General features: G+C 38.6%; 6 protein-coding genes and 1 pseudogene across 11 annotated transcripts in view; all 7 read right to left on the reverse strand.

Annotated features, from left to right (window-relative positions):
• Positions 1-7659: 7659 nt before the first annotated feature.
• Positions 7660-16510, reverse strand: LOC127428721 (proteinase-activated receptor 1-like). 3 transcript variants are annotated; one of them, XM_051677280.1, is made up of 4 exons: positions 13522-16510; positions 13024-13253; positions 12795-12920; positions 7660-12647 (listed from the first exon to the last, which is right to left on the reverse strand). In XM_051677280.1, exons 3-4 carry the CDS (start codon positions 12889-12891, stop codon positions 11515-11517), a joined length of 1230 nt encoding a protein of 409 aa, XP_051533240.1. In that variant the 5' UTR covers positions 12892-12920; positions 13024-13253; positions 13522-16510; the 3' UTR covers positions 7660-11514. The 3 variants fall into 3 exon arrangements, with proteins under 3 accessions (XP_051533240.1, XP_051533241.1, XP_051533242.1); XM_051677281.1 differs by lacking the exon at positions 13522-16510 and having other exon boundaries at positions 13024-13495; XM_051677282.1 differs by lacking the exons at positions 13024-13253; positions 13522-16510 and having other exon boundaries at positions 12795-13013.
• A 5913-nt stretch (positions 16511-22423) lies between these two features.
• LOC127428520 (proteinase-activated receptor 1-like) lies at positions 22424-26370 on the reverse strand (annotated as a pseudogene).
• Positions 26371-27204: 834 nt separating this feature from the next.
• Positions 27205-36411, reverse strand: LOC127429052 (proteinase-activated receptor 1-like). Of its 2 annotated transcripts, XM_051677801.1 has the most exons (4): positions 36179-36411; positions 32005-32106; positions 30404-30499; positions 27205-29983 (listed from the first exon to the last, which is right to left on the reverse strand). In XM_051677801.1, exons 1-4 carry the CDS (start codon positions 36240-36242, stop codon positions 28899-28901), a joined length of 1347 nt encoding a protein of 448 aa, XP_051533761.1. In that variant the 5' UTR covers positions 36243-36411; the 3' UTR covers positions 27205-28898. The 2 variants fall into 2 exon arrangements, with proteins under 2 accessions (XP_051533761.1, XP_051533762.1); XM_051677802.1 differs by lacking the exon at positions 30404-30499.
• A 2395-nt stretch (positions 36412-38806) lies between these two features.
• LOC127428965 (proteinase-activated receptor 1-like) lies at positions 38807-41035 on the reverse strand. The gene is made up of 3 exons (XM_051677659.1): positions 40965-41035; positions 40634-40759; positions 38807-39942 (listed from the first exon to the last, which is right to left on the reverse strand). Exons 1-3 carry the CDS (start codon positions 41023-41025, stop codon positions 38807-38809), a joined length of 1323 nt encoding a protein of 440 aa, XP_051533619.1. The 5' UTR covers positions 41026-41035.
• Positions 41036-43336: 2301 nt separating this feature from the next.
• Positions 43337-47975, reverse strand: LOC127428858 (proteinase-activated receptor 1-like). Of its 3 annotated transcripts, XM_051677499.1 has the most exons (5): positions 47882-47975; positions 47720-47796; positions 47043-47141; positions 46178-46282; positions 43337-45787 (listed from the first exon to the last, which is right to left on the reverse strand). In XM_051677499.1, the coding sequence occupies exons 2-5, from the start codon at positions 47781-47783 to the stop codon at positions 44637-44639; spliced, it is 1419 nt and encodes a 472-aa protein (XP_051533459.1). In that variant the 5' UTR covers positions 47784-47796; positions 47882-47975; the 3' UTR covers positions 43337-44636. The 3 variants fall into 3 exon arrangements, with proteins under 3 accessions (XP_051533459.1, XP_051533458.1, XP_051533460.1); XM_051677498.1 differs by having other exon boundaries at positions 47720-47965; XM_051677500.1 differs by lacking the exons at positions 46178-46282; positions 47043-47141 and having other exon boundaries at positions 47720-47965.
• Positions 47976-57516: 9541 nt separating this feature from the next.
• Positions 57517-61951, reverse strand: LOC127428738 (proteinase-activated receptor 1-like). Its single transcript, XM_051677318.1, has 4 exons — positions 61794-61951; positions 59912-60019; positions 59496-59618; positions 57517-59263 (listed from the first exon to the last, which is right to left on the reverse strand). Exons 1-4 carry the CDS (start codon positions 61855-61857, stop codon positions 58128-58130), a joined length of 1431 nt encoding a protein of 476 aa, XP_051533278.1. The 5' UTR covers positions 61858-61951; the 3' UTR covers positions 57517-58127.
• A 51469-nt stretch (positions 61952-113420) lies between these two features.
• LOC127429213 (olfactomedin-like protein 2A) overlaps positions 113421-114704 on the reverse strand; it is a 33223-nt gene continuing 31939 nt past the window's right edge. The window contains exon 8 of the mRNA XM_051678093.1: positions 113421-114704. This exon is cut by the window's right edge and continues 951 nt beyond it. The gene's annotated coding sequence lies outside the window, so the exon portion shown is untranslated.

Genomic DNA, 114704 nt, shown 5'->3' on the forward strand with positions numbered 1-114704 from the left:
GAGAGTACAGTAGTAATGATAACAAGGTGTTAGTAATGAATTGTCTAGTCTGGTTATATTTCATCCACATCAGCACTGTTAACACGTGAAGAGCTCACTTGGAGAAATTTTGGGTAGATTCTCTTGTTTGGGTTCATCAGTATAAGAAGAGGAGTTCATTTTTAACCACTATGGAGGATAAATGCTTTCTATTTGCTCTTGTGAAGTCTGTGCAAAACGGATTACAGAGCTGTCTGTAACCAAAGATACCAAGACACTCAGTTCACATGCAACACTACCAGACAATAAGGTAATTAAAGCAAAACAAGCAAGACCATTTCCTGGGAGCATTGGGAGCATTGTAGAGTGTGAAAATGTAATAAATGGTTCTAAATGTAATTAAGGGGCCTAGATGTAATAGCTTTTGAGTCTGTATTTTGATTAAGGGTTTAAATCTAATGTCTTAATGTAATATAGGGTCTAAATATCTGTTTTGGCAAACACTCCTATAAGTCCACCACATGGGAAATGTGTTTGACTCGTGCTTCCTCTTGTCAACAAAACACACTACACAAGGTTGTCAAATACTCTCTTTTCTTTATTTTCACTTAAACGACTCAAAATAAATAAAGTATTGTACTTAAATCAGTCCATCAACAAATTGTAAGTCTTCTGCATTTTTCTGTGAGCGTACGAGTGCGGTCAAAGAGAATATCCTCTCGCCGGCACTTCCACTTCCCTCTCCTGCATAATGCCATTATATACTGGCTAGCGCCACCTAGTCCCCTCCTATAGAGGACTCACACACACAAAACACAAAAGCAACCACACAAAACAATACTTAACAACCCACAATAATAAATATAAATGGTTATTAAATTAATTTAATTTAAACAATAATATGGCTCCTACAATATCTGTCCATTAAGACTTTAATACAACATCCAACTAAACACCCATGATATTACCATCTTCAACAACCACTGTACCAAGGTATTGCCACATTTACTGTTTATTTATTTTTATTTATTTTTAAGGGAAAACATCCCAGTTTGGATTAAAGAGAATAAAATTTGAAAAACTGCATGCTGACCTACAGCCCACAGATATCAGGCTATTTACATAAGCAATCTGAACTGCTCAGCCTCTTTTGTGTGAAGATGCCAAAATATGAGCACCAATATAATGACATCACTGGACTCATCAAACCCATTTGGCTGCTATTATACAACTCACAGAGCTCATGAGAAAGGCTGCTACAATTAACACATTAGTAAGAATAAGAGACTGATTGATGGTGGGTTGGTTTGGATGCATTTCCACTGCCTCTAAGTGCTATGTAAAGACCAATAAATGAATGAAATCAATATGGCTTCAGATAATATTACTTTTAATCACATAAATGGTAATTGCAGGCCAACATTTGATTTTAGAGACTTTTTTACTTCCAAAACAATGACAATGTAATCCAAGAAGTACACTATTTTCATGTTGTATTTTCTCTCCCATAAAAATCCATTATAATGCATGGTTGCTTAAAACAGGATAGTGGCCCTGGAAAACCATTTTTTTTTTTTTTTTTGTAACATATACTATTTTTGACACATTAGACATATACTTTCTGCCATCTGATGACCCCAATTTTTAACAGAAAGAAAATTAAAGAAATTGAAAATGCTTAAAGGAATAGTTCACCCAAAAATGAAAATTTACTCACCCTCATGCCATCCCAGATGTGTTTGACTTTCTTCTGCAGAACACAAATTAAGATTTTTATAAGATTATCTCAGGCCTGTAGGTCCATACAGTGCAAGTGAATGGTGACCAAAATGTTGAAGCTCCAAAACGCACATAAAGGCAGCATAAAAGTAACCCATGTGACTCTAGTGGTTAAAACCGGTTAAAACTGTATTCAGAAGTAATATGATAGGTGTTGGTGAGAAACAAATCAATAAGTCGATTTTTTCTAGAAATTTGTATCCCTGCACAGTAGGGGGTGTATGCATGAAGAATGTGAATCACCAAAATCACAAGAAGAAGAATGTGAAAGTTAAAGTGGAGATTGACTGAGCAGGGAGGATAATGTATAGTAAAAATGGATTTAAATATTGATCCGTTTCTAACCCGCACCTATCATATCACTTCTGAAGACATTGATTTAACAACTGGAGTCATATGAATTACTTTTGTGCTGTCTTATGTGATTTTTGGTGCTTCCAAATTTTGGCACCCATTCATTTGCATTGTATGGACCAAAAGAGCTGAGATATTCTTCTAAAAAATCTTAATATGTGTTCTGCTGAAGAAAGAAAGTAATACACATCTGGGATGGCATGAGGGTGAGTAAATGATGAGAAAATTAAAATTTTTGGGTGAACTATTCCTTTAAGCTTATATTCTGCACTTGGCAGAAAAATGCTGTTTTTCTCAATTGATTGCAGCTTTGTTCTTTTGGCAAAAAGTTGTATAGTAAAAGTCACACTTTTAGTATGAGATTACAGTAAATACCTGGCTACTAGTTGCATGACTTTCACTGTATATTCTACAGTAGTATTTCTACAATTTATTACAATTAAAATACAACTGTATACTGTGACTTCACGGTGAAGAGGACCAAGAAATAAATGTAATGTAGCAGTGCTGTGTTGTAGAATCACAATGATCATCTGTATTTTTTTTTATTTTTATTTTTTTATCTACAGTGTTTGTTAATATTGTCACCATTGTTGAGTTTTGAGTTTTTAGTGTTGATATCTTGCATGCCTGACTGACAGTTCATAATAAGAAAATTAATGAGTGATAAAGCCAGCCATATTATAGCCTAGCTTTGTAAACATCCCTTCCTCATTGTTCATTTAACATGATCCTATTTCTTTACTTTCAAATGCATCATATAGTGTAGACATTCCACATCATGGTCTGATGTAAAGTCAACCACTAAACTTACAAATTTCCTCCATCACAGTACATTAAATTGTGTTCTTAAACACATTTGCACCAACTGGAAGAAATTTAAAGCTGCACTATGTAACTTTGTGGTCTCTAGCGATACCTGTGGTTGAAACTTACAATTGCAAGCAATTTGCAGAAGAATACATTACCTCAGTCGTGTTCTGGCACTGCTCTTCTGGCGGATGAATCACCCAATTTTAGCTTACTTGGACATCGCCTGTGTGTGATCATGACTGGAGCCGGAGTCATAACGTGCTATTTTCATGTTGATATTATGTTATACCATTAAACATTTGAAACTGAAATATTACTTGCTTTGATAAAGATAAACAACACTCTTATTTTCACATTTGAATGAATTTTACACTTAAATCGCTTTTCTGGCACTACACTCAAATCACTTTTAAATAGAGAACAGGGGGCTCTCCTCAGCCACCACTAGTAGATCTTAATATGATTATTTAAGTGTTTTATCTACTATTAATATTTAAATTGCACTACAATTTTCAATTTAAGAGGTTAAACTCTTGATATGGCTGATACGAGTTCAATAGAAGACTTTATTATTTTTATACTATATTGTCCAGCCTCAGTTACTACAATAGCATGTCTATGCAATGCACACAATAACACACAATAAACTAAATAAAACGAGGATTCAGTAATGATGAAAAATTATATGCTTAAATATGCAATATAACAATTACAAAAAGTCAATTTCAGGAGTCATACATATTAAACATGTCACTGTAACTTAACCGGACAACGTAGATACAATGCGATCAGTTAACACACGAGTAATGTTCGATTCATAAAAGCATCACAAGCAATATAATCTTCAACAACACTACCAGAACACATATCCATGCATTATAGCAGGTTAACAACTGCGCCAAACGGGTAACAGATAAACATCCATCTAGACTGCAACAATGCTGTCCTGAACTGTGTGAGTGCCACTGAACTGAGCTGAACAGCGCAGTTAGTTTCTCCAGCCGGAACATGAGACAGCCGGCACTTCTTTCCTGTGTGTGCAGACATGATGTAATGACACAAGGATGAACGTAATAAACCAGCGATTTTGCGCCAAACTGAACCCGACACCTCAAAATACCATTTTTTTTTTTAATAGGCTTATAGTAGGGGTAAGGTATGAACATTGTTTTTGTTTTGAACACTGATTGTTGATGTACTCAATCAAAAATGATATTTTGTTCACTTCTGCAAATAGTGCAGTTTTAATTTGAAAGAAATAAGATAAGGTCCCATCCAAAGGGAACACTAAACACCATAATGGTGACTCCAAACGAAACACCATTTTCCCATAATGCAGTGTGATTTTCAAATCTCTTTTTTTTTTTTTTTTTTTTACAATAATTTGTTGTGTTGTGACAGAAAATCTCTAATTGGTGGATGTTTCCCCTCAGGATTATAAAAAGTGTAGTTCTTCTCCAGAAAATTTGAAATAACGTGGACTGATGACTGCACCAGAAGGAAATACCATTGATTAACAACCTCGGAGCTCACGATAGGTCTGTCTTTAAAGGTTAAATAGATTTGAAAGGTTTTTAAGTTATCGTTATACATCTATTCCTCTACTGGGAAAATGAACGTGCCTTTACTTTCAGACTGTTACGCTCTATTTGGAACGACACGATTCACTTCGTTCACCCTCTTGGATTTATTTTTCATTGAGCTCATGATAATACATTCTGATGATGACTTGTGTTATGTGCAATGTGTGCAAGACATACCATCACATGGAGAACCAAAGTATACTTTGGCCTTTAAGAGGCAGCATAATTAAGGTACCTACTGTACCTTTTGGAACAGCTTTCAAGTCAGGAGTGCACCTGTGATGCCTTAAAATAGCTCTCCGTTTGTTTGATGATGATGTTGCTAAGTGATCACGGAGAGGAATATGTAGACATTTTTCTATCAATCTCCACTTTCACTTTCAAATTCTTCTTCTTTTGTTTTTGGTGATTCTCATTCTTTGTGCATATCGCCACCTAGTGTTTGGGGCTGGTCAAAGGTGGAGATTTATAGTAAAAAAGAAATAAAAAAAAAAAACATATCTATCATATCACTTCAGAAGATATGGATTTTACCACTGGAGTGTTATGGATTACTTTTATGCTGCTTTTATGTGATTTTTGGACCTTCAGAATTCTTACCACCATTCGCCTGCATTGTGAGGACCTACAGAGCTGAAATAATCTGAATGATCCCTTTAAGACTTGTCTGCTTTAGCTGTGAAACAGCCAATAATCTGCAAGATAATGGCAGAGACTCAAAATCTTCTAAACTGATTAACACTCAGATAATTATGTTATGCATAGGAGCACTAATGTTTTGAATAATAATTGGTTTATGGACAGTACTACTAATAATAAGGTATTAGTAATGACTTAACTCATTGCATTTCACCTAAATGAAGATGAAAGAGAGAAGTTCTGGATACTGCTCCTAAAGAAAGATAGAAGCAATAGTTTCCGGAATAGTTTCCAAAATTGTATCCACTTCCAACTGTAGAATTTCAGGTCGTTAAACTTCAGAGTCTCTGGAAAGACCAATACACCCGCACAGATTGTGTGTGAAAATGCCAGGATGTGCTTTAAAATGTGGTATCATCGCTGGACATTAGCAACCACTGAACCACTTTGGCTGCCATTATACAAGCCACAGAGCCCATGAGAAAGGATGCTGTAATTGAAATTGTTCAAAGGTCAGAATGATATGCGAGAGAAATGGATGTTGGTTGGTTTAGGAACATCTCCTAAAAGGGATAGTTTGCCCAAAAATGACAATTCTGTCATCATTTACTCTCCTTCATGTTGTTCCAAACACATACAACTTTCTCTCTTTCGTGGAACACAAACAGAGTTATTAAACAGAATGCCTTAGTCACCATTCACTTTCACTGCATCTACTCTATTTTCTGTTCAATAAAAGTGAATTTTGACTTTCAGTGAACTCGACAACAGCTCATACACAAATTATGATGGTTATGATGCCACAGCCAAGCACATTAACATACGACTGCCTACGTTTATATATCAACATCTATTCAGTACTCAGCAATTTGGCACGCCCTCACGACCGGCACAGTGAACTCCGGTCGAAGGTTTATTAAATTATTTTTAAGGTACAGCTCCAAAAACATCCTGTTTAATTTAAGGGCCAGAGAGAAGGTGGTGAATTAAGTTTCTAGAACAAGAAACCTTAAATAACAGAGAAAAAAGTGTGGAATACATACATATATATATATATATATATATATATATATTTGTTTTACATTTTCATTGGAAAGAGACACTTTCGTAATATGCATACCGTAAGTAATACACAACATTAGTTTAAACACTGCCATTTGTTCCACAAAAGTGTGCTTGCTGCCTTCTCTGTATCCTCAGCTGACCATCATTCCGACAATCCGCCTTTTCTCGATCATACACAGGCATTATTTTAATAAAATAATGACCCAGACGCATGTGCAACGGTGGCCAGCTGATAGATAGCTGTGCAGTGTGTATAAATCTCACTCTCCTTACCTCAAGAGGTGCACTAGCAACTGACACTAGCCTCCGTGTTAGCGCACCTGCCTCCCATGCCGTAGATGCCGGTTCAAGTTCCGTACGGAGCGGGAAGAACAGGAGCTTCACAATGGTGCTGTGACTCGGATGGAAGTGAGGTTTAGGGGGGTGAGCGTAATGGTGGCCAGCTGAAAGATAGCTGTGCAGTGTGTATAAACCTCACTCTCCTGACCTCAAGAGTTGCACTAGCAACTGATGCTGTAGCCTTTAACCTCTTTGTTAGCGCACCCGCCTCCCATGCCGTACGCCAGTTCGAGTCCCGTACGGAGCGGGTAGAACAGGAGAGTCACACATGCAGTTTTATTTTTTAACTGCTAGAGGGTCAAAAGTTACAAAGTGTAGCTTTAAATAAACACATTTAAATGTGTCTTGTTATTTGTCCATTTATACATTTATTTATTTATTCAGGTTTTTATTTTCAAATTAATAGATTGATAAATTATTCCTTCATTATTTTTTAATTGGCATTCATGGGCTTCAGCTGGTATGAATTGACAAATGGTAAAAGAAAAGGAAAAGTCAAACAATAAAGAAAAGCAACTGGCAAATTGATGAAGAAAAGCAATTGCCAAATGCTTTTTAAAATGCAATTTAAAAGGTGCATTTAAATATAATTTATTAATGCACAATTTTATTGTAAAATATCATGACATTTTAAAACATTAATTAAATAATCATATTTATATGTGTCTATTGTACATTTTTAAATTGGTTTATTTATTCACATTTTTATTTTCAAATTAATAGATTGATAATTTATTCCTTCATTCTTTTGTAAATGCCACTCCTGGGCTTCCATACTGCAGAACACAAATAAAGATTATTAGAAGAATATCTCAGTTCTGTAGTTCCATACAATGCATGTGAATTGTGGCCAGAACTTCAAATCTTCAAAAATCACATAAAGGCACACTGTAAAAAATTCCCAGGATTTTACAAGATTTAACAGTAATTTCTTACAATATAATACTGTTTTCAGTTTTTTACTGTAAAATCAATGCAGGCTAGGTCATTATCTGTCACAACACAAAAAATTAAAGTGAAAAAAGAAATTAGAAAATCACACTGCACTGTGGGAAAATTGTGTCTTGTTTGAAGTCACCATTATGGTATTTAGTGTTCCCTTTGGATGGGACCTTATCTTATTTATTTCCAGTTAATTTGATCTCATCTGGTGCAGTTGTGTGTAAGAATACAATTTAATGTACTGTGATGGAGGAAATTTGTCAATTTAATGGTTGACTTTACATCGGACCATGATGTGGAATGTCTACACTATATGATGCATTTCAAAAAGTAAAGAAATAGGATCATGTTAAATGAACAATGAGGAAGGGATGTTTGCAAAGCTAAGCTATAATATGGTTGGATTTATCACTCAAGAATATTTTATCATGAGCTGTTAATCAGACACGCAAGATATCAACACTCAACGATGGTGACAATTGACAAACACTGTAGATAAAAAATAAAATAAAATACAGATGATCATTAACATAGTTTCCATCCACCTTTTGCGCTGTTTTGTTATCGACAAAGTGAAAATGCGTAAAAAAATTTTTTGCAAAATTTGCCGTATTCTACCTGTTTCCATTCAAATGGCCTTTTATCGATAAAAATGGTGTGTTTGATGACTTTGTTGCATACACTCTAAAAAATGCTGGGTTAAAAATAACACAAATTGGGTTGTTTTTAGTCCAGCCTCTGTTTAAATATGGGACAGAACACAAATTGGGCTAAACTAACCCAGCAAGTTGGGTTAAATAAACAACCCAACCCAATGGGTTATCTGCTTCTAAAATTATTTGTTTTTGTTCAGACTATCTCAGCTCTGTTTGGTCCATTCTATGCAAGTTCTGGTGGCCAGAACTTTAAAGCTCCAAAAAGTACTCAAGGTCAGCATGAAAGTAATCCATAAGACTCTAGTGGTTAAATCCATGTCTTCAAAAGTGATGTTGGGCCTCATGTATTCAGATAGAAAACAAAGGCAGGCCTAACACAGTTGTAAAAACCTAACTCAAGCCCCCACATTCCAAAAATCGCGCCAAAATCAAACAAAGGGAGTCCAAAAGAGACTACAAATCCCATGAAGCCTTGCTCACTAAAGGATCGAACTCTCAACTCCTATTGGATGAGGCACACAACAGAACGCACCTCAAACCATGACATCATCAGGAGTTGAAGTACCTCTGAAATGCTTCCGGGATTTGCTTCCAGCAACTTTGTTCGTCCTGTATAGACGCAGCTCATCGCTGCTCTCAGGTGCAACCTCGTGGCACAAGGAAGTAACGTCCGACTTGAAACTGTGGCCATACAATCTCCATCTCGCTGGACGAGTTGAGATTACTCTGTGTTCAACCAAACACTCTAACGGATCCGAAGGAGACTGCCGAGCAATTCGCATCTTCATCCGTTTGCCTACAGAAGTGAAGAGATTAAAGATTTCTCTTCCATCTTCAATCAAGTTGACATTTCTGAGTTCTCCGCCAGCCCGCCGAGAATCAACAGTCGTACCGCCCGCTGACAGAGCGAGGAAACTGACTGGTTTCTCGCCGCCCCCATTCGCGGTCATATTCCCTGGCCGGAAGTCTCGCGTGACATACTCTCCACGAGAGTCACGTCCACCATTTTGTGCGCGTCCCTCCTTACACACACACACACACACACACACACACTGTCACACACACACACCTTATGTGTTATAGGATTATTTTTATTTCCATATCTAATCATATCACTGTTTAGTTTGTAGTTGTAAGTCGGAAGTTTATTGACTGCATTGTATTAATTATTAATTGATATTACTGCATAAATAAACTTTGTTTATATTACAAAGAGAAGTGTTTTGGTTTGTTTTGCATACGCCTGTGTCATGCTGACGGGATGTCATTGCTCGGATTCAAACCTTCATTCATTGTTTTTTCTTCGGATGTCGATTTTCCTAAGAAAACAATCTAATATTGAGACTGTTATACTATCTGGTTATTAGTCCCTGATTCCAGGGTGGTGCCCCGTCAATGTTAATCCTTATTAATATTCTATTGATTTTTGATAATTGATAATTATCTTTGATGATTGTTGAATTTGAATGATCAATAAGCTAGTGTTAATTTTAATTAATGTTTCATCGATGTTAAAAATGAACAATTATCTTTGATAATTAAAAAAAGCTAACACTGATTCTCATCAATGTTCTATTGATTTTAATAATTAATAATTATCTTTGATAATTATTCATTATTGCTAATAACCAAATCCAATCCTAAACATAGCGCACTACATTTACTGGAGCCCCATATGAGGTTTTAATGAGTTAGATTCAATTAATTAATTTAAATATTAATTAATAACTAAAGAAATAATTATTAATTATTTCTGATAGTAACACTGATCTAAACAACCAGTAAAGCCCTACAGTGATATGATAGGTGTGGGTGAGAAACAGATCAATATTTAAGTTCTTTCTTACTCTAAATCTCCACTTTCACATCTGAAAGAAAAGAAAAACTAAACAGGTGCCATGTGACTTATAGACGTGAAAATGAAGATTTATAGTAAAAAAAAAATATTAAAAAAAAACTTAAACATTGATGTTTCTCACTTTCACAGTCATTTTAACCCCTGGAACCATATAGATTACTTTTATGCTGCATTTATGTGCTGTTTGGGGCTTCAATGTTTTGGTCACCATTCAGTTGCATTGTATGGACCTACAGAGCTGAAATATTCTTCAAAAAATCTTAATTTGTGTTCAGCAGAAGAAAGTAAGTTGAACACATCTGGGATGCATGAGGGTGAGTAAATGATGAGAGAATTTCTATTTTTGGGTGAACTATCCCATTAAATGTTGCTTATAATACATACGTATAATATGTAATATAATATCGCAAAATAAATCTGCCCGTAAGCCGTTTTCATATAGAAATGTGGTATGTCCTTAATTGTGTACTTTTCGCCTCCCAGATGTCCCTAATAACACCACCAAATTTGCCAATTGATTTTATTTAATACAGGGAATTTTGCTGCCATTTTTTCAAAAGTAAGCTAAACAATAATTGCATAGAATTGGGCTATATGTTAGTGTTCCAGAAAAGCACACTGAAGCTTTACTCCTAGTATTGTTTATTTATTTTTAATTTAAAACATCTTCATGCACAGAAATGACATGTTTTCATCTGAAGCTATATGATAGGTGTGGGTGAGAAATAGATCAATATTTAAGTCCTTTCTTTTTCTATAAATCTCCTCTTTTGACAAGCCCCAAGCAGTAGGTGGCGATATGCACGAAGAATGCAAATCGTCAAAAAACAAAAGAAGAAGAATGTAAATGTGAAAGTGGAGATTTATGGTAAAAACCCACACACCTATCATATCACTTATAAAGATATGGATTTAACCACTGAAGTCTAATGGATAACTTTTATGATGACTTATATGATTTTTGGATATTCAAAGTTCTGGCCACCATTCATTTGCATTGGATGGACCTAAAGAGCAGAGATATTCTTCTAAAAATCTTCATTTGTGTTCTGCAGAAAAGAGAAAGTCATACACATCTGGGATGGCATAAGGGTGAGTAAACGAAAAGACAATTTTCATTTTTGGGTGAACTATTCCTTTAAAAGATGTTCAGATCTGCAAATAGATATCCATGCAATGGGGAAGTTACACTTCTAAACATTGCAACAGAAATTGGTGACTAGACAACCTTTACTAGTTATTTCGAAATAAACTCAACAACTGGTCCCCAAAATGCAAAACCTGACCAACACACACACTTACTTTTTGACTGCATGTTATATTTATATGACATTTTTGACTGTTATAATGCTTGCTTTAATGTGAATCAGGCCAGATAGTTTCTGGCCAAATAAAAATTTCCAGTTTCCTGTCAATGGCACAATGACCAGCAATACAAACATTAAAGTGTATACAGTCACTGGAAAAATTCAAACAAATTATTTCATTAGCTGTTTTACTTAACATTTCACACCTTCATCCGTGTCTGACTGTACTCACAGCTCAAGTGAGATGATTTTGACTGAGTGCGTGTGTTTGATAGTGTGGTTGCTTTTCGCCACCAAAACACAGAGCTGATCTGCTGTCTGCACTGAGACGAGCCGTAGTAGTACAGCAGAGGGTCCAGGAAAACACTTGAGCTTCCTGCACACACAGCCATCATGTAATATTTCCCCTCCTCAGTGTGGCCTCCTGTGGCTAAACGAACACAGTGGTACAACAGTATGCCATTGGTTGGTGCAAAGCATGCCACAAACTCTGTCAGCACGGCAATAGCCATAATCACAGCTCTCCTTCGTTTGGCTGAGGATGATAATGATGTTGCTAAGTGGTCAGGCTTGGCATTGAGCACATATATGATGGTAGAGTAGCTCGCCAAGGTAAAGACCAGTGGCAAGAAGAAGTAGAGGCAGGAGAGGATGGAGAACTGATACACATACAACTGCGTGTGCTGCAGGATGTCGTGGCAGGTGATGCCCACATTCTCGATCTTGAACGTTTGCCTTACAGAGAGAAGTGGCACTGTGCCAGCGAGTGCCAGCAGCCAGACCAGCGTACATATGCATGTGGCATTTCTCGTGCTCCGCCAGGATAGAGAAGCGACAGGAAACGCCACGGCCACCAGTCTGTCCACACTCATGCACATCATCAGCAGTATAGAGCAGTACATGTAGCAGTAGTAAGCTGCGCTGAAAACACGACATGTCACCTCGCCAAACACCCAATCTGAACCATTCAGGTGGTAGTGGATCTTCAGAGGCAGCAGCAGGGTGAAGAGCAGGTCAACACATGCCAGGTGAGACATGTAGATCACAGCTGGTTTCTTTGCTTTAATCCAGTAGGTGAATGTCACCAAGGCCAATGTGTTTAGGGGCATACTAATGAGCAAGACGAGGATGTAGAAAGAGGGCATGATGTGTGCAACCAGGAGGCCTTTGAGGAATAGAACATCCCCATCTGAGATGTTGAATGTCCCTAAATGTGCTGTAGTCTTGTTGCATTTTGCTGCACCCAGCTCGGTGCTGTTACACGCATATGCATCTTGATAGTCATCGGGCCATAATTCTGGGATTATGGCAATCATATTGGGCATATCTAGTCCTATAACCAAACATGCAAAAACACAAAACCATTAGTGAATGCTTAGTGAACACCACCAGACAACTACATTTGCTATTGGTTTTCACCCAGATCAAACATGTTAATGGCTTCTCATTTAGCCTAATAGAAAAGTCCTACATACTGTACCTGGAGGAAGATCATAGGGATAGTTTCCGGAAGAATTTCCATACCAAAACACTTCGTCCGGATGGGAAATGTTTTCTATCGGCCAATCGGTTTCCATTGTAACAGCTAAATTGCACTCAGAGCTGTCTGTAACCAAACAAACAAAACAGAAAATTTCATGTTAAATTCAAGTTAAAACGCATCAACAAGACATAAAATCATAGCACTTAAAATCATGAGATGTACTTACCTTTCACTGCAGTGCAGACATGTGCAACTATAACTGAAAGCACCAATCAGATGTCAGCTTTGTAAGAAAATACAGTCTGCTTCGATGTTAATGCCACTCAACCAAATTTCTTTTGAGTATCCGCCTCAACCCAGAAGGCTTATTTATTTATACAAATGTCTGCACCTAAGTGTCACCACAAACCGTACGGGTTTTCACATCTTCAGCATCATCAAACGATTATGGGAACTCTGCCGGACAAATGGGCACCAGAATTTGATTACCATACAGACTGAAACTTTTGTCAATTCTAATTAACATCAGGAGTGCAACTTCATTAACACTGAGAGCATAAAAGCATTTGCATAATTAGCGGTAAACTATTTGACAAATTACAAAATGGGATGACTTTAGAATGATAAAAACAAGGTTTCAATCACCCATCTATATAAGTTAAACCATATATGAGCAGGACATAAAATAAAATGAATGTTAAAAATGTAATATTAAAAGCCATACTTGTTCATTCATAGTTGAACTGATACCATAGGTAAAAGCAAGATAGCTTTGACTGCCATGGGTATCGATCAGCTGTCGGTTTCTAACTCCTAACTTATGTACTGTACAGCTCAAGTTCTTCTGTGTGGATTACCATGTCATGATTACAGTGTACAATGTTGTGACATCAGTTGACCCTTTAAGCTCCACTGATATCATTGTCATTTAGCAGATGATTTTATCCAGAGCGACTTGTGAGCGACAAATGAGACACATAGCAAGCAATTTGTCATACAAAGTTTAACAACATCTGTAGCAGTGCTCAAATTGAGGGGGGCTGGGGGGATCCGGGACCCCCCATAAGAAGTAAAAAATAGACTTAGGGGGGTCCCCAAGATACTTATATTTTAGTAAAAATAATAATGACAAATCTGTGTAGGGCTTTACTGGTTGTTTAGCGTGCAAAGTGTTATTGATAAGAACGGAGTGCAAATTTACAGTGACTATAGTACCCTGAAGGGTTTTATTCAGGCCCTGTAATTGTTCTTATTGGAGTCGTCATCTCTGCTGGATTTTTGGACGATGGCGACGTGTGCATCTGAAGCTGGCGAACTGTTCTGGACCAAGTGGTCTCGGTATGTCAACCTGAGCCCACATGTGTCCACGACGGCAGTCAATGAGCAGAGCCAATCGGTTCAGTAGGTCCTGGCCAACTAACAGTGGTTCCGTATTAATGGGACATATGTAAACAGGGACTGTTAGCATCATCCCTTGAAAGGTGTCAATCCAGGCCCGTGTTGTGATAGACGACCTATCTTGCATGTAGCTTGTGATGCTTACGTTGCAGGTTTCTGTCTATAATGGTTTGCCAAGGGAGAGCTTTGCTCTAGCCACCACTGCGAAGGGGTTGGAACCCATTAGACTATTTCGGAACCGGTGTTGAGTAGTGCGTGGGAGTTGAATGACCCATGTGTCAGGCGTTGCCTTTACGGTACAGATCGCCCAAGAAGGTCAGAAAAGTAGGGTGTGGCATGTTAGGAGTGACTGTTTTGGGGAGCAACTTGGACACTGTTCCCCTTTTCCCGACCTACAAAGTAAACTTTCACATTAACGGGAGGGGGTACATCATCTAGTCATACTGACGGGGTTTCAGTGCCGTGTTCCTTTGAGGAGGTCGACGGACCTGGAGAACAATGGAGCACGTCAAGCTTGTTTACTAACTCAGTCAAGCATCTCCTTATGCCCTCCATTTCTTTTCTCAAATCTTGTTCTCTGAGGGGATTTGAAACCTTTTCTACCCACTTACCTTCTTGTTTGGGTTTTCGTTCGAACCGCGCCTTTCCTTTCGGCCGGCGAAAGTTTTGTTGTTTAGGCCTGCCGTGACCCTGGGGGTGTGTCTGGTTACCACCCCCCGGTTCTGTTTCCTACCCTGCTGGCGAGGTGATCGGCACCTCTGGGGTCCGGTTCTAGCATTGACCTTAACGCAAGGCATTTTGTTGCCTTCAAGCGCTAGGTCTGCATATTCTGAGGCTTGGATCCCCAGGGCTCTGGCGTCGCCTTCATGCCCTTGGGCAGGGCACATGCGTGTCTCCCATGCCAGTTGCGCGTACCTTCTGATTTCCTGCATGGTGGGGTTGCCCGTTCTGCAGTGCATCATGACGTCATATCACATGCACTCGAGGAGGTTGTGAAGGAAAAGAGATTGAAAGCTCGTTCCTCCTCCAGACCTTGGAAGTACGTGGTTCTCAGTCGTCTATAATACATACGCGGAGGCTTGTGCCTCTTCTGGGTGATGGCAAAAGCAGCTATGGTAGCGGAGGCTTCGTCGGTATACAGCGAATACTCCTCGCGTAAGGCTTTACACAGAGCTGAGTAGCAGTTTTGTGTACCAGTCGGTAGTGTTTCCATGAACGCATGGACACTCCTTACCGTGGTCTTCCATATAAGCTTACGTTTTTCACACGACGAAGCGTAAGGCAAGTCAAACAGGCAGTGCTCAATTTCCCTAAGATAATTGTTGATGTTTGAATCTCGATTACTTGGGTCAAAGCGTTCTATGTCCCCTGCGAGGGACTCGAGTTGTCGGATGCACAAGCATTGGTGTCAGTATGACCACAGGTCGTCCGAGTCATCCGAAACACCATAATCACTCGGATCGCTATAGCGATGAGGACGACTTCCTCCCCTTCGTGGTGGGGAAGGAGTCCAGTCGACGCATGGGGGTGGACCCTGAGTTGCGTACAGCTCCCTGGCTAATGGGATCTTCGAGCCGCTTACACCACTCTGGGCTTGAAAATAATTGTCCCCCCTCCTTGGTGTGGAAACAGTCAGTTTGAAATGCACGGTGGCGTGACTGAAAACTGACTGTGAAGGGAAACTGTAAGGAGGGGCACCTGCATCCAACCAGCGGGCCGCTGGAGGAGCTTGAAAGGTGTCTTGGAGGACGAAGTCAGAGACTGTACCACTAGGGGCAGCTCGGCTCCTAGCGTGTGTCCCTGGGTTTCTCAAGGGCACATTTCTACTTGTATCACTAAAAAGGGGGCCCTCTTCTGTGTCAGATGTTGTGCTGTGCTTTTCAGCTGCACTTGATCTGTCTCTACTTTTAGCTGGGCAGCTTGAAGCTGCCTGTGCAGGGTTTCGTTTTTCTCCTGCATCTGGGCATTATCTTCCTGTGCCTGGACTTTCTCAGCTTGGGTGCACCTAACGTCTTGGTGCAGTCTGAGATTTTCCCTCTGCACTGCTTGATAGCTGCTCTGCAGCTGGGCGAGCTGGGGCTGGTGCTTGGCGGTTTGCAGTTGGGTTTTGCGGTGATGGAGAAGGAACATTTGGCCCACTAGGTCCGGGATTGTGCGCTCTGGCTTCCCGACCGGGTTGTTGACATAATCAACTAGTTCCTGCAATGCTTCATCACAATGACTAATATTGTAGCCGTTAAGGTTATCTCTCTCCTCTACGGAGAGATGGAGGACAGCAGCGACCACATCTTGCAGCGCTGGGTCGACTGACCTCTGTGGAGCTTCAGCTCCAGTCACGCGGGGCGATTGGTGACTCATTTTACTGGGCAGTAAAAATTCTTGCGACACAGTGGCTCTGATAGCTTGTTGTTTTACAGTTGCTATAATGCTGACACGAACGCACAGGTGAGAGGCTTCAACCTGTGGCTTACGGGCTACTGTTATGTATTGTGCAAATTTCACTGTGTTCTCTCTTTGGTAGACGTCAATGAAGTGACATGGCACCTCTCTGTAACATCTAGATGAAAGCATTAGGAGTTAAACAACAACAACAGCAGGTTTTAAGCAGACTATCATACATTTACCAACCCCTAATTCACTCTTAAGAGCACTTTCACACCACACTGGCTTATGTTTGGCAAGTTGTGAGAAGTAAATTGTCAAACAGAACCAAATTTTGAAGTAATAATTCAAGTTATTACTTTGGATTCTTATGCATACACACTGTGACAGAACTGGCACGTAGGATGCCTCACATGGGGCACCAATTATTATGTAGGGCTTTACTGGTTGTTTAGATCAGTGTTACTATCAGAAATAATTAATAATTATTTCTTTAGTTATTAATTAATATTTAAATTAATTAATTGAATCTAACTCATTAAAACCTCATATGGGGCTCCAGTAAATGTAGTGCGCTACGTTTAGGAGCGGGTTTGGTTATTAGCACTAATTAATAATTATCAAAGATAATTATTAATTATTAAAATCAATAGAACATTGATGAGAATCGATGTTAGCTTTTTTAATCCTTTAAATCAACACTTATCAAAGATAATCATTAATTGTTAACATCGATGAAACATTAACTAAAATTAACACTAGCTTATTGATCATTCAAATTCAACAATCATCAAAGATAATTATCAGTTATCAAAAATCAACAGAATATTAATAAGGATTAACATTGACGGGGCACCACCCTGGAATCAGGGACTAATAACCAGATAGTATAACAGTCTCAATATTAGATTGTTTTCTTAGGAAAATCGACAACCGAAGAATATCGATTTTCGGGAGAAAAAAAACAATGAATGAAGGCTTAAATCCGAGCACTGACATCCCATCAGCATGACACAGGTGTATGCAAAACAAACCAAAACACTTCTCTTTGTAACATAACAAAGTTTATTTATGCAGTAATATCAATTAATAATTAATACAATGCAGTCAATAAACTTCCGATTTACAACTACAAACTAAACAGTGATATGATTAGATATGGAAACTAAAATAATCCTATAACACATAAGGTGTGTGTGTGTGTGTGTGTGTGTGTGTGTGAGTACGTGAGTAGAGAGAGAGAGAGAGAGAGAGAGAGAGAGAGAGAGAATTAAGTGACGGCCCTAAAGATGATTTTGCGATCGTGAGAGAGAAAGCAGCTGTTAGTTTATCGCTCAGAGACGCGGTGGACAGCTCGTAAACAGTCCCGCGTTCTTTGACTCTTAGTAGATAACTCAGTTTGCCGGTCTCACCCGCGATGGCGAAAATGCACAACAGTGCAATTTGGTTGGACCACACAGCAAAACAGATTTGTGATAATTAATACCCTGAGTATTAATAATGAGCGGACATGGCGGTCCGTAAACTGTACAAGCAAAAACCTTGAAACACAAGAATAACACACTATAATATTCTATCTCTGCCCAGACGTAAACCTCTTACTTGAATCGCAAGAGGATGCAGAATGTGTGTTCATCCGTCCTTTAATTCCGACCCGGTTCCTTGAGGCTCGTGTGATGACGGGAGGCCGTTTCCTTGCTCTGTTGGCGGGCACGGCTGTTGATTCTCGGCGGGCTGGCGGAGAACTCAGAAATGTCGACTTGATTGAAGATGGAAGAGAAATCTTTAATCTCTTCACTTCTGCAGGCAAACGGATGAAGATGTGGATTGCTCAGCGGTCTCCTTCGGATCCGTTTGAGTGTTTGGTTGAACACAGAGTAATCTCAACTCGTCCAGTGAGATGGAGATTGTATGGCCACAGTTTCAAGTTGGACGTTACTTCCTTGTGCCACAAGGTTGCACCTGAGAGCAGCGATAAGCTACGTCCATACACGGTGAACAAAGTTGCTGGAAGCAAATCCCGGAAGCATTTCAGAGGTATTTCGATGTCATGGTTTGAGGGACGTTCTGTTGTGTGCCTCATCCAATAGGAGTTGAGAGTTCGATCCTTTAGTGAGCAAGGCTTCATGGGATTGTAGTCTGTTTTGGACTCCCTTTGTGTGATTTTGGCGCAATTTTTATCAGTATAATTTATGACCTGGTATGTGGGGGCCTGAGTTTGGTTTTTATGACTGTGTTAGGCCTGCCTTTGTCTTCTATCTGAATACATGAGGCCCAACATCTGATTAAATTCATGCAGTGGGTATGGTAAATTTTGTGAATTAATTATTTACAATAATTTATATTAAGTTTGTTTATAGGCTAGTTGTCATGTCTCTTTAAAATGTAAACGCCCCGCCTCACATCTAAAGACCGCTAAGCACATGACATCGTTGACATGACTGCTTGCTTGGCGCCGCACCGGTGAAGCTAACTTTAGCTAAAAAATAGAGAATAATAAACCTCCACTCGCAGTCGGGAAGAGAAAGCTTCTTACTGACTTTTCTGAGGGGTAATTTTCTCTCTCTCTCTCTATATATCTTTCTACTTTATCTATCCACTCCATGTCGGGGCTTTTGTTTTCCTTGCATAAATTGGAAACATTTAGGCTTACTCAATTTTCATTATTAATAGGCCTGGTTCTACGGGGGTGCTAGAGATCACGATGAAGATGAGTGACAGCTTTTTAGTGATTATAAAGGGAGCGCTCCTTGTGCGCTTTCTATGCTATATATATAATCCATTCAGAAATTGTTTAAAACTTGTTTTTCATGCTGCTAAGAGGAGGACCAACGGCCACGTACATGCTGCAAAGTTTCGGGAATCACATCCGCATATAAATGCGGGATTCACTCTTGAAATAGCAATGATTGACATATTGATAACCATAGCATTGTTTGTTCCTGAATAAAGCAGCCTTTTTGACTGAAATGGTTGAATAGTCTGCTGACTGACTCACTCACTCATAACAGTCCCTTGCCGCCACCTACTGATGTAACAATGTAACTGCACTGAAATTGTTGAAAAATCCCCACCAACACTAACACACAGACTGACAGCCTGTCTTGTCACAATTTATATTTTTAATATCTAATAAACTAGTTTCATGCATTTAAACAAGTCTTTTGGAACAAACATTATAATCACAAAGTATCACATCAATCATCCAGTTGTATTTAGGGTAGTAAATACTACATTGGTAAATAATGCTAGAATTATTCTGTTGGATGTACACTACTGTTCAAAAGTTCAAAAATTTCTTCTGCTCACCAAGCCTGCATTGATTTGATCCAAAATACAGTAAAAACAGTAATACAGTGAAATCTTAGTGAGTCTGGAAACCATCTGATTATTTTCTACTGTTTTTGAGACATTTCAATGTATTTTGAAGTCACATGCTTTTACGGGTCTTCAAGTGCCTTATATGTAGTCCCCTGGTTTATTTGCCATAGTTGCCCTTTTGGGTCTGCTGCTTTGTCACTCTCTAAATCCAGTATTACTTGGAATAAGCCATTTAAAAAAAGAATAGTAGCTTATCTCTCTTTGTTATATAACATTGGACTGAAAATGTATATATTTTGTATTCTTTATCAACACAAAAGCCTGTTCTTTTATGTAAGGCTGTTTTTAATAATAGTATATAGTTATGCATATTACGATCAAATAAATATATTGCATATTTTGTATAAATTGTCTATTGCGAGACTTTTTTGAGAATTTTTTTGGGTATATTAAGTGCATGTTAAGAGCAGTAATAAGTGAAATCAGTGTGGGTTGGTTAAGTGCTCATGGAAAAGATGTGTTTTCAGCTGGTTCTTGAATGTTGAGAAGGTAACAGCAGATCGTGTTGAGGTTGGAAGTTCATTCCTCCACAGTGGAACAGAGAAAGTGAACGATTGTGAAATACACTTTGAGCCTCTTTGTGATGGGACCACCAGGTGTCGCTCGTTCATAGACCACAGAGTGCGAGTTGGAGCATAGACCTGAATAAGTGAATTGAAGTAAGAGGGTGCGTTCCATTGGCTGTCCTGAAAGCCAGAGTCAAAGCCTTGAATTTCATGTGGGCAGCTACAGGTAGCCAGTGGAGTGAAATCAAGAGTGGAGTGTCATGCGCCCTTTTCGTCTGATTGAAGACCAGACATGCTGCTGCATTCTGGACCATCTGCAATGACTTAATTGTTTTTGCATTGCAGTAGTCCAGTCTTGAAATGACCAGAGCTTGGACCAGGAGCTGTGTAGCATTCAGAGAGGAAAGGTCTGATTTTCCTGTGTCTTGGCAAGGCTAAGCTGAAGGTGTCGTTCCTTCATCCAGGCTGAAATGTCCGAGAGGCAGGCAGAGATATGAGCTGAGACAGCAGGGTCATCAGGCTGAAATGACAGATAGAGCTGCGTATCATCTGCGTAGCAGTGGTGGGAAAAGCCATGTGCCTCAATGACAGGTCCGAGTGATGTTGTGTACATTGAGAAGAGGAGGGGTCCAAGCACTGATCCTTGAGGAACCCCTGTGGTCAGCTGGTGTATCATGTTGCTGCAGTTGTAAAAGCCACTGATAGCATTGACAATTATACAGTAAGGATGCTGTTAAAAACACACGGCACATAATGTCTCATGCGTGAAAAAACAAACATAGTTAAACTGACTGGAACAGCATGCTCACAACAAATTAGGCTACATCAATAACTTAAAAGTTATGAAAATAACATATGAGATTGGTAATAACATTTACAGGTAAGAAAAATACATCTAGAGTACTGTGTATCGGTTGACCTTGAAAATATTACCTTGCGACATACACGTACTGTGCAAGTTACTTTTGTCAAATGAGTCGCATTGTAGCAAATCAAAACGCAACGTTGGAGTTTTGCATGTCAACCGGTATAAAGCGGAACAGTGCCCACCCACTTTTTCAGCTGCCTGGGTTCCGGAATGCTTCATCCAATGTCTTACAAATACAGTTTTATTTTATTTTTTAAAAAGAAGTTTAAAATACAGTAACTTTTAACTCAAAAAATCTACTGTTGATGTTTGGATCCAGTAAGTGTTTAAAACATTGATGTTTTCTAAGGAATGAGGAAGTAAAGTTTTAAAGTGCATAACTAAATATTGCAAAATAAATTCATAAATAGATAACCTTCACTTCTGGTTTTCTACAAGATAAAATCAACAGTATTTTGTGGCAAGACAACTACTGTTACAAGCTAGGAACAGTGTATTACAAAAGTGCTTCAGTAATATGATGCATATTGTAAAGTATATACATATACTACATTTAAAATCTACAAAAAGGTGCTGCGTTGACAGATACAGTAGATGTTGGTTTGTTGGTTCAGCTGTGTTTCCTAAAACTGCTTTCCCATAATTTATTTTCATGACCACTGCCTCTGTGTTGAATAAAATCAATATATCACAGGCTTGGATAATACCATTACCAGTTTCCAATCACTTAAGAGGTAATTGCAAGGTGACAGTTGATACTGGTGACAAAACTTTGATATGTGCAGTAGAAAAACAAAACACATTTCTAGTCTTCTAAAAGGAATCTTTTCATGGGCAAACTATGGTGTGAACAAAATTATTGTTCCAAACTTTGCTAAACATCTTGCATTAAGGAATAAGTAACTAAAATTCTATGCATCAATATACATATATACTGTCCATATATACATGATATATATGATAATGTTTTTTTGTTTTGTTTTTTTTATACCAAAATATGGCAGTTGGCTTTGAAATAGTTTGTGAGTTGTAAAAAGGAAAGTAAAATATAACAAATGTTACAATTTCCCCTGGCCTACCCTACTCACAGCTCAGGATGTTGTGTGTGTGCTTGTGCTTGCTGATGTGGTTGGATTTTTGGCCTTTTTCCACCAAAACAGAGAGCTGATCTGATGTTTGCACTGAGAGGAACCGTAATAGTACAACAGAGGATCCAGGAAAACACTTGTGCTCCCCAAACACAGATACACCAAGTAAGCTGCATAAGCCGCATCGCTCTCCCTGCTATGACCTCTCGTTGCCAGATGAACACAGTGGTACAACAGGATGCCATTGGTCGGTGCAAAGCACAAAACAAACTCTATCAGCACAGCAATAGTCATAATCACAGATCTCCTTTTGTTGCCTGAGAATGGTGATGATGATGTAGAATGAGGGCATGACACGTGTGACCAGGAGACCTTTGAGAAAGAGCAGAGCTTCCTTTGAGATGACACATGTCCCCGAGATCTGTGTAGTTGCATTGCATTTCACTTCACCTGGATTGATGCTGTTACATAAATTTATATCATGATTTTCAGAAGAGTGTCCTCTGTAACCAAACACACATCAACAGATGTGTCGATCAGAACTGTGAACAGTACCAAACGAATAAATGTGAATTCAGGGTTTGATCAAGATCTTCAAAGTCTCTGTGAAATCAAACACAGGACTATTTATTTTTTGTAAAAGAACTGTTAGCAATTTACTGTATTAGGACCTGTAGCAACAAATATCGTTTTATGTGCGTGTCTTTTAAGATCTGCTTATCCTCTAAACCAGGGGTAGGCAACTATTTTGTTAAAGGGGCCACATCGGGCTTTAAGTAGTGCATAGGGGGTCACATTTTATTCCTTTTGAGATATAATGTTCTGCTTTGATTTGGTTTTTGTGTCTTTTAAGCCCAGAAATAGTTGTGTACTCACTTTTCTGAAGTGTCTATGTGACTAATGGAACTATTCTGCAATTGCATAAAGTATTGTATTGCTCTACAAAGTTAGATACTTTTTTATCAGGCATTAAAAACTGAGCTTATTATACATTATTTATTTTACCATCTCTACTTCCCTGTTCATTTATTATTCAATTTAACACTCTGTATATCAGGGGTCTGTTTTAATAATAAATAATAATAAAAAATAAATAAATTATAGAACTTTTAATGTTTGTTGCAAAGGGTGTGAGTTTACTTTATTGTCAAAACATTACCCGTTTACAGGCTAAAATGGTCATGGTCTCGTCAATGGTTTGACTTTCCATTCAGCACACAACTGAAAAAAAAACAAAAAAAAAAAAAAAACAGGTTGCATAACTATGATAAATGATTACTGCAAGAGATGGATTAACATACAGGTGAGAGGGGACTTCAATATTTCTAAATTGCACAAATAAAAAATAAATATACATATTCATCTCTCGCTTGCTTTTGCTCGTGTGTCAATGATTACCCCTCCGCATGTCAGTGATGCCAAGATCTACTTTTATATTTAATTTCATCACTGAAAAGGTTTAGCTGCAAACTTACTAGCACTAAACATCACAAGCAGCCTCAAGAATGGACACAGAGTGTTCAAAGGGGAAAGCGAGAGCTAGAAAGAGCACACTCGTGTGCATGATTGCCAGATTGCACTAAATAAGTATAACATTAGGCAGAATATTTCCAATTTGTCCAAGCATAAATTTAAAATTGGGGTGTGTTGCATCTCTTATCTGGCAACCCTGAGCATATTAAACGCTTGTGGAGGAACGTTACGTCCCAATGCAAGATAACTGAAATATTAAATGAAAAAAGAAACGCTTTTAGGATGAATGAGCCGCGGGCCACATTAAACCATGTGGAGGGCCGGATCCGGCCCGCGGGCGGTAAGTTGCCCAGGTCTGCTCTAAACTGAAACTCAAGAAACAGGTGTTGAATAATTCTCTTTTTTAGAATAATTATATTTAGTGACAGTAGTAATGATAGGTAATACATGAGTAATGACTGGATTAGTCTGGTTGCATTTCACCAATAAGAAATATGTGATGATGCTGATTGCTTCTCATTCCACCTCTTAGATGAATTCCAGATACTATACCTGAAAAAACAGCCCAGAAAAAGTAAACGAAAAGGTGTTCTGTAGTGGAAATGTTGTTTTTTTTTTGGCACATCATTTTTCAGTGTAACAGCTATATTGTGTTCTCAGGTCTCAGGAGGATAAAGACAGACACACTTACAATGCTTCTTCATTTGCTGAGTGCTCAGCATTTCCTGTATGGAAAGGCCAGAATGTGTGTTAAAAAGTGGTAACACCATTGGTCCCATCATACTCCATCAAACCCATTTGGCTGCCATTATACAACTCACAGAGCCCATGAGAAAGGCTTCTGGAATTTAAACACATTACTGAGAATGAGACATAGATAGATGCTGGTTGGTTTTGGTGTGTTTTCTAAAGCTCTACCATGGTTTCATTACATAATATCCTGACCACTGCCATGTGTACCATGTTAAGAGCAAGAAATGAATAAAATCACTATATCACAGGCTTCTGCTATTACCAGTATTTAATCACATAGGTGGTAACTGCAGGTTGACATTTGATATAAGGTGACAAACCTTTAATACATTATGTATGCTAGGTTTGCAAAGAAAATAAATGTCTGCTCTCTCAAAAAAAAAAAAAAAAAAAAAAAAAAGATTTCCCAAGGAATCTTTTCATGGACAGACTATGCTGTAAACAAGATTAACAAACCTTGTAAACATCTGGGTTTGGCAATAAGTAACTGAAATTCTGTGGAGCGTTCATCAAGTGCATTACATCTAATAACAGAAACAGAAAACCATGTCTAAACAAACTTTACATGAGTTGAAATCTCAACAATAGCATTTAAATTCTTTGCCAAAAGAACAGTAGTTATAAACTTTGTGTGTATCTTTATGTTTGATAGTGTGGTTGTTTTATAGTGTGGTTGTTTTTTCGCCTTTTTCCACCAAAAAGCTATAGCTCCCTGCTATGACCTCCCGTTGCCAGATGAACACAGTGGTACAACAGGATGCCACTGGTCTGTGCAAAACACAAAACAAACTCTATCAGCACAGCAATAGCCATAATTACAGATCTCCTTTTTTGGCCTGAGGATGGTGATGATGATTTTACAAACTGATCAGGCTTGGAACGGAGTATGTATATGGTGGTAAAGTAGCTTGCCAAGGTGACGACCAGCGGCAAGAAGAAGTAGAGGCAGGAGAGGATGAAGAATATGTACACATACCGCTGTACGTAATTCCCCACATGGCAGGTGATGCCCACATTCTTGACCTTGAATGTTTGTGTTATGGAGAGAAATGGCACCGTGCCAGCAAGTGCCAGGAGCCAGACTAGCAAACAAAAGCAAGTGCCCTTCCTTGATCTCCACCTGGATAGAGAAGCAACAGGTAATGTCACGGCCACCAGTCTGTCCACACTCATGCACATCATCAGCAGTATAGAGCAGTACTTGTAGCAGTAATAAGCCACACTGAAACACGACAAACCACCTCGCCAAACACCCAATCTGAACCGTTCAGGTGGTAGTGGATCTTCAGAGGCAGCAGCAGGGTGAAGAGCAGGTCCACACACACCAGGTGAGACATGTAGATCACAGCTGGTTATTTTAATCAAATCCTAATGGTGAATGTTACCAAGGCCAATGCGTTTAGGGGATAAATGAGGAGGAGGGCATGATGCATGTGACCAACAGACCTTGAGAAAGAGCACAGCTTCCTTTGAGATGAATAATGTGTCCACGATCTGTGTAGTTCCATTGCATTTCACTGCACCTGGATCAGTGCTTTTACACAAATTTATATCATGAATTTCAGTAAAAGTGTTCGCTGTAACCAAACACACAACAACAAAGAAAAACCAGATCAGAACTTTACCAAACAAATAAATGTGAATTGAGGCCTTGATGAAGAGCTAAAAAGTCTCTGCAGAAACAAATACAGGACAATTTTCTTATTGTAAGAGTACTGTTAGCAATCTACTGTATCAGGACCTGGAGCAACCTGGAGATTTTTATGTGCGTGTGTTTTAAGATCTGCTTTTCCTCCAAACTGACACTCAAGTAACAGGCAGTGAATTATATTAGATATTTGATTTTTAGAATAATAATTTGTTTATGGACAGTCATAATGATAGGTATTATTAATGGCTTGATTAGTCTGGTTGCATTTCACCCAGAAGAAATATGTGAAGATGATACTGATTGCTTCTCAATCCACCTCTTAGATGAGTTCCAGATATTGTACCTGAAGGAACAGTGGAGAAAAGGTTTCCTGGAGTGATTTTATCAGAATACTCACTGTGTGTAGGGGAAATGTTTTGTACTGGCACATCAGTTACCAAGTTAACAGCTAATTTGTGTTCAGAGCTATCTGTAACCAAACAAAACAGAAGGTTTCATAACACTTTCAGATATGTGTGCAAGTATGTCATGACTACAGTTAGTTCAGTGTTGGGGAGTAACGGAATCTAAAGGAATATGTTACAAATGACATTTTTCAGCAAGTATTCTGTAATCTGTAGTGGAATACATTTTAAAAATAACCCTCCCAACCCTTAGTAAGTTACAATGTGGCAACATCACTTGACCTTTGAACCTCCATTGAGTCCACGTGGCTGCCATTGTAAAAGCCACTGATCGCATGGACAGTCAGGGGAAGGATGCTGTTATCGACACACAGCACAGCTAAAATTGAGATAAGAAAGAAACGTTGGTTGGTTTAGGTGTGCAGTTGTGGCTCCAGAACTTTTCAAATGAAGTGGCCACGATGGACGACGTCAGGAATCATGGACGACACCAGGTTCATACATATTTCTTGAGGAACTTTTATTTTGACACCATAATAAATATCACTCGGTTAGCTTTCTGACAATAATGGAATTTTGGTCAAATACAAGCTATTTTATGTAAAAATGTACAACATGCATAGAATGGTTGCTGATATACATAAATGAATATGACCAAAATGGCAAGCGCTAACAATTAGCTGTATTTATACAGAAACTGTACTCTCCACCACCATATTGAAAGTTTAGGACTCCTCCCATCTCAGAAACTCTGGTAATTACGACTTGAGGGGTCATTCATGTGCACGTGAAGGCAACATATGTATTTTTCCTCACAACAAAGTACATCACTTACTTGTTACTGAAAACAACATAACAGAGATATCATAATATTTTGGTTAACCACAGGTTCATTCTCACGGTTCATGTAAATGGACAGATTCAAGTAATCAATTAATACATTTTCTAGCATGTTGCGTTTGAAAGCCCAATTCATTTTAGAGAATCTGTTTATTTGGACAGTTCATGAACGATTGATCGTTTGAATGAACGATTCACCAATTCACTTGAACTACATCTTCTTTTTACACAAAATACTAAGTCATTCTTATTTACAGACTAAACATTTCTACTAGCTTAGCTAAATTTTTGTATTGAGTCAAACTTTGCAAAACATCTGACTTTGAAGTTTTGGTTCTGTGAAGTCAATCTAAGGTGGAAGTAGACATTCTGTAACATTCACAATGAAATCTCCTGCGGTAGGGAGGAGGGCAGGGCTGGGTTGTGATGCTGCACATCCGGCCCCTAATCAGGCTAATCAAGCCCTCGAGAGGGATAAAGGCGACCAGAGGCGGCAGTTCGAGAGAGAATGAGTTAGGGGCAGCTGCCCTGCATGTGTTTATGTTTGTGTCTTTTTGTTTTATTAAAAGATTATTTATATTGTCAAGCCGGTTCTCGCCTCCTCCTTTCCATTGAACTTTGTTACACTGGTGCCAAAATATGGGAAGGAGGCGGGATGCGCCGTATTAGAGTCCTCGCCACTACCATCCACCCCAACGGAGAAGCCGCGGCCATCCGCCGGGGGACGGAGGAGCCCGGCCACCTGAGAGTGGAGGAAAGGCCGCCAACCGCGAGGGGAGGAGGAGCTCCTAGCTGACCACCTGGAGCAGTCAGGGCCGCTGCCAGGGGCAGAGGAGACCCCTACTGGCCACTAAAATGCGGCGGGGTCAAGAGAGGACCGCCGACCGCGAGTGGGGAGGGGGAGAACTGCTGTCAGGGGCGGGGGAGACCCCTACTGTCCACCGAAAATGCGGTGGGGCATTCCATCCACCAGGGGCTGGAGGACTGCCTCTGATCCACTGGGGGAAGCACGGCTGTCATCCACTAGAGGGTGGAGGAGTGGCCGAGGACCAGGCTACGGTGTATCGGAGAACCAGCGAGTACGTTTTTTTTTCTCTCTCTCTCTCTCTCCTCTCTCTCTCCCGCTGTCGCTCCGTGTTGGCCTTTCCCTCTCATTTTTTTGTTGTTGTTGTTTTCCCTCCCCTCGTCACCCTCCCAGGTACGAAGAGGTGGGGATGACCTGCCGGCAGACATGAGACAGACATTTGACCATGGCATGATGACAAAAAAAAATCAATACATTGAGAAGTACAAAAAAAAGCATACAATCATTGTAAATATAATAATGATAATGCAAACCAAATATTTGATCAATAATTCACACTTTGTCTGATTTTGTCTTGGTGTCTAATTTCTCTGTTGCTCTTTTTGTCTTTTTCAACCAAAACACAGAGCGGATCTGCTGTCTGCACTGAGACGAGCCGTAGTAGTACAGCAGAGGATCCAGAAAAATACTTGAGCTCCCAGCACACACAGCCAACATGTAAGCTGCATACGATGAAACCACCTCCCCACTGTGGCTCCCCTTGGCCAGATAAAAACAGTGGTACAACAGGATGCCATTGGTCAGTGCAAAGCATGCCACAAACTCTGTCAGCACAGCAATAGTCATAATAACAGCTCTCCTTCGATTGTCTGCAGATGATGATGATGATGATTTTGGTAAGCGGTCAGACTTGGCACTGAGCACATATATGATGATAGAGTAGCTTATTAAGGTGATGGCCAGCGGCAAAAAGAAGTAGAGGCAGGAAAGAATGAAGAACAGGTAAATGTACAACTGCTCTCCAGCGTCGTTATGGAGAATTGCATCGTGGCAGGTGACGCCCACATTTTTAATCTTCAGTGTTTGCTTTATGGAGAGAAGTGGCACCGTGCCAGCAAGTGCCAGCAGCCAGACCAGCACACATGCATATGTGGCATTCCTCGTGCTCCGCCAGGTTAGAGAAGCGATAGGAAACACTACGGCCACCAGTCTGTCCACACTCATGCACATCATCAGCAGTATAGAGCAGTACATGTAGCAGTAGTAAGCCGCGCTTAGTACACGACACGCCACCTCGCCAAACACCCAATCTGAACCATTCAGGTGGTAGTGGATCTTCAGAGGCAGCAGCAGGGTGAAGAGCAGGTCCACACATGCCAGGTGAGACATGTAGATCACAGCTGGTTTCTTTGCTTGAATCCTACAGGTGAATGTCACCAAGGCCAATGCGTTAAGTGGCATACTAATGAGGAGGAGAAAGATGTAGAATGAGGGCATGATGCGTGTGACCAGCACACCTTTAAGGACGTGCACAGCCTCATTCGAGATAACAAATGTCTCAGAGACTGCTGTAGTCTGGTTGCATTTTGCTTCACAGTCTGTTGACTCTTGTGTGAATAACATAGCAGGAAAGCCACCTACAAAAAATGTGTTAGTTAACACACCATGAGTGAAAATTCACATACACACCTCTACCAGACAAATAAGGGCAATTAGGACAACTTTGCAATAACAGGCCTTAAAATTAAGATTTTAATCAAAATCATTTATGCCCGAACAGACACAGGGCAATTTCCTTTACAGTACTGTTAGTGACCTATTGAGACCTTGAGCAACAGATAGCTTTCTACTGTATATGCCTAAAAGTCTTTTAAGAATTCATTTGTTCATTTTACCCCAGAATCAGTTCTGAAATTAGATATATGTAGGCCAGCTCAGAATACAGAACACTCATATTTGGAATAATAGTTTTTTTTTAATGCAAAGTTTTAATGACATTAAAGTTTTATTAAAGTCAGGTCTGGTTGCATTAGACAGTTAAGTTTTGGATACTGCACCTAGTCCTGGTCCGAGATAGTCCAGGTATGGAGGGTAAAATTTGTTCATTGGTATTTCAGTTGCTGTTTTAACATCTAACATCTGTCCAGAGCTATCTGTGAGCAAACGTACAAAAAAATTGTGAAAGCTCTCATAACACTACTAGACAAATAAAGGCAAACAGAACAGATCTGAGGCCTTGATAAAGATAAAACTAAATAATTACTGCCAAAACACACATTGATATATTTCCTTTTACAGTAAGAATACTACTAGAATCATAAAAGGACCATAAAGGGAAAGTTCACCCAAAAAATGAAAATTCTCTCATCATTTACTCACCCTCATGCTATCCCAGATGTGTATGACTTTCTTTCTGCAGAACACAAACAAAGATTTTATAAAAATATCTCAGCTCTGTAGGTCCATACAATCCAAGTGAATTGTGGCCAGAACTTTAAATCTTCAAGAATCACATAAGTTATCATAAAAGTTATCCGTAAGTATTCGGTGGTTAAATCTATATCTTCAGAAACAATATGATAGGTGTGGGAAAGAAATGTCAATATTTAAGTCCTTTTTTTTTTTTTTACCATAAAACTCCACTTTCAGTTTCATATTCTTCTTCTTTTGTTTTAGTGATTTGTATTCTTCGTGCAAATCGCTATCTACTTGTCGGGGCTGGTCAAAGGTGGAGATTTATAGAAAAAAAGAAATTAAATATTGATCTGATTCTCACCCACACTTATCATATCGCTTCTGAAGATATGGATTTAACCACTGGGGTCTTATAGATTACTTTTATGCTGCCTTTATGTGATTTTTGAAGATTCAAAGTTCTGGCCACCATTCAGTTGCATTGTATGGACCTACAGAGCTGAGACTTTCTTCTAAAAATCTTCATTTGTGTTCTGCAGAAGAGAAAAAGTCATAAACATCTGGGATGGCAAGAGTTGAACTATCCCTTTAAGTAATGTCGGAAAGTATTTCAACAATTTATTTGTCCTGCTTTACTTAAAACATGTTTGGTTTAAGAACAGTAGTAATGATATGATAACAAGGTACTAGTGATGAATGGTCAAGTCCAACCCGATCTCATGAAAATTCGTACATAATTTATGAGTTGGCTATTTCGTATGGTCTGGCATGATGTTGTTCGCATAAACTCGTACGAATTCATCACGTGGAAATTCCCGGATGTCTAATGCGGAAGTAAGTGCGAGTTCCGCATATGAGGCGTTAAGGACATGCTTATTAATATTATGCCCTTACCCAAACCCCTTATCTAAACCTAACCGATCAGCAGAGTGTGTAAACATGATAGGAAGCTGTTGTGTGTGACAGAAGCAAATAATCGTTGTGTATTAGTTGGAAACGATGTCCAGTGACGCCATTGGCTGTAGTGAAAGTCGAAGGAATTCAAACGAGTGCAGTCGCACAATATCATACGAATTAGCCAAATTTAGAAAAGTCGTAAGAATCCTGATGATTTCGCTGTGAGAGTGTGTTGGTTTATTCTAGTTGCATTTCACATAGATCACTGCTGTTATACATATGTGAAGAGCTCAGATGATACTGAAACTGCTCATTCCGGCTCTTAGAGATGTTGTGGATACTTCACCTAGTATAGGTTCATCAGGAGTAGGGTAAGAGTTCAGGTCTGAAGGATAAATGCCTTCTATTTGCTCTTCTTCAGTCTGTGCAAAACTGCTTACAGAGCTCTCTGTAACCAAACACACTAAAAAACATTAATGAAAGTTCACACACAACACTATCAGACAAATATAGGCAATTTTGGACACTCTTGCACACACACACACACACACATATGTTGGTGCAGCTATCCTTATGAGGACTCTCCTTAATGATTTTTATACTGTACAAACTATAGATTCTATCCCCTAACCCTACCCCTAAATCTAACCCTCACAAAAAACTTTCTGCATTCTGATTATTTCATATCTAAGTTTACTATAAAAGGATACCTGTTTCATACATATTATAATATGCTATTTCTAACTCAAAGTGGCACTATTGTTTCAGTGATTGATTTGATTTACATTTGACATTCCTATATGATGAAGAAACAACACTGAAGTAAACTATAGCAAGTTTAACACATGAACAGCATGATTTGACTATTGTCATTTGGGTGTACTATTGAAATTATTTTGTGCATCTATTTAGACTCAATAAGTGCTTGAGAAAATACTTATGTGTAGATTAAATCAAATCAAATCAAATCAAATCACTTTATTGTCACACAGCCATATACACAAGTGCAATGGTGTGTGAAATTCTTGGGTGCAGTTCCGATCAACATAGCAGTCGTGACAGTGATGAGACATATACCAATTTACAATAACACCAAATTAACACAACACAATTTAAACATCTGATATACACATAATTACACTCAACAATATACAAATAATAAAATACACTGTACAGTATACAATAAGCACTATATAGATACACATTATTCAATAAAAATAAAAAATAAAATATATAAAAAAAAGTATATACAGTATATATAGAATGTACAGTATTGTTCAATTGACATTCAGCTGTCGGTTGATAGTCAGTTGTTAAGAGAGAATATAATATAATAGTAATATAATTTATGACAGTCCGGTGTGAGATATGAGAGTAAGGGTAATAAAGTGCAGTACTGATGTATTTGATCGTGGGAGATCAAGAGTTCAGAAGTCTGATTGCTTGGGGGAAGAAGCTATCATGGAGTCGGCTGGTGCGGGTCCTGATGCTGCGATACCGCCTACCTGATGGTAGCAGTGAGAACAGCCCATGGCTCGGGTGGCTGGAGTCTCTGATGATCCTCCGAGCTTTTTTTACACACCGCCTTGTATATATTTCCTGGAGGGAGGGAAGCTCACCTCCGATGATGTGTCTGGCAGTTCGCACCACCCTTTGCAGTGCTTTGCGGTTGTGGGCGGTGCTATTGCCGTACCAGGCAGAGATGCAGCCAGTCAGGATGCTCTCTACAGTGCAGGTGTAGAACCGTGTGAGGATGTGGCGGTTCATTCCAAACATCCTCAGCCTTCTCAGGAAGAAGAGGCGCTGATGAGCCTTCTTCACAACGGTCTCAGTGTGGATGGACCATGTGAGTTCCTCAGTGATGTGGACACCCAGGAACTTGAAGCTGCTGACTCTCTCCACTGGTGCTCCATTGATGGTGATGGGACTGTGTTCTCTGTCTTTTCTCCTGAAGTCCACCACAAGCTCCTTTGTCTTACTGACGTTGAGGGAGAGGTTGTGCTCCTGACACCAGTGTGTCAGAGTGTGCACCTCCTCTCTGTAGGCTGTTTCATCATTGTCAGTGATCAGACCTACCACCGTCGTGTCATCAGCAAACTTAATGATGGCATTGGAGCTATGTGTTGCCACACAGTCATGTGTGTACAAGGAATACAGTAGTGGGCTGAGAACACAGCCATGCGGGGCTCCAGTGTTGAGGGTCAGTGATGAGGAGATGTTGCTGCCTATTCTAACCACCTGGCGTCTGCTTGACAGGAAGTCCAGGATCCAGCTGCACAGCGAGCTGTTTAAGCCCAGAGCCCGGAGTTTCTCATCTAGCTTGGAGGGCACTATGTTGTTGAATGCTGAACTGTAGTCTACAAACAGCATTTTCACATAAGTGTTCTTTTTTTCCAGGTGGGAGAGAGCAGTGTGTATTGTAGATCAGTGGAGCGATTGTTGCGGTAAGCAAACTGCAATGGGTCCAGTGATGGAGGCAGCACAGAGCAGATATAGTCTCTGATTAGTCTCTCAAAGCATTTGCTGATGATGGGGGTCAGAACAACAGGAAGCCAGTCATTTAAACAAGTTATTTTTGATTGTTTTGGAACAGGCACAATGGTGGATGTTTTAAAGCATGTGGGGACTACAGACAAAGAGAGGGAAAGGTTGAAAATGTCCATAAAAACACCAGCCAGCTGGTTCGCGCACGCTCTGATGACGCGGCCCGGAATGCCGTCTGGGCCCGCGGCTTTGCAGATATTCACCCGTCGGAAAGATCGTGTTACATCCGCTACAGAGACGGAGAGTGAACTAACCTCTGTAGCTTCGGCCGCGAGAGCTCTCTCCGCGAGGGCGGTGTTATTTCCCTCGAAACGAGCATAAAAAGTATTTAGCTCATCCGGGAGAGAGGCAGCGGTGTTCATGGCGGAGTTTTTATTCCCTTTAAAGTCCGTGATGATGTTAATTCCCTGCCACATGCTTCTAGAGTTGGTGGTGTTAAACTGTCCTTCAATCTTGTTCCTGTACTGGCGTTTTGCAGTTCTGATAGTTTTTCAGAGGGCATAACTGGCTTGTTTATGCTCCTCCGCGTTCCCGGAATTAAAAGCGGAGGTCCGCACATTAAGTGCCGTGCGAACATCGCTATTAATCCAAGGTTTCTGATTCGGATAGATCCGTACTGTTCTGGTCGGAACCACGTCCTCTATGCACGTTCTGATGCAGCACATTATGCTATCAGCGTAAAGCTCGATGTCATCATCAGAGGCGGACCGGAACATCTCCCAGTCCGTGTGATTATGTCCCAGATTATGTGTTTCTTGTGTAGCTCAATATGTGTTTGACAGCCAGTTGCATCTCATGAAATTTCAGTGTGAAAGTAATTAATTCTGTTTTAAATTTGTTCTGATTTGATTTTTTTTTTTTAATTTTTTGCATAATCTCTTTGGTATATGAAAAATAAAACAACAAAATATATCAAAATCTATTTTATTTTATTATTTTCTAATTGTCTTGACATTTTCTTGGCATTTTGTAGATCCATTTTAGATAGATATATGTACCGGGTCTCTAAAGACCCTAATATGAGTGTTTGGTGAAATTCCCATGTATTTAAGGTTTAAACTATAGCAATGTTTTATGTGCCTGCAAGTCTGTTAAGAATTTATGCATTCTATCTTTTTTAGAACAATATGAATTGATTTATATCAGGCATGTAGCCTACTAGTAAAGAGCACTTATTTTAGGTATAATTTGGAAATGCACATACAGTATAGCAGTATTTACTGTATAACCAATTTCTTGAAGTTTGTTTTTTAAACTGTACTGAAAGCTATTGCAATAAAGTACTGCAGAGTGCTCTACAGCCAATCAGAGCGCAGGACCGCATCTTGCTGCCATATGTGGTTTGCAATGCGAAATTGCTAATGTGGCTGCACAGCACAGTTAAGCACTTTGTTTATGCATAATGTGAAGAAATCAGGCATGGTGCTTCCTTTTGCAACTTGACTATAATGAATTGCAAGCTGTAGCCTAATAGTTCTTGCTACTATTGTGAATTTGTTTTAATTGAAGGAATTCATATCATTCTGCTGCTCGAGTGGAGTTCGTGTTAGAAGGAAAATCGAGGCACAAGAAAAGAAAAGTTCGGAAAAGTGCATTGAAGCCTCTTTGTGTTGCGACCACGAGGCGCCTACTTAGAATGTGTGCAACATCTGTTACATATTATGGGATGGCAATCGTTCAGTACCATGGTATGCGGCAGAGTCTCACGATATTATATATATAATATCATGATCTAATATAATATCAGATATAATACCATGGTCCCGCTACAGAAGATATTTTTGGCTGGTGGTAAAAACACCTAGGCTACTTTGCATTAAAGGACATAAAAGAGGAAAAGCGGTGCATTGTGACCATTTAAACAGCAGCTAGTCTCCGTACACTCATAAAAAAGTTTTCTATCACCCATATTAGTTAAAACGCATCAGCATCATGCATGATTAAACTCATGTTATAAAACGGATGTTTTTACTCACCGTTAAAGGCGACAGTGGATGCATGCGCAGCTACAAGAATTGCAAGCAAGATAAATTTGACCATGTCGATCAGTTTTCAGTTTCTAACTCCTTACAATCGTCTGTAATTTTAAAGAAAATTATTTTCACTTTAGAATCTCTATAAATAGTCAGGCAGGAACGTCCAGAGTCGCTTTTCTTTAATCGTTCACTGAGCGCTTTCTTCTGTGGAGATGTCAGCATGTGCATTAAAATGTGATGGCATCACTGGGCGCTTGTTGCCATCGAGCACATGAATAAGGCATACAAATAATAATAATAATAATAATAGTAATAATAATAATAGTAATAATAATAATAATAATAATAATAATAAATACATTTAAAAAAAAACACGTGGCTGCTATTATGAAACTCATGGAGAAAATGAGAAAGGGTTAAAGAAGAATCAACACGTTCAGCTCAGAATATGGAAGCTTGACAGGCTAAATGCTGGTTGGATTGTGTTCATCAAATTTTCTTTATGAGAGTTTGTATTGTACATTGTGCATAAAGTGTATGATAAAGCAATCCACAAGAGGCTGTTCTTACAGTGATGTTACAATGGGTAAGAGGTGTTCAGTCAGTCACAGCTATCTTTTTAATAAATAATCTGTCCATTTATATGCAAGAACACATTGAAACAAAATGTCCTTTTACTGGGACAGCAAGCTACAGACAGGCCAAATAACACTTCACAGACAATGCACACTGTAAACATGAATTGCAATAAAATGACAAATAATTAAGGAATTACATTGAATAGTCCAATAAAAAGCATTTCCTGGTCACATAACATACATGCAGTCATTTTAAAATGTTTTTGTTCTGGCATAGTGCACTCAATGTTTGTGCTGAATTTTTGCTTTGGAGAGCTGTCCTTAGAAAAGCAAGTTTTCTTGGGTTTTCACTCATTAAAAATATGATTCACATTTGTTAGTGAGTAAACTTTTATTCACATTATTCATATTTTATGAAGAATTGCTTAAATGTGCCTAAAAGCAGCATTGCATGACAGTGGAATGGATATAGGGAAGCTCTCCTGTGTGCAGTGATGCTACACATGCAACCACTATAGAGAATATTGTAGTAACCATACTTTTTTATTCATACTTTCATACTTTTTGTTTGTGCCTTTATTACACATATCTACCTTTTAAAGTGTTTACTTACATTATTTAAGCTAGACTTAGAGTTAAGTTGTTACACTAATATTAAGTCTAATTAAATTAAGAGAGCATTATCCTAATTATATTATTGTTTTAGCATTCTGACATAAACTAGCAAAAAAATCAGAAACTACAAATGTTTTAATACATAATAATTATTATTATCGCATTCCAAAGATTTATTTTCACTGGAATAAAGGGGACTAGACAAATCTGTTAATGGCATAATGAAGGCCATTACAAACACTTAAATGCAAAGGCATCACTTTGTTTCAAAAAGTGGTGGGGACAGTTTTTTCTATTTATTTATTTATTTATTTATTTCATGGGGGTGATGTCATGAAGTGCTAATTAATTATTTGCAGATAAAGTCAAATAATCTTTTACTTTATTGATAGTCATTTTTGATGACTCAATTCATGCGCATCTATAAATATTTTACATATATAATACGTATATAATAAATTATATATAATTTGATAATTATTCCATGCAGTCATTGTTCCATGATCTGTATATCTAAAACTGTCAGTACTGGGATTTTATTAGTTATTGGATAAATATATGGATGATCTTTAGCTTGAATGACTGAATAGTCTTATGGTTAAAGATTTCCAGGTTTTAATTCGCCCTACAGCTTATATGCATGAGAGAAGATCACTGCCCGCTATCATTCAACACCACTGATAACAGGCGCAATGAGCTCTCATCCTAACATTGGAAATAACAAACTCCATCGTAACGTATCAAAACACACAGACTGAAACTGAATATCCTGCTCAAGAACTGGAGATTTTTCTTCTGCATTAAACACTTACCTGATGAAAGCTATTTCAAAAAGTGGTGGGGACAATTTTGGCAAAGGCAAAAAGTGGCAGGGACATGTCCCACCCGTCCCATTAATGACGCCTATGCTAAAATGTATAAAATAATTGGAAAAATTAAATCCAATTATTTCATAAGCAAATTCAAAACTTAATGCGAGCTGATATGGGTTATTGCTATACATATGGATAGCAGAAATTGTCATGCTAAATATGTCAGCTGTACCGTACAGTTAAAAGAGCGGATCACCTTTTGATAGAGAAAATCAATTTACTAATCTACTAATTTACTTTTGATGGAGAAGGTTAATTTACTAACAAACGCTAATGCACATTAGCTGGACCAGAAAAGTCACATTTTTATTTTTTATTTTTTTGTGATGTGAGCAAAAGTATCACAATTTATGATAATGTTGTTGTCGTCAGATTTTATTGATGATTTGATGTTATTTGATCATAATCTTGACCAAGAGTTTTGGAGATTTTGGCCTTTCTCTATTCAAGTCATCTGAACTGTACTTGCATGCTAGGAAACTAATGATCATAGCTGCTTGAAGGTGTTATGAATATGCCCTGCAGAGTGACTTGGATTTCCCATGAAGCGACTTTGGCTTTACTCAACTCAGGTGAGAGGATTTTGAATGAGTATGTGTGTTTGACAGTGTGGTTGCACTTTTTGCCTTCTTCCACCAAAAAACAGAGCGGATCTGCTGTCTGCACTGAGAGGAGCCGTAGTAGTACAGCAGAGGGTCCAGGAAAACACTTGAGCTCCCAACACACACAGCCAACATGTAAGCTGCATATGATGAATCTCCCGCCCCACTGTGACCTCCAGTGGCCAGACGAACACAATGGTACAACAGGATGCCATTGGTTGGTGCAAAGCACGCCACAAACTCTATCAGCACAGCGATAGTCATAATCACAGCTCTCCTTTGTCTGTGTGATGATGATGATGTTGCTAAGCGATCAGACTTGGCACTGAGCACATATATGATGATAGAGTAGCACACTAAGGTGATGACCAGTGGCAAGAAGAAGTAGAGGCAGGAGAGGATAGAGAACAGATAAACGTACTGCTGCTCTGCAGGGTCATCGTGGAGAAGCGCATCATGGCAGGTGATGCCCACATTCTCGATCTTAAATGTTTGCCTTATGGAGAGAAGTGGCACTGTACCTACAAGAGCCAGCAGCCATACCAGCGCACATACGGACGTGGCATTCCTTGTGCTCCGCCAGGTTAGAGAAGCGACAGGAAATGCCACGGCCACCAGTCTGTCCACACTCATGCACATCATCAGCAGTATAGAGCAGTACATGTAGCAGTAGTAAGCCGCGCTGAGTACACGACACGCCACCTCACCAAACACCCAATCTGAACCGTTCAGGTGGTAGTGGATCTTCAGAGGCAGCAGCAGGGTGAAGAGCAGGTCCACACATGCCAGATGAGACATGTAAAACACAGCTGGTTTCTTTGCTCGAATCCTACAGGTGAATGTCACCAAGGCCAATGCATTTAGTGGCATACTAATGATAAGGAGCAAGATGTAGAAAGAGGGCATGACACGTGTGACCAGCACACCTTTGATGAAGAGCACAGCCTCATCCAAGATGGTAAATAGCCCAGATAATGGTGTAGTCTGGCTGCATTCTGCTGCACTCAGATTAGTGCTGTTACATGGCTGAATGACATAAAAATCATCAAAGTGATACAGTTTTGGGATTTGAAGAGCAAAACTAAATGAAATGATCTCTGTACCAAACACACAAAAACACAACACAATTAGTGAAAGTTCTCATAATGCTTCCTGGCACATTAAGCCACCTGAGACACATTACCTAAGAGACCTTGATGAAGATGTTAAGCTGAGTCAAAAAAAAAAAATTGTCATTCCTACAAATTCCAGAATCAAGATAATCTAAATGAATGAACACATATTATTCTATCTTATAGTTATGGGCATTGCCATATTATGCATTTAAGAATACAGAGCATTTATGTTGAGAATAATATTTTAGAAAAAAAGTAGTAATGATAAGGTATTAGTAATGACTGGAATGGTCTGGATGCATTTCATCTAGATCAGGGGTTTTTACAATTTGGATGCCAAGGACACCAAAAATGATGATCCCCTTGAGGGACACCCTCCTTAAAAATATAACAACAGCTATATATTTTCATATGTTGAAACCCATTTTTACTGTGTGAGAAAAATAGTAAGCATGGCATTATAAAGAAAGCAAGGTATTTGCCAAATTAAATAACTGGCTTTTATATAGCTATTCTACTAAAGCCAACAGTGAATTTTTTACACCCTTTTTCTCTGAAATTTAACCCGGACCCTAGTTTGAAAACTCCTGAATCTTGATCACACATGCAGAGAGCTTAAATAAAAAATGATTGCTTCTCATTCCTCCTCTTAGAGGCGTTCTGGATACTGTACCTGATTTAAGATTGAGAGAAGAGTTCCCTGAATTGTTTCTGAGCCAAAACGTCTTGTCCGGAAAGGAAACATTTTTAATTGGCTCATCAGTGTCTGTTGTAACAGCTACATTGCTTTCATAGGTATCTGTAACCAAAACCAAAAACAGAAACAATATCACACACTTGTCTAACCCATGAGTCACATACATTCTTGAAGTTTTCAATCATTATTTACATTGAGTTAAAAGATTTATAATAGTCATAGCATGTGAATTAACATTAGAGCACAACAGAAAGACATAGAAGCCATAGCACTTAAAATCATGAGATGTACTTACTGATGTACTTACCATTGACTGCTGTGCATGTATGTGCCGCTATAACTGAAAGTAATATAGTTTTGACCTCCATGAGTACTGATCGGATGTCAGCTTCTAACTCTAGAATTTCAAATTGTTAAACTTTTGTACCCATAGATAGCCATACACACCCAAGCTTCGCTTCTTCACTCACTGAGTGCTCAGTCTCTTCTGTGTAAACATGTCATAATTACAATATGTTACAACATGGTGACATCACTTGACTCTTTAGGCTCCACTGGGCCTATAGGGATGCTCTTGTGAAAGCCACAGATCATTATGGAAAGGAGGCTGTTATCTATACAGCTCAGAATGAGATGAGAAATGGATAAATGCTTGTTTGTTTGGGTGTGCCTCCTCTCTTATTGATGTTTATATATGCACTCATTTCCATTTCTAATTTCTGGCTGCTAATAAAACAGCCTTACTTACAGCTGATTAGATCAACAATGTGTTTGAATGACTATGCAATCCAATTTGGTCGATATCCATGAGTCCATTACCATTACTGGATGATCTGCAAGAAAAGCAAGAGCATACATTTTCTTTGTCCATTTGCCTGTGAGAGTTTGTATTTTGTATTGTTGTTCATCAGGGATTATTTTCAAACATTTACATACCTTTGCTTAAATAATAGATGAAAACTGAAAAAAAAAATGACTTCCTGTACATGAAACAAAATAAGCTTCATTATCAGAATAGTATTCATATTAAATATATTAGTAATGGACAGTACTTGTGTCTGCCATTGTGGTTTGTTGGCTGGATATTTGGATAAGCAAGTAAAATAAAGTTTGGTTTGGTTGCAGGAGCAAATGTCACTGACAGTAGTGCAAAGTGGCCCTCTTCGGCTCTTCTCATAATGCATTGCAGTGTTTTACAGTCTGAAACATTGCAATTTTCTAGTCCATACTGTGATGCATGTGGTTAGGGTGCATTTAATGCTTCCTCTGAAGAGAATGGGTAGGGCGAGTTTTGTCCTACTCAGTCACCACAGAATTGGAAATGTTACTGTGCTTTCTTGGCACTTTGCAAGCACAAGATGCATAAAGTATGGTTGATAATGGTTAATGGTTAATAATGAAAGAATAACTTTAAACAGACTATATTCAGTAAAAAGTATTTTCTGGCCATATAATGTTATGTCCAGGCAGTAATTTTAAAATGTTTTTCTGGCATGGTGCATTATTTGAGCATTCACGTTTTTGCATTGTGAGAACTGATTTTAGAAAAGCAAATTTTCCTAATTCCTCACTCATCAAACTATAAAATTCATGTTTGCTGGCGAGATCCAGTTTCCGGTCAGTGGCGTAATGACATCCAGTTTAAATAATAAAATGTATTACAACCATAAGTGTCATTTACGGGTGGGACAGTTGGGACACGTCCCTACCACTTTTTGTCTTTGCCAATTTTGTCCACATAATTTTTTGAAATAGCTTCCATCAGGTAAGTATACAATGCAGACGAAACATCTCCCATTTTTGAGCAGGAGTTTCCATTTCATTCATGTGTGCTATAATAAGTATTGATCTAGCACTGGAGTTTGTTATTTTTTATGTTGTGATGAGTGATAGTTGCGGCTGTTATCAGTGGCGTTGAGTGACAGCAGGCATCGAAGTTCTCTCGTGCATCCAGACTCGTCCAGTTAAATTAAATACATCCACTAAAGTACAGATATATTAAATTAAAAAGTTATATTAGGCCGGATTTGAACCAGGATCTCCTTGTATTAGCAAAACAATCTTTCATTCTGGCTAAAGCTCACTGAACCATGTATTTAACAAAATCACAGTGCTGACAGTGTTATTTGTTCGAATCAAGATGTACAGACATTACCTGCACATTACCTAATTAATATTTATGAGTTTCGCCGCTTTGTGACATTACCCCCCAAATGTCCCTACCACTTTTTAAAACAAAGTGACGCCCGTGATTACAATAAATGAAAAAAAAAAAAAAAAATTAAACAAATGATTTCATTAACTCTTTTTCTGAACAATTCACACCTTTATGCGACCCTGTCTTTACACATGGCTCAGGTAAGTTGATTTTGAGTGAGCAGTGGCAAATTCTCAGGGCCAGCATAGCCTTCTCTGCTGGCCTAACATGCCAAATAAATAAATATTTTTCATCCTTTCATTCTCAATCACCTTTTTGCCAATGTATTTTTAATTGCTTTTCACTCTTAATTAATCTACAAACAAATAGAGGAAAAACGCAAAGTTTAACCAGTCAGAATTTATTCCTTGATGCTTACAAGCGAAGCGTGACAACTGTTTCACAAATCACATGCCCAAAGCCAAGCTCGTTAGCCGAAGCAGTGCGTGAGTTTGAGCTCCACCCCCTCAGGCCTTCAGAATTCCACAGTATCCCTCAACAGTGCAAATGAATGGGCAACTAAAGTCAGATTGTCAGATTCATCAGCCAATCAGATTGATTTATTTGTTCTTGGTGGGTGTGATATTTAGGATATGTCCCAGTCGAGGCCTTCTAGCTGGCCTTGAGTGACGCAATCACGCTTTAAGTGACGTAACTTGAAAGCGAAGAGCGTGAGATCTTACTGATGAGTCGACTGTCATTACTGCCGCTATCACCATTGAGAAAGAGATCCTTATGGATTTATAAATCTGAGATGTTCTGCATGACCATGTGATTGCTTAATTTATTAATCATGAAAGGAGGACTGATTTTCACTTCAAGCAAATTGGTAAGAGCTTTTTGCATTATTATAGCAACATCAGGAGTTTTCTAAGTGTAAATTAGGCTGCTGGAGCATTCAGTGTCAGATCAAGTTTTGAAAAGAAGTGCTGCATTCCATTCAACTCAGAAAGTCGGATTTGACAACTTGCTACTAGGAAAAGTGCAATGGAATCCATCTTGAAGTTAGAATTACAACTTGTAGGCTCGTGCAGAAATTCTCAACTCCGATTTCGCCGAGATGCAGGGGCATGATGTCACACAAACATGTCGACACTCAGGAAAATATACAAAGTAAGTGATAAACATTCACTTTATTAAGTAATATCGATAAATGAGTTCGTTTCCACATTACATGATATTAAAGCTCATTTAACAAATGCCTGCAGAAACAGGTGTATAATACATTATAATCTCTTTTGATAATCGTACACCAGAAGCACAAATGCTAGCGCTGCAGCATTGTTTATCAGTTGGGTTGCTAGGAGACATCTCCAATGAGGGTCAAACCCCTGTTAAGCTAATGGGAGCATTGCAGTTCCGAATATCGGGGAATGGAATACATTTATGTTCGGAGATATCAAGTAGGAATTTCCCACATCCAACTTGCATGGAGCGCAGCATAACCGTGCACCCTGATGAAACGAAATTTATTGCAGGCAACATTTAAATCGCAAATATTATTAGATTGATTTTTCCAAGTATTATAGACCTCCTTGGTAGATTCACATGAAAAATTATGATTTTTGAATATCTGTTCGGGAGACGTTCATTTCACAGAACAGTCATGCTGCAGTTAAAATTAGGCTTGCTTGAGCATTAAGTATCATTTCAAGTTCTGGCTTTCATGCGTGGATGTGTTTTTAAAATGTTGTTATAAAGTTGGTATTATTAGTTAGCTGCGACATAATGTATGATGCCCAAAGGTATAGGGTGTCTTATTCATTGTGAAACTGTGTTTTCTTAATGGCATGAATCACACTGTGGGCCAAGACTTTTAATGCATGGCCTGCCACTGTGACTGAGAGATAATGTGGTTGTTCTTTTTGTCTTTCTCCACAAAAACACAGAGTTGATTTGCTTTCTGCACTGAGACGAGCCGTAGTAGTACAGCAGAGGGTCCAGGAAAACACTCGAACTCCCCGCACACAAAGCCAACATGTAAGCTGCATAGGATGAATCTGCCACCCCACTGTGACCTCCAGTGGCCAGATGAATGCAGTGGTACAACAGGATGCCATTGGTTGGTGCAAAGCATGCCACAAACTCTGTCACCACTGCGATAGTCATAATCACAGCTCTCCTTCGTTTGTTTGAGGATGTTGTTGCTAATTGGGTAGACTGGGCACTGAGCACATATATGATGGCAGAGTAGCTCACCAAGGTGATGACAAGTGGCAAGATGAAGTAGAGGCAGGAGAGGATGGAGAACAGGTACAGGTACACATTCTGCTGTGTGTAGTACAGAACGTCATGACAGGTGATGCCAACATACTTGATCTTCAATGTTTGCGTTATGGAGAGAAGTGGCACTGTGCCAGCGATTGCCAACAGCCAGATCACTACACATACGCTGGTTGCTTTCCTTGTGTTCCGCCAGGATAGAGAAGCGACAGGAAACACCACAGCCAACAGTCTGTCCACACTCATGCACATCATCAGCAGTATAGAGCAGTACATGTAGCAGTAGTAAGCCGCGCTGAGTACACGACATGCCACCTCACCAAACACCCAATCTGAACCATTCAGGTGGTAGTGGATCTTCAGAGGCAGCAGCAAGGTGAAGAGCAGGTCAACACATGCCAGGTGAGACATGAAGATCACAGCTGGTTTCTTTGCTTGAATCCTACAGGTGAATGTCACCAAGGCCAATGTGTTTAGGGGCATACTAATGAGGAAGAGGAAGATGCAGAAAGAGGGCATGACACGTGTGACCAGCAGACCTTTGAGGAAGAGCCCGGTCTCATTCGAGATGGCAAAAATCACTGAGACTGCTGTAGTCTGGTTGCATTTCATTGAACCAATTTCAGTGTTGTTACATTTATGTGTAACATGATAGTCATCAGAGTGAGACACATTTGAGATTTCAAGACCTGCACTTCTAATCTGTGGCTCTGTAACACAAAAATATATTAAAACACACCATTAGTAAAAGCTCTCAATATACTACCAGACAAATAAAGGTGAAAGCACATTAGCTCAGGGGCCTTGATGAAGGTGTTAGGTTTAATAATCACAGCCAAAATGAACACAAGGCCATTTTTAGTGTTAACGGCCTTTCTATTAGAAATCATTCTAGAATCTGTAAGATAATGGCTTAAGATTGCATTTTATAGTAATTGCCATGAATAAAAATTTGTTTATAGATAGTAGAAATGATACCAAGGTATTCCTAATGACTCTGATATACTCTGGTTTTATTTCACATGCATGTACAGTGCCAAGGTGAAATGGGTTGCTCCTTATTCTCCTTAGTACCTGTACAGCAGTTCTGGATACTTTACCTTGATTCATCCTATTAAATGATTTGGAAATCATCTGTTGTTCATTGTAAACTTCTGGCTCTGTAGCATAGGCACTGAAACTGCGCATTCCTTTGTGAACTGTACCTAAACATGTCATAACATAATATCATCAGTCAATGCTCTCGTAACACTACCGGACAAATGAAGGCTACTCTGACAACATTTGCTTTGAAGACTTGCCAAGACAAACACAGAGCCATTTCCTTTACATTAAGACTACTGGCAGCAGCCTATCTAGTAGGACCTTGAGTGACTGATTGACTGATTGATTGATTGATTGCTTTCTATGTACCTACAAGTCTTCCAAGAGTATATTTGTCTGGTTTACCTCAGATACAATTCAAAATCTGCAAGATAATGGCAGAGACACAAAATCAGACTCAAGGCTCAATTTTAGGGCAATGGGGAGTAACTGGAATGGGGAATGGATCATTGACATTTGAAAGAATTTGTTTATGCAAAGCTGTAATTATAAAAAGTTAATATTAATTTCAGCCTATCCAGAGCGTGTGCACAGCTCTGATGAGACTGTTTACTTTTTCCAGCTTTTAGCGGATTTCTGGGTATTATACCCCATGTGGGTTCTTCACTAGATAAAGAATAGTCTACAAGGTCCCGATCTTTTGGAGAATTTTTTTTTTAAATTGCTTTTGTATCAGCTAAACTGTGTTCAGAGATATCTGTAATCAAACATATGAAAACACATAAGCATTAGTGAAAGCTATGATAACACTACCAGAGAAATAAAAGCACATAGATCACACCTAAAAGACTTGTCTGGTTGCATTTCACAAATACTTAAAGCTGCTCTTTCTGGCTTTTGTAGGTGTTCTGAATACTTTACCTGATTCGGGATCATCAGGATCTGAGGAAGAGTTCATGTTTGGGGAATAAATGCCTTCTATTGGCTCTTCAGTCTGTAAAAAACTGCTTATAGAGCTCTCTGTAACCAAACATACCAAAACACCATCAGTGGTAACTCACACACAACTAGACAAATATAGGCAATATGCCATTTTGCTGAGACGCCTTGGCTTGGGTGGAGTTCGGACAACCACTTAGGTACAGTGAAAGTTTGGAAAAGGGAATTTGTGCCTCATTGCGTTGATACCACAATGTGTTGCTCACTTACTGTCTGAACTTGAGCTACATTTGTCCTATGGTGAAGTACTTTGAAGTACCATGCAAGTACTATGGTATATGAGTTATATATGATGTATAATTATTCACTAATATGGTATGTCAAAGTTCCATGCTTTTACCATACCAACAGTGTACCATACTGCTGCAACAGTACTTTTGAAAGGCAAGATCCCCACTTTGTATTAAAGAAGATAAAACTGGAGAAAAACATGCACTGTGACCTATGGCCCAAAATGGTCACATTTTAAACCAGCAACCAACAAGTGACGCTTCCTAACACTCATAAGAAAGGTTTCAACCGCCTATCTACATTCAGTTAAATCACATTTACAAGGCATAAAATAAAAATGTTTATGATAACTGATGTGCAGCACTTACCGTTAAAGATGGCAGTGAACATTTGAGCAACTATAATTGAAAGCAAGACAGTTTTCACCCCCATTAGCACTGATAAGCTGGCGGTTTATAAAAGAAAAAAGTTTCAGAACATAATATCGTCTATTTGTCTAACTTAAATTTATTTTAAAGAAAATGTATTACTTTAGAGTCTCTAAAAAGACATGTCCGGTTAGTGTCCTTATTTGTCATTCTCTTCCGAGTGAGTGCTCTCTCTCCTGCATGGAGATACCAGAATGTGACATCATTAGACTTTCAGTCTCAATTTAGCCCATTTAGCTTCTATAATACAACCCACAGAGCCCATGAGAACGGATGCTGTTATCGACACACTTACTGTAACAGTTCAGAATGAGATGAGAGATGGATAAATAATTGTGGGGTTTGGCATGTCTATTTATTGAGTAATATCAAAATGTGACAGAGTTTAACAGACTTTCTTGTAGCTCTTCAACAGTGTAGGCTATTTGAATGACTTTATATTCCAGTTTTGTTAATATCCATGGGTCCATTACATTACTGAATGAGCTGTAAGACTAAGAGTACAAATTTGCCTTTGTATTTATATTTGATAGTTTGTTGTACTGTATGTATTATAATATTATCACCACTGAGCATGTTGTCTTTTGAGAGTATAGTACACACTGTAATAAATAAATAAAAAAACAAAAACAATATATGGGAGAGAACACGGAAAATCTGTTGTACGTGCAAATGTCACTAGCAATAGTACAAAGTGGAAATTTGTTGTAGTTATTTCTGCCATTCTCACAAAACAGTGCAGGGTTTTACGGTCTGAAACATTGCAATTTTCAGTCCATACAGTGATAAATGTGGATAGGGTGCATTTAATGTTTCCTCTGAAGAGAATAAGTGGGGCGAGGTTTGCCCTACTCAGTCACCACAGAAAGTGGAGATGTGATTTCTTGGCTTGTGAGGTGGCGATGAGGGACAAGGTGTGGTCATCTGTGATGTGCAGACCAAGACACTTGGTGCTCCTGACTGTCTTTACAAATCAATTTATGTGTAGCGGGAGATTTATAGAGTGGGACCACCTGAAGCGAGTGTGACAGAAGGTCAGGTTTGCTGAGTTAAGGCATTTTTACTGCACTATATATATATATATATATATATATATATATATATATATATATATATATATATATATATATATCTCAAGAGGATCAAGAGGAAGATGGATGGTAACAAGCCATCAAACAAAGCCGAGCTACTTGAATTTTTGCACCAGGAGTGGCATAAAGTCGCCCAACAGCAATGTGATTTCTGAACTCTTCTAAAGTTAAAGCATTAGTATTGTGTTGTTTAAAAATGAATATGAACTTGTTTTCTTTGCATTACTCAAGGTCAGAAAACACAGTATCTTTTTTGTTATTTTGACCAGTTGTCATTTTCTGCAAATAAATGCTCTAAATAACTATTTTTATAATGAAATATTGTCAGCAGTTTATAGAATAAAACAAAAATGTTAATTTTACTCAAACACATACCTATAAATAGTACATCCAGAGAAACTGATACTTTTGCAATGGTCTCTTAATTATACAATTTACAATTTAAAAAAAAAAAAAATGTTCAGAACTTCATAAACTACTTCAAAAAATCAAAAACTCCTCCACGTGCAGCAATGACAGTTTTGCAGATTCTTGGCATTCTAGCTGTCATTTGTCCAGATTCTCAGGTGACATTTCACCCCACGCTTCCTGTAGCACTTGCCATAGGTGTGTCTTGTCAGGCACTTCTCACGCACCTTACAGTCTAGCTGATCCCACAAAAGCTCAATGGGGTTAAGATCCATAACACTCTTTTCCAATTATCTGTTGTCCAATGTCTGTGTTTCTTTGCCCACTCTAACCTTTTCTTTATGTTTTTCTGTTTCAAAAGTGTTTTTTTCTTTGCCATTCTTCCCATAAGGACTGCACCCTTGAGTCTTCTCTTTACTGTTGTACATGAAACTGGTGTTGAGCGGGTAGAATTCAATGAAGCTGTCAGCTGAGGACATGTGAGGCGTCTATTTCTCAAACTAGAGACTCTGATGTACTTATCCTCTTGTTTAGTTGAACATCTGACCTGACACATCTCTTTCTGTCCTTGTTAGAGCCAGTTGTCCTTTGTCTTTGAAGACTGTAGTGTACACCTTTGAATTAAATCTTCAGTTTTTTTGGCAATTTCAAGCATTGTATAGCCTTCATTCCTCAAAACAATGATTGACTGATGAGTTTCTAGATAAAGCTGTTTCTTTTTTGCCATTTTTGTCCTAATATTGACCTTAAGACATGCCAGTCTATTGCATACTGTGACAACTCAAAAAAAAAAAAACCACAAAGACAATGTTAAGCTTCATTTAACGAACCAAATAGCTTTCAACTGTGTTTGATATAATGGCAAGTGATTTTCTAGAACCAAATTAGCAATTTAGCATGATTACTCAAGAATAAGGTGTTGGAGTGATGGCTGCTGGAAATGAGGCCTGTCTAGATTTGATCAAAAATGACTTTTTTCAGTGATGTCCTGACTATAATTTGTGATCAGCTGAATGCCACTTTGGTGAATTAAAGTACCAATTTCCTTCCAAAACAGCAAAATCTGTAAATTTTTCCAAACTTTTGGCTGCCAGTGTATGTATGTATGTGTGTGTATATATAAATATATATCTTGAAACTCTAGAAAATCTAGAAAAGCAATTTCAAAATGTGCATAAAAATAGTTGGATGGAAAGGCATGTTATAGCCAAGGTAATTGTTAGTGCTGTCAACAGGGCTAATAGATTAAATTCACATTTTTACCTTAAATATGATCAAAATTCGAAGTAAATTCGAATTTTCACATCACCAGATAGGCTATTTAAATTGACCGGGTTTCCATCCAACAATTTTGATGTGCATTTTGAAAACGTGTATAAGAAATCCTTAATGGAAATGCTTGATATGCAAATAAACTCTTATAGTTCGCTTTAAATTTAATGCGCTAGGAGGTGGATTTTCTATAGTTTCGCATTAGTTAAAATGTGCATTAAGGTGATGGAAACTGTTTATTTGAATATTGATGATGTATTTTGACCATTTGTGCATGTAAAGTGCGATGATGGCATTATGATCATCGATTTGTATCGGTGTGCTTGATGTGACTGGCCCAACAAAAGGTCCGACCTTGGCGCACAATTCTTCCTAAATAGCCCTTGACATTCGGAAGTTTAAACTCGCATAGTCATTTTGAGCGCGGGCGCTTGTAGGTAGCTGTACATGGAGGTGCTGGCGTATGGACATAGCATCCATTTCAGCCCTCATTATATGAGATATTACACTAATTCTTCGGCAGCATTTGACAAAATGATGTCCAACACTACAAATAACTCTCTCTGAAGCAACAGGCTTCATCATGACAAGGCGGCCTCCGTCAAGATAATGCGCATACCGTAGTGGATGGAAACGCGCAATGATTCGCATTTTCTTTAGTCGGATATTCAGAAATGCACATAAAAAAATGCAGATTGACATTGTTTCCTAAGTCCACAAGATGGCGCAACTACACAGATAAACGCGACAGCACCGTGTTATTATTGAAAAGAACATTCCTGGCTGTCAAATTAGTCCATTCCATTTTAAACTAAAGTGCATAAAATAATAATTTAATAATAGTAATAATAATAATAATAGTTAATATAATAAATAATAATTTAGCCAATTTATTTTCTCAAATGTTAAGTAAAAAGTAAAACGTGAAAACTATTATTTTCAGGGCTTCTTTACACACACAGGCACACACCAGGTGAGCTCAATCAAGTTCACATAGTAACATGTTGTTAGATTTTTATATCTACACCTCCTTGTTCCTAATTCCCAAACATTAATTTAGCCTACAATTTTATGCAAAGCGAACACGTTTTCATACATTTATCAACAGCACACAGATACATTACACACAATAGTATATATCTGCTGAGCCGCAGAGCCGTTTGCCGCAGAAGTATAAATCGGCCTTAAGTCACAGCAGTTTCAGGCCCGCAGTCTCCAGACTGATGTTACATGCAGAGCTAATGACAGAACAGTCATGTCTGAGAGCATGGTAAGTTGCTGTCTAAATTTTATTAAATCTATAGCATTTTTGGCAAACAATTACTTTATTAATCTAAGTGTTTTTCCTGAACTACTGGATCTGTATACATGTATTTCTCATTATTCTTCTAGAAGCTTAATTTGGTTGTCATAACGAATACTAATCTGGAAACAGTTCGATTAGTGATTGGGTTGTATTTTTAAAAAATACTTTTGTTTTGAGTCACTCAAGCCTTTGTTGTTTAAATAATTATTTTAGTATAATTTATTATTATTTACATTTCTTATTAATTATGTAATATATATATATATATATATATATATATATATATATATATATATATATATATATATATATATATATATATATATATATATATATATATATATATATATATATATATATATATATATATATATATATATATATATATTCTTTTTTTTTTTTTTTTTTTTTGTGCAATTTACATGTTTTGTTAGGCTTTGTAATTGAATGTTTATTTTGAATTTGATATGATTATATACATATGACATTAAATGCCCATTCAACTCTTTGTAAATGTATGTCCAGGAAGGAAATAAAATGAGCAATAATTTTACAGCATTTTTAATCTTGGTTAATGTTAATTTCAACATTTACTAATATTTTTTAAATTAGAAGTTGTAAATGTCAACATTAGTTCATAAAATATAAATGAAAGAAGAACAATGTTTTATCCATTAACATTAACAGATTAATAAATGCTGTTAAAATAAATAAATAAATACAAATAAAAGAATTAATTCATGAAACACTGCATTAACTAATGTTAACACATGTAAGTGTTGAAAAGGCTACCATTAAATGTTTTAGATCGTAATCAAATCGAAATCGATGTAAAACAGCACATTTTAAATCTAAAAAAGCAAACAAATGTAAGAAATTACACTCCTAACGGTAGATAGCGCTAATCTACTATAACACCGCATCGGTCCTGAAACTGCAGTGGCTCGCGGCTCTGCAGATGGACATATCTCGATACACATTCCAAAATCATACGATGTTATTAAATATAAAAATAATTTACACCATGTTTTGTTGATATGAAAAACAAAAGCGCGGTTTATAAAGGACAGAGAAAACGGATCGTGGGGATTAATTAGCGGTTCTCTTTTTGAATATTCATAAGGTACGTAAGGAACTCGTAAGCACTCCTCATTATTATGCACGTATCCAAAAAGGAATTTATGATCTGAATCATCTGAAATGACCATTTTAACTAGTAAAAATTACATTTCAACATGTTATAATTATGGCAGGCGCTTTTATTATTTCATATTCAGATTTGACTATCCATAATTATGTTTGACTAGTCAAAAATTCAATTTCAGATATCTGTTGTGCATTTTTGACTAGTAGTAATTCACATTTAAGATATCTACAACGCATTTTTGACTAGACATAATTAGCATTTAAGATATCTGCAATGCAACTTTGACCAGTCATTTGTTTCCATAGGTTTGCACTGAAAACTATTTTCAGATATCTACAATAGAGTTTTTCCCTAGCAGAAATTGTAATTATAGATATCTACAATTGATTTATTACTAGTACAAATTATAATTTAAGATATCGCTAATTAAGTTGTTACTAGTAATAAAATCAATTGTAAATATCTGTAATTGAATTATGACTAGTCAGAACTTAATTAAAGATGTCTTTATTATAGTTATGACTAGTCATAATTCAATTACAGATATCTACAATTCTGCATCTTTAAAGATATCCTAATTACATTTTTTGATATCTGAAACTATATATGACTAGGCAAAATATAGTTGTAGATATCTTGAATTGGATGTATGACTAGTCAATATTTATAGGAGATACCTTTAATTTGAATTATTACTAGTCAATTTTCATTTAAAGATATCAATAATATATTTATGGATATCTCAAATTGATTACAGACCAGGAAGATTTTTATTTGCAGATATCTGCAATTGTTAATCTGACTGGGAAGAATCTTAAAATAGATTTCTTAAATTAAGATTCTTGTGAAAATTCCTTTACAGATATCTAAAATGCTTATGCAGACTGCCTCTCTGCTAAGCCCAGCCTTAAAAAACTAGCAAAATACAAACAAACAAACAATCCTACCCCTGAAAATGTTTGCTGTCCGCCATTTTGTCTGATAAAGAACTGATCTTTTAATGATAGTCTTGCATGTTTGGTTTATTTTAAACAGAATTTTGCAATTAAAAAATAAATTAAAATCCAATAATAAGGAACAATGATGATGGATCACTTGTAAAAATGATTTGTATCAGACATCATTCCCAAATAAACTCAAATAAAATCAGAAGGGACCCCTACATTAGCTCAAAGGTCAATTGCACATTGCATGTCTACAGTGGGCATGTAATTATTAGAAACAAACTTTATTGATCCATGCCTCATCACTCCAACACAGCAGTACTTCTCTCAGTGTTGCTGTTACACACTGCCATCAAGTGGGCTGTAACGGTATTGGCAAATAATACACAAGCATGTTTAATATACTAATTAAACAAATGTATTTAATTGTTAGTACCATTAATTAATATAGGCTATGTATTAATTCAGAATATATAGTAACTAGGAAATTCACAGCCGCTTAATAGCAACTTAACTTAAAGATTAAAAACATGGGTGCCTTGATTCTGAAGCATTAAACAACTACATCATGAATTTATTTGCCCAATTTCACATTTCTATAGATTGTATAGTAATAAATTCAAAAGACCCGTTTCTGGTTGTCTTTATTAATCATTTATACTTAAATTGGTCCGTGCTGCAACATATAACAATCACTTTGCTACACATAGTTAACTGGAGACCTTTTAACTAGGGCCTGACCGATATATTGGTCGGCCGATATTTGCCTTTCACCGATATATCGGTATCGGCGTATATGTTTACCGATATGTGCAGATATGAAAACTTTTTTCCCGAAAATATAATGCAGAAAACAATGCTTTAGAATTGGTGTCATTACGTAGTTTGTCCAGCAGAGCACGCTCCGACTCCATTGTTTACAGAGCTGACTCTGAACTGACGGTGGCTCTGCAGATAGGGCGGAGTTAAGCGGTGCGGAGTTAAGTGGTGTCTTTTCGTTAAGCTGCTAACCAGTTTGTGAAATACATATTGGAAAGTTAATAAACAATGACCTCATAATTTTCCCTTTTCAATATAACTAATATAACGTTAACCCTGTCCCTGACAAACATGTCACTCATGTCTGTTTGCTGTTAGCCAGCTATAGTTTGTCAGTGCAGTAAGCAATGTTGCAGATTTAAAGGTAAACATCAGAGCATATTTTTGCAGCTCAGCAGACAACGGTGTGGTGGTGGATTGTGTCTATTGAGTGTTGATTTCACGCTACGCTGTTACCTAGTTGGTGAGACGCAATGCTGGTCCATCTTTTACTCTCTGTGACAACGAGCTTATAGCTAACTAGCTAACCACATAGCTACTTTCATTGCTTGTCAGCTGAGTGAAAGTTAATGTGTAAACATGTATTCACCAAACTGTTTTGTTCAGGATTCACAGTTTGGTACCCCCTTCAACTGAACATTTCCAGGCGTTGCATTTACAAAATGTAATATTTAAAAGCCTGGTTTTCCACCGTTGAAAGTTTCCCCTGAACTTGTATAGCAGAATACGGTGTAACATCGCTGTTTTTCTCTGTTTTTGTCTCGGCAGGTGTAAATGCTTCTCTTTTTTTTTGTTTACAGTCTGTCCCTAATTGACTGGCAGTATTGAAATAGTCAGTATTTGACTGATACTAAACATACAGTACTGATGTTTTTTAAGCTATTTATTGTAATTTTTATTTATTCTTTATTTCAATGGTCAGCAACTGACTGATACTAAACATACAGTACTGATGTTTTTTAAGCTATTTATTGTATTTTTATTTATTCTTCATTTTCTCAGTGTTCATTTCTAGAATTTGTTGACAATGTATAAAAATAATTTCAAATATTCTTTGATAAAAATATTTGTTTAAGAAAGCAGCCTTCTGAGTACCTTTGCATAGCCATATCGGTGCAAAATCGGTGCACAATCCACACAGAAAAGGTCTGTTTTCATTCCAGCTCAAAAATTAACTATATCAGCCACCATATCGGTAATCGGTGAATTTTCCCCCACTAAAATCGGTATCTGTCTCGGTCTCAAAAATCCCATACCGGTCGGGCTCTACTTTTAACATATATAAATGCATCAAGATATTGTTTATTAAGTTGTCATGCATTGACTTAATCTTTCTGTTAGCAGCCAGTTACTTTAACAGCTTCATAGCACTAGGGGTTAGCAACAGGAAGTGAGGGGCAGTGCGTAATGAAGAGTCATTGCACTTCACAACACAGCAGGTCAACTAGGGGTAAGGGCAATTTAGAGATATGAAAATATAATTTTGACTAGTCAAAACTGAATTACAGATATCTGTAATCATCTTTGTGGATGTGTGACATGACGTCATTGCAGATATCTTAAATGCAATTTCGACTAGGCAAAATATATTAACAAATATCTTTAATGTTCTTCCTTACTAGTCAAATTATAATTGCAGATATCTCAAATTAGCATACTGGCTAGTCAAATTATAATTGTGACTCATCAAAATGCAATTGTAGATGTCAAAAATATAATTACGGATAGTTAGCCAAAAGCTTTAAAAGACAAAACTGAATTACTGATATCAAAATTGACCATTTTTACTAGTTGGAATTCAATTGTTGATATAAAAAATTGGCATTTCCACTAGTAGAAATTACATTCTTGATATCAAAAAAAAAAAAAAAAAAAGTACTAGTAAGAAAATAATTGTTGATATGTGAAATTGGACATTCAACTAGTAAGAAACTAATTTTTTATATCAATAATTGCGTTTTGAATAGGAGTGAATGACATATCGGTGTGAAAGTTACTGGTGAAAATTCTGTTACTGATATCAAGAATTGTTGGTATTTACTAGTTGAAATTCCATTTCTGATATCAAGAATGTGATTTCTGTGAGTGATAATGTCATTTTTATATCATGAATGTGATTTATGTGAGTGATGACGTCATTTTTTATATCAAGAATTCACGTTTTTATTAGTGGAAATGTAATTATTGATATCAACAACTGTCATTTTCTCTAGTGAAAATTACATTCTTGATATCAAGAATTAGAATTTTAACTAGTGAAAACTGAATTGTTGATATCAACAATTCATATCCTGCGAATGAATAAAAAGCTATAAGGGCTTGCCATAATAATGGCTTGCCATAGCGCTAAACACAGTCAGCGTCTTACCTGTAAGCAATAGGCTACACCTCGATGATATCATGATATCGCTCCCCCGCTGTTATTAACTTTTTGATATATTTCGTCAGGTAAAGGTGTCGTACCTCGAAAAGCCTGGCCTCATCGCATGCTCCAATCGTTTTAACATTTAAAAAATGTTACAAATCATAATTTACTTAATTGAAATGTTTTGGTGGGTGTGTACCCCCATGTAATAACGGTAAACACTTAAGTGTCTCTCCCAGATAATTTATGAAACTTAAGCTGCAAAAACGTATATTTGGTCATGGAAGGGTGGAAAATTAAAACTAAATTATAAGTGTGCAAGAAACTCACATAGCTAATATCTATGTAGGCTAATCTTTGGCAAAAATATTAAAATGCTCCAAAGTAAAGTAGAATATGTCCAGTTTAATACAGTATGCGTCCCACACAATACATTGCACAATTTCCAGTGTTTGAAATACTGCAGCTTAGTGGCACATAAAAATAACTCATCTATAAATTAATATATGGAATGAGGAAGCTAAATTAGCAATGTAGCATACCAAAATATTGCAACAGAAATCCATTACTAGAAAACCTTTACAAGACATCTCTGTTTTTAAGATATAAATTCAATGACACATTGTATACAAAGATATGTACATTATAAAATACAATAATATAGGAATATGTGTTTCCTACATAGAAAAACACTGAATACATACAAGTCAATTCCATCTGTTGGTTAAGACTGCCAATTACAGTGGAGTGAACTTATTAAGCTTAAAGCTAGACTACACGCACAAACTATAATGCATCTATATGCATATAATACATAATATAACAGCTTAATCTAACTTTTTGCCTTCAGAATTACAAAAGTCACTATCCGGCTCTTTTCACACATACACACATACATACACACACAGATGAAATCAACTGAACACTGAACACCACACTCATTTGTGCTTGCTTATCATTTATACAATTATTTGATGAGCTCTTTTTCTGAACAATTCACACCTTAATGTGAGCCTGACTGTACTCACAGCTCAGGTGAGTTGATTTGGACTGAGAGCATGTGTTTGATAGTGTGGTTGCTTTTCGCCACCAAAACACAGAGCTGATCTGCTGTCTGCACTGAGACGAGCCATAGTAGTACAGCAGAGGGTCCAGGAAAACACTTGAACTCCCAACACACACAGCCAACATGTAAGCTGCATACGATGAATCTGCCGCCCCATTGTGACCTCCAGTGGCCAGATGAACGCAGTGGTACAACAGGATGCCATTGGTTGGTGCAAAGCATGCTACAAACACTGTCACCACAGCGATAGCCATAATCACAGCTCTCCTTCGTTTGTTTGAGGATGACATTGGTAATTGGGTAGACTGGGCTCTGAGCACATATATGATGGTAGAGTAGCTAACCAAGGTGATGACCAGTGGCAAGAAGAAGAAGAGGCAGGAAAGGATGAAGAACAGGTAAATGTACCGCTGCTCTGCAGGGTCATCGTGCAGAAGTGCGTCATGGCAGGTGACACCCACATTCTTGATCTTAAATGTTTGTCTTATGGAGAGAAGTGGCACCGTGCCGGCGAGTGCCAGCAGCCAGATTAGCACACATACGCATTTAGCATTCCTCGCTCTCCGCCAGGATAGAGAGGCGACAGGGACCACTACGGCCACCAGTCTGTCCACACTCATGCACATCATCAGCAGTATAGAGCAGTACATGTAGCAGTAGTAAGCCGCACTGAGTACACGACACGCCACCTCGCCAAACACCCAATCTGAACCATTCAGGTGGTAGTGGATCTTCAGAGGCAGTAGCAAGGTGAAGAGCAGGTCCACACATGCCAGATGAGACATGTAAAACACAGCTGGTTTCTTTGCTTGAATCCTACAGGTGAATGTCACCAAGGCCAATGTGTTTAGGGGTATACTAATGAGGAGGAGGAAGATGTAGAAAGAGGGCATGACACGTGTGACCAGCAGACCTTCAAGGAAAAGCACAGCCTCATTTGAGATAGTAAATATCTCCAAGGATGGTATAGTCTGGTTGCATTCCACTGCGCCCATTTCAGTTCTGTTACACAGATATGTAACATGATAGTCATCGGAGTGATTCATCTTAAATCTCTGCACTAGCACTGTAAACAAACATACAAAAACACATCACCATCAATTAAAGTTCTCATAATGCTACCAGACAAATTAAAGCAACTGAGACCCATAAGAGACCATGATAAAGATATAAAGTTGTATAACCCCAGCCACTAATGGCTGGTTTAATCTTGTATTTTACAGCATCTTAGTTAGTGTTGTCACATGCATGTGCAGTTCTCAGTTGACACTGATTGCTTCTTATTCTGGAGACCGTACCTTCACGGGCCTTATTTGGAATTAAGGCAGAGTCAAGCAACTCCTGATCTTGATAGTCACTGTAGTCTATTGGCTCATCAGTCTGGGTAATATAGAAATGTCTAATAGGGAAACTGCGTCCAACTGTAAACAAACATACCGAGACACAACACCATTAGTGAAAGCTCTCATAACCCTACAAGACAAAAATAAATAAATAATGACAGACAAAGGCCTTGTTATACTAGTCCTAGCCAAACAAACACAAGGCCATTTCCTTTGAGGATACTGGCTGCAGCTTATCTATTAAGGAACTTGATTGCTTTCTATGACTGCAAGACTTTTAACAGTATATATATGTCTGTTTTACCCCAAAATCAATTCAAAATCTGAACAATGATGGAAGAGAATCAAAATGTGAGGATTTCTGGATATACCTGGTTTGGGATTTTCATTAGGCAAGGAATGGTTGGGCTGGTCTTGATCTGGAGGATAAATGTAGTGAGTTGGTACATCAGTTGCTGGAACACTGTGTTCAGAACTATCTGTAACCAACCATACAACAACAATACAAAAGCATCAGTCAAAGCTCTCATAACACTACCAGACAAATATAGGCAAAAGGAACACATCTGAGGCCTTGACGAAGATTAAGTTAAATAATTGCAGCCAAAGCAAACATACTGTGTAGGAACTTTTCCTTCATGGTAAGAATAATGGGAGTAGCCTCTCTATGGTGCCTGGAAGTCTTTAAAGATCTTTTTCACCCGTTTTAGCTCATGAATCATTCCAGAATATACTGCGAGTCAAAAGTCTGGACACAGTTCATTTGACTGAATTGATATTTGTCATGATCTTAAAAAACTTTTCATCTAAAAGCTTACGCATAAATGCTCAAATGATTAAATGCTTGAATTTAGTTTCACAGACTAATATAAATGACACATATTAATTTCTTCTTTACAAAAGAGCATGCAGGGCTGTAATCTAGTTAAAGGGCACGCTACTTTATCTAAAATGTAAGGTACAACAGGGCTAAAGGCCCTTTTGATTTTATTTTCTCCAAAAACACTGAACTGCAAAAAAACTACCACAGTACTTTCCTTAACACCTGTTTGTCACTATACACTGCAATATATTCCTGATCCATGAGGTCATTACATGTAATATCTAAAGTTTGATTTTTAAGGTAATTTGATCTAATATATATATATATATATATATATATATATATATATATATATATATATATATATATATATATATATATTTTTTTATTTTTTTTTTTATTTATTTTATTTTTATTTTTTTATGTGGCAAATTTAAAGTATGTAGCTATTGAGAATCCCTGAAATTATTACATTTATTTTTAAGACAAAACATTTATTTGTCATTTTCAGTTTTGTTCAAGGTGATTAAATCAAAAGTTTTTTAATAACTGTCCAACAGGTGAAAGGATAGCATTTGGGATAATAAATGGCCCTATAACTATTTCACCTATATTTGCACAATTTCACTGAAACCCCCCTGGGGGCCTGCCACCATATATATATATATATATACACACACACACTATGGGTCAAAAGTTTTGAAACACTTGACTGAAATGTTTCTCATGATCTTAAAAATCTTTTGATCTGAAGGCGTATGCTTAAATGTTTGAAATTAGTTTTGTAGACAAAAATATAATTGTTCCACCATATTAATTTATTTCATTATAAAACTAACATTTAATAAAGAACCAAATAATAAAGAAAAGCAGCCAATAAGTGCACAACATAGATGTGTGTGTGTGTGTGTGTAATTTATTTTTTATTATTTATTTTTTTATAAAAAGCCTCCCTTATTATTCCTTTTCACACAAATTATGTAGCTTCATCAATATTCAATAATAATACATTTATTTTTTCAATCTTGGTACACTTTGTGACCAAAAACAAAAAAACAAAAAAAAACAAAAAAAAAACAAATAAGTTCTACAAATTATTATGCAAATAGTCATAATAAAGAATGAAGGTGTATACAAATATTTGACTGGTATATTGGCAGAAAGATCACCATTCTAAAAAAACTAACAAACACTTTTAGAGCACTGAGCAGTGGCATATAATATAGAGCACTAACATTTGGATTACTGTAATAAATTAAACTGTTAAATTACAGCAGTACCTAGTAACATTATATATTAGCCGGTTCATCTTATAACACAACTTGTAAACAATATTTAATTAATAGCCGATTCGTATTGTTAATGCGAATCGGCAAAATACAGTGACACATAAAATATAATGACATCACTTTTCATATTTTTTTACTTACCGTTAAACGCGCCAGTGCATGTATGCGCAACTATAAGTGAAAGGAAGATCGTTTTAACCGCCATGAGTAGCTTTTACAACTTTCGAAAACACAAATCGTCAAAATTCAGAATGTCTCGATTGAATTTCTGTGGAGCTCTGACTGCCCACTGATTTAGATAACACCCACCCACCCCCACCATGGTTGTTTTCTATACAGGAAACCAGTGCTGGCCCGGTTATTTTTCGGCTATGAAAAGAGGAAACAAAGATTGGCAAACTCTGTTGTCTCTATGTGTTTAGATAAAGTCTGAAATTGCTGCAGACTTCCAGTAAACGACATAATTTCTAATTCTGTAAATAGAGTTATTTCATGTGCATTGTTTAATCCTCTAAATGCTGAGAGAGATAACTGAGATGACAAATGTGAAAAAGAGGCCCAATTTTCCTGAATTCACCTTTTTTGCTTGTTTTTGCTGACATTTTTGTTTTGTTGTTGTTTTTTTGTGTGTGCAAGGAACTCTTTGTACTTTTTGAAGACATAATGACAAATTGAAAGGAAACCCAGCTAAAATCAGCTTCTAAGGTGATTTTACTTGGTTTCAAGCTGGTCAAGTTGGTGCTAAGTGGTGGGACTCAAGCTGACCTGGTAGACCACCTTGGTCAAATTAGCAAAGGCTGGTAGACTACCTTGGCCCAACAACAAACCAACATGAACACCTTAAAGGCATAGTTCACCCAAAATGAAAATTCTCATCATTTACTCACCCTCATGCCATCCCAGATGTGTATGACTTTATTATTAGAATAATGAGAATAAAATGTATAATGATACTGTATATATGCGAATTAAACATGTTTATAAGAAACATTTCTTATTAACATTATACAGAAATTATATGGAAGAAAAATAATACAATTGATATCAAAATTATACTGAATGATTAAATTGAGACTTGGTAATATGTCAGCAGAAAAACAAGTTAAAGACTACTATTGAGCATTTGAAATACATTTACCACTGATGCTTTACAAAGTGCCTAAGATAATATGAACCAATAGCACGATTATGCAAAAAAATGCCATTTCTTTTCATTATTCTGAATCTGAACAGAAAACAGTATGTTTTATGACAACACTAAAGCTTAACTGAACATGTAAATGGAGCATATGTATAAGCTCATTCAGTAATGCTTAAAGAAACCGAGACATTAATCCTAATTTAAATGAAATACCTTCATTTTAGGGTCACTTTTAAAGATCACACATGGAGATCTGCACACAATCACATTTGAGGCATTTTTTGCCATACTTGATTTAGATATCCACAAGAGGACAGTGTATCTCTATCCCAGAACTGAACGCTTTACAATTCATCTAGATTAAAATGATGGGATCACAGCAGGACAAAAGAAACATTTACTGACTGTACCTTGTATATTGTAATTGTGTATGCCATTTGATAAAAGTTTGGTTGATTCCCTTATTATTAGTAAATTATTTTTTTAACCAGATGCATACGTATACACAAAGGACATTGTGAGAGAAATACGGTATCGTAAGCATAGCAGCATGTTTGCACCTGGGGACATGAAACTGAATAAATAAATAATAATAAAAAAATAAAATAAAAAAAATGGCAACATCATTTAAAAAAAAATTATTTGTAGGGGGCCTGGGTAGCGAGTATTGACGCTGACTACCACCCCTGCAGTCGCGAGTTCAAATCCAGGGTGTGCTGAGTGACTCCAGCCAGGTCTCCTAAGCAACCAAATTGGCCCGGTTGCTAGGGAGGGTAGAGTCACATGGGGTAACCTCCTCGTGGTCGTGATTAGTGGTTCTCGCTCTCAGTGGGGCACGTGGTAATTTGTGCGTGGATAACGAAGAGTAGCATGAGCCTCCACATGCTGTGAGTCTCCGCGGTGTCATGCACAGCGAGCCATGTGATAAAATGCGTGGACTGACTGTCTCAGAAGCGGAGTCAACTGAGACTTGTCCTCCGCCACCCAGATTGAGGTGAGTAACCGCGCCACAACTAGGACCTAGTAAGTAGTGGGAATTGGGCTTCCCTATCTGTCACTCACTCGACGTTGTGTCGATGTAGTGACACTAGGGGTCACTCTTGGGAGCCCGAGGCACCTCTGGTCTTTGATAAAAGGCCAATGAAAATTGGCGAGTGGTATTTGCATGCCACTCCCCCGGACATACGGGTATAAAACAAGCTGGTATGCAACCACTCATTCAGATTTTCTCTTCGGAGCCGAACGGTCATGCTCATTGAGCTGAATCCTACTGTTCATCCACCTCTGCTGGATCTGACAGCACATTTCAGCGGCTTCTCCCTCCTCTGCACTGGTGCACTGCAGAGAACACCCCTGGGTGCTTAGGCAGAAAAACAAGAGAGTATATTTTCTGAAAGAGCTTTTTTCTCCTCTAAAAGAGTATATATTTCTCTAAAAAAGTGGCACACACGGAACGTCTTTTTAAAGACGCATCTTTTTAAAGATGCCTTCCAATTGTGTATTATTCCTGGTTACGGTTGTTATCTCTCAACTTCAGATGGTCGTGATCGCTGTCTTTCGTTTCTGGGCACGACCCACACGGAGGCAGCGTATATGGATGGTTCATGTTCTCACTGCGAGAACATGACCATGGCAACGTTGCGGTCGCGGCTTGCTTTCGTAAGAAAGCAAGGGCGATTTGGGGACCCCAATGGGATCGTCTCCGCCGGGTATCCCCCCGCGGACCTCCCATTCCCCAGCACGCTTGTCTGCCCCAATCAGGCTTCCGGATGAGTTCGCCGGCCCGTCTCATGGCGAGTCTGGCTTTGTGTTCAGAGCCCGCGAAGATGATGAGTTCTCGAACGCAGCATCGGAGAGCGGGCTTGTCCAGTCGGACGCAGAAGCCTCAGCTGGGCTTCCCCCTTCGGGGATGATTGCCCAGTCACAGGCCAATGCCGAAATGATGGACATGCTTTCCCGGGCGGCCGCGAGCGTCGGGTTAGAGTGGAACCCTCCTCTCTCCCCTGAACCCTCGCGGCTTGATGAATGGTTCCTGGGCTTCAGTGCCATTCTTCTCGGAAGGGCACGAGGAGCTGACGAAATCATGGGAGGCACCTTTTACTGCCCGGCCCCGATTCTGCAGTTCCCCCGCTCTCACTACCCTTGATGGTGGGGCGGCCAGGGGCTATACGGCGATTCCCCCGGTGGATAAGGCACTCGCGGTGCACCTATGCCCGCAGAGCGCCGCCGCCTGGCGCGGACGCCCTAAGCTCCCGTCCAAGTCCTGTAGGCTCACGTCGTCCCTGATAGCTAAAGCCTACAGCGCTGCTGGACAAGCCACCTCTGCCCTGCACACCATGGCTCTCCTGCAGGTCCACCAAGCCAAGGCATTAAAAGAACTGCACGAGGGTAGTTCCGCCCCAGATTTGATGCAGAAACTGCACTCGGCGACCGACCTCGCTCGCCGAGCGACGAAGGTCACGGCGCGGCCTCTCGGGTGGACGATGGCCACAATAGTGGTCCAGGAGCGCCACCTTTGGCTCAACCTGGTCGAGATGGGTGAGGCCGACAAGACACGGTTCCTTGCTGCCCCCATTTCCCAGGCTGGCCTATTCGGCAACACCGTCGAGGACTTTGCCCAGCAGTTCTCGGCGGTGAAGCAGCAGACGGAGGCAATCCGGCACATCCTTCCCCGGCGCAGCTCAATATCCCGCACCCCATCTGCTCGTCACCATGGGTGTCACCGGCTCCACCGCAGCCCGCCCCTTCGGCGCGGCCCTGGCGTGGAGCCCACAGCAGGAAGCAGACGCCACCCGTCTCACAGCTGGTGCCTGAGAACCCACGGAGGTCCTCAAAGCGCCCCTGAGATGGGCAACTCAGGGACGAAGGAACCCACAAACTTGGAGCTGGTAAAAAGACCACTCCATCCCCCGGTGGAGGGCAGGGTGGAAAATATTTTGTTGCCTTTTTGTTTGATTTTGCCACATGCCCAATTGGCTGTGGTACCCAACAGTTCAGCAAAAGAGCGGCTTCCTTCCTCCCTGGGTCACATACCCAGTGTGCACGGTCGTCACCACGACTACCATCCACGGGTTTTTTCTTGCAGGATTGGCACTCCAGCGGTGGCCTTTCCGCCCCTGAATGCCACCCTCGATGTGGCAGTCTCCACGGGTTACAAGGACAGGCCTCTTCCTCCCCCATCCCAGGCTGTTCCGGGGGTGGTCACAAGGAGCCAGGTAAGTGCTTCGATGTCCCTAGACTCAGCACTGCCACGACGTGGTGTGGCACCTCGAGCTCCGCCCCGCCGCGAGGCCCCACCTGCCGGTACGTCCAACGACGTTGTCCCCTTGGTCCTCCTTGCACGGAACTTGGACACGTGGCTCGCGCTTTCCAATCCATCGCGATGGCTGATCCGGACCATCTGACTCGGCTACGTGATTCAGTTCGCCAGGCGACCGCCCAGGTTCAAGGGTATTCACTTCACCTTGGTCAAGAGCGAAAATGCTGCTACCTTGCGTACGGAGATCGCTACCCTCCTACGGAAGGGCGCGATAGAACCTGTCCCTCCAGCCGAGATGAAGAAAGGGTTTTACAGCCCCTACTTCATCGTACCGAAAAAAGGCGGTGGGTTGCTGTGAGCCACTCGCATCCCGGGCAACCTCAACACTACAGCGGACACGCTGTCACGGCCTCAGGGGAGAGTGGAGACTCCACCCATAGGTGGTCCAGCTGATTTGGAGTTGATTCGGACGGGCACAGGTGGACCTGTTCGCCTCCCAAGAATCCTCCCACTGCCTGCTCTGGTACGCGCTGGCACACAGCTGGCCCCCCCTGGCCTACGCAAATATGCGTTTCCCCCAGTGAGCCTGCTTGCACAGACCCTGTGCAAGGTCAGGGAGGATGAGGAGCAGGTCGTCTAGGTAGCACCCTACTGGCCCACCCAGACATGGTTCTCGGACCTCACGCTCCTCGCGACAGCTGCCCCCTGGCGAATTCCCCTGAGGAAGGACCTTCTTTCTCAGGGACGGGGCACCCTCTGGCACCCGTGACCAGACCTCTGGAATCTCCATGTCTGGCCCCTTGAAGGGATGCGGAAGACCTAAGCGGTCTGCCACCTGTGGTGGTAGACATGATCACTCAGTCTAGGGCCCCCTCTATGAGGTGCCTGTATGCCTTTAAGTGGCGTCTGTTCGCTAAGTGGTGTTCTTCCCGACGCGAAGACCCCCAGAGATGTGCAGTCGGATCAGTGCTTTCCTTCTTGCAGGAGAGGTTGGAAGGGAGGCTGTCCCCTTCCACCTTGAAGGTGTACGTTGCCGCCATAGCAGCACACCACGACGCAGTCGACGGTAAGTCCTTAGGGAAGCACGATCTGATCATCAGGTTCCTAAGAGGCGCCAGGAGGCTGAATCCCTGAATCTTCAGGGTCTACAGAGAGCCCCTTTTGAGCCTTTGCAGTCAGCCGAGCTTAAGGCCCTCTCCTTGAAGACTGCCCTCCTGACTGTGCTCACTTCCATCAAGAGGGTAGGTGACCTGCAAGCGTTCTCTGTCAGCGAAACGTGCCTGGAGTTTGGTCCGGGTTACTCTCACGTCATCCTGAGACCCCGATTGGGCTATGTGCCCAAGGTTCCCACCACCCCTTTTAGGGACCAGGTGGTGAACCTGCAAGCGCTGCCCCAGGAGGAGGCAGACCCAGCCCTGTCGTTGCTGTGTCCGGTGCGCGCTTTATGCATCTATTTGGATTGTACGCAGAGCTTTAGAATCTCTGAGCAGCTCTTTGTCTGCTTTGGTGCACAGCAGAAAGGAAGCACTGTCTCCAAGCAGAGGATCGCCCACTGGCTCATTGATGCCATAACTATGGCATATCTCGCCCAGGACATGCCACCCCCGGTAGGGCTACGAGCCCATTCTACCAGGGATGTAGTGGCTTCCTGGGCCCTGGCCAGAGGTGCCTCTCTAACAGACATTTGCAGAGCAGCGGGCTGGGCAACACCCAACACCTTTGCAAGGTTCTACAACCTCCGGGTGGAACCGGTTTCGTCCCAGGTAGTGGCACGCAACACAAGCGGATAAGCCCAGGATAGCTGGCCAGGTGTATCGCTTGCACATAGCGCCTTCCACTTCCTTTTGAGCTGAAGACATGCGGCATTAATTCCCAGTAGTGTTCACAAGTTTGTTCCCTGGTTGACTTCCTCCGAGCCCTGTGGCAGCCGAGTTTTCGGAGAGATTCGCTGCCGGCCCAGTACATGTGCTAACTAAGAGTCCTGTTCTGGGGTAGGTGCTCCGCATGTGGCGGTTCCCTGTAAGGCTAACCCCATGCGATATATATCTTCCGCTAATTCGTTTCCCTGTTGGCAAACTGCGTCTTCCTTGGGCAGAGCCCCTCTGCCCCAGTCTCCATGTTTGTAGTAACTCCTCCCCATTGGGCAGGATCTACCTTGAAGACTCTCCACATGGTTGGAAAGACCATGTGACGTATCCTTCCACTTAAATATCCCCCCCTCTCTTTGGGCGAGGTGTGATCTCTGCAGTGTCTTCCCCTTGGGAGGGACACCCCCCGACTAGACCTGGAGGCCCAGTCGGATAATCCCCCTTCTTTTTTGGGAGTGGAAAAAAGAGAAGGGGAAAAGAGGCCACAACTGGGTTAAGCCTGTCTCTATCTCTTGGATAGTCGACTCGTCCCCAAAAAGGGCCATTCGACACTCATAAATATGTTGGGGGAGGTTACGTGTTGACCTGGTGTGCTGCTATGAGGCACACAGTAGTCTGCCCACCACACACCGCCAGTTCACGTAACACAGTTCAGCCAATTGTGGCATTTCTTATAGGGACCCCTAGTGTCACTACATCAACACAACGTCGAGTGAGTGACAGATAGGGAACGTCATGGTTACTTGTGTAACCTCCGTTCCCTGATGGAGGGAACGAGAAGTTGTGTCCCTCCTGCCACAATGCTGAACTACCCGCTGAAATGGCCGGACCTTATATCGGCTCCTCAGCATTAAAACCTGAATGAGTGGTTGCATACCAGCTCCTTTTATACCCGTATGTCCGGGGGAGTGGCATGCAAATACCACTCGTCAATTTTCATTGGCCTTTTATCAAAGACCAGAGGTGTCTTGGGCTCCCAAGAGTGACCCCTAGTGTCACTACATCGACACAACGTCTCGTTCCCTCCATCAGGGAATGGAGGTTACACAAGTAACCATGACGATTCCAAATTGGGTAGAAAAGGGGATTAAAAAAAATAAAAAACATATTTGTAAAACAAAAGAAACATTCTAATTAATGAATTTAATAAATATAGTTGAATCTTAGTGTGGTATTATATTATTTAATTGTTTACTCGAGCTTTGGATGATATAATATCAATACAATAACAACATTGGATGATATTAGACTTTTGATTTGGAGGACAAAATTCACAAAATATGTAATAATTTAAGACAGTTTTGAACGACATGTTTGAAATCCACATTCAAAACCACGTCTTGAGAAAATATCCAAACCATTTATGCAATTGGACTTTTGACTCAAAACACTATAGTTAACGAGATAGAGTTCTTTGTAGAACTTCCCCGTGTGACAACTTGCCCTGTTGTCTTACATATCTGTTACATACAGATATCATGAGACAAAATCCCCCAAGTGTTCTTGTAGAGAGATACATAATCTTTTTGAAGTTTGGTGACAAATTAGACTGTTTTGTTCCAGTGTTCAGCATAAGCATTTGTTTATCACATTTTGGCTAATATAAATTTTGTTGGGAGCAGAACTGCTTTGAGTTTGGAGATAGAACTAGTAAATAATTGTCAAAGCTGATCTCATGTGTTCATAAAGCTTTTAAATAAAGTGTACCAGAGAAACTTTTTTTTTTTTTTTCCAGAGCTGCTCTTCTTCTCTATAAATATTTGTTGAGTGTACTGTGCACTTTTTAGGCTTGTTAGTTTTTTTTATGTCTCTTTCTGAGATGTGTGACTCTTGACCAAAAATGAGTCACCACCACTGATATATAATATAGAACTGGATTGCTCATGACGTCATATCAGTGAAGCCACTGTGCCGCCATATTGCTATGCCCAAACATTCCAATGTCCCTACTGACTTAATAGGAAATCATCACAATTTCAAAACATCACAAAAGTGAGTAAACACTAATCATTCAATCACCAATTTTATATCTGAAATCTGCATGTACATCCCTACAATGCAAACATCCTACATATGTAATTATTTATTTATTTAAAGTCAGGGATTTTTCCTGTTTCTTGAAAGCCCGAGCGAGTTATGTATATCTATATCAAACAGTATACAACTCTAACAAACTTCATCAGCAAATAGATCAGCTGAATGTAAACAAGTTCACTGAAACTGAGGTAAGATACAAACATTTACAGACTTATTTATTGTGAAAATTTAAGGTGTTTGTTCAGAGTTACTTGTTTTATGTTTTCATCAAAAAGTGCCTTTTTCTCACAGTCACTTGAAACAGTGGGTGCGCAGAGAGGGAGACATGCAAAGCAAATGTGGTTCAAATGAAACTGATATGCTAGGTTTAAATGGCAAACAAACTCGTATTTATGACATCGTTACGAGGAGGAGGGTGGGGCCGGGCCGTGAGTGCGCATACCCGGCCCCCAATTAGTACCGTTCGGGGGTAGGACGTATTATCACCCTAAACAAGCAAATATTATAGCTTTTCCTACTTACACAAATTTTGGACAGTTTTGCCGCTTCCTTTGCTGATCGTTGTGCTGCACTGATAGGCTGAACACCAGGATAGATGAATGCTCTGACATCACGATCCGTGTACACTGGCAGCCAAAAGTTTGGAATAATGTACAGATTTTTCTCTTATGAAAAGAAATTGGTACTTTTATTCACCATAGTGGCATTCAACTGATCACAATGTATAGTCAGGACATTAATAACATGAAAAATAGCACTATCTGAAAAAAGTCAATTCTAGACAGGCCCCATTTCTAGTAGCCATCACTCCAACACCTTATCCTTGAGTAATCATGCTAAATTGCTTATTTGGTACCAAAAAATCACTTGCCATCATACCAAACTCAGTTGAAAGCTATTTGGTTCGTTAAATGAAGCTTAACATTGTCTTTGTGTTTGTTTTTGAGTTGCCACAGTATGCAATAGACTGGCATGTCTTAAGGTCAATATTAGGTCAAAAATGGCAAAAAAGAAAACGCTTTCTCTAGAAACTCATCAGTCAATTATTGTTTAGAGGAATGAAGGCTAAGCAATGCTTGAAATTGCCAAAAAACTGAAGATTTCATACAAAGGTGTACACTACAGTCTTCAAAGACAAAGGACAGCTGGCTTTAACAAGGACAGAAAGAGATGTGTCAGGCCAGATGTACAACTAAACAAGAGGATATGTACATCAGAGTCTCTAGTTTGAGAAATAGATGCCTCACATGTCCTCAGCTGACAGCTTCATTGAATTCTACCCGCTCAACACCAGTTTTATGCACAACAGTAAAGAGAAGACTCAGGGGTATAGGCCTTGTGGGAAGAAATGCAAAGAAAAAGCCACTTTAGAAATAGAAAAACAAAAAGAAAGGTTAGAGTGGGCAAAGAAACACAGACATTGGACAACAGATAATTGGAAAAGAGTGTTATGGATCTTAACCCCATTGAGCTTTTTTGGAATCAGCTAGAATGTAAGGTCTAGGTTTTTTTTTATTTTCTCCCCAATTTGGAATGCCCAATTCCCAATGCGCTCTAGGTCCTCATGGTGGCGTAGTGACTCGCCTCAATCCGGGTCGTGGACGACGAATATCAGTTGCTTCCGCGTCTGAGACCGTCAATCCATGCATTTGATCACGTGGCTCGTTGAGCGCATTACCACGGAGACATAGCGCGTGTGGAGGCTTCACACTGTTCTCCGGCATCCAAGCACAATTCGCCACATGCACCACCGAGAGCGAGAACCACATTATAGTGACCACGAGGAGGTTACCCCATGTGACTCTACCCTTCCTAGCAACCGGGCAAATTTGGTTGCTTAGGAGATCTGGCTGGAGTCACTCAGCACACCCTGGATTTGAACTCGTGACTCCAGGGGTGGTAGTCAGCGTCAATACTCACTGAGCTTCTCAGGCCCCCAACGTGGAGGATTTTCTGATGAGAACTCTGATGAGAAGTAGTTTAAAATGTTCATTGTAATGGTAATTTTTCACGTTATTAATGTCCTGACTATACATTGTGATCAGTTGAATGCCACTTTGGTGAATAAAAGTACCAATTTCTTTTCATAAGAGAAAAAGCTGTACATTATTCCAAACTTTTGGCCACCAGAGTATATCTTTTCCCTCATAACGAATATCATCCATAACAAGCTAATTATAATAAACATTAAACATGATTGCTACTAGAGGGCGAAATGGGACTGTCCTATCCACAGGTCGGAGACGGTGTGTTTTTGCCTATCAGTCATTGATGTTCTATGACAGTTTGAGCATACCAAGATGGCTTCACCTCCTGCTGGCAGTTTACCATTGCATCAGCGGTCCAGTTCTATGTCAGTGGTCGCGACCCACCAGTTGAGACTCACTGCCATAGCCTAACTTATAAATCTCAAATCAATAAGTTTTACTGAACTTAATTTATAGTCTCTTTGTTGTCAGCATTTAACACCAGCACAAGTGACACACAGATGTGCAGGAAGCCCACACATCCTGATTTCTAACAAACACACATTCAGTCCTTCTGATGGTGCTCAGACATTCAGTCTCCTCAAACACATGGAGCTCACAGTTGTGATCAAATTTAAAGTGATGTGTTTGCATGTGCATGGGAGAGCATAGAGCTCGCAAGGTGTGGTTTTATTTTCTACATGGATAGTAAAACCTGAAATCACCTACACTGAGGTGACCAGCCAACGAACGTCATGAGGAAAACAGCTTAATAAACATTAAAAATAATGTCTTAATCAAATATAAATATGCAAAAAGGTTTGTGTAAGGGACAGAAAATTCATTAGGCTCAGTATAAAAACAATAGAAGTCAACTGAAACGGGTGTGTGTGGGTGTGTTTTATAATTTTTTTCATGTAATAATCAGATACGTTTTACAAATCTTGAACTTTTTGTGTCTTCTGCTGGTCATCTCTTTGTTTATGTTGTCTCTAATTAGATGTTGTTATCTCACAGTCTGGAAACATTATCTTTGCTAAATTGCTTCCTATGTAATTGACTGTAATACTATCCAACCATATCCCCCCTACATGGCAATTTAGTGCATGCCCTGGGCAGATCATTTAACTGGAATAATTAGCTGTCGAGGTCAGAGTGCTAAAACCGGTCATTCGAAAATAAGCTAGCGTTTGCTTCCTATTAACCTATCAACCTGGTGCACAAAATGACCAGAGCTTATGAAGCCATCTTTATGACATCATAATGAGCTTTTCCTGTTTCCTAACTCTTAATGCCCAACAAACAAACACACACACACCCTGAAAACACACTCCTGGGTCAATCTGTGTAACCACTATAGATTGGCAAACCACTATATGAGTATAGCCAATACATTGGCCATTTTTTAAACTATTAATAGGTATTTGGGAGGCCAGCATCGGGTGCTCACCCTGCGGTCTGTGTGGGTCCTAATGCCCCAGTATAGTGATGGGGACACTATACTGTAAAAAGGCACTGTTCTTGGGATGAGACGTTAAACCGAGGTCCTGACTCTCTATGGTCTTTAAAAATCCCAGGGCACTTCTCGTAAATAGTACAGGTGTAACCCCGGTGTCCTGGCCAAATTTCCCCCATCGGCCCTTCTCAATCATGGCCTCCTAATAATCCCCATCCATTAATTGGCTCTATAACTCTACTCTCTCCTCTCCATCAATAGCTGGTGTGTGGTGAGCGTACTGGTGCACTATGGCTGCTGTCGCATCATCCAGGTTGATGCAGCACACTGGTGGTGGCTGAGGAGAGTTCCTTGTTCACTGTGTAAAGCGCTTTGAGTGTAGTGTCAGAAAAGCGCTATATAAATATAACATTCAACATTCATATTTAGACTTGGGGTACTCGAGTTCGGACTCGGATGCATTTTTACTAGGACTTGACTCGGACTCAAGCCTTTGGGAATTTTTTTTCCGAGTCCAGCCGAGTCCATGGCATTTGATTTGTGATGCAATGAACAAAATAAATAAATAAAAATAACGAAACAGAAATAAATGGACACTCTGTCTGCAAGCAGTTGTAGCACCCCCTGTTGTTGTAGAGATAGCCAGAGTTTGTTTCACCGTGCTGAGCAAACACACCTGCAGTGCAGCACACTCGGTCAACCAATACGCTTGAATGTTACTACGGAGACTGCTGTATAACATCGATTACCGAGGTGGCTGGCACAACGAACACAAAGACGGGTATAACGCCAATGTACTAGAAACAACACTTTTTTTTTTTCTATGTTAAAAGCATTGACGAGCTGCTTAAAATGTTCTTTTACAGTTTTTTCCATAATAAAATGCACAATGAAATATGAAGTTATTTTGGGCAGCGAAATGTTTCGTTTATAATTTAATTATAGATTGGGTGACCAGACCTCCGGTATATTACATAGGACAGTCCTGGTTTTTGGTATGGTCACTGATTGTTTTCTTCTTAAATTAAATCTCCTGATTGTCCTTCTCACTATTGACTCTGGTATCGTTTGCAGAGAAGAAAATCCGTCGCATGTTGTTTTGATGATACATTCAATCTAGTCTTCAGCAAATCAGCTGAAATGTGTCTGGTTACCATGGCAAAGACATCATGCGCTTAGCGCTCACACTTTGTGTCCTCCTGTCAGTCAGTTTCCCCACGAGCTCGGAGGTAAATCAGACAAGTGTCACATTCAGACAGCTACAGTGCACTTTTTACATAGTACAAGCACTTAAAGGGATGTTCCAGGTTCAATACAAGTTAAGCTCAATCTACAGCATTTGTGGCATAATGTTGATTACACACAAAAATTAATTTTGACTCATCCCTCCTTTTCTTAAAAAAAGCAAAAATCGAGGTTACAGTGAGGCACTTACAATGGAAGTGAATGGGGGCCAATTTGTGAACATTAAAATACTCACTGTTTCAAAAGTATAGACTTAAAACGTAAACAGTGTGTGTGTAAACATGATTTTAGTGTGATACAATCACTTACTAACCTTTTCTGTGAAAAGTTATAGCCAATTTTACAACTTCTTTGCCATGAAGATGTAATGTCATCAAACCCTAAAACCCTAAAATGACTGTAAAAATGACTATTTAAACAACTTTACAGCTCAAATAATACACAAGATTTAACATAAGAATTAACGTAAATGCTTTTATAAAATTATAAGTTTCACATTTCTTTGTATAAACCCTCCAAAAATTGGCCACATTCACTTTCATTTTTCCCATTCACTTCCATTGTAAGTGCCTCACTGTAACCTTGATTTCTACTTTTTTTAAAGAAAAGGAGAGACAAGTCTAAACTAATTTTTGTGATAATCAATATTATGCCACAAATGCTGTCGATTGATCTTAACTTGTATTGAACCTGGAACATTCCTTTAAATATTGAGATGTGGGGATTGTATTTTGAATTTTAGGTTCCAATGTTTTGAATTTTGTGTTAAAATGTGTACTTGACATGACAAGTCTACTCATAATTACACATGCAATATGAAATTATATGGATAGAATAGGCTACGTGGAATTTCTAAATAAAAAAAAACTAAAATGTGGTTAAATGGTGAAAAACAAAATATAAATTAAAATATACATTTTCACAAACTATATAATGCAGAAGTTTGCATACCACTTTTGTTTTAGGCCTTTACATTTTCACACCCCTTTTAGAATGTAGGCAAATATAAGAGATAAAAGATTATATATTTTATGTAGTTCAGCCCTTCAAAAGCTACATTACACAAAATGTACTGCAATTTACACAAATCATGCTGTTCAAAAGAATGCATCCCCTTGGTTCTTGTGTTGCCTTCTTGAGCATCAATGAATGTTTGCACCTTTTGTGTCCATCAATTGTCTTAAGTGTCAAAAGCTGGATGTCTATATCATTTAGCCACGGTTAGGAAGAACTTAAATGTGCAGAAGATGCTGGGAATTCAAAGTATGTACAGACTTTTTCTTAAGAAAAGTGGGCAGCTTCACAGCTCAGGACAAAGCAGGGACACATGAACAATTATTACACAAACAGTCATTAATCATAGAGAAAGCAACACACCATATTAAAGGGTTTGCTTTCATGCCATTAGCACTAAAGCGCGCATGCAGTCTGTCTCATGAATGCAAGGCCATAGCTAGTGGGGTGAAAGGTGGTAATGATTCTAGGGGCCCAAAGGTACAGGGAATCCCACAAAAAATTCTAAGCTGTATTTTTTAATAGGAAAGGGGCCCAGAGCAATATACAGTCAGGGGATCCAGATTACCTTGCTACGGCCATGTATGAACACGCACAGGAGATCAACGGTTAATAATACATCAGTTTGTTTCTCACCAAACCTTATCATATTCCTTTAGAACAAGACATGAGTCACATACAAGAATTTGGTAGACTTCTGAATTATACTTTTGTGTCCTTTTGAAGCTTGAAGATGTGGTCACCATAAACTGCCATTGTGTGACATCACTGAGCACCATTTTTTGTTTTTTCACAATTTCTCCCTTTGTGTTAAGAAAAAGAAAGAAAATCATATGAAGTTATAACAACACAGGGGTGAGTAAACAATGACAGAACTTTCATTTTTGGGTGAACTAATCCTTTTAGAACCAAGGGAATGTAAACTTTTGAACCGGATCATTTGTTTAAATTCAGTTACCATTTTGTCTTGTGGAATATACAGTATGTGAATATCTGTTGTCAAATAGCTTCTTCAAGGTAGCATTAAATACATTTTTATGATTTCTCTTATTTTTTTTAAAATGATAACAAATGGACGCATCAGGGTTTTAGGTGCACAAGCAATGCGTAGAACTGCCCCACGTTTTCCGTGAATCATGTCCGTGTTAAATGGCCCAAATATTAGCAGTGGGCTTTACCAGTGTTTTTGGATGTAGCATTTGCAGTCAAGTCGTGAGATGTAACTTCTCAACGAGTGCTAATTACTACTGTGTTGACTCATTATTTTCCCAAAACAGTCGGCAGATAGAGACAAAAAAGGAATCTTAGTATATATTATTTCTTTAGATAGGGATCATTTTAGATAAAACTAAACTAAATTGAATGGACAAATCGAAAATGAAGTAGAAATAAAAAACTAAATTAAAATTTGAAACAATAACTCTGGTTGTAATGACTAACGCAGCTTTCACTTTCTTTAGTCTATGTTTGAGTGGAGGGGAAAAGCAACAAATAATTGAAATGTCAACAGAACACAGTAAGAAGTGTGAAAGACAGTTTTGTCTTCATACACCTAAAACATATGCTTTCATTCTGAAACCACTTTGAAATTTGTTCAGCAGGAAACTAATCATCAAATATATACAGTATATAAAATGCAACAGAGGTGTTTTTGTTACATTTATATTGACAATTGTTTCTCTTGGTTGTGAAAGTTAAAATTATCTTAAAATATTGATGTTGAGTTTATGGTTACAAATTGAATTCAGATTCTTGAACAGATTCATTCGGATTCGACTCGTACTCGGCCTGTTATAGACTAGGTCTTGAGTCCAGCTTGGCCCCTTTTGGACTCGGACTCGATTGTTTAAAGACTTGTTCTTGACTCGAACCCAACACTGTTCATATTACCAGCGATCTTAAATATGTGGTTCCTCAATTAAGGTGGAAACTGAATTTAATGTAAATGTGTAAATCTTAAAAATCATAAAAAATATTGCATTTGTTATTTGTATATTGTAATGATATTAATATGTATAAAATTATAAATAATAACTCTTAAACACATACCTTGGGTCTTTAGAGACCAGGGACCTAATTTCACCCCCTGTACCTCATCCAGTTACAATAATACAATCATTGTATAATGGTTTAAATGTAAACGTGTATAGGGTCATTAGAGACCATAGTTATGTAAGAGTGTCTTTTTTTTTTTTTTTTTTGCACTCCCATAAATTATATTTTTATGATTATTTCATATCTATATAAGATTACTATCACATAATATCTATTTCTTTGTTTATTACAAGATAAATTAGTACTATATACATACAAATGAATACTATATCACATTAATTTGTGCAACAATGTTAAATTATCAGTATCAGTATTCAGAGCTCTGAAGAGTAGGCCAGAAGGCAACAGTTCAAAAAGGTAGTGGGCAGGGTGAGTGGGGTCCAGAGTGATTTTTCCAGCCCATTTCCTCACTCTGGAAGTGTATAGTTCTTGAAGGGGGGGCAGGGGGCAACCAATAATCCTCTCAGCAGTCCGAACTGTCCTTTGTAATCTCATGATGTCTGATTTCATAGCTGAACCAAACCAGACAGTTATTGAAATGCAGACTCAATGACTGCTGAGTAGAACTGTATCAGCAGCACCTGTGGCAGGTTGAATTTCTTCAGCTGGCGAAGGAAGTACAACTTCTGCTGGGCCTTTTTCGCAATGGAGTCAATGTGGGTCTCCCACTTCAGGTCCTGTGAGATGGTAGTGCCCAGGAAAATGAATGACTCCACTGCTGCCACAGTGCTGTTTAGAATGGTGAGGGGGGTCAGTGTTGGGGTGTTTTTCCTAAAGTCCACAATGATCTCCACCGTTTTGAGCATGTTCAGCTCAAGGTTGTTTTGACTGCACCAGACAGCCAGCTGTTCAACCTCCCTTCTGTATGCAGACTCATCTTCATCTCGGATGAGGCCAATGACAGTGGTGTCATCTACAAACTTCAGGAGCTTGACAGAGGGGTCCTTGTGATGCAGTCCTTGGTGTAGATGGAGAAGAGTAGTGGGGAGAGCACACATCCCTGGGGGGCACCGGTGCTGATTGTACAGGTGCTAGAAGCGAGTTTCCCCTGTCTCACAAGCTGCTGCCTGTCCGTCAGAAAGCTGGTAATCCACTGACAGAGAAAACAGAGGGAACAGAGATTTGGTGTAATTTATTCTGGAGTATAGCTGGGATGATGGTGTTGAAAGCTGAACTGAAGTCCACAAAAAGGATCCTTGCATATGTCCCTGGTCTGTCCAGATGTTGCAGGATATGATGCAATCCTATGTTGGGGAGGAGGGTGGTTGCAGGAGGTGTTGGTGTTTGTGTGAAGTGAAGGTCAGAGTGGGGTGTGGGGTGTGAGATTGGGCCTTTCAAATCTGCAGTAGAACACATTCAGGTTGTCGGCCAGTTGTTGGTCCACCACAGGGTTGGGGGTAGGAGTCCTGTAATTTGTGAGTTGTTTCATGCCACTTCACAGTGATGCAGGGTCGTTAGCTGAAAGCTTGTTTTTCAGCTTCTCAGAGTATCTTCTTTTAGCCACTCTGATTTCCCTGTTCAGTGTGTTCCTGACCTGATTGTACATACCAATATGACTATTGTCATTTGGGTGTACTACTAAAATTATGTAAGTTGTGCATCAATTTAGACTCAATAAGTGTCTGAGAAAATAGTTATGTGTAGCTTATGTGTTATGTGTAGCTCAACATGTGTTTGACAGCCAGTTGCATCTCATGAAATTTCAGTGTGAAAGTAATTAATACTGTTCTAGATTTGTCCTGATATGTTGCATTGTCTCTGATGTAGGAAAAATAAAACATCAAAATATATCAAAATATATTTTATTTGACTATTTACCAGTTGTCTTAAAAATATTTTGAAAATGTTTAACTATTTTGTCCTTTAGCAGATAGTGTGCTATGTCTAACTGATCAGAGTTACGGTTTTCACACAGCGGACAATCAAAAATCGGAAAATTCCCATAGATTGTAAATTGACAGAATGTTCAAATGGGCCAACGGAATGCTTGTTAATTCAAACTCTAACTTTCAAACAAGGCTTTGTCAAGCAAACATTAAAGTTTGTCTTGACAAATGTATCTAGTTATTCTTGTAATTCAGTTTGGTGCTGCTAATGGTGTAGAAATTACATCACATTTATATAAAAATATATCTCCAATAAGAGAGAGTGAAAAGTAAATTATATAGGGAAGTGGTCTGTTCATGCTACTGATATTAATTATAGTGATTTCATTCGATAAATATCTCTCAAACAACCAAATCCCATATACACAACACATGTTTTTTTTTTCTTTCTAAAGCATCTGTCTAAACAGATTGTGGAGTGAAGGATTGTTTAGTTGATCAGTGGAAAAGGGTTATGTTAAATGTGTTGTGTTGTCTATGTGGAATGTACACTCACTGAGGACTTTATTAGGAACACCTGTACACATAATTATTAGTGTGATTATCTAATCAGTCAATCATGTGGCAGCAGTGCAGTGCGTAAAATCATGCGGGTACGGGTCAGCATCTTCAGTTAATGTTCACATCAACCATCAGAATGGGGAAAAATGTGATCTCAATGATTTCAACCGTGGGATGATTGTTGGTGCCAGACGGGCTGGTTTGAGTATTTCTGTAACTGTTGATCTCCTGGGATTTTCATGCACAACAGTCTCTAGAGTGTATAGACAAAGGTGCGAAAAACAAAAAAGCAACCAGTGAGCATCAGTTCTGCGGACAAAAATGGCTTGTTGATGAGAGAGGTCAACGGAGAATGGCCACAATGGTTTAAGCTGGCAGAAAGGCTATGGTAACTCAGATAACCACTCTGTACGCTTGTAGTAAGCAGATTAGCCTCTCAGAATGCACAACACGTCGAACCTAGAGGCGAATGGGCTACAACAGCATGCCACGTCAGGCACTTTATTAGGACCATAGTGTTCCTAATAAAGTGCTAAGCGATTTGTGTTACATTGTGTTCAGCAGATGCACTGTGGCAACTGTGGCAATTGAGAAGGCAGAAAAATTGTGACAAATGGCCTCAGTCACTATCCACTGTCATTTAAATGAAAGTGAATGATGACTGAGACATTCTGCCTAACATCTCCTTTTGTGTTGAATTGAAGAAATCATGTCGAAACAGTGTGGAACAGCGTAAGAGTGAGTAAATGATGACAGAGTTAAGAATCACTTGACACTCTAAATGTGTTACGTTGTGCCTGGTTGTAACATTGTGTTACACTGTGATATCAGACATTGTTTCAATTTTTAGCTTGTCATCGAAGCCACGATGTTTAGCTGCCAAATGTCACTCAGTGCTGTGTGTAGGTGGTTAGTTGTGGAGTTCTTGAGTGTGTGAATGACTGGCAGAGAAGCAGTGTAGCAGATCACACAGTGACTGTTATGTAGAAAGATGAGAGTTGGCCTCTGTGGAATGTGTTGACATTAAAGTCTCTGTTTTGCTGATCAGCCCTATACAGCACTACAAGAGTGGCCTTATACAACAGGACTTTCTAACTCCATTCTAGAAATCCATTCGAGATAATTGTACATAGTACAAGATTAAATAATATACTCAGCAAAAAAAGAAACATCCTCTCACTTTCAACTGCTTTTATTTTCATGTGTAAATATTTGTATGAACCTAAAAAGATTAAACAACTAAGACATAAACTGAACAAGTTTCATAGACATGTAATAATGTGTCCCTTAACAAAGGGGGGGGGGGGGTTGTCAAAAGTAACAGTCAGTATCTGGTGTGGCCACCAGCTGTATTAAGTACTGCAGTGCATCTTCTCCTCATGGACTGCACCAGATTTGCCAGTTCTTGCTGTGAGATGTTACCCCACTCTTCGACCAAGGCATTTGCAAGTTCCCGGACATTTCTGGGGGGAATGGCCCTAGCCCTCACCCTCCGATCCAACAGGTCCCAGATGTGCTCAATGGGATTGAGATCCAGGCTCTTCGCTGGCCATGGCAGAACACTGACATTCCTGTCTTGCAGGAAATCATGCACAGAACGAGCAGTATGGCTGGTGGCATTGTCATGCTGGAGGATCATGTCAGGATAAGCCTGCAGGAAGGGTACCACATGAGGGAGGAGGATGTCTTCCCTGTAACGCACAGCATTGTGATTGCATGCAATGACAACAAGCTCAGTCCGATGATGCTGTGACACACCGCCCCAGACCATGACGGACCCTCCACCTCCAAATCAATCCCGCTCCAGAGTACAGGCCTCCCTGTAATGCTCATTCCTTCGACAATAAACGTGAGTCCAACCATCACCCCTGGTGAGACAAAACCGTGACTCGTCAGTGAAGAGCACTTTTTGCCAGTCCAATCTGTTCCAGCGAAGGTGGGTTTGTGCCCATAGGCAACGTTGTTGCCGGTGATGTCTGGTAAGGACCTGCCTTACAACAGGCCTACAAGTCCTCAGTCCAGCCTCTCTTAGCCTATTGCGGACAGTCTGAGCACTGATGGAGGGATTGTGCGTTCTTGGTGTAACTCGGGCAGTTGTTGTTGCCATCCTGTACCTGTCCCGCAGGTGTGATATTCAGATGTACCAAACCTGTACAGGTGTTGTTACATGTGGTCTACCACTGCGAGGACGATCAGCTGTCCTTCCTGTCTCCCTGTAGCACTGTCGTAGGCATCTCACAGTACGGACATTGCAATTTATTGCCCTGGCCACATCTGCAGTCCTCATGCCTCCGTGCAGCATGCCTAAGGCATGTTCACGCAGATGAGCAGGGACCCTGGGCATCTTTCTATTGGTGTTTTTCAGAGTCAGTAGAAAGGTCTCTTTAGTGTCCTAAGTTTTTATAACTGTGACCTTAATTGCCTACCGTCTGTAAGCTGTTAGTGTCTTAATGACCGTTCCACAGGTGCATGTTCATTAATTGTTTATGGTTCATTGAACGAGCATGGAAAACATTGTTTAAACCCTTTACAATAAAGATCTGTAAAGTTATTTGGATTTTTACAAAATGATCTTTAAAATACAGTGTCCTAAAAAAGGGACATTTCTTTTTTTTGCTGATTTTATATACTATACTTATAATAACAATACTTTTTTTTTTTATCCCCTGTTCTCCCCAATTTGGAATGCCCAATTCCTACTACTTAGTAGGTCCTCGTGGTTACTCACTACAATCTGGGTGGCTGAGGACAAGTCTCAGTTTCCTCCGCTTCTGAGACAGTCAATCCACGCATCTTATCACGTGGCTCATTGTGCATGACACCGCAGAGACTCTGCATGTGGAGGCTTATGCTACTCTCCGCGATCCACGCACAACTATTGACCAACCACGCACCCCATTGAGAGCGAGAACCACTAATCGCGACCACGAGGATGTTACCCCATGTGACTCTACCCTCCCTAGCAACCGGGCCAATTTGGTTGCTTAAGAGACCTGACTGGAGTCACTCAGCACACCCTGGATTCGAACTCGCGACTCCAGGGGTGGTAGTCAGCGTCAATACCCGATGAGCTACCCAGTCCCCCCAACGTTAGTGGGCATGAATTTTTTTTTTTTTTTTTTCAAAATCAAGCACTTCTGCTGGAATTTATTTTTTTATTTTTTTATTTTTTTGCTGATTTGGGGGAAAAAAAATATGCTTTGGAAAAATGTATTCAAGACGTAAGGTAACGTTTCTAAATAAGTACAGGCTATGGTTTAAAAAGAAAACAATGCTTTTTTTCTTTTTATTTATTTTTTTCTAATTTATGTTATTATTTTAAGGTTAATTTCACTTATTTAATTATTAGTAAATTTTTTCATTACTTGTTTAAATTCACTTCTATTAAAACGTAGTCATGACAGTTTACCTGAAGGAACACAACACAATTGGATGTCTTACGCACGATTTACACGTGGTGGGGCAAATGTATATTTCGTTCGTACCAACTAACGTTTTGAAAATACAAAAACTTTCATGAATCCGAGAATTTACGTCAGAACAGCTTTACGAACAATTTACACAAAAATTCTATCTGCTCGTGTTTCATGAATGACGGCCATTGTATGGAAAAATATGCATGAAAGTGAATGGTGACTGAGACTAACATCTCTTTTTGTGTTCTACAGAAGAAAGTCATACAGGTTTGGAAACACATGAGGGGAGTATGACAGGTGTAAAAAAAAATTATGATATCAATACACATTTAGCGCATGACTTGTAAGGCAATCATTTTTTTTACTTTTCACATAATCAACTACACTTACTTGAAGAGTACTTGAAGAGCACACGAGTCGACAGTCACTTTCCTGTACATAAATCCCTCAAACTTCTTGTGCTGCTACATGGAAATAATTCTTACACCTATGGAAAACATGGCCTGCCATCCAAAAATCTGTGCTAAATAAAGCATCTTTCAACCACAGCACATCCTAGTGTGTGTAAATGCAATGACAGTTTGCCAGCAGGGCCTAAACTTTCATGCATTTACAGTTTAATGGCATGGCAACTGTTCTATTATTGTGTTTATATTCCATTACACTTGCATGTGATTGTTCCCTTTGAAAATACTTTCAACAGAACTGACCACAGATGTGAATCTTAAGCTCACACTGCTAAACCAGCCATTAAAAAATACTTAATTTAAATGCACGTTCTACGTATAATCCTGTAACTCTGCAGTACACTGTCTGTACGCAGACAACAGCATTCTTTGGTAATCCAGGGGTTAAGAGTCAAGTCTATAGGTTAATGGGATTGACACTCTCTCTCTCTCTCTCTCTCTCTCTCTCTCTCTCTCTCTCTCTCTCTCTCTGTCTCTGTCTCTGTCTCTGTCTCTGTCTCTGTGTGTGGGAGAATATCTGACCTTTCTATTTCTTTGAAGACTGGAAAATTCAAAAAGTATTCACTGGAAGAATGAGCGGGAGAGGAACATTGTGGGGGTGGAATGTCAGTCGCATCCCATGAACCAGTTTATACACAGTTTCTTGGATGTTTTTATTCTAATAAACCATGTAAAGGTCATTCCTGGTCATCTGATTTTGATGCTTATGTTTTCCCAGCATGCTGTCTGTCTGGAGTGCATCAGGTGAATGACCTGTGACCTCAGAATCAGCAGGTTTATGAGGTAATGATCATCGCCACCTGATTGTTTTCTCAGTCTCTTACACACACAGCTGGTCATGTCATGTCTCTCAGTAGAAGATTCTTGATCTTACTGTGTGGTTTTAAGTTTATGTGTTTTATATAATCAACACTAACAGCCAATGAACTGTGTATAGGCTTGCAGATTTTACCTCTATAACTGTCTGACTGATTCAGGATGATTCACAATAAAAAATGCAATTTTCTGTATGATTCAACTGGTTCACTGAGAAGAATCAACTCAAAAGAGTGATTCGTTCATGAATTAAGGCCTATTCACACCAAATCTGAGATGAATTGCTGACCAAAGTTCTGTTCATACCAAGACAGAGATGATTTTTTCTCATGCTATATGAAAAACAAATTCACACACAAGAATTTTTGTATGTATGTCGTAAGTGTCTCCATTTTCATTTCATTTCCTCCACTGCACAACACACAAACGTTATTGAAAATGTTTGTTAAAAGCTTTCTAACAATTTAATAATTGCGAGACAACTAAAAATAAATTACATTTAATAAAAAGTCACCATTGATTCCAAATTTTCCTGTAATTCCTTGCCATAATATCTCCTATGGCGCTTGTCAAATAACTCCTTGTGCTAAAGCCCCATACACACGAGCAACCTCATCTCATTCATTGTCAATGAGACCTGACAACTTCTGGCGACATGAGCGGCAGTGACCCCTGGCGACTAGATGTGGGCGTGGCGAGCGACACAACAAAGTTGAGAATAGTTTAACTTTATGCAAATGAAAAAAACAAAAACATAAAAACAGCAACAACTTTGGACTGTCGGTGGACTGTTCGCCAGACCTGGTATACTGTAAATAGCGCCACAGGAATCTGAAGTTCCTATTCAAAAGCTCGTTTGCAACGAAAATTCAGGCTTGGTATTAATAGGCCGTTAGACACTACCGATTCTTACCAGCTGACAACCAAAAAAAAAAAAAAAAGAAAACTAAGATATTGTCAGGAAAATGCAACATTGTTATGACTGACAATGCAACTACTCGCAGAACTACCACCTTTCTACAGACAAATGTAGATGAACTCCAGGTGCAACAGACTAGTAGTTGCCATTTTGCCGCTGATTGCTAGCAGGCATTCTGATTCGACTGCCACACTCAACTGCCATATAGTGCTGCAACTAATGATTATTTCGATAATCGACTAATCTAATGATTATTTGAACGATTATTCGACTATTCGGGCGATTATTGCAATGATTAATCATTAGCTTTTAACCGACTATTCAGCTTGTGCCTTGACTTAAAAGGTTGTATTAAACGTGCTTACTAACAATAAAGAGGACAAAATCATCTTTTAACAATACCTCTAAATGACATTCACTGAATCAAAGGAAAAAATACATTAAAAAATTAACTGCAAAAACAATTATATTGTTATTAAGTGTTTTGTTTGTTTTCCATTTAGAAATACCTGAAAATCCTTAAAACAAGATACATTTACTTGAGAAGCAACATATAAGAAATTTAGACAAGCTTTCAGAGAATGTATTTTGAATATGTGTATTTTCTGCCAGTGCAGTAAAGTCAAAATATACTTAGATTCAATATATATTCTTTGAAAGCAAGTCTAAAAATGTCTTATATGTTGCTTCTTAGGTAAATGTATCTTGTTTTAAGGAGTTTTAGATATTTTTAAATATTTAAATATTAAATATTATATTCAACATTCTCAGATAATACATTTTCCTTTGCAGTATAGCTCCTGAAGTAAATATATGTTGTTTTACGGGAGTTTTAGATATTTATATTGGAAAACAAGCCAAAACAACAACAAATCAAAAACATATTTTTTGCATTGAGTGTATTATGGGTGAAGACTACCCTCTCTCACCATTTTCTTCACTTCGATCCATCTTTAACTCACAAAAAAATGAACTCTCTCTTCTTAATAGAGCTGTGTATTGCCAATTTTCTTTACGATAAGATACACACCGAGCCATCATGTTATAATCTAGCTGCAGCAAGCATATGCGAGGGACGAGCGTCTCTGCGCAAGAGAGCGCATCAGCCAGGTGCAGTTTCAGTCTCTTCCCCCTTAGAACGGGTCACTTCACACGACTCATAGAAGAGGCGATGACAGCACACAGAAATGCCAGTTTCGGAGTTTGTACTTAATTACTTGACCTGCTTCCTCATTTGGTCTTCAATAAAGGATGCGTTAAAAATATACCGCCAGAGTTTTTCCCATAAAGACACTCGACATGCAAGTTTTGCTTAAGCGGAACGGCAGCTCTGGCTCTGCTTTATTTCACAACTAGCGTGCTTCTGTATTGACTTTTGTGTTTTTGTATAATTTCCTGATACTTTGCGATCTACATCACCTTAAGCTGTTTGGAAAGTTTGGAGTGTGTCTGGACTGTGAGCTGTGTTTTCTTCCTCTCCTCAATCATGTACTCGAGCTGCAGTACCAGGGGCGAGCTGCAGTACCCCCCCCCAATATTTATACCACGATCAATGGAAACATTGAGATGCTTCACGCTGCAACCCCATATATTCAAGCCAAATCTACACCCTTGTGCAGTGCTCCTCTCGCTCGCCATCATTAGTTTCATATGATCTCATGTTACATTAAATAATATCAAAGGACTATTCGACAACTAAAATTTTTGTTGATAACATCAACTAATCATTTCAGCCCTACTGCCATACAATGCAAAAAATATTTTCTTACTGAGTACTTTTGTCTTGTTTTCCAATATGTCATTCCTAAAACAAGATAAATATACTTTGTGACAAATCATTAGCTCTCTTCTGAAGGAGAAAGTGGGAGCCGGGTAAACAATCCAGCATAAGTCTCTTTATTCAAACACTTTTCAGAGTAACACAAAAGGTTTGCTTTTCAGCATGACAAAATGCACACAAATAAACACTGCTGTGTGTGTCTCTCTCTTATCCTCCTCCGGTGATATGGACTGCCCTTTTATCCCTCTCCAGCTCTCAATGCAACACAAAACAGCTGTTAGAGATAATTTCCCACAGGTGTTAATCCTTACAGCTCTTCTTCTCCCGGCCTCGCTTTCCACAGACGTCGCTCAGCCACGCCCCCATCTCCAAATACTTGTTGACGTACGATATTATGATGATATATTATGAAGTAATTCAGAGAACTATAACAAAATGTTGGAAGGTTTATGCTTAAAACAAGAAAAAGTTTTTTACCATTTGGATAAGAAAGATAAATGTAGTTCAAAGGTAAAAATATTTTTTTCTTAGCCCAATGGCCTAACATCTTTTTTTGTGTTACACAGAAGAAAGTAAGTCATACTGGTGTGGAACAACATGAAGGTGAGTAAATGTTGATGGGTAAACTATCCCTTTAATCTCATTTCTATGTTCTTCTTTCAGTAACTCATCTAACAGTTTGCCTTCTACAATGTGTGTATCTCTAGTGGATGACATAACTTTTGCCTTAAATTATGTGATGACACATCATGTCTGGCAATAAATACACAAGATTTCAGAGAAGGAAATCCCCATCACACACACTTGCGCTTTTACAGTCGTCTGCTTTGGAAATTCCCCTATGCTGCCATAGAACAATGAAGCATCTCACATATCCTAAATAAAGAGTCTTTATTGTGCCAGAACACGCACATAAAATTGATTTGGAGTGCTGGCAAATGACACAGTCCATTCAGTGTAACATGATACATGATAGCTGCCCTTTCCAAGATCACTATGCGACTCACAGCTAAATAATTAGTTTATTGATGGAAAGGTTTTCTTTGGGTGATTAGTTAATTGATAGAATGATCTAACACTATTTAGACCAGCCAATTACTTAGAATGTGTGCACAATCCTACATACAGCGTTGTCATGCTCATACCTAATGCTCACACGCAACAACACGCATCCATGTCAGAAACAAAAAGCCCTGACAGGGCCAAGAATCTGAAGTATGTGTCAGGATATGGTTATACATGGCTATAGTGTAAACAGAGTCAAGTGCTTTTATATTGTTTTGTTTTATGACAAATATATCAAGGAAATTAAGACACTGCTCAGTGCCTTCGAATTCAAACAATGTTTTGCTGATATTTGTTTGAGAAAGGAAGGGAGGGAAGGAAGAAGAGAGAGGAAGTGGTAAAGGGAGAGGGAATTGACTACTTATTGTACAGTACATGAAAAATCACACTGTTAAAAAGGCTAATAATGAATTGACTTATACTGACAAGAGACTTGTACTGGCAATCAGCCAATGTTTGAGCACACTGTTTGAGCTGTAGCTTAAAAGACTCAGCTCCGCCCAACTCCAGCAGCTGGCATTAATTAGTGTTTGCAGAGTATGGCTCAGTATGGAGTGAGTGCAAACCAAACAGACTATTAGTTCTTTATTCACTTTATGGTGTTTGTGTGCGTGCATATAAGAAATGAGGTATACAAGTATAGACATTCTATGCATGTTTCTTTGTTGATGTTGTTGTTCAGTATATTGATGATCAACTGATGTATGGGCATTCTGAATTTATATCATGCTTGACATGTTATATTAGTTTGTTAAAGGATACTTTATAGAAGGAAATGAGTTGTGCATTTGGATTGTGTTTGTGCATTTATCTGTGAATGCTGATTGTTGTTTATGGAAGTGCTCATGCTATATGCACCATGTGTATCAATTTAGTTTATTCTAATCTTGTGTTATTTCATCATTGTTAATTATTTTTATTATATGCCCTTTTTCAGACCACACACAAATATACACCTATGTGCACAAAGCCCTAGTGAAACACTGTGGAATTTATGTTGGTGAAAATAAAGGGTCAAAGGAATTTCAAGCTTTTTCTTCATGTCTCTGATCGGACATCTGTAGTGAACAAGTTCCCAATCAGCATCCCCTATTGGTTGAACTTTAACCACTTTTACACACACTACAGCATAAATCTGGTCACATTTTGATTATGTATGTGCTATGTAAACGAGTCAACACTATAAAGTGACTGAATAATATTACAGTTTCAAGAAATCCAAATACTGTTAGTCAGCTTGCAAATGCTTGTAATTGGAATTTTGTCATGAAAAACACCTTCAATTCGGAATATCCACTGATTTAAGGGTACACTTTGCAAATCTGGGCTCTCCATATCTGTTGTTGAAACCTAAAATTTCAAGTTACTAACAATGTACGGATGAACGTTGGTGCTTCGTCACTGTGCGGATGAATCTAATGAATCTTGAGGTACTGTATACTCATGACTGCCTATGATCATATCAGAGTGGACTTTATTTTCTTATTTTATATGGACATGGCAAACACGTAAGAACGAATGATGAAAGCCTGAAATTTACTGCCAAATCGTACCCGACCGAGGGTACTTGGACCTGGTTTCCCCCAAGGTTATTTTTTCTCCATAAACTAAAATATTTTTTTGTGCTCCTTTCCTATGAAGGTAAATCGGTTGCAAATCTCGAGAGCTTGTAGATTTGAATTTGAGAACTTGTACAATGAATATTTGCATTCATAAGTTGAAATTTACACACAGCCCGAGGTGAAAACTTCTAAAAATAAAAATCTGAAGTTTAATGTTGTCATCTGCACTCACAGACAATAATCAAAAAGCTGTTTTGAAGTTATAGAGAAATAGTCACAAATGTGTCAAATGACATTCATATAAATACAACGACAAACACAAACTTGTATTACATATTTGCTTTTGTACACTTACACTAGTTTTGTGCACTTACAACCTCTCAAATCTGGCATTGCAACATCAAATCTTCCCGCCTTGACTTTTGCAACTACTTTTGCGATAAATCTGTAGCAAAACTCACATGTGCACTTGCAAATACTGATGTGAGAAAGCAGGCTACCAGTGTTGGGTGGGGGAATTGCCAACAAAATTGTGACCAATCACAAGAGCTGGAACAACTGATTCCAGACAAATCAAAACAGATCATAATACTTACTTGATGACTGAATCTATTCTCCCTCTGCATCTGAACTAGATATATAGAAATGTGCATTCTATGGTGTTTTACTATTAGTTAATTTCCCTTATTTAGATGGTAATCTCAAATAATCATGATTAAAGCAAGTAATCGCAGTCAGGAAATTATATATCTTATTCTTAAGGCGTCAAGGTGTACTTTCTTACTGCTTGATTTTAATGATTGATCAGCACGGATGGGCTGATAAAACAGTTTAAACACTTTTAACTAGAACTAAGAAATTAATTACTATAATGTAAAAGACATTTAAAACTTACCATAGTTTTATTCTGAGTCGATAAATATAGGAACAGAGACTAATTTCAAACAGAATGCACACTGTGTACAATATTATCTTTATTTCTTTATTTATTACATTACCATTACAATTCATCTAAATTTGCAACAATGCAATATTACAGCATTCGCTTGTTGCACAATTGCCCCGTGTTCCAAATGGAATAAATTGCACTCTGAAGGGCACTTTGGAGGGAGAATCAATCGTGATAGTCATGTTGGAAGAAAATAAATCATGGGAAAAAGCACACCCTAAACGAGCTGTCCGGCGAGGTAATGAGGCTGACAGGAATCACCCGTGCGAAAGAACCAGATTAAAATGATGAGGGGGTTGAAATGGTGGTTGAATTAAATAGCTAATCTTGTTTCTCTCGCTTTCGAATAAAGCTGTAATAGAACTCGAATGGCATGAAGCCGGAAAGGCGCCCGTTCGCGGAGGCAGCTGGCGTGATGGACCGTCATAAAAGAATATATGAGCAGTCGTAGGGAGCTGTTTCACATGTATACAGCGCAGAAGCAGCCAGTTTGCGGAAGCAGCTTCACACAATAATCTGCTTTAGCGAACAGTGATTAGGAAGAAAAACAGAGTAAAAATAACTCTTAAAGGGGTAGCCGTCAATGCTGTAAAACGAATGAGCTGCTGCGGCAGCTTCTGTTGAAAACGGGATGATTTAGACTGAAGAGCTGTTCTGATGAAGGTGAATGCTTTGCAGCAAAGTTGCATCCGATGATCCGAGTCACTTGCATGGGTCTGTTCTGAACCTCTCAGTGCTTCGTAGAGGCTGTGTGATTGGTCGGATAAAATGAACTTGCTCCTCCCGAACCTTGTTAATAAAACTACATTATGAGTGCTACAACACACGGCTAGTTGTGAAAAGTCAATCTATAGAAGCCACAAAAAATGATTTCGCCCCTCTTTTTAAATAAAAGAAGCAAAAATTGCTGTTACAGTGAGGCATGTTAACATGATATTAGTGTTATAAAATCACTTACTAACTTTATCTGTGTAAAGTTGTTTCTAATAACAGAATTACAGGGTTTCATTGTTGTGACAACAAAGTTGTATTATTTGATATAACTTTACACGTATAATGTTTATGTCTTGTGGCTATACTTTTGAAACAATGGGTATTTAACGTTTATGAACTGGCCCCATTCACTTCCGTTGTAAGTGCCTCACTGTAACCGCACTTTTTGCTTTTTCTTTAATAAACAAGGGGTGAGTCAAATAATTTTTTTGCTAATCAACATTAGGCCACAAGTGCTGTTGATAGGGCTTAACTTGTACAGAACTTGTACAGAACGTTCCTTTAATCGGAAAATTATGTGCATGTAAATGTTGTCAATGATGTTGAGTTGTGTAAAATGTTTTATGCACTGCTTGAATATATACCAATAGTTAATGCACAGAAAGAGTATTACTAACACAGGCTAATAATGACTGTGTATTTAAAAATAAATGGTCAACAGTACAGATGTAAATCTTTAGATGTATGTCTGCCTATTGGTACATGTGTTTAGCAGCTTTATGACGTGTGGTGTGTGTGTGTGTGTGTGTGTGTGTGTGTGTGTGTGTGTGTGTGTGTGTGTGTGTGTGTGATTCAGCTTTTGTTCCAGGATCTTAAGTGACTCCTTCATATAAATTAAAAAAATGATCTATCATGTTGTCAATCAAGTATGTTCATTTCCTGTAAAGCAGGAAGTAATGAGATAGAGAGAGGGTCTTTCTGGGCTCTGTGTGGAAAAAGCCACAGATGGCCTCCAGGCAATGCAGAAATGCAGTAACAGGAATCATCTGCAGCGGAAATAACTTCTTTCTCTCTCTCATCCGCAAAGCTTTACTTTTGCTTTTCCCTGGCTCTTTCTCTGTCAGACAGGTTGCTTTGATTATCTGATTATTAATTAACTGTCCAGGAAAATAAGTGATCTTGCTAGACAACCCTGGCAAATTTTAATATAATCTATTTTACCATTAAGGAAATAATGTTGGATCTCTGTCTAAAATTTGCATTAATGGATCCCACTTTTCGAATGATGATTTGGTATTCCAATCTAAGATCAGTTGCCTCAAGGAATCATGATTTGGGATCCCAATCTAGAAAACAATGACTCCAAATCCCAATCTGGAAGCAACGAATTTGGACCCTCATGTTTGGGATTCCAATGCCATATTTATGATTTGGGATCCCAATGTAGGAATTACAAATAGAGTTTGGGATCCTGATGATACCTAGGTTCTAAAAAGAGATTCAGATGGTGGTTACAGAGTGCAACAGTGGGAAGTGTAGTTCTTCAACAAATTCTATTTTTAAAAACTGATGGCTTTAACATAAGCATATACCATTGATTAACAACCTTAGAGCTCACGGTAGGTTTGTTTATAAAAGTTTATATAAGGTATAATTTATTTAAAGAAAATAAATGGGATTTTTTTGCTTCCGAACCAAGATTGATGCATTCTATTGTGTATTGCATAAAAATTAGTTCTATTTACATATCCTATTTATCAGTTCAAACTAAATTACATCTAGGGCCCTATGAAATAAGTTTTATTTTATTTTTGTTTTTTTCCAAATTCCATTTAATTTTTTAACAAATTCTGTGTTTTTTGTTTTATTTTTTCTGAATTTCATGTTTTAATGTTTAATTACATTTTATCATCAAAGGGTTCAAATAAAAAATCAAATGAATTTATACAATTTTCATCAAATGAAACCAATTACTAAAATTACTTTTCAACATGGCATTGCATTATTTTCATCAAATGAAATGCTTCTATAGATGATCCAAAACACAACATTTAAGTCACAACATTTTTTTTTTATTTTTTTTTTTGGCGACACGTTTGCTTTTAATATATTGCTTAAATATAATGTCATTATTACTGATTTATTAAATTATTACTAGAATTGTTATTGTAAAACTTTACAATAAGGTTCCATTCTTTAACATTTGTTAATTCATAAGGTATCATGAACTAACAATGAACAATATATATATATATATATATATATATATATATATATATATATATATATATATATATATATATATACGGCCTTCATTAATCTTTGGTAATGTTAGTTTACAAAAATACAATTGTTCATGTTAGGTCTTAGTGCATTAACTAATGTTAACATATACAACTTTTGATTTTAACAATTTATATATCGAAATTAACATTAACCAAGATTAATACATTTTGTAAAAGTATTGTTCATTGTTAGTCAATGTTAAATAATGTCATTAACTAATCTTAACAAAGGTTACCTTATTGTCAAGTGTTACCAATATTATTATTACTACAATTTTTTTTAATTATTACATTGAATATAAAATTTTGCCATACAGTAGTATGGTCTATATGGTCTAATGTACTTATTAAACTGCTAAAGGCTGTGATTTCATTAAATAAATATATGGTCTGCATGTGCTGTGCGCTTCAAAATAAATGAGTGCTCTGCTCGGTCATTTACACACACACACACACACACACACACACACACACACACACAAACTTGTTTTTATATTATTGTGGGGACTCTCCATAGACTTCCATACATTTTTTTTTTTTTTTGGATTTAATGATAATTTCTATCCCCTAACCCTAACCCTACCCCTAAACCTAACCCTCACAGAAACCTTTTTGCATTTTTACATTTTCAAAAAAAAACATCGTTTGGTATGTTTAATAAGCCATTTCCCTTGTGAGGACGATTGGCTGGGTCCCACAAGGTAGGTGATCTCAGGACATTTGGTCCCCACAATGAAGTATAAACATAGTACAAACACAGACACACACACAGATTTTTGTTTTTATTGCATGAGCAGCCGGCTTCACACATTCACTCTGGAGTGTGCAGCACATGCAGACTGTACACTTTTAGAAAAAAGGTTCTTTGGGGTTCTGTATAGAACCCTATGTTTCTTTACTCAGCTCCAAAGAACACTTTATGCCAAAAAGTTATATTTGCAAAGATTTACAGAAAAAAGAACCCTTTTGCACAAAAGGGTTCTTTGGGTTGACAATTGCTTAATGTGAGTATGTATGTGTGTATGTATGCATAAATTACACTATTTAAAGTTTTGTTTATAAAGTTTTGAACGCTACATTACTTTTGCATTTCATTCAGCAGAAAAACTAAACTTTTAAAATGTACTTCTACAGCTTTGGGTTTGATTAGAAAAGAATAAATGACAGATGATCAGACCCAATGTCCTTTCTCTTTTATATTACATGTTTATCTTTATTATTAATATACAATCTATGGTATAGTCTATTCTTGACTCATAATTCAACAAAAGATGCAAAAGAAACAACTTGAACTTGTAGTGCTGTTTTTCCCCTCCTATCTACATAGCAGAAATGCGCATTTGAAGCCTGGTTTACACTCGACGCAGCCGCTTGTTCACGAGGTTGCGTCTGTCAAAAATGACATAATCGCGCCATTGGCAGAAGTGTGTGTTTGCGCCGCAAGACCTCATTTCGCATAGTCGTGTGCACCAATTTTTGTAACTCGCGCGAACAGTGTGCGCGGCGCCGCATTGAAAAATAAACAAATTGTGTGAGGCAACACTATTGGCTATATTGTTAAACATGTTCAGATACAATGCAAACATACAAAAACAAACCAACAAAAACAATAAAAATAGGTTAATAATAGTAATATAAGAGGGCTTTCAAAAGAAAAGATCATTAATCTGTTAGATAAAATTGCCCCATAGGTTTGAGTGAGAGTCCCCCAGCCACTGGGGGTTGCGTCAGGAAGGGCATCCTGGTAAAACCTGTGCCAAGTCAAATATATTCGGATCACGGATGGTCCGCTGTGGCAACCCTTAACGGGAGCAGCCGAAAGAAGAAGAAGAGTCTGTCAAAGGTACACTCAGTAATTCTAATCAAGTACACTTTTTGTCAAATTCTGCAAATATCTCCTCACAGTCTGCTAGCTGTCCGTTCTGTGGATGGGCTGAAAAAAAAATCTAGTATTTGTACACAGCCCTGACTCTGTAAATGGGACCAAAAAAAATGGATCGGACCAATCCACACAACACTACTCCAGCCAATCAGCAACAGGGGGTGGTTGTTGCGCATGCACAGGATGGGGAGTGTGGGCAGAGTGAGAGGGAAATTTTTTTTTTTTTACATAGCTTTATCATCTTATAATAGCTCACTGCTACTTTCTGCTGATTTAGATGATATTTTCTCTGGGCTTCCCCAGAGAGGAGGTGCACACTCTGACACACTGGTGTCAGGAGCACAACCTCTCCCTCAACGTCAGCAAGACCAAAGAGCTTGTGGTGGACTTCAGGAGAAAAGACAGAGAACACAGCCCATCACCATCAATGGAGCACCGGTGGAGAGAGTCAGCAGGACCCCCCTGTTGTTTCACAGAACAGTACAACGGCGGGCACATCAAACGTATAAACGCCTCTAGAATTTAAGGAGGTGCATGCGCAGTCTGCGGTCTGGCGTATAAACAAGGCTTTTTATGATACTAAATAATGGTTGATTATTTAACCCTCTCTGTAGGCTGTTTCATCATTGTCAGTGATCAGACCTACCACCGTCGTATCATCAGCAAACTTAATGATGGCATTGGAGCAGTCATGTGTGTAAAGGGAATACAGGAGTGGGCTGAGAACACAGCCCTGCGGGGCTCCAGTGATGAGGAGATGTTGCTGCCCATTCTAACCACCTGGCATCTGCTTGACAGGAAGTCCAGGATCCAGCTGCACAGCGAGCTGTTTAAGCCCATAGCCCGGAGTTTCTCATCAAGCTTGGAGGGCACTATGGTGTTGAATGCTGAGCTGTAGTCTACAAACAGCATTCTCACATATGTGTTCCTTTTTTCCAGGTGGGAGAGAGCAGTGTGTAGTGTAGATGCAATGGCATCAGCAGTGGAGCGATTGTTGCGATATGCAAACTGCAGTGAGTCCAGTGAGGTGGGCAGCACAGAGCAGATGTAATCTCTGATTAGTCTCTCAAAGCATTTGCTGATGATGGGGGTCAGAGCAACAAGACATTAAGCAAGTGATTTTGGATTGCTTTGGTACAGGCACAATGGTGGACGTTTTAAAGCATGTGGGGACTACAGACAAGGAAAAGGAAAGGTTGAAAATGTCCGTAAAAACACCAGCTATTTGGTTCACGCACGCTTTGACACGGCCCGGAATGCCGTCTGGACCTGCGGCTTTATGGATATTCACACATCGGAAGGATCGGGATACATCCGCTACAGAGACGGAGAGTGAACTAACCTCTGTAGCTTCGGCCGTGAGAGCTCTCTCTGCGAGGGCGGTGTTATATCCCTCGAAACGAGCATAAAAAGTATTTAGCTCATCCGGGAAAGAGGCAGCGGTGTTCACAGCGGAGTTTTTATTCCCTTTGAAGTCTGTGATGATACTAATTCCCTGCCACATGCTTCAAGAGTCGTGGTGTTGAATTGTCCTTCAATCTTGTCCCTGTACTAGCGTTTGGCTGCTCTGATAGTTTTGCGGAGGGCATAACTAGCTTGTTTATGCTCCTCCGCATTCCTGGAATTAAAAGCCATTAAGTGTCGCACAAATATCGCTATTAATCCAGGGTTTCTGGTTAGGGTAGATCCGTATTGTTTTGGTCAGTACAACATCCTCTATGCACTTCCTGATGAAACACATTACGCTATCAAAGTATACCTTGATGTTGTCATCAGAGGCGGACCGGAACATCTCCCAGTCCGCTTGATCAAAAGAGTCTTGTAGCATAGTGTCTGATTGGTCTGACCAGCACTGGATCATTCTGAGGGCGGGTGCTTCCTGTTTCAGTTTCTGCCTGTAAGCGGGCAGAAGCAGAATGGAAGAGTGATCCGATTTGCCAAATGGTGGGCGGGGGAGGGATTTGTAGCCATCCCGGAAGGGAGAGTAGCAGTGGTTCAAAACCCAGTCCCCTCATGTGTTGACACTGATGTGTTGGTAGTATTTCGGTGCTATTGACTTGAAGTTGGCTTTGTTAAAGTCCCCGGTCACCATGAATGTGGCCTCAGGGTGCACGGTTTCCTGCTTGCTTATATTCCCATACAGTTCCTTGAGTTCCCGGTCTGTGTCGGCTTGTGGTGGGATGTACACAGCAGTGATAATGACCATTGTGAATTCCCTTGGTACACAGAAGCATGAGAAATTCCAGATCAGGAGAGCAGAGAGACTTGATAGAATGTAAATTCCTCTGATCACACCAGGATTTGTTGATCATAAAACATACACCACTACCACTGTTTTTACCTGAGAGGTCTTTCGCTCTATCCGCTCGGTGCACGGAGAACCCAGCGGGTTCGATGGCTGAGTCTGGAATCTCCACAGACATCCAAGTTTCTGCAGATAATGCAACAGTCCCTCGTCTCTCATTGGAAAGAGATCCATGCTCTCAGCTTGCAGAGCTTGTTGTCCAGAGACTGCCAGTCGGGGGTCAATTTGTGCGACGTCTTAGTCTGATGAGAACACCGGCTCTTCTTCCCTTTTTCCGGCTGCGTTTCCGCGGCCGGGCTGCCCAGTCAAAGGGCTCCGCTGTCATGTTTGTGAACAGCGGGTCGGCATTGAAGTATTTAAAGTCCGGTTTTCGGTGTGCTGTCGCAGAACCAATTTCCAAAAGTGTTGGTCTATCGTAGACAATAAGGCAGACAACATCCAAGACAAAAAAACATAAGAATTGTATTCAAAACAAACAAAAAACTGCAACATTGAGTCGGAGCTCACCATCTTGAGCCAAAAAAAAAAAACTTGTGTTCTGCATCGTGGAAATCATAGGCCCTGCATCAATACAAGTAAAATGTTGAAAATGAATGAACATTACATTTATATAGCTTTTCTGACACTACACTCAAAGTGCTTTACACAGTGAACGGGACTCTCCCCAACCTCCACCAGTTGAAAATTTTTACTATTTTCAGAATAATTAAGTAGTTCATATTGTTTATTGACTTTTTTTTTTACTGTGTCAGGTCTCAAATAAGAGCAAAGTGAAATAAAAAGAGAAAGAGAGAGACTCTATGATGGTTATATTGATGATGTTGGTGGTTTTGGAGATGCAGAATGCAGGGATCTATTTGGTGAGGTTGACATGGTGTTATACAGGACTGCAGGCTGGTAGTGTTTCTTTGTATTAAATGGGCACAACTTCTGTCTCTGAGGACAACAGCTGGCACACATGAGGGAAAATGGTTAGCATCCACTCACTCACACACACACAAACAAACACACACACACACATACACACACACACACACAATCTCTCTTGCTAAGCAAACTTTTTGGCCAATTACTAATATAAAGCACAATTGTGCAGGAGTTATCACTCCCACAATGTTTTATTGTCAGCAGAGTTTCATCAAAGTCACTGATCTTTAACAATACGCCTGTATTAAAACTCTGAAATTGCATTTGCCAGTTTGTATATTTGGTAACAGCTCGTCAAGCCTGTGTTCAGTCTGAAAGAGAGATAGAGATTGAGTGTATAAATATGTTGAGTTTGAAAGAGGGTATGCATTGATCTACACTGTAAAGAGCTCTTTGTTCCCAGTAACAAAGAGCACAGTGTGACACAAGCTAATTAATCACATAACCTTTAACAAGCACGGCTTGATCAAGATGGATTGAGTGAGATATCGAGTGATTGCAGGAAAAAATGAAAGACATTGGAATGTGACAGAGAGATAAAGAGAAAAGAGTGAATAAGGAAGAAAGTGATACTAAAAGAAAACAGATACAACAGTGCAAATAAGTGACAGTACCAGCTGCATAGTTGCCCAGGACACCCAGTAAACATTAAATAACAGTTAATAATCAGATAATAAACCCATTATAAAATAAATAAACAGTTCATAAATTGGTGAAGATGAAACCCTTACTCTTTCTTTCTCTTTTTCTCGATGAGACTCTAATTTGTGTTCACTGGCATAAGCTGGCATAAATGATTGTTTTCACTATGAATTAAAGGCAAAGTCTGGCAGGATCTGAACATGCCAACAACATTATGTCAGTAATAATGTCAATTTTACTTGTTTGCACCTTGAAGTATGCCACTGAATGAAACGTTGTTGAAAAGACTTAAGAAATTCATTATTTTGCAAAATAAAATAAATGTGTTCGTATGCATTGCCATAAAATATTGCATAAAATCAAGAGGCTTTTCAAAGAAACAGTGCATGTGAAAATCTAACCAGTGTACACATATTTTGTGCATAAAATAATTTAATGTGAACTATAGCACCACCATATGAAATAACAAGATTTTTACATTCACAGCATCCTAAAAATATCCTCTTTTTTTCTAAATTCGAAAGCATTCCATGATTCATAAGGGTCACCAGTAGTTTTCTGGTCTCCAGTGTTTTTTATTTTATTTTATTTTTTATCTCGCATCGGCGCATGTTCTTAGACAATAATGCGATGTGTAGCATATCAAATTTTTATACATTTTTACCAAAAAAGCATGTGGCCTTATAGTGCCAATACTTTAGAGAGATGCAATGACTGTTGAGTGGGTGGATGATGTGTAGTAATGAACCAAGTTCAGTTATGTTGATATCATTTTACTATAAATCCTTACTTTCACTTTCACTTCCACATTCTTCTTCTTTTGTTTTTGGCGATTAGCATTCTTCGTGCATATCGCCACCTACTGGGTGGGGAGGAGAATTAATAGTAAAAGAAGACTTAAATATGAATCTGTTTCTCACCCACCCCTATCATATATTAACCACTGGAGTCAGATGGATTACTTTTATGCTGCCTTCATGTGCTTTTTTTGAGCTTCAAAGTTTTGGACCCTGTTGACTTGCATTGTATGGACCTACATAGCTGAGATATTCTTTTAAAAATATTTGTTTGTGTTCAGCAGAAGAAAGTCATGCACATCTGGGATGGCATGAAGATGAGTAAATGATGAGATCATTTTTTTTATTGGGCTGTGAACTATCCTTTTAGATACTTTGAGTTATGACAGTGGACAACTGCAAAAATTAAGCCTGAACTCATTTTTTGACTCCACCTAACAATTAAAATGGATTTTGTTTTCTGTCCGGAACGTTGGAATTGGTAGTTTCTCATGGAGATCGGAACCAGAAAAATGTCCAGCAGAAATTAGAATCAAGTGGTTGGTTAGTCAGGAAAACTGTGGATATTTTAACATGAAAAAATTACTCATTACTTTTAGCTGTTCTACCTCAAAACTCTACAGCTGTATTTCTACAACCAAATAAACGGTTGGCTCTTTCTGCACAGTAATGCAAGTGCTGGTTTTAATTACAGCTGAATCACCAAATTTAACAACTATCTGTTTCTGATCAAGCCTGCGGTTACTGACAAACTGAATTAGTCCTAATTTTTTAGTACACATATTTCAAAGTGAGATCCAGTGTCCCAAAACAATCCAGGAACAGTAAATTATAAACAGTCAGCCCTGTCCAATCACAGCACTCACTGTATGAGCTTGAATATGTGGTCACTGATATCATGGATAAGAAATTTTATTATTCTGATGGTAGGGAGATGATACTACAGGTATAGACCGCCTGATCTCATTAAAATTACATAACTGTCTTGACATTTTTGCAAAATGATATTATGTGGTTCCTTACCGGGTCGTGTCTAGAAGATAACCCCTCAGTTACCTAAAGTCTCGAGAGAGCCGTATTGAATGTTCACACACTGTTTTTTTTTTTTGTTTTGTTTATTTAGAGTCCTACAGAAACCCTACACCTACCCCCAAACTTATCCCTAACCTTAACGCTACCACTAAATCTAACCCTAATCCTAACCTTAGTAACAGTGAATAAGACTCCCGTGAGACACAGGCTGCCGGGGGGGCTACCTTCTAGACACAACCTCCTTACAGGGATTGCAGCAATTCTAAAAGCAAGTTAAATTGTCTCCCAAACAGATTAGGTTGTTAAGGTTAATGCTCTATCTAAACCTACCTCCCAACCCTAAACCTTAACAAAACCAACTTTGTCATAAAACGCAAATGTGAGATAAAAAACACAATCACTGAAGCAACCACGTCATTTTGTGGAGATTCAATGACATTTTTGCCTCACTTGTTGACTCGCGAGCTCTTCGTAACACGTACCCCGGTTCATTGCATCACAAGTGCATCGCTCTATCAGTTGAGCTACTGCACAATTCAATCATGCTCGAACAAGCTTGTAAATGGAGTTGGTTATGTAATGCAAACATAAAAATATATCGGCATGCATTATAGTAAAAGTGTTTAAATGTCATAAAATGGCATTGTGTGATGAACAGAGATTTTATAGTGTTTATAAAACCGATAATTTGCTCTTTTACTCGTGATTTGTGTGAAAGTGAATAAAAATAATTGTTGTTGTAGCACCTCTAGTGTTTATTTCAATAGGAAACTGCCACGATACATAGGACAAGCCACGTAAAAAAATTTTTGCAAACATTTTGGTATGGTAACGTGATTCTATAAGACCAGGTCGGCAGAGAAGTACGCTCTTTGGCTCCAAATACTGTCAATTTCATTCCATCATACACTTATGTCATTCTTTCATTAGCTAATGGATGCCCAGGAGTAAAGGTGGTGACCAGCGTCTGAATGTGTAAAAAGGATAATGCATCTAGAGAACTGTACCGATTGGTGTGTGAATGCAACATATCTTAATTGAGTCTTGTTATTTTATGGCCCTGTATTGAGCGAGAGATTAATACATTAAATTGATGGCAAATTCTCTAGAGATCTGAATAGATTGTCTGCCATTGATCAAAGGGAGGGGTTTTTACGCACTTAAATCACACTTAAAAATGTATGAATTTAACTGGATTAGATTAGATGTATTAAACAATACAAGGGCAAAGAATAGCCAGGCCAATTTAACAAGAAAACACAATTAATCACTGTCGCACTCAAACATGGATAAGAATTTAGTAACAACCAAAACAAAATGATCTCAGTTCTCAAAGCCAGTTTATCTGTGAGCCAATCTAGTTAATACAACAAAGAAAGCTCTGCTATGCATCAGAAATAATGAAAACTGACTGAAGATTTAACATCCATCCACACACACATACACACACACACATTCAATTAATCTACTCTTTTGCTGTTGAATCTGTTATCTTGCAACCACAGTCCTGCTGAGCCCTTGACCAATCTGTAGAAATCTTGGGTTCGAGTCCACCTTAGTCAAGTCCGAGTCAAGTCCGAGTCGAGTCCGAATGAATCTGTTCAAGAATCTTTATTAAAACTGTAACTGTAAACTCAACATCAATATGTTATGCTTATTTTAACCTTCACAACTAAGAAAACAATTTGGCAATATCAATGCAACAAAAAAATAAAATAATAATAATTAGTATCCTGCTGAACAGACTTCAAAGTGGTTTCAGAATGAAAGCATGTGCTTTAGGTGTATGAAGACAAAACTGTCACACTTATAACGTATAAAACAACACACTTCTTACTGTGTTCTGTTGACATTTCAGTTATTTGTTGCTTTTCCCCTCCACTCAAACATGGACTAATTTTAATTTTCAACCTCTACTGCCTTGTGCTTCACAGAAACCTGGCTGAGTGAAGCCATTCTGGACAGCGCGTTACATCTGCTGGGCTTCCAGCTGTTCAGAGTGGATCACATTGTGGAGTTAACGGGGAAAACGAGAGGCGGTGGAACATGCTTTTACATCAGTGAAAGTTGGTGTACAGATGTAACAACATTAAAGAGGATGTGCTGTCCTAATTTGGTAGCACTCTTTATTAACTGTAAGCCTTTCTACTCGCCGCGGGAGGTTTCCTCGTTCATTCTGGTGAGTGTGTATATCGCGCCAAACGCGTGTTTGAATGCGGCGCTGCAACAGCTGGCTGATCAAATCACAGACACAGAACAACAATTTTAACAAAGCAAATCTCACACGTGAACTGCCCAAAGACAAACAGCACATTACATGCCCCACCAGAGACAGGAACATACTGGATCATTGCTACACAACAATAAAGGATGCATATCGCTCTGTCCCTAGAGCAGCTTTGGGACTCTCTGATCACTGTCTGGTTCATCTTCTTCCAACCTACAGGCAGAAATTAAAATCAACCAAGCCAGTAGTAAGGACTGTAAAGAGATGGACCAATGAAGCAGAGCGGGAACTACAAGCCTGCTTCGATTGCACGGATTGGAGTGTTTTTGAGGCTGCAGCCACAGACCTGGACAAGTTCACAGATACTGTTACATCATATATCAGTTTCTGTGAGGATATATGCATTCCTACTAGGACTTATTTAAAGTTCAACAACACAAACTGTGGTTTACAGCAGAGCTCAGGCAGCTTTGTCAGGACAAAGAGGATGCTTACAGGGGTGGGGATAAAATCTTGTACAATCAGGCCAGGAACACACTGAACAAGGAAATCAGAGTGGCTAAAAGAAGATATTCTGAGAAGCTGAAAAACAAGTTTTCAGCTAATGACCCTGCATCAGTGTGGAGTGGCATGAAATAACTCACAAATTACAGGTCTCCTACCCCCAACCCTGTGGTGGACCAACAACTGGCTGACGACCTGAATGTGTTCTACTGCAGATTTGAAAGGCCCAATCTTACACCCCACACCCACTCTGACCTTCACTCCAAACAAATACCAACACCTCCTGCAACCCCACTCCTCCCGCCTCCCCCCTCCTGCTACTCAACCTGCACTTAAGATCTGTGAAGATGATGTGAGCCATGTCTTTCGGAAACAAAAGACGAGGAAATCTTCAGGCCCAGATGGCGTCTCACCATCATGTCTTCGATCCTGTGCTAACCAGCTCTGAAAAAAAAAAAACCATTTGCCCTGTACATAACAGATTTGTATTTGAACTGTACATAACAGATTGTATTAGATTTGCACTACCCATGTGTATGTATGTATGTATGTGTGTGTCTGTACGTATGTGTATAATTATTTTTTATTATTATCTATGTCCTGTTGCTGTTTTTGTATTGTTGTACACTGGAAGCTCCTGTCACCAAGACAAATTCCTTTTATGTGTAAGCATACTTGGCAATAAAGCTGATTCTGATTCTGATTCTGAAAACGCAAGTGCCAGCTTTACAGGTAACACACAGAGGTTGCACTACAAATATGTGATGGACTGAGTTGTACAATTTCCATCATGGTCTATTTCATCCATCATATTAGTTTAAATGTCCCTTGCTGATACGTAGTATCGATACGAGATTTTGTCTCGATATAGTCAACATTTTCAGTTAGAAATGGCTTTGCATAGTAAGCGTGTGTGTTCTATTTAATAATTTGCAGAGCTGGGGAATGTACTTTTTAAAATGTACTTACATTATTGATATTTCTGGATGAGAGTGGCAGAGCACGTCTGGCGAATGGCGATCTCTTTCACGCACACACATACAGCGCGTGGGCGCGAGAATTAAAAAAGTACTTTGAAAGAGTGCACGCTGCTGCTCTCAGCCAGAATAATCTCATGTAAGGACATATACGCGTGAAAACTGACGTGCAATATCAAATACACCGAATGTATGATAGTACTAACTGTAGAGAGCACATAATTATGAAGACAAAGACAAATCCCATACATTTAGTGCAATTTTGAAATTCCATCCGGATGCTTTTTTCAGGTCTGAAAAAGAGGACATGTCTGGGGAAAAGAGGACATATGGTCACCCTATGTTACTTTATTTTTTTTGTTTGTTTGCTTGTTTTTCATTGCATCACAAATGCCACGGACTCAGTTGGATATGCATCCGAGTCCATGACAAGTTCAAGTCCATTAAAATTGGACTCCTGACTTGGACTCGAGTCCGAGTCCAAACTCGAGTACCCCAACTCTAGAAATCCATTAAATTGGATTCGTTTTATGTCCTTGGGTTCCACAGCAATGTGAGCTACAGGCTCAAGATTTCTCCAGATCCTTTCCAACAATGTGAAAAGAAAGGCCTAAAATACAAACCAATGTGCTGTAGACACCATAGAAGAGTTGCCAATCAGACAACTTGTTAAACAAACAAACAAAAGATTGGAAAGATAAGGCTCTTAAAGGCTTTTTGTTTTTCATCAAAAAATTAATAGTTCAACTTGGTTATGGAAAAAGGTTATGGGAAATTCAACTTGGTTTTGAGAAAATGATTTATTTTTCTACAGAGAACTGTTCTTCTAAACTGTTAAACATATTTTGGCAAAGATTACAAGCTCTTTATGTTCTTAAAGGAGTATCAAGGGTTTGTTTGTATATGGTATTCAGGTTTACTGCATGTAGTGTTCTGTAATGCATATGTATGTGATTTTTTAAAAGTGAATGATACACACACAATTAAAAGAGAATGGTTGTATTATGTTGCTTGATTTAGATCTGATATTTATAATCTTCTCCAGAGATAAAAATAGAAATTGAGAAAAGAGAAGAGAAGAGAGAGATAAAGTGAGAGTCTCACTTTTTTTAAATTCCCATAAGAGAAAAGAAATGTCATGGAAATTCTCATTTGTCATACTTATTTTAATGTTTCTTCAATTTAAGAGATTCTTTAAGCAAACACAGTGATAGAGATCAGTTCCAAACCAAAATCAGCTCAGTTTTGCTTGGATTGTGCACATTAAAACATTGAGATAATAATGCCAAAATATGGCTTGTGAGCTTTTTGTTTTTTAAGTTCAGTACTGATATATATATATATATATATTGCCTTATTGTGTATTTCTATACATTATTTTCTATCCACTTTTTATTTTTGTTTATTTATTTTTATTATCTATGTCTTGTTGCTGTATTGTTTGTGCACTGGAAGCTTCTGTCACCAAGACAAATACCTTGTATGTGTAAGCATACCTGGCAATAAAGCTCATTCTGATTCTGATTTCCGGTATCACATGGATCATCCATGTGCTACTTCCTGTTAGCTGTTTGGCTAAGTCCTCATGGCCTTTTTTGGTCAGTGCAAGTTTACTTGCAGTGACATAAAGGATGCTTCCAGTGTTGAGAACTGTAACCCTGGCTGTTCATCCCCAGCGAGTTTATCTGTTACATAACCACTGTTGGCTGCTTTGGTGTGGTCTAATGAGCCACGTTTTCCTGGTGGGCTGGTTGACATGCTGAAGTGTTTCCTTTGTCTAGAGTTGCGGGGTTCACCTTCTGTTGGATATTGCTGTTTTGTTCCTATTGTTTTGTTTTCTGTTTAGCTTATGCTAAATTAATCACTATTTGTTGCCCTGGACTTCGATTGTTCATACAATCTGGTATACTCAGGGTTCCATTTTAAGGAGGTTGAATTAACTTGGTCTGGACTGTGATTACCTCTCTAAGTGATTCTGAAACCCAATCGCACTGATATGCGTACATGTTTTTGTGTTGGTACTAAACTGTGCTGGGCTCTAATTTGTGTATGTGTGCTGTGCTTATCACCATATCATTTTTAGGGATGTGTGTGTGTGTGTGTGTATGTTTTCCATGACAGATAGTCTCTGCAATTAGGTGCTCCCTGCTGATAAGCCTCAGCTCCGTTTAGTGTGTATTTGTGTATGAAGTTTGGTTGATGTGATTATAGATCACACCAGCGAGTTTACCAGTGTTTTACTGTTTTTAATAATTTGTTGACGAATAAAAAGAAAATGTATTTAATATTGGCGTCCACGTCTCTTTGCCTTTCATTGGTGGAAACGGACCTGAGTGACCTGTTTTGTGCGTGGATTTAATTCCACGTCTGTGTATATTCCCAGGGTGGCGTAGTTGGCTATTCTTCTATCTCCAATTACCGAAATCCTAATTTAGGCTTTGTTGCTATACATTTCTTCTTACCACGCCTCACTCGCCACAGTGTGCTACATCAGTCAATTCAGATGGTCTAGTAGACTAATATTTAAATGCATATTTAAAAGGACCTACGAATATTTGTTGTCAAATTATTTTTGTTAAATTATCAATTGACCAAAAGTATTGTTCAAAACAATCGATTCTGTTTTAAACCCAACTAGAAATGCTTATCTGGACGCCACCCAACAGACCTGTGAAACATTTTTCAACTTCTTTACTCACAAAATTGAGCAGATTAAAGGCGCTATTGTAACTTCACAATTTGAACAACCACTAATACCTTCCCCGTCCAGCTCCCTGACTCACTTTCAACCAATTACGTCAGCACAGTTAGCAGATGTATTCTCCAAGATGAAGTGTTCCAGTTACAAGCTGGATATTCTTTCACCGCGCCTTCTTAAAGAAGTTTTCATAACTATCAGTTCCTGTGTTACAGCTATAATTAACAGCTCCTTAGCAAGTGGTTTTAAACATGCAATTCTACATCCTTTGTTAAAAAAATCTTTTTGGGATCCTGCAATACACAACAATTACAGACCAATCTCCAAACTGCCTTTTATTTACAAGATTTTGGTGAGAGTTGTTTATTCACAGCTCTACTATCTAAATACATTTAACATTTTAGATACATTTCAGTCTGGTTTCAGACCCTTGCACAGCACTGAATCTGCATTGTTGAATGTCACTAATGATATTTTTCTCTCCATGGATTCAGGTTCACCTGTCATCTTAGTTTTATTAGATCTCATTTGACACTACTGACCATAATATTCTTCTCAATCGTCCAGAATGTATGGTTGGCATCCAGGGTATGGCCCTCCAGTGGTTTTCCTCCTATCTAAAAGAAAGGATGTTCTCTGTAAATTTAGGTTATTTTTTTTTTTGACATTGGCACAATTACAGTGTGGTGTCCCTCAAGAGACAATTTTAGGACCCTTGTTATTTTCCCTGTATATGCTTCCTCTGAGCTCTGTTTTTCAGAAGTACAGCATATCTTATCACTGTTATGCTGACAATTCATAATTTTATTTCCCAGTGTGTGTAGACAAGAATTGTTCATTTGAGAACGCCCTAAATTGCTTCAAAGATACTAAACATTGGCTGGCAAATTTTTTTTACAATTAAATGAAAGCAAAACCGATGTTCTGATTTTAGGTTCATCCATGTCCTCCGTACCTGGCCTGTCCGCCCAGTTAGGTCCTCTGTCGTCGAATGCACAAGATCATGTAAGGAGTCTTGGAGTGATTTTAGATTAATCAGTACTTTTCAATAAGCAGATCAGTGCTGTTGTCAAGGGCAGATCTATCAATCTATCGATAAAGTAAAACATTTTCTTTCACATAAAGACTTAGAAATTTTAATTCACTCACTTAATACATCAAGGCTAGACTATTGTAACTCTTTGTACACTGGTCTCCCCCAAACTGCATTATCTCGCCTACAGGTGGTTCAAAATGTGGCTGCTAGACTTTTAACAGGGTCAAGAAAGAGAGATCATATTTCCCGTTTTAGCATCTCTACACTGGCTTCCTGTGAAATTCAGGGTTGATTTTAAAATTCTGATTTATGTCTACAAGGCACTATCAGGTCTTCTGATCAACTTCTATTATGGGTTCCTTGTTGCCGCTATAGATCTAAGGGTGATCGTGCCTTTTCTGAGATATTTCCTAATCTATATTCTCCCTTTCCATGTGAGGTCGGCTTCATCATTAGCCATTTTTAAATCTTCTTTGAAAAATATTTTTATTCTGCAGCTTTTGAATAGATCACTGAATAGTTTATAATGGATAAATACATGATGCTGTATTTAAAGGTTTTTATTTATTTTATTATGTTTTATATTTAACATTATATCAATCATTCTGTCATTATTTATTTGTTTGATCTGTAAAGCACTTTTAGAGCACTTTTTAAATGTGCTCTTTAAATAAAGGTTGACTTGACTTGACTTTTTAATTGTCTATTGCATTTGTTCCTGCCTCAGTGGAAAAACTGTTTTCTTGAGCTTGTGTTAAATGTTATGTGAGTGATTGACTGTGACTATGGAGTGTATGCAAGCAGTAGGTCAGTGCATAGTCTGCAGAATTAAGTTTTAAGCCCTGGGACCTCTGGGTCTATAGTAAATGCACAAACATGTGTGTGCCCTGAATGCATGTGTCAGCAGGAAATGCTGGAAAATCTAGCTGAAGTTAGGGGGTAAATGTTTGGCTACAAGTTTGTTTCAGCAGTTAGCCCCTTAAATACACCATTATAAGGGCAAAAAGCATGCTTCTCCATTGACAGCCATTTAAAAAAGTAACCACTCAGTAACTTTTGTCTTTGTGTCATTTTAGACTTACACTGACACCTAGCTGCTTGGATGCAGCATCTTTTAAAATCAATAATTTTCAGTTTCAGATGCCATTGTAGAAATGTAGTATTCACAGTCAGCCATGATTACTTTAATCAATGAGTGAAAGTGTCAAATAACAGGATGTTTACTGAGATATACTATACAAGTAGTATTCGGCTGGTCATGTGATTCTAACATGGCAGACCCCATGTGCGGACCCTCTCCATGTAGAATAAAACAGCTTTTATAAGGTTACTGATATGACTAGAGTCTTCATTTTAATGTGAGTGGTCATGATTTCCTACATATATTGCAAAATTACAATTCATGTCTGTAGGAGTTAAACTTTAGGAGTTAAAATTACTGAATGCACCTTTAGTTGAATTTTAGAAAGTGTCTTTCATTTCGGATTAAGTCACTTTCATTGAGCCAACATAATTTGTTCGATTAGACCAAATCAATGTACTATAGTAGTTTTAACTGAATTTCATTAGGTTTATCAAACTCAATTTACAAAAGTTTTATTTAATTTTCTTATGTTTTTTATGTTCATATTCTCATCTTGCTCAAAAATGCATGCAATAACACTTAATTTCAACACTTGTTCTCCCTATCCAGTCCCATGCAAAGCATACTGGGAAATGGAAATCCCCAGCCCAGTTTTGTCAGTGATCACAACAAAAAGTATTAATGTAGTTCCAAATCAAATGGATTAAGTAAACTTTAATTTTACAAATTGAAATGGACAGAACTGTGAAATGCACAAGAATTGTTTTGCTTTAGTTCATTTTAATTAAGTAAACTGAACAAGCAGCAAAATAAATAAATAAATAAATAAATCCTAACTGATCTAAGCAGGATTAGGTGGTTGATCAGACCCTCTTGGGCTGGTTACTTTATATCTGGTAGACCACCCTGGACCAAAAACAGACCATTTACATCCCAGTGTCCCAGCTTGACAACCTAAATTTGGTATGACCTGTTTTGTCCAGCAGGGTCAAACAGTTTGACCAACTTGTTGGCTGAAAACAAAGTTATTTGCTGCGACCTTCAGCAAAGCCCAAACTTCCTCACATCATAAGTTAACTATGCTCACTGATTTTCTGAGGAACATGGCAAATTAGCCTCTTTTCCCTTAAAAGAATCTGTAGCTGTAGCCAAAACCATAAACCACTTTCTAGCAGGCCTCTCATCCAGTGCCTTATTGTCTCTATTAAAAGTTCGATTCATTGCCGATTACACATTTTACTATCTATGTAACGTTTTTTGTTGTTGTTGTTGTTAAAAAATAACAAAATGTTATTAATGAGAGTGCAACAAAAATCCATCTTCCAAACCATGTCTTTACTTTACCCAAATACACTTTGATAAACCTATAATAATGATTTATATTTTAGAGCTGTCGGGACGGATTTCGCGGGAAATTGCATACATACGTCATTCGCCCGTGCGTGTTGACGTCATATCCATACACAGAGAAAATAAGATCCGGCACTGTAGCGTGTGTGTGGGAGTAGCGTGAACCTGAAAGTTTGTTGTTACAACGAAGAAGAAAAATTGACCATGGATCATTCAAAATGGCAAACCTCCGGGGAGTCACTTTGTAAAAACCAAGAAACCCTGAACAGAGCAGAGTCTACAAGCAAAAAAGGGAAAGCAACAGAGTCTGTAATAAAATCCGAATCAATATCGGCTTGGCTTTTCAGAGGTGGCGACAACTCAGAGATCTGAAAGGATTTAAAAGCGACCCAGAGATGTTTTTTTTTCTTACTCAGCAGGTAAGATATTTTATTGATATGATTTATGTATAGTTGTGTAATCACACACACACGTCTGTGCATGTGTAGTGAAATACAATAATTATACTGTAATCAGTGCAGAACTTTTCACTTGCTAGCACACGTTTGTATTTTTCTTTATAACGGCAATAATTTATGTAAAAAAATCCTTTAGTATTTGGCATGCCAAGGACATGTGAGTCTTGAAATGATGTGACCACTGGTTGGGAACAATGACAATCTATAAATTAGTTACTATAGTGGTCTATTTGGCCAGAATATCCTGTAGTTATAAAAACTTTACAACGTTCGACCTTATCAGACTAGCAATCATTACGTCTAACGTTAACCAACGTTGCCTAACTTTTGTAACGCCATATATTTCAAAACACCAATGTTTCCAATAAGTCAAAACAACAGAATAAGATATGGCACTTACCTGCTCAGATGACATGTTTTCAGATATCCGTCTTTTCCTTTCTTTCGTTATTTATGTGTCCATTCACTCTGATAAGATGTCCTGTATCCAGTGTACACTGGTGCCTCGAACCACATTCATCCGTGCAGAGGAGCAGAGCCGAAGCACAACTTACGTCATTACCAAAACAATGTTCTTCCGCAAGACGCATGCAGTTTTATTTTTTAACCTCTAGAGGGCCAAAAGTTTCATAGTGTAGCTTTAACATCACTCCACAGTTATTAAAACTAAACTTGTCTTGCATTCTGCAGAGTTATTCTGAATGATTCAATAAGGGTGACTGTTGCCAAAAAAACAAAACTACTGGACAGAACCACCAATTGGGTGGGGAAATCCACTCAAAAACAACAATGACAAAACAAGTACACATTATCTGACCAATCATCTACAGACAAGAACACTGACTACTGGAGCAAAAACGGCTCACATCACACTCAAAAAAAGACCTTTGAATTCAGTCACAGAACTTTGACTGTTTCATAATGCAAGACAGTTTCAGAATGCAATCATTCACACACTCCCAAAAACCAGAAATTATTCCCACTTCCATTTCAGAAGTCTTTTTAATATCTTTCTAGAAGTACAGTGGGGTCCAAAAGTCTCAGACCAAACCGAAAACATGGGATTCTTATTTTTTTATTTTATTTTATTTTTTATTTTTTATTATTATAAAAACATTGAAAATGTATGATGAAAAAGAAATATGTACGATTCTGCTTTATTTTTTATGTCAATAATCACATTTAAGCAATTTCATGTAATTGCCCATGTGCACTGTACAAAGATCAAATTTCCTTGCTTACATTGATGCAGACAAGATGTTCTTTGGAACAGTCTTAAATCAGAATTAATTTTCACGAAAATTGTTATGGTGATGATATCATTTGCAGTGAAACATGTTGTATTAAATTAGAAAAGAATGCAAAATAGAAGCATTTTCACAAATGGTCTCAGACGTTTGGAGCCCAATGTCTATTTCACAATACCAAACACACATTAAGCATGTAACCAAATCAAATTAAAGTTTATTAAAATCAGACATGCTGCATTAACAGAGTATGAAAAATCTCTTCCTCTTGGGAAGATTGTATTTTTAAAACCCAATACTCAAAACAAAATAAAAATATCCCGCTATTTACATTGAGCACACAGACAAAAAACAATTTTATAGCAATAACAACAACATTCTAAACACAGTTGAACTGTTTATACGTTACATACTTACCTCTACCCATGCATTACAGAGGTTTTTCTTGCATGAACCTTACTGTTTGTTATAAACATTCTATACATAACTCTGCCCAGTCATTACACAGACTTCCCAAACATAATCATGCCCTCTCATTAGCAGACAAAGCATTCTTTCTCCTTTGTGGTGTCATGCTTTACCAGTCCACTGAAGCTTTATGGGCTGAAATACAAGAAAACAATGTTCTGGAACATTTTTGATATGAAAACAGACAATGTTTCTGCAGGTGTGTCTTGAATGCTTGTTATGTTTATATCAGGTACATGAAGCATACTTGTGTTATGTTATTGCTGTGGTTGAAATGACTTTGTAAGTGATTACAACAAACTTTTATTTATTTCCAGAGATACTAGAGGGGAGCAGGTGCATCAGAGGAAGCAGTCATAAAACTCTTAAACTGCTTGGGCAACTCAAGGATGCAGTTTCCATGAAGAAAGAAAACATTAGGGTTTGGAACGATACGAAGGAAGCGTGCTACAGGTTATAAAGACCTCTCAGTCATTTGTATTGCATAAATAAATATGGAATGAGAAACCAAATTTGTCCACTGATGTTTCCCATCTTCAAATAAAGTGTTGGATAGAAGGCTAGCTAAAATGTATATATATTTATATTATATATTTTTGTATACTGATTTGAAATTTAGTTGGGGGAAAAAAAAAGCCATACCTTTTTGTACAAGCCAAGTCATGCAATATCTTACAATTTCACCATCTTGTACAAATTATTACAAGTTTTCATGAGACTATGTTGGACCGTAAGCAATTACATGGGGTCTTTTATCCCCTTTCAAACAAAACGCATCAAGGATTTATCGCACTACTCAACAAGTAACTCAATGTTTGAAAAGCTATACCTTTGACATTGTGACATAATATGTCATGCGAATTGTCTGGTAATCCTTGGCTGCATTTAGAAAAGGACAGCTGCAAATTGGGTCAAAATTTAAACAGTTTGAACTTTTAGCGTTTTGACTGTGCTTTGAATGTTCAGTGACAAACATGGGCAAAGTTGAAATTGTTTAAACTTTGAGTGTCATGTTA

This window comes from Myxocyprinus asiaticus, chromosome 38 (assembly GCF_019703515.2).
Source record: "Myxocyprinus asiaticus isolate MX2 ecotype Aquarium Trade chromosome 38, UBuf_Myxa_2, whole genome shotgun sequence".
Taxonomy (NCBI): Eukaryota; Metazoa; Chordata; class Actinopteri; order Cypriniformes; family Catostomidae; genus Myxocyprinus; species Myxocyprinus asiaticus.

What these genes read in the sequence shown, in the direction of transcription:
- LOC127428721 (XM_051677280.1), bottom strand. Translation starts at nt 12,891, where the DNA reads ATGGAAACCGATTGGCCGATAGAAAACATTTCCCATCCGGACGAAGTG. An exon ending in TCCCTATGATCTTCCTCCAG is followed by an intron (nt 12,648 to 12,794) that starts GTACAGTATGTA and finishes GTTTGGTTATAG; the next exon opens with GACTAGATATGCCCAATATG.
- LOC127429052 (XM_051677801.1), bottom strand. Translation starts at nt 36,242, where the DNA reads ATGGTCAAATTTATCTTGCTTGCAATTCTTGTAGCTGCGCATGCATCC. An exon ending in TCCTGATGAACCTATACTAG is followed by an intron (nt 30,500 to 32,004) that starts GTGAAGTATCCA and finishes GTTTGCTCACAG; the next exon opens with ATAGCTCTGGACAGATGTTA. An exon ending in CTATCTCGGACCAGGACTAG is followed by an intron (nt 29,984 to 30,403) that starts GTGCAGTATCCA and finishes CATTTTTTGTAG; the next exon opens with GTGGCTTTCCTGCTATGTTA.
- LOC127428965 (XM_051677659.1), bottom strand. Translation starts at nt 41,025, where the DNA reads ATGGAGGTCAAAACTATATTACTTTCAGTTATAGCGGCACATACATGC. An exon ending in TACATGCACAGCAGTCAATG is followed by an intron (nt 40,760 to 40,964) that starts GTAAGTACATCA and finishes TTTTGGTTACAG; the next exon opens with ATACCTATGAAAGCAATGTA. An exon ending in TTCTCTCAATCTTAAATCAG is followed by an intron (nt 39,943 to 40,633) that starts GTACAGTATCCA and finishes TGTTTGGTACAG; the next exon opens with AGATCATTTCATTTAGTTTT.
- LOC127428858 (XM_051677499.1), bottom strand. Translation starts at nt 47,783, where the DNA reads ATGGGGGTGAAAACTGTCTTGCTTTCAATTATAGTTGCTCAAATGTTC. An exon ending in GTTCACTGCCATCTTTAACG is followed by an intron (nt 47,142 to 47,719) that starts GTAAGTGCTGCA and finishes GTTTGGTTACAG; the next exon opens with AGAGCTCTATAAGCAGTTTT. An exon ending in TCCTGATGATCCCGAATCAG is followed by an intron (nt 46,283 to 47,042) that starts GTAAAGTATTCA and finishes TGACATGTTTAG; the next exon opens with GTACAGTTCACAAAGGAATG.
- LOC127428738 (XM_051677318.1), bottom strand. Translation starts at nt 61,857, where the DNA reads ATGGCGGTTAAAACGATCTTCCTTTCACTTATAGTTGCGCATACATGC. An exon ending in ATGCACTGGCGCGTTTAACG is followed by an intron (nt 60,020 to 61,793) that starts GTAAGTAAAAAA and finishes GGTTGGTTACAG; the next exon opens with ATAGTTCTGAACACAGTGTT. An exon ending in TAATGAAAATCCCAAACCAG is followed by an intron (nt 59,619 to 59,911) that starts GTATATCCAGAA and finishes GTTTGTTTACAG; the next exon opens with TTGGACGCAGTTTCCCTATT.